Source organism: Pecten maximus, chromosome 6, assembly GCF_902652985.1.
Source record: "Pecten maximus chromosome 6, xPecMax1.1, whole genome shotgun sequence".
Classification (NCBI taxonomy): domain Eukaryota; kingdom Metazoa; phylum Mollusca; class Bivalvia; order Pectinida; family Pectinidae; genus Pecten; species Pecten maximus.
The window spans coordinates 31499346-31616638 of record NC_047020.1 but is presented as its reverse complement, the minus strand read 5'-3'; the positions used below and the strand labels follow the sequence as shown (position 1 = coordinate 31616638).

Sequence of the window (117293 nt, the reverse complement as noted above, 5' to 3'; positions counted from 1 at the left end):
TGTTTATTTCAAAGCTTTCCTTTACTTCAATTTTAGAAATATATCTCGTTTTGATGGACAAAATACAAAGAGAAGAGTGCTGAAAGGTATGTATGTGTAAGTATGGCCGATTTATATAAACACCTGTGCGATTATCACCTGTCCTTCATTGTACGGTTTTACATTTATGAATAAATATATATCAGAATCCGTGTGTATGTTGGCTTAATTGATGCGCGATATTTTCACAAGACAACGAGCACGAAGGCACGGAGAAGATCACAGTAAGTACCCAGCATGCACCCCATTGCCCATTTCCTGTTGTAGTTAACACTTCCGGTTCCTGTCATCTTTCTCTGTTTGTTTATGTTTATTGTTTATACTAATGATAGCAGAAGCTTGAATGATGAATTTTTGCCCCTATTTTTTTACTTCGGAAACTATCACAGACAAGATATTCTAAGGATATGTAAGAAAGAAATAGAAATAGTACTCCAGGGGATACGAATTATTGTGTCATTCCGAAAAAAAAGAATATACGGAAAGCAACATCAAGACTGAGGTGACAAAACATGCTCGTCTACAGTAAACCGTATTCACGAAGGTATTTATATAAAACCGGAACATACTACCATAAACTGCATGCAGTGTGTAATGTCTTTATACTACAGTTTAAATTGTTGTCGGTCAATCATAACGTTTAACTTGAAATTTTCTGAAAGGAAGCTTCAATATCCGTAGGCAGGATAACTGTTCATTTGGAATTCCTCCCGCGTATCTAAAGTCTAAACATCACTTTCTTTAAAGCAAACAATGACACATGTTGTATGGAAGTAGAACCTGGATAATCCGGACCCTCCTGTAAAGGACAAAGCTAAACAACCAGGAAGAGGACGGATTAGGTGAAGATATTGGTGAATTTGAATGTCAGCCCCTTGTTACAACACAGACGGTCCTTGCTACTTAGTAAGTTAATGAAGTAGTACCATTGCTTTGCATTATAGGGATAAATTTATACCTGCATGTCCCTATCAAATGATTTGTAATAGATGACTATATCTGGGATATTTTTTCCGGAGACTAAGATTATGAACTGAATTAGATCTTGACGAACATTTAGAACACAGTTCTCCTAGACACGAAGAAACATTTTTAGTTTAATCTGTATTTTATTGATAAATCAATGCGAGCAACAAGTAGTAAAGCAACATTGATATAAATAGTCGGATTCAGAATCATTTTTGAACAGGTATATCAACAAAGCCTTACAATATCTGCAGGTCCGTCGAAAATGCATGGAATGTTTCATTACAAAATGACGAACCGAGTTGTCTCCTCTTGTTAGGTATAAGAAAGAGGCTTGTTGCCGCGAACTAGAACATCTTTTTAGCTACCTGCAGTGAGCTTATGCCGTGGCGAGGCATCCGTCTTCCATCTGTCGACTTTTCATAACAATCACTACAAGTCAGAAAAGACTTCGTGTATTTTTTACCAAATTTGGTCTGTAGCATCCTTGGGTGAAGGGGAACCAACTTAGTATATACGATGGCCCATGGGGGACTAAAATCGGGGCCCAATAGAGGAAATATACCTAATTCTTTATAATACTTCTTCTGTAGGAATGACAGGATTTGATTTATATTTTGTCTGAACCAATTTTGTATACAAGATAGGTCTTGCCCCAGGGCACGGGAATGGGGTCAATGGGGGAACATAGCAAAGAATTCAAAATACTTCAACTTTATACATATAATGAAAGCATCGTTTGGTAAATAGGAACCAATTCTAGAAGTATGAACGATGAGTCTGGCACCCCAGGGACCGAAGGAGTATTTTTCAAAAATCCTTCTTATGTAGGAATGAAAGAATTTTGTCCATATTGGGTCCAGGCCATTCTTGGAATCAATTTTGTGTAAACCTTTGGTTAGAATGAAGTAAACTGACAAGAAGTCAAGGACAAAAACCATGGTCAGGGTAAAATTTTGTATCTTTTCACATTTTGTAATGACATTATGAAGCAAAATTAGTCGGAATTAAGAAAGAGCTGACCACAGGTCAAGGTCACTGAAACAAATGTCAAGGTTTAATTTTGTATTTTTTTTCACCGAGGAACATTTTGTTATGACATCATGAAACAAAATTGGTCAGACTTAGACATCGAATGTAATTTACCATAGTTGAAGCTCAAATATAGAGTATTTTCGCTGATGAAGACTTTGTTACGAAATGAAGCAAAATGGATGGAAATCATACGAGTCAAGTGATCAAAGATCAAGGTCCCTGGGTCAAATGTCAAGGTCAAAGTTTGTAATTTCCATTGAAGAACATTTTGTTATGACATAATAAAATAAAGCTGGTCAGAATTAAACAATAGTTCTACTGACAAAAGGTGAAGGTCACTGGGTCAGAGGTCAAGGCAGATTTTGTAATTTTTTACTAATAGCAATTTTATAATGGACTTACAAAAATTAAATGGTCTGAATTCATCAATGAGCCAACTGACTAAATGTCAAGGTAACGGTCCAAGGTTAAAGGTCAATGTAAACTTTTCTAATTTTTCACTGATGAATATTTTGTAATGACAGTATAACGAAAAGTTGGTCGGGGTTAAACAATATGTCAACTTACCAAAGATTAAGGCGACGCGTCAAGGTTCAATGTCATTTGGGTCCTAAGGTCAAGGACAAATTTGATATCTGACCATAGTCCTGGATAAGATAAAGTATATCATACTTTACTATTGATATTATACCGTTATATGGAAGTTGAAGCCAACAAGAGTCAGATCTTAATACATGTATATTTCGTTTCCTGCTGTCAAAATGAACCTCAAATCTTGATAGTTGTGGGGGATAAACAGCAACAAGAGGGGGCCATTGCTAACCCGTTAGTATTCTAGTTTGCTTTGATTTGTTTGGCACCAGAACGCTAAATTTAGTTCAAGGAAAAGATGACAGAAATACATGATGCTGAGAAAATAAATATTTTCAGTATAACTTGAGAATGCATTGCCATAATTACTGAAATATCCAGGTGAGTGATATAGGCCCAATGGACTTCTTGTTGTTTTCTTTAGGTAGATTAGACCCATATCCATGTAACATGCACGTAAAGGGTAATGACTCCCATGTCATCATGTAGTCATCACATTCGATTAACTATGCCCAGGTGTGGATCCTTGATTGTTTCATGTCTTGTTAACAAATAATTGCTCTAGGAAAAACAATATCACAATCTAATATCAAATCAACTTGACTCGTAGAAAAACTGTGTCTAATTTCCAAAGTTATCTCTATCCTCTTCACAATCAGAGCCAAGTAGAACCTGAAATAAGAATGCGTTCTTCCATACTCAACTTTTAAAATGATTCTTTTCGAGCCCTTCACAAGTTCTTGATTACTACGTGCTTGATGACAGGAAATTGAATATCAAAGACGCTGACCTAGAATTCGAAATAACGAGCTATTTCATGTCAATTTAATCAATTTCATTACTGTCAATGTGAACATTTATGAAGCGCCGTTTAACTATTTATGCACTGTTTTTATATCAAAAATACGATTTGTTTGGTACCAAAAGGCATACTTTCTGATATTCAAAAATCACAGTTTCAATAATGATAATAATAATGATGATAATAATAAAGAATTCTTTGTAAAAAAAAAAGACAAAAAGAAGAAAGAAAAAAAGAAAGAAAAATCATAGCTCTACATTTAGTACATGTTTTATCTTATTGTGTCCATACCATTGTAATCACAATAAAACACGCTATACTTCGAAAATTGTTGATATCCCATTACGTTCATACCAGCATAAACGCAATGAAAGCGCTTTGGAATTCTGGAGTGTGACTTCATTGACCATTGACTTTGTACATATACATATATAAAATCAAGCATCGTATGTAGCCATGAGAAGTATCGCACCAATTGAGCTGAAATCGGTCATATCCTAGTGGTTAGTTTACACCAAAAAGTGGAACAAATATTTCCTTTCTTTACATGCTGTTGTAGTGAAATATTTCTGGATTCTGTTGAATCAATTGGGTAAAATTTGACGATTTCAACCTAGCTGTGTTGTATTCATGCTGCCCGTGACAAAATTCTATCGTTGAAAAATGTATTCATTATGTAAAATTATTGTGAATAGGGCCGTTGTATTGTTGAACTAATTCTTCAATAAAATGTTTAAATCAAGGTCACCTCAGCATGAGCCCTTAACGGCCATCATCCGATATTCATAACGCACTAGTGTAAACTAATGCCGACTAAATAATGCTACGGCACTGTGTTATACTTTTGAAGGCACCAAGGCATCCCATTCTCGAAATGATGAACGTTTAGCAGTTGTAGCAATTACCATTTTTAGAGGCTCCGGTATTTCTTGGTCAGGGGACAGAAACCAAAATGTGTCTCACAGGGGCAAACGCTTAATTATGGCCAAGTGAAGCAGTGTCAATAAAGACATAGTAAAAGGGAAGTTGTTTAAAAGATACCTCTTTACATTCATGCGATTGGGGCAACAGGTAACAAACTAATGCTTCTGAAAGTGCTTCCGAGTCATAGCCAGATAGAGTTAGTTAATATTACATGCTTATATAATGCGCATTGCTATATAAAAATTCTACTAAAGCAATGTTGACTATTATCCAAGGATATAATCATTTGAAAATGGTACGTCTTTAATAAAGACTAAAGAGTATCGATTGAAAAAAAAGTTATTCTGTATATAAATACACAAGGTTTATCTTTACACAAACAGTATACATAACAATGCGTACGAGTGTCGTTGCGACGTTTCTAGAGCGACTGGTCGATACAGTGTGTAGATACACATTGTCCCATCGGCGAGCTGTAATACACTGTAGTTACCATTTCGTCACATAGAAATACAAGTGAACATGGTTTTTGCTCCCACAGTCAATCAGTGTTTGTACTTTCTCTATATTTGATCGTACTTTCTCTATATTTGTTCGTACCTTCTCTATATTTGTTCGTACTTTTTCTATATTTGGTCGTAACTTCCCTATATTTGGTCTACTTTCCCTATATTTGGTCGTACTTTCTCTATATTTGGTCGTACTTTCTCTATATTTGTTCGTACCTTCTCTATATTTGATCGTACTTTCTCTATATTTGTTGGTACTTTCTCTATATTTGGTCGTACTTTCTGTATATTTGTCGTACTTTTCTATATTTGGTCGTACCTTCTCTATATTTGTTCGTACTTTTTCTATATTTGTTCGTACTTTCTCTATATTTGATCGTACTTTCTCTATATTTGTTCGTACTTTCTCTATATTTGATCGTACTTTCTCTATATTTGTTCGTACTTTCTCTATATTTGGTCGTATTTTCTCTATATTTGTTCGTACCTTCTCTATATTTGGTCGTACTTTCTCTATATTTGTTCGTACTTTCTCTATATTTGTTCGTATTTTCTCTATATTTGTTCGTACCTTCTCTATATTTGGTCGTATTTTCTCTATATTTGTTCGTAACTTCCCTATATTTGGTCGTACTTTCTCTATATTTGTTCGTACTTTCTCTATATTTGATCGTACTTTCTCTATATTTGTTCGTACCTTCTCTATATTTGATCGTACTTTCCCTATATTTGTTCGTACTTTCTCTATATTTGATCGTACTTTTCTATATTTGGTCGTACTTTCTCTATATTTGGTCGTACTTTTTCTATATTTGGTCGTAACTTCCCTATATTTGGTCGTATTTTCTCTATATTTGTCGTACCTTTTCTATATTTGGTCGTACCTTCTCTATATTTGATCGTACTTTCTCTATATTTGTTCGTACCTTCTCTATATTTGTTCGTACTTTCTCTATAGTTGTTGTATCCTCTCTAAATTTGGTCGTGCTCTCTTTCTATTTTTGTCGTACCTTATCTATAGTTGCTTACCTTTTCTATATTTTGTCGTACATTCCCTATATTCGTATATAACTTTCAGTCTTATAGAACTCCATTTTATGACTTTTGTGAAAGTGTATACGCTGTCGGCGATGTAGCATATCTAAATACAGCCTGAAATGTTAGTAAAACTGTTATTGATTTTCGTCTGAAATTCCATTTTCCATAAAAAGGAACATTATTTGTACGATGGAAAATACACAACAATTAGTGTTGTATGTAACGGGTAAAACGATTTACACACTTGTAAATCTATTAGTTGATATATGTGAATGCTTTAAAAGCGTACTGTGCTTTCGTGTCTGGCTGGAGAGTAGTATTATACGAATTAGTACAGGATAAATTGTTTATTGGATCCTGAACTAACGTCATAACATTATAATCTGTACCCACACATTTATTTTTGCGCACTGAAAGGGAAGCGCAATTTTCCAATAATAGACTGTTTGTTATGCAAAGTTATATTATTTTACTCATATTTTTGGATGTTTGATACAGGCAATGAATCTTTCTAAATTAAAACTAATTATAAACACAGCGGTATAATGACATGGCGATAATACATCACACAAGCCTTTTAAGGCTTAAATCGATGTCATACTGTGATTCTTGTAGATTTCACAGCGTTAATAGGATTAGTTACATCTATGACATTATATTTTGAAATATTGCCACATTGTCTTAAATATCAAGTCTCATTTCCACGGAGTCACAATTCTTGTACGAGATTTCCCTCGACCTAATCGATGTGAATTGTTTTTGGTCATAATGGAGCCTAGATTGTAGGTCGCACTCCTCTTTGGACCTCTGGCGTTTGGTTCAATACACCAAACCATATCATTACTGGTCAAGCCCAATCGTCTGACGATACGGTCATGATGTTTGCTGGACTCAATGTTAGGAGGGTTATACTTAGCCATTTCGTAACCAGATATCACAGTTGGGACAGAAGTGGATTTTTTCATGTCACTGCTACCGTAAAATTCATAATTCAATAACGGATGCTTCCAGGGATCTAGCTTTCTATGACTATCATTCGCTGGTATCGGAGAATCTTGTCGACGAACATTTGAGGTTGATGTATTTTCTTGTTCCGTTTGTATACCAATTGAAACACCTGTCCTCACCGTTGTCATCATAATACGTTTCTCAGTATTCTCCGTATTGGTACTGATGTCTACTAGATGTCTTTCTCGAGTGTCATGTACTTTGTCGCCACCACCTTCCTGTACATTCGACAGTTTTCCTGATAAATTGTTTGTAGGCTGGGTCTGGTTAATGACATTTGAACCCTTTTCACTAGTGATGTGGAGATTTTGTTGACTTTGTAAAGTTTTACTTGAACTGCTTCCAAATGAACTTGTTCTGTGAACGGTGGCCTTACGTCTTGGCGGTCGTGTGTTACCATCCACATGAACTGTGCCATACACTTGAGGCCCAGTTGGATGTCCGCCATATCGGTTGCCCAGTGCTGCGAAATCAGGATCCTGAAACTCCTGCTCATCGTCCTCATTAGTCCAAACAAACCGGTCATGCCCACTTTGATTGCCATTATAATTGGGGTCGCGATTAGACGTTTTATTATCTGAACCATGAAAGTGTTGCTTTACCGGGGGACTATTGCTTTTATTTCGAACACTCTGTCTTTCGCTTGGACTTGAACGAACGTGCATTATCTGTCCTTGACCTTTCCCAGGTGGACTTTTGGACATTAAATGTTTCTCCCCTCGCTTCATATTCTTGACCAAAAGTTTGTAATTATCTGTTGCACCTACTGCCAGGTCCTGGAATACGAGACCTTCCTCTGGGCCTCCGTACATATTCGGCTGGAACACATCCTTTCGAATATCCGGAAGTGACGTTTGCTGAACAGGATATGAAATTTCGGTCTCATCTTCCATGCCGTGTAAACCGTTTTTCACCAGACGACCATTTTGTTTGCCTGGCCGTTTTGTTCTGGTGTCGTCTACTCGCCCTGCATCTCTATATAACGGACTTCCAAATGTCGGCTTTCGGAATCTTGTTGATGTCTTGTCGCTTTTGGCAGACGACCGCGGGAGATAGGCTGAGTAGACACTCATTTGTGCAGAAGATATGACTGTCAGGTCTCTCTCAAAAATGTTGTCATCTTCATCTTTGTCTACATCGACGATTACATCTGCAAATTGAAGAAATACGAGTATATTATGAATAAATAGTCGTTGATAAATGATAATTCCATTGGTTCATGTTTAATTTTCTTCTTAACCAAAATACATGTAAACACATTCTTAACCAATTCACATTTCATTAAAACACACAAACACACACACACACACACTTTAATTTATGGTGACACTGTGATGCGCGTGATCCTTTGCAAACAATGTTATTTCAATTTGCTCGCTAAATGCATAATTACAAGTCTTTTAATGTCTTGAGATTCGCTGCGGAAAATTTAATTTATATAAATCTGAACTAGAGTATTGCGATCAAAAACAAATGCCACCTCTTTTTCCTTAATAGACATTGAATATTCTTACACGCAATTGACCTTTGACTTGCAAATGCTCACGACCTGATTATAGTTTACTGTACATTACCTATGTGTGATGTATAAGACACTATTTGGGAAAATTTATATTTATTTGACCTTTGAGACGTTGGGATATTTTCAACAGCTTTGAAGTTCATATCAGGATAAGAAATTATTAGCAGGACCAATAGATTAGAAGATTGAGGAAAATGTGGACAGGGACATGATAATGTATAGTGTATAGTGTTCAATATACTATATAATACGAATATATGTGTAGACCTATATAGTTTTTTGACTTAATGACAGACATAAATCATGATTGCCTTCCATGTGGACGTACATTACTGTATTATAAAATTACTACATCTTTAGCTTGTGTTGACACTTTATCAACTCCTTTTGCTCCCTAAGCTTACCTGTATCTTTCGACTTGTGTTGTACTTTAGTTACTTCTTTCACAATGATGACTGTAGCCTTAGATTTCTTACAACACAGACAGCCGATGAGGCAGATGATGATTGCTACCAGTAGAAACCACTCCCCCTGCCGCACCACCGATGATACTTGCTAAGGCGAGAGTTTTCTCAGATAATCCATTCTGATCTGTCGGTACTGTAATACATAGTTATATATATCAACTTACCACCACGACTAAGCGACTTATACTACGTATTTGATCTTCTACGTATATCATATACTCATATAGTAGTCACAATATTATGGTTTCACTTCCAGTTATAAAAGTCGACTAACTAGTTATACACTAGCGATACTATTCCTCTATGTTATTTCAATGACGTCGTTATAAATAGATTCCAATAATTTAAACTACATGTATATGTATGGAGAGCTTCACGATTACAAGTCCTTCTACACGCTATCTTATATAGCTAACCCACCACAGTCCCCAACTGAAATTTTAGCAATTTAATTACCAGTAGCAATTGAACTACAATACATACAATAACAGGCTTTATAACTAAATACAGTGTTACCTGTACAAAATATATCGGGGATATGATTATATATATCTGTGTGTGTGTGTGTGTGTGTGTTAAGCTTACTATTAGGTAGATAATTAGCTCTGACTGTCAATTGTTTTGACTCGTTGTTTTAAATGTCATGGTAAGCTTTTTGGGAGATGTCCAAAAGTTGTTTAAGTTCAACTTGTTCCCTATTGCACTCAACCGTATCGAGTTTTGACTGCATTTGATTGTATCCTATACTCTATCACTGTGACCTGTCAATACGGTGTTTGTTTCTATATATATATATATACCTACAGTCTTTGTCCCGTATTTATGGGATAGGCGATACAAAAAAAAACCAAAAAAAAACCACACCATGTTTTGTAGAGTATGAACGAAAGCTGATGAAATATACAATGCAGTTATGTATATGCAAAGTTAGTTTATGACGCAGTATTGTTTATTTAACTCGTAGCATTTGTTCGTAATTGGGGGCTAAACAATAAAATGAATATATGTGAATGTGTGACATATAATTAAAGCATACATTCCGGAGTAAATGTTTTTGTGTCTGTTTTTAATAGTGGTTTCGTGAATAATTAAGTTTTGTTTTATTTCCTGTTATTAGTTTGATGTTGGAACATAAGACGAGTTGATCATGTGAGATTTATGTCTTTACTTTTATCACAATTAAAAGAATTTTTGATCAATATTGTGCTCTGCGTAACAATATAAGTAATAAACGCTTGGATTATATACATTATATACAATATATCACACTTAAGTAACACATTGCTCCTATCATAAATCATGCATGCGTTATATGTTATTCATTTGAACTGATACTGTCCAAAATAATTATTAGTTACCACTAATCAAAATGGTCGTCAACGACGAACAAACGAGAAAACAATACTCACCACAGTTTTCTGAAATACAATGAAAAACACTCGCATTAATGACAGGGTTGGTAGACACACAGCGAAAGTAGTAAAATAAACAACTCCCCAGGCACCGCGACGAGAGCCTTAACCATCTCCGTGTCTTCTAGTCTGACAGCCCTATTCTCATTTACATAGAAAATATCTCTAAATTACCCCCAAAGTAATGTACCTAGCTCACCGACTGCCGAATAACTACCGGTGTTGGTTTAACAGTAAAATCCGTTATACAAAGAGTAATTGTATGTGTAGGTAGTCTCCGGTAAAAGTTTGTAGCAATATTACAGTGGAAAGTTTAAATGACCAAACCAGACCCAGCCTGAATTTATTAACCATTTGGATAGATTTGAACACGGCATATCTCGTTTGTGTAAATACAGGTTGTCCAATATGTGGTTGATTGATTATTGCCAATATCTGTTTACAAGGTGTCGGGTTAGTGTGTCTGTGCTGGTGTTCTGTAAAGGTTCAATGCTGAAAGAATATGCGAGTAATGTATTAGATACACATGGATATCGCGTGTCGTTTATAAAATCCTTTGACCTGTTGGAGATTTGTTTCATTCAACCTCACTACACAGATATTTGTATGTGTTGGTAAATACCATCGACCTTCGTTGTTTCCAAGCCAGTGGGTTCGTGGGAAAACTTATCTAGAATTTTGCTCTTGGAACTGCATTTCTACCTCGAGTTAAGCAGGATCCTCGAGTAATCAGAGCTCGAGATAATGACATTTTATTACGATTCTGCCAATGAAATAAATCGCCTATATGTTTAGCAATTCTAATAACGTTACTGTTGGTTTGTTTTTATTCGATTATATTGTCATTGATTATACAATAGATGATATAATACTTTGCAGTACTCATTACTATGTAAACATTTATGGTAAATAGGTAACTATATCATTAAGAAAGAATGCTGATGTTTGTGTCAACTTTAAAGCATGATCGATAAAAGTGCGGAAAAAACCGAGTGGACGGACTGACAGACACAGACGGACAGACAGACAGACTGTCGGACGGGGAGGAAACCTATAGCCCCCCCCCCCCCCCCCCCCCGGTTCCGGTTTCACTGTCAAAGGACTAATAAATGATACCTTGTAGATCCAAGATATTGCATGCTATTTTGCGTCAAATACAGTATGGAGGGCGAAAGGAATGTGAGTACTGGACCGATGTACAGATGGAGAGTAAAATGTAATGTTTTTTTCTCAGGCGGTCAAACCAGTAGAAAACAATACATAAAAAGTACTGTTTGGATATTACTCAACGACAACAAGTTAATATCTTAGCCTTGTTCACACAGTTAGGTATGATATTGAAATGTCAAATTCAATTAAAACTTTAATATAATCTCTTATTTAGTTATCAAGGATATCTGAACTAAAATATGAATCTGATATCGTGGCTTTCTCAATTTAAACAGGAGAAACTCTAATATCTTAAATATGAATAAGATAAGATATCTTAGCTTAAACTTATTACAACTTTCATACAATGCATGTCTGGATCTAATTATATCTCAATACAGTATATATACACATTAAACCGATACTTTGTAAACATTTCTCAAGGTATCTTAAACCATACCTTCGCATCAACGGCCAGAGCACAAAAACATGTTTTGTTTGTTTATTGATAAAAACTTTCGTGTATACCTGTAACATTCTGCATGGTGATGTAGACGCCCCCTGGAGGACTATACTGACTTGTCTGGTTGTAGTGACACCTATCGGGGACCTCGGTTCCAAACGTGACGCCATTTGTTTCCTGTATAGCCTAATGGTCATATAAAAGTGATTAAATTTAAAGAATATTTATATAATTCAATCATTTCAAACCATTAACATGCGATGGTATCCCAGTATGTGTTCGGTCTTGTCCCATGAGTTTATGGTACAGCTTTATTTTGTTCACTATCAGAAACATTTTGGCACCTGTATATCATAAAGCTTTTAACCATAAAAATAGAAAAGTAAGCTATTTATATTGTTCAGCACGTAAATGTACGTTACTAACCTAGAAAAATATCTTAACTACAAATAACAATACACCAGGGAGGCCCGTCATCGAAATAAACAGTCCACTGTTAAACGTTGTTAATGTAAAAACAAACACATGCTTTTAAAATATACATTGTACTTTTACATGGATTCTTTAGTGAAATGAAATTAAAGTTGAAGCAGGAGAACGAACTGTACACATGAAATCAAATTAAAAAGAAGACAATATAGATGTTACATCCTGCATTGGATGTTACAATAGAACTCACATAACAGGATGTTCTGTATGTTTGCCCAACTGTGAGAGAAGCATCGGTATTCCACAGGGCAATGTAAGTCACGCCAATTTCCTTCAGATCAAACAGGCAGACAAATTCTCCACCAGCTGGGCATTAAAACAACAGTATTATATAATAAGTGGCACGATATCACAACTTCCGTTTTTCAATTACTCATAGCCAGTAGAAAAAAATCACCTGATACACACATGAACACCAAACTATTCAGTCGATTGACTATTTTTTATTACTGCTATATAAAACAACTACTACCCTTCTCCGCTGAATCTAGAATATATCATATTGTCACATACTTCGAGACGACAAGATAGTAGAAGTGATTCCAGGGCCTTCACCATAGAATGTTTAAAGAAACTAACCTAGGTTGGAGTACAAAACAGTCAACCTATATCCAAACTTTCAAATCTATTGAATGTTTTTTGTTTAATAATTTTAGTCAAATAAAGACAAAGTGATTGGAAATTGTTACAATTTATAAAAGGATCAAATACATCATACAATGAGTATACACTGTACATACTTATATTTAAATCCTTAAATCACAATCTGCTACTGAACTTGATGTTATGATACACAGATAATTAACCAACTTGTCATTGTGCGATAACTCATATTCTTAAAAATGAACACAGATTATTCATATTATCTTATGTATTGTTATTGTTCTTACTGCTGATACAGAAGATATTTTTTGTGTGTGAATCTCCCTTTCATTTCGTGAATTAACTACTCGTGTAAGTTATGGTTACAAAGATATGCCATAGCAATGATTTCGTATTAAGAAAAACTTGACAAAAGTCAAGGGAAATACAAATTTCATTGACGTTATAACATATGCTGTTAAGCTTTTATTTTCAAGAGGTTCGTTTTTTGGCATACAATTTCGAAAATATAGATGAATCAGAGAAATTGAGAAGATTATGGTCAATTATTTCTCCGAAAACTACAACCTTCATTTCGTATAATTGCTAAAATTCCAATCATCGCTACAAGCCCCTTTCACACTAGCCTCTGAAATGGTAGGGTGTTTTCCTAATCTTGAGCATTTTGAAGTGGGCATGCTTATCAAAACATGATCAAACATATTTGCATAATTTAAATAAGTGGCATTTAAATACTGACTAGAGAAAACCAGCGTCGCTGCACACGATTGGTAAGCAATGTTCAATACACTGGTGTTGGTACAAACGTCCAGCTGGACATCGTCACATCGAGCTGACCCGTCACTGGACTCTATTGACACGTTCTGATACTGTCGTAATATCAGGTCTGGACACGTCCGAGAAATGGAACTTGGATCGGCACCTGGACAAAAGGAAAATGGTTTCATGATATATATTTGTTTTGTCCATTTTGTTCATTTTCCTCGCCTACAAGATAATTATAGCTAAAAAATAATGTTTTAAATCCTGGTTATACCATTAAAATTCTGATTTATTTGAAATAGAAATAAAATTGTAACTTGCCACTTTAATGCGGCCTTACATAAGTCTGATTATGGAAGAATAATTTTAAATTAAATTATCCATGATATGACTTGTATACGCATGGATTTATTATCATACATTAAATTACGCTTCAACGATCAATCGTTACCTCTGTAAAAATCATTATTCATATCAGTTTTGAGAAGGAATCAAGTCTGTATTTCAATTAAATCCCGGTTAAGCATGTTAGTCTGTCCTAAAGAGAAAACATACTAGCGTTTATTTTGTTCCCTATTATCTAATTTCATTTTAATTCAGAGTACTCATACATGAGTTGCATGCGATTGTTATGAATAATTTTAGCTGCATATGCATGAAAGGCATATACAATTTCATCCATATGAAATCGCGTAGTGTATGAATAAAATTACGAGATTAAAAGAAAGATGCAAATGCTGACATAAGTTTTATCCTTTATGATATGGTTATATGATAAAGCTTAGAAACATGCTTGATTTTTAAATTATTGAGACCTACCTTCACGAACTAACATTATAAATGTGCCTGCTTCGTACGGCGTTTCTCTATTACATATATCATTGGCAGTTACTGTGAAGTTGTCATCTCGAACAAATATCCTGTCATTGTTTGAACTCTCAAGACCTGTGTAAATCGTAAAAGAAACTAAATGCACACGTCAAATAGGCATTTACAAGAAAGTTGTAAAAAACTCTTTCAAGAACAGCATAAAATACAATCATATTATCTAGTACAGATGAAACACGAAGAAGATTCTTCTTATATGTTCACATTTGTATTCAAGAGCCAGTTTGATCAATATTCCATAACTTACGGAAAACCCTTTACTTAAAAGTGTCTATAGGAAAGCATCACAAAATAAAACAAAGGTACCTTGATTTTTCCTTATATTCTTTAATGTTTTCTGTGGAAAATTTTATGTAAGAGGATTTCCTTAAGTTAAGGAACGTTGAAGAAACCAGCAATTTAAATGATGCTCGCAGTATACACCCCAGGAACATCTGTGTTCATCTTACCCCCAAGGAAACACATTTCTATTGTGTCGTATGCTTCCATATGACGTCAAAGTGGATGTAAATAATATCAATGACACTTTTAGATTGTTTATTATGATATGTTCTTAAACGAGGAATTTGTCGCGGTTCCTATTTCAAATACATCATACGGCTTGACTGTTTACAGTCATATTGGCACATTCAAGGCAGTTGAGGACGATATATATATTTCAATCGGACAAATAATGGGTCATTTGGCATCACCTTCTTATTGAGAGGTCATTTCGCAGGCATATTGGTATGTCACCTCTCGTGGTGATCTATTACTCGTAACACGGGAGACCATGCAGTGCTGAACGTAAAGTGGGTAGCTTCAAAAACTGTTTGTATTATTTGCTATATGTATGGCAAGGACAAACGTTCAACTGGTCGAAAGCGAGGCAGTCTCAAAGGCGACATTAAGATGAAAACAAGAATTAAGGTAAATTGGCACAGGTATTTAGTCGCCTTTGCTATTATCGAATTGCGATAGAACCCCTACAAAATGCTAACATTTTATCCTCCAGTTTCTTTAATATCTGCCGAACCAAATTACCACTGTGCCCTTCACAATAATATATTTGCACGTGATGCTACTTTTTATTGTTTTGTTTATTTTTCTCTCTCTCTATTCAAAGCAAGACAGACGATGTTATTAAAATAATATTAAGCCCGACAGGTATACGGGTTGTCACTGTAGTGTAATATCACAATGTTTCTGGGACCAACCAGTACGTTTGAGAATGCATTGATAAAGTAATGCATAATTGATATTGCAGGTATTTAATGACTTAATTTTCTTTCGCCTTAAAGGGAAACATAACATGCATACTGAAATGTTTTACCGCGCATGACTTTTGTAATTATCAACTGCGGGACATGAGATATTAAGGTGGCAAAGCTTTTCCCTGGCAAATTAATAACGTTGCATAATCTATTGCACTGTATACCTAATTGTTTTACACGGATGCCAAACTTATTGTGTTGTATTGATTGCACAGGCATGCCGGTACCACTTTGTTCCTATTAAACGTCGTTCTGATATCACGATATAATCTTAAATAAACTGTAACATATTCTCTGGAATAGTTATGACGCATGTAATTGTTGCTTTATTATAAAGATGACATTTTGCGCCTTGTCAGTCATGATCATTTGGTCATTGTAAGACTGATCATCATTATCATTTGGGGTTTATAAGATAATTTTGACATTGTAATTAGGGTCATTTTAGTATTATGGTTTTGATCATTTTGGATTTATGAGTTCAATAGGATCTTATGTGATCGTTAATCGTAATTGCTTGGGGACACTTCAATACTGTAAACGTGGAAATTTACGTGATGGGAAAATTTACGCTTATTATGCGGAGTCCTTTTGATCGCGAAAGTTTTCCCCGTATTATTTTCACATCAATTTGCAACATCTGCAACTACAAGTGATGGGTCGATCGCGAAAATTACTGCCACGCGTATAATTTACATGTCGAAATCGCGTAATTAACCATCCGCGAAAATAACCATGTTTACATTATCTTTTTGTCTCTTACCAAATCTTTCTTATCGATGGTGTATCTAGTGATATTCTATTAGACAGTTTTCTTTCTCAGAAATAGTAATATCTTACTTAAGCCATGCTTATACTACTTGTCTAACTAATCAAACATTATTTTACTTCATTGTAAACCATACGCATTCCAATTAGGGTAGCAAATCAGTTGATGACTTATGCTACTTCTTCTCAGAAAGATGTTCGAAATTTAAACAAAATCGCCAAACATAAAACCACGCAGCATTAACAACACAATTTGAGGCAATATTGCATTACTTTAAGGAGACTTACGGTTTAAGGCGTAATAGTAGAACACGTCCTGGGAAACCTGTGTCAGAGTCAGGCATAGATAGGGACGGAGCTGATTACCAAACACGGTGAAAGTACTAGTCCCTCTGAAATAATTGCACTTACATATACAGTTGGAAAAATTTCGGTAAAATGTATTAATCTTTGAGGAAAAGGACAGATACAAACATAAGTAGCAGAACAATACACTTTTTAGACAACGGTTGAAGGTTTGTCTACGTGACACATACTTGGCTCGTTTGAACTGCAAATTTGTTTTACAATATCATTGATATGATATGAATTTATCACCGGTAAAACGCATGTATTGTAATCTGATTTATATGTCAACATAAAGTAAAATGAAAAATACATAAGTATCAAATGAATAAGAATATTATACAGTATTAGATAACGAAAATTACATTTTATTATAAATTACTGACTTGAGTATATATCTGTTGGCGTTGATTTCGTCACAGTTGAAGGTCATGCTGCTAACATTACTGGATAGGAAGACAGGATACTCTACAAGAGCAGACGCCGTGAAGTTGAGAATTCCTTTGTCAGTACTGTACCAGTTATGCCTTAGGGCAGTCGGAAACTCGCACAATCCTTCAAATCAAGCAACATTAGAAATCACACCCAAGGACAAACATCACAACTACAATTTCACATGACAATTTAAAAACCAGAATAACAAAAACTTGTGTAAAGAGATTATGAATCACCTGATATGAAACAGGTTTTAATAGGATGGTTGTTACACTTCCGATCAGTTAGGTAATTGTTTAACCGTCCAGCAACAATGAAGTCATATCGGACAAAAGACAATGCTAAAGGGACCCTTACATAATGTAAGGACATGTTACTCCGTCAATTGCATTTAACATAGTAGCTAGTAAACCAGAAACATTAGTTGATTTATAAAGAAATATTCTTTTCATTAGATTAAAACTTGATATGTATTAACTTTCTTTTCTAAAGTAAAAATAGGAAACCGAATACATCGTTGTTAATAGATAGATACAAAACGAAACAATATCCGACTTCTGTAAATACAGATTTGAATTAAAATAATTCTAGTTATTATTTTTTGTCGTGAGTGTTTCAAAATTGTTTTAGAGAGAGGGAAACCTTATCGTTTAAATATAAATCAACACATTTACTTCTCGGTGTTTTAACAGATTACTTTATCATAACTGCGCGATGGAAAGTGAAATTAAATATCTTTCTGATTCATATCTGATTCTAAACGTACGCTTAATTGAATCCAATGTAGTTTACAAACGCACTTGGGTCGTATTGTATTCGATCACTTGCGGTTAAAATCCAGAAAATGGAATTTCATCCCCGACCATAATATTCATACATCATTTACAATTGTTTTTGTTAACACATATTCAAAGTAATAAAGCTAACAGTTTGGTACGTATATCGATGGTTGTTGATTTCATTTTGTTTTTTGATACTAATGACCCTTACTAGCCTGTACAAAACTACATGTGGGTATTTCATGTGATTATCCAATCTTATTAGAATATAAATCGTCATTGTATACTACGTTGTGAGCGTAGTATATAATTATGATTTGTATTTCAATCAGATTGATGAGTAAAAAAGCAAAACTTGATGTAGATAACTTTTAATATTTTAATCTTTTGGAAGTGGGCTGGTTTTTTTCGTTCCTATTTAGGACCAATTACGTTTATTTCCCAAGCATCATTTGGGAAATGTCAGGGTCAGGAACACAGGGATCATCCGTCTAACATAACGTTACCTCGTACAGGTGGTCTCATTTTCATCCTGCAATCTTTTCACGTTCATTTCTTCCCTTTTAATCCTCCATTCATTCATTCTCTCATACTCATAATAGAATATATGAATCAAGACTACTTCATTGTTTAATTGCGACAAAAGTACTATATACACAACCGATATCACAATAGTAGAAATGGGATTCTTGTTCTGCATCATATCGTATAGTTTTGAAATTCAAATCAATATATGATCATGGTTAACACATCTACGGGCCAATATTCACGTTTTTATTTCATACACATCCATGTTTCGTGAATTCAAACAATCGGTAACAAAGTAGGATAAAGGATATATGAGATAGAAACTGATGATTTTGAAAGACACATTAAATTAAGTTAAGCTCATGGTTGGGGTGAATTGACATATTTCTCTAATCCGCATACTATTCCGATAGCGATTTCTAATTGAGAAACTCGGGTGTAACATTATTGCCAATAGCTTTATCAACATCAGATCAAAATTCAAATAATTCAATGAGTCACGCCATAAATAAACGTGAGATCCCAGTATAAGGTAAAGACTGTTCTTTGAGTTTAAACCAAAAACAATATTAACGTAATGTTATCATTAAAACCATATTTTCATTACAATATCAATCCACAAAATAGGCTTTAATTGACCTGAGAGTTCAGATCACTAAATTAAGTAAAGATTGTTTTTGTTAGGCACCGAAATTAGTCAATTTAGTTTTAAACGAAACTAGATGGTTTTGTGTATGATGATATAATTTTAACACGAATTTGATAGTATACCAAAATGTTATGCATTGAGGTAGGTTTGTTGTTTTTGTATCTTTGTCGATTGAATTTTAGAAGTATCCATTTAGAATTGTTTTCAGTAGAGTGAAAAAATCACAAATATCAATAAACACAGTTTCAAATGTAATCAGGTTATCATACAATATTTCTGATAAAGAATTACAGTTTTATATCTGATTGGAATTTACAAACATTTCTTTAGAGATTAAAATAGGATGGAGTGTTTTTATCATTTTCTGTACGGAATACTACTGCCACAACTTGATTACATTTGATTATTCTTGAACAAAATCAATATAATACGCGTGCACAAACAGCTGTCACGCACCTAGTTCATGATTGAAGAAAATAAATAATACTTACCTGTGCAGCAGGGTATGATTACTCCCAGGAAGACAATAAAACGTACCACAATATCGGCCATTTTGTCCTCAGTACATCTTATGTAAAATCATGTAGTCTCTACGTCACTTTCTCTCCGAAAAGACACTCTGAGTATAGGTGTTTACAGATTGTTAAAAAAAAAAAAAAACATAGCTATAAGAATGACATACGATATCCAGAAAAAAATGAATTTGATTTTGATCGAACACGGGTTTGAAATGAACGACTACCATATGACAAATACCTAAGTTCATTGGTGGACGTCTTTTTGGATAATCGCATATGCCCGAATATTTCTGTCCATTTAAATCAGTTTTCGCCGAACAATGATATCACCTTGCCCTATCGATCCGGTATAAATTAGTCTTTGTTTTACCTGTGTTTTATTACCACTGCCTCGACATGGTCAGGGCGATCTAAACTACACTTTCATCACCGTATCCGTGTCCCTGACATTCAATATCATTCAAAACAAATATATTTCTTTACAAATGCGTGAAAAATATCCGTAATTTTAAGTGAATATTTGATATCAAAATGATAAAAACTGATAAGGGTGAAAATAAAACATGAACCAGGTACATATCTGTGGTATGGAAAGTTGATTCCTTCCGTGCAGGTGGGTAGATAGTATACGCGTAAAAGTGATTTAAAAACTGATAGAAAAGAGTGTTATTTCCAACTCATTAGATGTAAATAAGTAGCTCTATATAACCACGAACACACAGACCCATTCACCCGTAATCTAATTGTGTCGCTTGTTTGTCACCCCGAATCATTTCAGATCACTGACTTTATATACTGTTTCGTTAATACGCCCAGTATTTGTTAGTTAATTATTTCCAAATTCCAACGTTAAGCGATACACATATCCTCCTATGGCGACTCAGTGTAAAAAAGATGACGGAGAACTGATTAAAGTATGAAAAACAGTTAATTCCGCATTACATTGAACGAATAATAGAAAAAAGTTTGAAGATCTATTTTTTGTTACAACAATCTATAATATTTCAATCTTCACTTGCACAGAGGGTTGATATATTGAAGAATTTTTTTTAGAAAGAAGTGAGTCAGATGATAGGTTGAAGGTAAGAATGTAAAACAGACCTACCATCTGTAAGTAAAGATGCGGTCACGAAGGAGAAGGAAGCAGGGTTTTCCTGTTTTGCGTAAATGCATACTGTGTATACAGAGATATCACAAAGGCAATAGTTCTGATCAGTGGCTATTACAGGTTATACAAGTCTACATATACAGATCCTTACTTGAAGCGTTGATCATGATGGTATGGACTCAAATCGGTTTATTTCGTATTTTCCCTTAATGACACCATCGATCATGCAAATCACGTTTTCAAAACAAGAACTAGGGTAGTGACAACCGGAAAACCAGGGATATCAACGAGCATCCGACACATTAAATGTAACATATCTCACTCATCTAAAAAAGAAAAAGGAAATACCCCCAATAAAATCGTTATGACGACTATTACCTCTCACACACCCTAAACCAATCGTCATCTGAACACGATATATTGTAAGTTTTCCCCGTTAGTAGTCGGCATCTATTGCAGATTCTGTGATAATGGGAACAATCCTTTGAATAAGAAATCAACATTGGTATGTAAAACCGTGGGTTAGGGAATCAAATTGATTTCGAAATCGTGTAACCATGGTAACACATTATCTCAGAGTCGTCTAGAGAAGCCCGTTTTGTCTCTTTATCTTTAAATGCAAATCATTAGAAAAATGTAACGACGAGATATCTCAACGGAAAACATATAATACATTTACAATGCAATAATAATCAATGATAGCGGAGAACACAGACACACACACATTTATATACTGTATATCCTAAAAGGAAGAAAGAGCTGTGTGGTGCAGTTTTATGTGTATATATTACTATAATTAATATTTTAAGTGATTTTCACACATACATTCCTTATGTAATTGTTAAAACAATGTACATGTATCATGTTTGATTGTAGTGAATCACGATACTTTTATGAAGCCAATGGCATATATGACACCTAATTATAGTTCCCTTGGTGTAACTGCATATTTTGTCAACATTTTCTTGATGATTCATGGTCGAGTATACACATAAATCTACCACAAATATATGTATAAGCCTGATATGAGTCATTGGACGTTACAAACGGAAATCATTTGGCCCCTTCTACCATTTTTACAGCTCATGTAGTCCTGTCGTCAAATCCCGAAATGCGTTCATTGACTTGTTTGGATATATAACCATAAATATTCCGGGCTCATTTACTCTACAATCATTTTTCTGTCTATTCGTCAACAATTTGCAATTTCTGGATGCCCCCTTTTGAATCCTTTTGCATAGTCCAACCAAACAACGTTTAGTTGCTTGCAATAATTCTGGAATAAAATTATACCCTTTTATAATAGATATTTATGTTGTATTTTCTTGTGCCGAATACCTATAAGTAGGTCATCATTTCTGCTTACTATTATACAAATATCTCATGGGTGTCTGTGGAATAGTACAAAATATTTGACAATAGGTATTGGTAATCGACCGTTGGTGAAATATTCTGGACTATTGCGCAGACACCCATGATATACTTGCCTAAAATTCACCATGACTGTCGCCTGGCAGGGTTGACATCTGAGTAACTCAGACGCATGAAAGGGTAGGATTCAATTCCGAAACGTCACAGGTGTTCAATAGTTTGCACGTGACCGTGCAATAGTCATTTTGGCCATGCGATAGTTCATAATATACCTTATGCGTATAGCTAAGGAAACTCAAACGCATTATGTAATAAATAAAAATATAGAATAATACATATTTTTGTAGCTGTGGATAGGTCCAGGTGGTAGTGGATGAGGGTGGAGTGAGTTGGGTTTCTGTTGCCATGTTTACAATTCCGTATCAAAAATCATCAATATGGCGTTTGGATTTGGAGCATTGACTTATGACGCAGACGACGCTTCTGAACACTTGGTGCTTTTCTCCTGATACTTTGTCAATGTTTCCATGGTAATCTGCAATTTGCTTGTATTTGTTCTCGTTGAAAAATGTTTGCATTAAGATTATTCCGGATGTGATTTTCTATGTTGATGGAAACAAAACAGAAACTGTTGAGTTGGTGTAGTTTAATTTTCATTGCTGACCCTTACAGCAGATAATGTTTGAAATTGTGTGCGTTGTACAGTATCATAATTTACTTTGAAAACAATTGATTAAATAGCCGTAGCAATTCCGTTTCAACGCCATATATTTTGAACGGTGATGTCATTACTTGCAATATGGAAGGAGTTGTAATATACCTCAACATCTTTGAACTCTTTAGAATATAAGTAGCAATGTAAGTTATAGATATTCTGTAATCTGTAGAACGAGAGAACGTTGTAATGTTTCATAGTATTCCAATGCCGTTCTGATTTAAGGATTTCCTGTTGTTGGTAAACTTGATGACACTGGTATACGTTATACAGACACAGAAAGTGAAATATGTGATCCGACCCTGAAGGGAATAAGTCGCTTCACCTCTCCTCCCTTTCATACAATATATGTTTTTACACAGCTATTTTTCTGCGTAATGGTGTGAGTAATCACGTTCTAACATCAGATATCCACGTTTTTCTGTAGTTTGCTTCGTGGTTAATGTTACAGGCAAAGCTGCAGGGCGACATTAAGCTTAAAGTAGTCCGCGGATACTGTGCTAATGTAGGAGAGAGTATTGCCACTCATATAATGTTTAAAGTGCTATCACACTGAAATGTCATCAACTCGACAAGGTAGCATGACATGATTAAGTTTTAATGAACAATTAGCCAACAGTTTCGTTAAACGGCAACAATGTGGATCTTACCATTCGATATGGTTATCCTATGAGGTTTAATATTCGTTCTGCATGGAACTACTAAATATGATTGCTTAATATGCTCGGAAACAATTCGGCTTGTATAGTATTGTTAATGCATGTATATGTTATAATTACCTTACGTTGCATGACGGGTGTTTGTCAATGAAGAAGATGCTTAACTTCCGAGGAACAGATCTTATTGCTATTCTCCATTAGTATCTGAGTGAATCAACATGTTGCTTTGTTTTATCGATTTTGAATTACGATTTCCTTACCTGTCGATATCCCCATTCTGTTTTCATTGATCACACAATAAAACCATTTCAATGAAAAGAACTATCAAGTCATCTTAAACTTCTATATTTTGATAACATGACAGGATGACAAAATATAGCATTTTACCAGACTAAACTCTATTTAAATTCATTGATTAATAATCACGTTTGGCTTTCACTATTTTTCACTATTTCAGTATAAGTAGCATCCAATGCCCTATGTATATCCGTAACAGGGGTGAATGACCCCATTTTTCACGCACATTATCATCCATGATTGTCAAATTATGGTTCATTGGATCACAATGCTAATTCGAATAGATGTTTGTCGCTAACTGTACATTAACCTCATTGATAAACAGCTTTATCACAGTTTATAACTAGGCCTATATATAGGTCGTTTCACCTGACCAGAAATGTATGTATACCATTATTGTTTACTATAAATATACGTACATTTAAGTAGTGTTGTTCTACCAGAACGATTTGGAATTGATCCCGTCACACACTTTGATATTTGAAAATATGTGTTGATTTGTGAAATCCTGTTTTTATGTATATTTGTTTTTGAAATATGTATATCAGACATGCAAATCATACGTCATTTCCATATTGTTACAAAAAGTGTCACGCGCGAACTTAATCTCCATGTAAATTGGTTATTTACGAGTGTATTTAATGACATTTAAATCATAATGTTTTTAATGAATTCATGATATTGTCAAATCAGTATATTGAACATATATGATAGTGAATATTGTGACGTCACGGGATTGCTGGCATTTTGAGCTTCATTTCATCAAGGCATCTCTCTGTTATAAATTATGCAGCTAATTCGAACATATTTCTTCAAGTAGATGTATTCCCAGTTTCATAAAGACATTAAAACGTTACTGAATCTAAAACAATTACAATCATTTTCATAAAAGCACAATGTAGATTCCTAAAGCTTTGACGTACAGATCGTATTGGGTTTGTCCATTAACAATTGCTCTAACTCTTGTTTTACAATTGAACGAAAGGTCGTATTATGGAATTATAGAGTAACAGGGGATAGCTAACAACTGTATACGTACTTTTGCCATCCAAATAACTATTCATATCGATTCCCGTAATTTATGTACGTACGACGAACGATGGGACATAACTCTGCATGGTGTGATCGCCATCCCATGGTGCGAATGCTATGCCCTAACAAGACAGAAGAAGGGGAGTTATTTGTCTCGGCTATTGTCTTGTAATCATCGAAATGTGTAAAGCCGGGCGTCATGCGTCAGTTTCCAACTATCACATGGAGATAAACACAAATTTACCGCAGCCTCTAAAAACACACACATACACTACATGCATGCATTTCGCACATTGATGAGGCCGTCCTAACCAAACGACCAAAGATGTTGAAAGGACTTTAATTTATCTATACTTTATTTGCTCTTAAATAACTGGTTAAATCGATTATATCCCTCGACTTCGCTTACCTGTGTTTAGTCCTGTGTATTAGTCTCGGAACTAAAATATCCCTGCTGAACTAAAACACACCTTCATTCGGATGTTTCCGCCGTGTCATTCAGGCGAGAGTTGATGGGGCCTTGTATGTGCAGACGACAGTTTCTCCATTTGTTCGTTCGATGCATCGTCCGATCTTTAAGTGTTGATATAATAGGAGAAAGGGCTAATATTTTCCCCATAAATAATAACTAAATGCAGACGTCTATGTTCCTTATCAACATTCATCTCTGGGAACCTTAGGTTGTTAGCTTTCTATAAATAGTCGACATATGTCTCGGAAATTATGATAATGAGATCAGGTACTTAAGTATCGAATGAACTGGAACAACAAAACAAAGTTGCAGTTATCAAACTATGTAATTAATTGAAAATAGTCAATTTGAGAAATTGAAATCACCACAACAGGTAGTAAAATAACGCATTAAGGAACCATAGGAAAGCGTAGAAAAAGGAAATTTAGTATCATAAATCGTGGAGCTCATTGCTTTGCCTAAACCGTAGACATCGCGTCTTTGTTTCAAACGTGTAAAATAAGTTGAATATAAGGTGACATGGTCCTAATCGCAGTCATTTGAATGCGTGATGCGGCGCCGCAAGACCTCCGGCGTGATGAGAAGGCTCCTATTTTGTAACTTTTCAAATTCAACATTAATTTTCTGTAGTCAATGTTAATAGTAACAGGGTAGCGTTTCTCTCAAACATGAATCTTCATTTTTGATTTTTTTTTCATATTCGTTGATAACAATCCATAAAGTGCACCAACTGTGGGTTTTCTTCAGATGAATGACATACTGAGGGTCTTTGCACATTTAAACACCTGTCACATTCGAGGTGTTTTGTGAAACCATGGATTATTGGGTAAAGCATGTACACGTACGTCCGTGGTGAAATACATCCGAGGAGTTAAGTAACAGGATCGGTGAAATATGTTTTCGATCAGTTATATCTATATCAGCTGATCACCCAAAGGACAATACAATGCCAGTGACACCTACGTTCCTGTTTATACATACAGTTAATTTAAGGTTTAGATTAAAAATAAAAAAGGTACTTTACAACAAAAGATGGACCCTGTGTAACTTATTACCTGTCAAAACACAACTAATTAATATGTATTCACACGTGCTTCTATTAACAAATAATTCCTATTTCAATAAATTTCCAAATTGCAATCACGTCCTTTCTATGGAATAGCACTAGGCTTATTGACTATTTTGAAACACAATAAAAATCACATAACAGCTCAACAATAGGATTTAAAAAAAATATCGTTTTAATGAAAGCTGTTTACACGAAATGAATCACCTTGAGAGTGTGTTAACTCATAGTCACAGCTGTTTGATTAATGAGTCAGGGCTAATGAAACCGTTCAGAGCAGAGACGGATTAGTAATCAAGCAAGCTATGCATCAATGTTAGCTTCTATTTTTTTATAAATTAAATACGTGAATTTGTGTTTTTAAAATGATTTATTTGTAGAATATATCACAGCTACTTCTGGCAGTGAACAGAATTTTAAACATCAATCAATGGCTGTTTTATATATACATCATATGTATAAGATAGTGTTCTTTTTCAATTTACATGCAGAGAAGAGTACTGCTTAAGTAGAGTTTTAAATATGTTGGGATATAATTGTTGTTCTAGAGTGATTTAGCTTATTTATCATGTGTGTAAATGCAGCGAAACTGTATGACTCGTATATACTGTTAAATACGGTGTCTGTCAATCAGCTCACGTGGAATGCTAGTATAACGGTGGGTTATCACACTGGAGACCCTGGTTCGATTCCTCTCGGGGCTGTTAGCGGGAACGTATCTTCCCGTTCTTTCAAAGTGATCGATTCCTGTCGAGTCTCTTTGCATGTGTTTTCCTCTATAATTTTGACATTTATCGGTGAATTTAAAACCCGAAGTTGAATATAAATGTATTGATTGGCGTTGTTACTGTAGACCAGGGTTATACCTGTGGTATAACACTCTATGTGTATGTGTTGTGTGAGCGAGATACGTGAGTAGTGGTCACACGTGTGTGTATGTGTTGGAATGTGAAAGCGTCCGACTGACCGTTGACAGACGGACTGTATGACTTAGCACGTGTTTTTCCCATCACACCCCAACTGGTTTTCCCTCCTATTTTCCGCCTAACTATCACTCGGCGCCGGCACTTTCCGGCGGCTCATTGACATATATTTATATAGAAAGTGGAGCACCGCGTTAGAAATTCCCCGTAATCATTGCGTAGTTTCCCGGTTTAATTGCAATTATGAAGAACTTGCGGTATTGATTCTCACATTATCAACATATGGAAATATTTTGAGATTCTGTATATGTTACAAAACATGGAGAGGCTTAAACTACTTGTAACTGTTGTTGCTTTCCGAAGGTCACAAGCATTACATGGAATCGCTGTTTGTGTCGGTACTAAGACAGAATTACCCTTGGGTAACAGGCTATGTTGGCACTTGTTAACCGTACTTTGTTTTAACATGGTTATTATTTGAAAGGAATATTACCCATGATGCACTTTGTGTAGAGTTTCTGTAAAGACTGATCATCATTGAATGTTCGTTGTGAATAATTACAGTTTTTTCTGGTCAAATTTAACAGCAACAATTTATCAACTGATACCGATAATAAGCTCGCATTTAAATAAATATCAAGATCGTGCTATAGTGACTTGGGTAATGGTTTGATCTAAGAGTCATTTACTAGTGGAGAAACGAAATGCCAGCAGAAATAAAATATTTACGACATTGGTTTAAAGTTACACGAGTTTAATGTACATCGACCTACTTGATTTAATGTCTGTTAAGTTTTTGTAAGTTAAATGTATTTGCAAAACGTCTTTGTGTAGCTTTTATATTCGAAATAAAAAATGAACTTAAATGGAAATATCACAAACCATTTCGAAAGATACACATATTTGAGTGGTAATCTCGTCTAATACTAAAATAAGTATACAGAGAAAACATGGTTAGTATGTTACAATACAAAGTTTATATTGGTACGAGGCTAAGGAAAGACGAGTACCAAAATAAACCTTGTATTGTAACATACTATCCGTGTATTCTGTTCATCCTGCATCAAATCTCTACAAGTCGACGGCATTCAAAACAAACAAATTCCCGTTTTGTTCATCGTTCTTGGGTACGAGTGACCCCGAGTGAAGTACACTGCTTCTTCGTGCAGAAATATATTCATTCATTGATACGGTGTGTATTTACTACCACGAAACTATTAATGGGCCATTGCGAAATTGTTTCGGGCTTTTGATGTAAATCAGAGTTCAATTCCACTTAACCATATATGAAAATATCACACAAATGCAAATTATTCCCGACAAAGACCCATTTAATTCACTGTATGTTAAAAATATCAATCAATAAAACGATTGCGATTTCGCAGACATTTAGTTTAGTCACCAGTGTTCTGGGTCAAGTCCCGTCAGGTGTAGAACAAATTCACGTGAATCGTATTGACGTAAAGCATACGTTTATCTGTCTGTAGTTATCGGTCAATGTGTGTTGCGGTTGCATGATCAATTGAATTATTTTGATAGTTACATGTATGGTCTGATGTCTCTTAATTGCAATGAGTTCCTCAAATATTGTTATAGTCGTAACAATGCTGTGATGGATCATCGATAACAACCACAACCGTTCTCTAATTTTCAAGGAAACATCTGACCTGATTTTTGCCTCTAAAATCTATTATTCTGCACAGTCAGACGTCCAAGTAGGTTATATAAAACACCCACATATTTGTATGTGGTTATTTATGAGTTCATGTCTTTATGTCATGCAATATACTTTGTCCTCAGTGCATGACTTACTGAAGTCATTGAAATTGGTACTTGATTCCTCCTGCTTCACGCTCGGTTAAACCAACTAACCAACCAACCAACCATCAAACCAACCAACCATCAAGCCAAACAACCAACTACTTACTATCTATTATCTTACAAATAAATATCATCGTCTCGCAAATTGTCAAAGGCCATATCAGATGTGTTTACACCAATATGTTTCTGTTTCGAGTTAAACATCTTCTCAACAGGTAGGTCACATGGCTGCGATTTAAGAAGTCTCGCAGTGGAAATTTTAAAGTGATGTCAAAGTGAAATCCTTAATACAGTAGACACTCTACAATCATGTTATCGTCTGCTACTGAGGATTATAATTTTCCCGCCACCCAATCAAGGGTATGTGAAGCAAAGAACGTTATTGACTGTAATTTTCTCAGTCTGAGGGACACATTGATTCCACAATTTTCTAGCAAATTCATGCAATTGATGCTAGGGTTCTATTGTATTGGCCGCTTTTTACATCCTCAGCTCGATATGATGACATTACATGAACTGATGTCATGTTGTGTATTAATAACCTCACTACTGAGGTTAATTAATCTCGATAGAAAACAAAATGCAACTATTTTGAATAACATTTATTTATTTAATTTTCCAACAATTATATTTCACATTAGTATTTTTCATAAAAAAGACAAATATTTAAGAAATTGTGACATGGTAATGGTGAAGCTATGGTAATAATGAGTGACATTTTCTTCATTATCTTGTAAAACATCATATTTGAACACTTCCGGTATACCAGCAACATACTGTATTCTTGCAAAAAGTATGATTGCATCAGTAAACTGATAAATATATAAGGGTAATAAATAAAAAATAAATAAACAAATAAACCAAACTCTGCAGCTCGTAGCCTAAAATAGCAAATCCGTTTCGCATCTTTTGATCAATTGTTATTCTTTAGCATCAAATCAAGCTCTTTCGTACCATGAAATAACGAATCCATCAATGTACATAAGCATCTCTTTATGTTTATTTCATAGAAGGATATTTCGAACACGAGTAACCTTTTACTTTGACAAGCAGTAACAAATATCCAGATCAACAATATTTAACATTATGTTCAATACTAATATAATAAATTGATTTATTCCCGTATGATATCTAGTTCCTCAAATCAAATTGCTTGACAAAGAACAATTATGACAATGTTTTGCGTCAATAATGCAGTTTGAAATTCGTATGTTTAAACAAGGGAAACAAGAAAACAGTTCGATGTCGAATTCCGTTAGTTTCTTTGTTCCGAAAAAATGAAATCCTGCAAATTCCTCATTGCACAAGAATCAGACATACATTTATGAGCCATGGTGTTTAGATTCTTCTTTTATATATTTCCGTAATTGTGTAGAAGTGAAGATGAAGGTCCACTAAAACAGGAAGTAAAAATTCCCTATGGAAATCTATGAGAATGCCGTGAAATGTTGCCCAGCACGTCTGTGATATTGCTGTTTGTCTAGACAATTTTTAAAGTCGTTATCCCAACGCTTGCAACACTTGCAATGCAGTTAAAACACTTCTAAACAAATCAATATAAAACTAGAGAAACTCTCAAGTTACCAGAACAGTAACTGTACGAAATACTGTTTGATTGATAATAAGTTCACTGGAATCAGTCAATTTGTTCCTAAGGGAGGTATTAGAGAGGTATTTGCACAGCAATGACGTTTTATCGATTATACTTAATTATTGATGTTAGCGTTAAAAAAATGATCGAAACATGGAATCCGACACATTATAAATCAATTTTAGCTTGCTTGGGATTGCATTACAGTTTATTTGTAGGTGCTATTTCCAACAAGTTAATTGGCCCTTTGTGTTAGCATGATTTATGAGTCGCTTAGAGTTACCACAATATTCATCGAAGCATGTTTCATGTGCTGATGGGAGAAACACTTTAAAATACTTAACATGGCTGGCGTTATGGTGTTAACAATCGATTAAAAGAATCGTCATCTACCTCGAGGGCGTGCTAGAGAAATCTTAAAACCCGAGTGTTACGCACTCAAGTTAGGTGATGATTATATCTCTCCCATCAAACTATTTCATTTAAACATATACTATTTAAAAACAAATAGTGCTATGTTACACAATATCGACATGACTTGATTGATATTATCGACACGACGTCATTGTATTATTGACATGACGTCATCGTATGGATGTCGTGACGTCGTTGTAATGTTGCCAGCGCGTGCTATTTGTAATTTTGAGGTTGACTGAGAAATCTATAAGAGGTAAACGGGAGACAAATCTGTGAATAATGAGAGAAAATTACACACAGCTTGTACTATTTTTATGTTTGGTTTGAATGATTGGTAAAGCATTGCTTACTGCAGTACAATCTGCCAACGTGAAGTCATGCTCATTTAGATAATGCATATTTAATGATTAAATTCAAGAATTTTATTTTGCATTAAGTGTTTATCAACTTCATTTCCCTGTATCTTAAGAAATGAGAAGAAACCGAAATCAACATTTCTCCCGCAATCATATAAGGACTGAAACACACTTCCTTATTTCGGTTGGCAAATTTATACAAAATTCTAAACATTAGATATACAAATATACAAACTATGCAATTTACAATTAGATTTTACCCATGCAATCTCGAGTATACTGGTTCATTAATTGTGTTGTGCGACTGAAGATATATTCATTTCCGCGAATACGTTTTATAAGATTCTTTGGTCAATGTTAACATTTTTACGCTAATCTCTTTTACAATAAAACATCGCAAAACAAGTTTATACATTACACGTATTATATTTATATATTACACTTATATCCATGTATAATTAAGAATTTGTGATTGCAAAATGTAATCTTTAGGTGCTTTGTTAACGATGAATTAATTTTTAAATGTTTTGTATCACTCACAACGGCATTAAAATCATTTCCACAAAATCATGTGACAACACCTATCTTTCCCATTATTTATGATATATATTATATCATCACAATCTCGAGAAATATTATTTTGTCAGACAATACAAATGTCATACACCAATAAGGAAAACATGTTATTAATGAAATATTTCATATATTCTGTTAGAACACTACCTGTGTATAAAAGATGCATATATGTCATTTAAATTTAAATTAAATAACCGATAATTGGTTTTGTTTCGAGATCTTTTTTTTTAAACTTTGTAATGGAATCTCGAATTACAGAAATATTACAATGAATATATAGAGAATAATCAGTTTCGATATTGTCGTGATACATGCATTCTTTGTGCTTAAAGCTTTTATACCACATATTATATAGAGACTCTGAAGAAAGAAACTATGGCCTATTTCATATTCCCGCAAATCCTTGTTTTGCATGATAGACAGAGACAGAGACAGACAGAGACAGGGAGAGACAAAGACAGACAGAGAAAGAGACAGAGACAGACAGACAGATAAACAGAAACAGGGAGACACACAGAGAGAAACAGACGGAGACACAGAGAGTATGTATGAGAGTGCTGAAGGCACTCGCTGTCAATTCACGTGACATGTCATGAAACACTTAAATCGATTATGAAATATGTATGAGTTTTCGGAGACAATGTATCCTACAGATGTGTACATGCATCGGTTAATAGTTATAAATCACAGACATCTTTAGGCCACATCAAATGAATTCGTAGTTCTTTGGACTTCAATCACCTAATCACTAAAACATCTTATAGGTGTAAGTACCTAATTTCTTGTCATTTAATACAAAAAAGTATATTCCACCACCTGTAGATGTTCCTTACAGTGACTAAGATACACAAAAGTCCTAACAAACGGTATCATACTTTGCACTATCCAAAAACTACAAATTAAATTTGCGTGGCCCTAGTAGAGTAAGGGTCGATCCAGCAGTTCCCTGGACGATACCTGTCGTCTAGACAGACAACATTAGTCCACAAGAATCTTCTTGCATAACTACAGTGTTTGTCCAACTCGTTATGCGTCATAATTTTCCCCGTTGTCGTCAAACTCATATCTATCTACCACTCTGTGAGTCGCATTTGTAATACGATAGGGAATACATACTTCTAACATAGTGCTTTAGCAAATATCAAACGCTTTCAGCTGTAGTTATATAACTAATTTCTTGGTTATCCTACATTGTACTCTCTAACAAGGTAGAATATTATTAAATCAAAAGATAGTACAAGCTTAAATATTTGAGAAAATTTAGACCAGTTCTTAATAGTGTGGAGGGGAAAGGAGCACATCGAATTGTTTTTATACATAAAACATTTTCAGTAACATTTAATGGATTACTGTTTTACACTATATTAATTCTCAACTACAGAGATAAATCTAGTTTATTATATGTCATATAGAGAAATATGTCATCGCTGTTCAATTAAATACGCTTATTCATGAATATCCAAGATTGTGCAATGGAGTTGAAATAGGTAGGGTTTTACATTTTGCTTCCTGTCCGTTTGTAAAAACATTTATTTTTAGCATGAAATGGAACTAAACTAATCAGTTATATTTATGGTATGATTTTCATCTCAATTTTCATTGGCTAAACTATGATCACGTGGCGGTCAGTATTTGGACATATTGACCCGATGTTGATAATTTTAGAAACACTGAATCAATTTTGTGTATAACATCATGTTCATTGTAAGTTGAAATATACATTATTGTAAGTATCATGCAGTTCCACACCTTTGCAAACATTTAATATAAAAATTAAGGACCTTTGAATCGCCGCCAGTTAATATTTGATTCTTCCAGGTTGGCATAACACCGTATTGACTTCACCAAAATCAATAATTGAATACGGTGTTGCTACATATAACGTAGCTGAATAACCATTACCTACTGTTCCATCTATATATTGGATACCATTTCTATCACAATCAAATACGTTATTAGAGTTGAATAACGTTCAAAAATATGGTACGTTTCACTGTATATTGACACTAATTTCACAGCAATAATATTATATGATTTTATAAATTATGTTCGAGGGTAAACTAAATGTTTTTCTTACTCTGTTATGTTATTCACGCTACAGAAAGCAAATCGACTGTCGTCATATTGACAGAGAAACGAGATTATTATTTTCACGAAAGGAGTTATTCTTAATTTGAATGATTGCATATAACACCAGCCATAACAAATAACTATGCTCAAACGGTATTCATGTAACACATAAAAGCATTTTCTATACATCGCGTGCATAAGTTATTTTATTGGAGGTTGACCGACATCTTGTAGTTATGACACAGCTATATAAACAATCTCTAGTGTCATACACTTGTGTATAATTTCATAATAATTAAAAGATTACATTTGTATTAAAATCCTAAGTATTGAACAAGTATACACCTAGATTGTAAAAGACGTTTACCATAGCATGCAGGAAGCATATACATTATTTGTATGTTGTCTTCCAAGGTATGTGTTAGGTATGTGTTAAAACAAAAGTATTAGTCTTGGACAAAGAAATTTCGCTAAAAAGAGAAAAAATCCTATGGCTGAAATAATAGAAGCTAAGATTTGATGCACACAAAAAACTTGCAGTATGTAAGTGATTTTTAGCAACACGACGAATCTGAAAAACACTGTAGCTTCAGAAAACTGTCCTGTAAGATATTCCCGTACTTTATGCAGATCGATGTATGATAAAGGGGTATCATAATTGTGTCTGTCCATTCTCCGTAATTCCTTCGAACGTGATAAGGTTTGCCGGCGCGGACGTCTGGTACTGCAACAGACAGATAACAGTGATTATGGCAGCGAAGATGATTACTGAGAAAAGCTAATGATACAGTAATATCCATAACGTGTGCGACATTGTCTGGACGCGTCCTTCATTATTACCAATATGTTGCAAATGACAAACACTTCTTTGTGACTGCATTGGTCACATCTATCGTGCTTAATGGAATTCATCTCAAGCGGCAAGAATAATTGTTCCATCGACGTAAACAACACGAACACAATTTGACATTATGTCACATCTATTTAGATATTCATTGATGATTTAACCAATTTCTTATGTAAGGTATACTACGCAAATCTAACCTTCAGTTGGTGCTCCATATACTGAGTAACATTAAGTATTTGCGAGTATTTTCTTTAGTGGTTTATTTACACGGTTGTTGCAGATTACCATTATCTAACTGTGTGGGCATTCATCCTTGTACACATGCGTTATTTTTTAATCGTCATTTCAACATATCAAACCCCAAAAGAAACTTTCGGCATGCAATACATGTATTCATGGGCCTTAATAATGAAAACGTAGTTACTGACTGTTTGTAAGGGAGATAGACTTAGAAATGGGAAAATGAAATATGACCGTATTTACCTCTTGTGTGTAACATACACCTTTATTGTCGAGTGTACTATCGCTCCCATTCGTCCTCAATGGTTGAAGCTCTCCCTTATTGGGAGCGGCAGCTGCTTTTAATGCTTTCTCCCTCTTTTTCTGTACCTGTTACAAGGTTACGATATTAAAAAAACACGATATTGCAAAACAATCGATTCACAATTCCTGAATGTCAATTCCAGTAATTTAATTGTGTTTTTAAAATGTTTTTGGTTGATATATACATATTTGTATCCTTTAATGAGGTCATAGTTGTTACGATATTCACGTGAAAAGTATGTGTCTAGTTTCCAATGAAACGACTTTCAAGTTGAATAAATGGATCAATAAAATCATAAAACATCATTAACGCACATTTACCCTCCACAGTAGCAGAAAATCATTATGTAAGGACATGTTTTCTGATATTTTGTAAAAGCACAACACCAAACCGTAGAAACCTACCTTGTACTTTTTCCGTCGTTTACAATTTACATGCATTGCATATTCGATTATTGATATAATCATTGCTAGAACAAGACCTCCTATAAGGATGTGGAAAATCCCTGATACATTACTTAGGGATAGTGACTTTTTCCCTTTACCCTACAAAATCCAGAATATTATAAATAGTACACATCATATCAATAAATAATCAATGCAATTATTGTTTTTACACATCTGCATAAAACAATAGAAATGGAAGAGTGTTAAGTTTAACTAGTAACGGTTATTCTGTTGTCCGTCAGTAATAAGAAAAATATTTGCAGATACATTTAGTTCATCAGCACATGGTATGATATTCAAAAGTGCCGAATTTGAGTGGAGACATAGAAAATTTGGCAGTGAAAATGTAAAATAATATAAAAAAAATGCTTATGTGAAAGGGTCAACAGAATTGCCTACATTGACACCGACTCTCTCTTTGTTTAAGGAAAATGCTTTATCTTTTTATTTACACGACTTTCCGTCTGAACTAACAATAAAGAAACAACGTGTAATGAAGTTTTTTTTTTCGAATTCGGCATATACTGTGTCGTCTGTCACATAGTTAATATAGTGTGTCTGTTATTTAGTCCATATACTGTGTCTGTTATTTAGTCCATATAGTGTGACTGTTACTTAGTCCATATAGTGTGACTGTTACTTAGTCCATATACTGTGTCTGTTACTTAGTCCATATAGTGTGACTGTTATTTAGTCAATATACTGTGTCTGTTACTTAGTCCATATACTGTGTCTGTTATTTAGTCCATATACTGTGTCTGTTATTTAGTCCATATAGTGTGACTGTTACTTAGTCCATATACTGTATCTGTTACTTAGTCCATATACTGTACCTGTTACTTAGTCCATATACTGTGTCTGTTACTTAGTCAATATACTGTGTATGTTACTTAGTCCATATACTGTATCAGTTACTTAGTCCATATACTGTGACTGTTATTTAGTCCATATACTGTGTTTGTTACTTAGTCCATATAGTGTGACTGTTATTTAGTCAATATACTTTGTGTTACGTAGTCCACATAGTGTATCTGTTACTTAGTCAAAAGAGTGTGTCTGTTTCTTTGTCCATATACTGTGTCTGTTACTTAGTCCATATACTGTGTCTATTACTTAGTCCATATACTTTGTCTGTTACGTAGTCCACATAGTGTATCTGTTACTTAGTCAAAACAGTGTGTCTGTTTCTTTGTCCATATACTGTGTCTGTTACTTAGTCCATATACTGTGTTTGTTACTTAGTCCATATAGTGTGACTGTTATTTAGTCAATATACTTTGTCTGTTACGTAGTCCACATATTGTGTCTGTTACTTAGTCAATACAGTGTGTCTGTTACTTAGTCCATATAGTGTGACTGTTATTTAGTCAATATAGTGTGACTGCTATTTAGTCAATATACTGTGTATGTTACTTAGTCCACACAGTGTGTCTGTTACTTAGTCCATATACTGTGTCTGTTACTTAGTCCATATACTGTGTCTGTTACTTAGTCCATATACTGTGTGTTTCTTTGTCCATATACTGTGTCTGTTACTTAGTCCAAATACTGTGTCTGTTACTTAGTCTATATAGTGTGTCTGTTACTTAGTCCACATACTGTGTCTGTTACTTAGTCCATATAGTGTGTCTGTTACTTAGTCCACATACTGTGTCTGTTACTTAGTCAATATAGTGTGTCTGTTACTTAGTCCACATACTGTATCTGTTACTTAGTCCATATACTGTGTCTGTTACTTAGTCCATATACTGTGTCTGTTACTTTGTCCATATACTGTGTCTGTTACTTAGTCCAAATACTGTGTCTGTTACTTAGTCCAAATACTGTGTCTGTTACTTAGTCTATATACTGTGTCTGTTACTAAGTCCATATTCTGTGTCTGTTACTTAGTCCATATACTGTCTTTTACTTAGTCCACATACTGTATCTGTTACTTAGTCCATATTCTGTGTCTGTTACTTAGTCCATATACTGTGTCTGTTACTTAGTCAATATACTGTATCTGTTACTTAGTCAATATACTGTGTCTGTTACTTAGTCAATATAGTGTGTCTGTTACTAGTCAATATACTGTGTCTGTTACTTAGTCCATATACTGTGTCTGTTACTAGTCAATATACTGTGTCTGTTACTTAGTCCACATATTGTGTCTGTTACTTAGTCCATATACTGTGTCTGTAACTTAGTCCATATACTGTGTCTGTTACTTAGTCCATATACTGTGTCTGTTACTTAGTCCATATACTGTGTCTGTTACTTAGTCCATATACTGTGTCTGTTATTTAGTCCACATACTGTGTCTGTTACTTAGTCAATATACTGTGTCTGTTACTTAGTCCACATATTGTGTATGTTACTTAGTCCATATACTGTGTCTGTTACTTAGTCAATATACTGTGTCTGTTACTTAGTCCATATACTGTGTCTGTTACTTAGTCCATATACTGTGTCTGTTACTTAGTCCACATAGTGTGTCTGTTATTTAGTCAATATACTTTGTCTGTTACGTAGTCCACAAAGTGTGTCTGTTACTTAGTCAATATAGTGTCTTTCTTTGTCCATATACTGTCTTTTACTTAGTCAATATACTATGTCTGTTACTTAGTCCATATACTGTGTCTGTTATTTAGTCAATATAATTTGTCTGTGACGTAGTCCACATACTGTATCTGTTACTTCGTCAATATAGTGTGACTGTTATTTAGTCAATATACTGTGTCTGTTATTTAGTCCACATACTGTGTCTGTTACATAGTCCACATAGTGTGTCTGTTACTTAGTCAATATACATAAATGTAGTGTGTCTGTTTCTTTGTCCATATACTGTGTCTTTTACTTAGTCCATATACTGTGTCTGTTACTTAGTCCATATAGTGTGACTGTTATTTAGTCAATATACTTTGTCTGTTACGTAGTCCATATACTGTATCTGTTACTTAGTCAATATACTGTGTCTGTAACTTAGCTCATATACTGTGTCTGTAACTTAGTCCATATAGTGTGACTGTTATTTAGTCAATGTACTTTGTCTGTTACGTAGTCCATATACTGTGTCTGTTACTTAGTCAATATACTGTGTCTGTTACTTAGTCCATATACTGTGTCTGTTACTTAGTCCATATATTGTGTCTGTTACTTAGTCCACATATTGTGTCTGTTACTTAGTCAATATACTGTGTCTGTAACTTAGCTCATATACTGTGTCTGTTACTTAGTCCATATACTGTGTCTGTTACTTAGTCCATATACTGTGTCTGTTACTTAGTCAATATACTGTGTCTGTTACTTAGTCCATATACTGTGTCTGTTACTTAGTCCATATACTGTGTCTGTTACGTAGTCCACATATTGTGTCTGTTACTTAGTCCATATACTGTGTCTGTTACTTAGTCCATATAGTGTGACTGTTATTTAGTCAATATACTTTGTCTGTTACGTAGTCCACATATTGTGTCTGTTACTTAGTCAATATACTTTGTCTGTTACTTAGTCCATATACTGTGTCTGTTACTTAGTCCATATACTGTGTCTGTTACTTAGTCCATATAGTGTGACTGTTATTTAGTCCATATACTGTGTCTGTTACTTAGTCCACATACTGTGTCTTTTACTTAGTCCATATACTGTGTATGTTACTTAGTCCATATACTGTGTCTGTTACTTAGTCCATATACTGTGTCTGTTACTTAGTCCATATACTGTGTCTGTTACTTAGTCCATATAGTGTGACTGTTATTTAGTCAATGTACTTTGTCTGTTACGTAGTCCATATACTGTGTCTGTTACTTAGTCCATATACTGTGTCTGTTACTTAGTCCATATACTGTGTCTTTTACTTAGTCCATATAGTGTGACTGTTATTTAGTCAATGTACTTTGTCTGTTACGTAGTCCACATACTGTGTCTGTTACTTAGTCCACATACTTTGTCTGTTACTTAGTCCACATACTGTGTCTGTTACTTAGTCCACATACTGTGTCTGTTACTTAGTCCATATAGCGTGGCTGTTATTTAGTCAATATACTGTGTCTGTTACGTAGTCCATATACTGTGTCTGTTACTTAGTCCATATAGTGTGACTTATTTAGTCCATATACTGTGTCTGTTAATTAGTCCATATAGTGTGTCTGTTTCTTTGTCCATATACTGTGTCTGTTACTTAGTCCATATACTGTGTCTGTTACTTAGTCCATATACTGTGTCTGTTACTTAGTCCATATACTGTGTCTGTTACTTAGTCCATATAGTGTGACTTATTTAGTCCATATACTGTGTCTGTTACTTAGTCCATATAGTGTGTCTGTTTCTTTGTCCATATACTGTGTCTGTTACTTAGTCCATATACTGTGTCTGTTACTTTGTCCCTATACTGTGTCTGTTACTTAGTCCATATACTGTGTCTGTTACTTAGTCCATATACTGTGTATGTTACTTAGTCCATATACTGTGTCTGTTTCTTTGTCCAAATACTGTGTCTTTTACTTAGTCCATATACTGTGTATGTTACTTAGTCCATATACTGTGTCTGTTACTTAGTCAATATACTGTCTGTTACTTAGTCCATATACTGTGTCTGTTACTTAGTCAATATAGTGTATCTGTTACTTAGTCCATATACTGTGTCTGTTACTTAGTCCATATATTGTGTCTGTAACTAAGCTCATATACTGTGTCTGTAACTTAGTCTGTATTAACTATCTATTTGTACATCGTTTGTGAAAATACAGTAAAGCCAAAATGAACACAGAAATACAGCAGAGCCAAAGTAAACAAACGTATACGGAATACATTAGAGCCAAAATGAAAAAGATACATGAGAGCCAAAATGAAAAAAAAAACAATGTTAAGATTTCAACTCGGCAGAAAGTTTAAGGTATACCGTTTTAAATACTGTCACACGCATTTGATTAGGTAATACATTGAGTAAACACTTAATTTCATTCTGAATAAGATCAAATAAAATATGCTTGATGCCAAGGTGCAGTAATATTATATATTTCCGGTATTAAGTTTTTAAAACTAGGGCAATTTGGCACTACCTATTCCTTAGATCATATATTGAATGCTAATAGTTGGTCTACATGGTCATGGTAAGGCATGACTGATTTTAATAACCACACACCGTATTGATAACTCACAAGTATTTCGTTGTAATAATCTTAAGATGAATATATACTTCTTTGTGTTTTAATTTAAAATAAAAAAGCATAATGTATTTAAATCAATATACATTTGAACATTTGGTACCTGCATATATATTATTTTCGATAAAGGTAACGATGATGTACAACAATAGTATATATACGTATATATCAATGTTGAATACAACAACACTTACACCTGTTACGCCCCCGCACTGACCACGGTCAACCCACCACTTTTGCCGGAGACGAATCAAGTGACCAATTTCCCGTAGATGTAAAACTGCTAAATTGACACCTTTACTGCAAGACAAGGAAAAGATAGTCTTAGATACAGGTAGACATATTGCAAATTGCAATTTGTACTATTACTTTTTTGGAAAAAAAACGGCGGGTGTTTACCATATCTTACTCTGAATAAAGATATTCGTATGCTTCCCAAATATTACTATCTGAAAGATGTTAAAATTATTACCGAATCCATTTTGCACTAGGTCATATTTGGAACGCAATCATAGCTGAAACTATAACAAAATCTTTTACATTATAATTCAGTTCCTGGTTAATATGAAGCAATGTTCCGCCTTTTCCCTATAATGTCTTATAGACTTGGTAAACATATTAAAACCTAGATGTGTACCTGATTTCACTATGCAGAGGTAATGCTATACCGTATCCAAAACTATTTAGAGTGGCCCCGACTTTCATGGTGTTGCACGGCTTTCTGTTGTTGAAATATTCATTGAATGATTCTTCTAATAGAAATGCATATTTTCCTTTCGACGACTGGACCTTTTTCCATCCTTTTTCATTGGATTGCATAAATATATCGGCTCCTGAGTCATTTTGAAACTGCATAAACTTCCACATTTGATCATATACCATAACTTTGGATTCCTAAAACACAGTAAAATAACAAATAACAGAAGATTAAGTCACTTATGTTTAATGCATTACGAAAGTCATCAGTGCAGCTTCTATCTATCATCTTTACCTGCCGCCATGATATTTAAAGTGTCTTCAAAAGGTACTTAAAATACAAGGTTAAAAGGTTACACAGAACATGATTTGTCCATTTGTTCAAAACTATAACAAAATTATTTTAGAATGAAGAGAAATTGAATGCGTTTTTAACTAATGGGTGTCTTGAATGTTTGCTGCTTCATATCAATATATAATACAAACACTATGTCGATATATATATTGTATGGATAAGTGTAACAGGACAGTCTTACTGTAAACTTTGGTTATGTATAAGTCACTAAACTAGACATTTTAAGAGTTTGTTCGACTAATATATATGATATTTCCTAACATTTCCACGCTGTGTGAAATTTAATGAATGGATAAATCTAAAAGTTGAATTTACCCTAAAAAACGTAATAGTTGATCCGCCGGCCAAAACGCCATATTTGATAGTTTGCTGAGCAGCCAAAGCGTCAACAGAGTCTATAGGGATGGAAAACTGTTCCACGGTTAAAAATGCTGCCAAGTTAGCAGTGTAGGAAGATATTAATATCAAAGTGAAGAACCACCAAGCACTTTCAGCTGTCCGGCCAGATATAGACCTGAAAAATACACAATGCTCGAGTTATCGGACATTCGAAGAGTTACCCGACCTTGTTGCCATAACAAATATTTTGGAGAGGTTCGAACTCCTCAAATCTCCTTTGAAAATCTTATTTTTTCTTTTGCGACATGACATTAGATATGTTCGTTGCCCATTCAGATGTCTGGGTGTTACGACGTCACCAAAGACACTTTCCATTCGGAACACCTGTTGTTCGTCTTGTTTTTTGTTGTTGTTTTTTTCAAGGTTCACATGCAATTTTCTATTGTTTGTTCCCATATCAGTTTTCTTTCTTTGAATTGATAATACACATTTATGTAGAGTTGTCTACACATTGTTGTTTACCGGCGGTCCTAAATAAAGTGAAATAATGAACCATCTTTTAAACAGAACATGACTGCAGAATATTACAATGACAAGTGCTTTGTCACTACAGCGATTCGCTTTGTAAACTGTTATTTCTAACAACTATATTTGAGCCTAAGACGAATTTTAAAAAATTGCAACTTGGTTGGTAGTTACTATCGAACATCTATGCACTCTTACTTATGTGAGTTTAGAGACAAAATCAGTATTGCACGCAAACAGCGTGATTCAATGGAGAAATGTGACTACTGATATCCACATATGTATGTTGTTTTGAAGATATATTAGCAAAACCAGAAGATGCCTTTGATATAAGACAATGCAGGGAGTGCATACAGGGAAGTAAAGTACATCTCGAGATGTAATTACGAAACGGCATTAAAATCGAGAGAAAAGGGTCCTATTTGTACATTGAAGCTATGAAATCAATGCAAAGTTATGCATGCTTTATGTTTCGGGTTTAAAATCAACGTATTGCTCAAGTATTGTAGAGTTGTTTTAAGTATCATCGAAATGGATTCAGATGAACCAGGCGAGCCCGTTGCCAACTTTCTTTATACATTTTAATTATATTTTTTGCCTTAAAATGGTACAATGTACCAAACAAACTCGGTCCCTCGGCTCGAGATGTTGAACGAAATGTATCCCGTTTATAAGATAGGGTTAGACCATGTGGTATATAGCTAGCGAGCTTTGACACAATCTAATTAAAATCAAGATGGTCATTCTCACTACGTTACATGAACATCTAACAACATCCCATATGGGGTCACGTTCTGATGACCTTTGAGATATGTGTATGTCACTTTCAGGGCGAATTGTCTATTTGTCGATGAAATTAAAGCAAGCCATTTCGTGATAGCATGCATCTGAAGCAAACCATTTCGCCATATCCTGTATATAGCTACAGTATACCTGGTATTTTTCGCCCCAGGTTATTTTCGCCCTTGAGCGACACAAAAGATATTCGCCCTGTTTTAAATTCGCCCGTTCGAAATTCTCTACACAGTTGCACTCGGAACACTCGGGAGTTATCCAGTTCCCCTATTTTCTTTTCTTTGTAGATATATATATCCCGCTGAGGTGTGAAATCAATCAGGTTTGAAATATACAACGTTAGTTAACCTGTGTTCAGAGTTACTTTTAGCCCCTATTGATTCAAATAGTATCAGGTATGCATGGGCGATTTTAAGCAAATACGATGAAACGTAAGTTCACCGTGCCATGACTAATTACTGACCAGTGTTGATGGAAGCCACAGGCGACGGGGAACTCATAAAATGAGCCTTCACAATTACAAGAATTTGGTGCTATTTTGTGTGCATCATTTTTTAAGTTTTAAAGTTACTTAGTATTTATAGGCTTTTTTTAATCAAATATACTAAACCTAGTACACTATCTTAGCCCATTTTCTCGATTTAACTCAACGTGATGTTGCAGATTTACTAGAACTAGATTCAAATCTAGATTTTATTTCACATGCATGGATTGAAATGAAACAATGAATTACTTAATAAATTTAGTGTAAATATATAACACGTGTTGCTTGTGATGGTATAGAATAAAACACACTTGAAAAGCACAGGGGTATGTTTTGGTTCCGATTACAATTGGCCTATGTACGATGACTTGTAAATTCTTCAATTCAGATTGAAATTGTCGCCGTCACCTTAAATACGCCCTATCATCAAAGGGCGAAAATGTCGAAAATTAAACGGGGGCGAAAATTACCAGGTATACAGTATATGCTATGTAGGACGAAATGACTTGAAACAAATTGACAGATGATGCAATCTATGCATTATAGTCATGCTAATTCGGACATATAAAATTCACTTCCAAGATTCTGGAAGAAGTCGTTTGATTGGCTAATCCAAAAGGTCACCCTGACGTGACCTCTTATGGGATGTTGTTAGATGTTCATGTAACGTAGTGAGAATGACCATCTAGATTTTAATTACATTGGCTTTGACAATGACGTTCACAACCTGATAAAGGACATTCCTTCATGTCCATGGGAAGGAAGTAGAGAGTCGAGGATATCGGGAAGTAGCTATTTACATATTTGATTTTTTTTTTCATTTAATAGGGCACATTACAGATGGTATTGACCAAAAACTATGACCCGATTATTCAGAAGAGGTTGCTTGATCTTAACATCTTTGATGCATTCGACCGTGAATGTGGGTCGAAGTTATATTCATACCATTTGAATCAGAGTTTTGTTTGGTTCCTACCATTTTCAATAGTTTTCTTCTTGGGTCATACATATAACAGATGATCTATTTTATTCTTGTAAATGCAAATCATTATGAATCAATCTGTTTCACAAACTAAGGAAAACCATTCAGTCAACACATATAAAAGCAACGTTACCCATAGTTTCGAATCGATATCTTTACATTGGAAGTGTGTACACATCTTCTGTGAAATTCCTGTGTTAAATATGTGTATTGTAGTATAACGTTAGTATCGTTGCCGAATCTAAAAACAGGTCAAAACTTATATCCCTGTACCATTCATTAAGCTTGTTTTGAATGGTTTTACCCCTAACGTTCAATTACCTTAAGAAAAGTGTTTAAGAAGTTTTACGAAATATGAGGAAGGCAGTGAGATATTCGTAAAAAAAAATGTTTGTATTATATAACAGGATTTGACAACTTGGTGATTTGAAGACGATCTTAAGAGTTGCATAAGGGTAACATGTCAGCGGTGCTGTCATCATAATTTCCTAGTAAGGCAAACATAGAACACTTCCTGGAGGTATTAACAATGAATAGGAGGTTTCAATTAAAACTATCCTGTACTTCAAATGATTTAAGTTGAAGTATAATTACATGTTTTCTTATACTTAAGATGACTTAATACGATCAATTCCAACTTTTTTAGTCATTTGGACTATAATATACGCAGGGTTCGTACTTTGTTTTAGGGAACACATTGGGAAAGTGCAAAATTCAGCATTATATGTTTAGTTACAGAACCTTTACCTTGGGAATATATCCGAACCTTGCATCATCAGGGCACCGAGATTTGACCACAGAGAATTCAGCATACTAAAATCATCTGATGGTCCTGTTGCTGAGTTTTCTTTCCACTCGTACGGACTGAATCGTCCCACAAGGAATAGTATCGTACTAACCGCTAAAAATCCAACCGTTATGCACACCCACACCATGTTGGATAAAGGCTCCTTAAAAGAAAACACTCCTGGTTTCTGTTTGTCGGGGCGTTTTATCATAATGGAAATTCCAGTTTTCATAAACGGTTTTGTAAAGTCAACATCTTCCTCTCTTTCCTTGGTAATGGTTAATGGGGCAACTGCCAGGTCAGCGTCCTAAACAAAGACATAAAATTTGAAAAATATGCATTTTCAGCAAATGCTAATCCGGACAAGTATTCGAAAAAAACTGAACAATTAAAAACAAGTAGCTTTAAAGATAAATGAAGCATGTCATGTTGTTATATGTATATATAGTAAATGTGTTCGTTGCATTTAAATTTCTGTATCTGTAAAAATTGAAAAAAACCGCACACCAGATATGTGTTTTATGTTGTTATTGTAATCTTCATGAATATAATGTCTGGGATTTTGCTTCAAAACCATGACGAATCACTTGTAACAAACTTTCATTTCAACTAAGTGGCCGAGGTTCGATTACTCGTGAAAATGTATGGAGTGACCTGTCCTACAACCTGTCCTACAACATGAGTTTTAACGGGTTTTCTTACTTTCGTTTCATGCTAAAACCTGGGTGAACACGCATGTTTAACAGAATTTGGTACCAATTGTTTCAAAATTGTAGTAAAAAAAGTTTACATAGATTTTCGTATTTGAGATAATAAAGGAATATGGCACTTGGTGGATATTGAAATACCAATAACAATATATTTAAGGGATGGTAAAGCTCTATGGAGACATCTTAATAATTATATAAATATATCGGCTCTGCAATCAGGGGATTGTTACGTAACAACATGGCACAATACTTCAGAAATTCAATTCTCTAGTATAGAAGATTGATAGTCGTCAGAGTAACATACTCTACTCCTGTCATAGACAGATTAAATTATTATGATTATGTTGGAATTCAATTAAATCATCTAGAACAAAACCAACTCATAAAGTAAATAAAATTGAAACACGTGTATATTGAAAAGTGGTAAAGTACACATGGACGGACGGACGGTCGGGGAGGGGGGGGTCTTGCCGAAAAACACAGGACACGTACACATGCTTGTGTATAGTAACACATAGTAACACTGTGTACGGATTTTGATAAATGCGATCAGTTAAATTTGGAGACTGCTCTGTGCGTTTGTGTATCTTATTAGAGAATCCGGAACTGAAGGTTCCCTGGATCATAGATTCTTAGTATATCTAGGAATCTTTGAATCGCAATATTTTTGCGTAGTTAGGCTATTTTTATGTCGATTTTAAAATGTACGTAAATAATTAACATGGCTCGATTATTAAAACATAGAAATATTTTGACGTAATCATGACCGCCCTTACTTTTGTAAATCGATCAACCTAAAATGTCTATACTTAATATCTTATGTTTGCTGATAGGATAAAAATTGAAATATGCAGTTTCCCTAAGGATAGTAGATGCTTGTGTGCATGTTTTTATGAAAAAAACATCAAATGCAATCCTGACCTTTGCGGATTATTCCTTTAATGCTATCTGTAACGGTTATTTCACAACATAAAATATCATTACTACACACTCCAAGCGTGTCCAGGTTTTACACTTTTTGAATTTACGCGTATTAACCCGACAGCCTAGTGCTAGCTCTACTACACCAAATACTACGCGGAAAGTTTTTTGTTTGGAGAAAAGCGTGTGAATGTTTTCTACCACTTAAAACTTTTAAATAGGATGTGTTTGAATTCAATTGCTACAACCTCTTTTGCGCAACACATTATTCTAAGTGATATACCACCTACACGTCGAACGATCTCGCCTATCATTCCTGTCCAACTACCGTTGTTTGTCTTTACGCCATATTCGTCATCTTTCTGTACCACAAATTTGTAAGTAAAATTAACGAGCTGGGTAGCTGTAATTTCCTTCAGTAAATCCACACAAAAACCTTCGTACTCTTGTAAAGGTTTTCCGTTATCGTTATTTTCCTTCAACTGAACAAATGGTTGAGCCTGAAATAAATTTTAAAAAACTCGTGATGGATAGAAATCAGTGTGGTAGTGTAGAGGAATAAAGAAGACGTATACGGATTATCGACCCGTTCAAAGGCCACTCAAAATACCTCATTGAACTATATACATGAGATTTGTTCAATATTTAATATATGTTAAACAAGGGCATTCAGATCCTCCGCCTTTGGACAGGTCGAAGATGCAAATTAGAGGAATTTTCCATTTTGACCAATCTAAAATATTGTTTGAGCAATTGATCAATAAACATACGGTATATCGTGCATATGATGGCTATAAGTATACTTCACTCTTATTAGAAATAATCTTTATCTATACTTACTAAAATTGTTGTAATAATTTTGACAGGCTGTCCGATAACAGGTTTTGGTCGGGGTTTACTGATTAAGTGCAATCCTTCTGCCGAAGACCAATGTCCAATCTAAATATAAAGAGAGTTGTACTTTACTTATTTCTGGTTAACATTCAAGACACTATATTCCATTTAGTGTACAATGATACACAAAACGGACAGAATTTGAAATAGGCATCTCTTACTGAAAGTAATGCTAACACCTTTGCTGTAGAACTATTAACAACATTAATGGTAGAAATCAACTATTGTAATCATATTACAACAATGAAAATGTTACTTTTGTCAAACGGTTCGACATACCTTTTTTGCGCTCTGTTTGTAACTGCTCTTGATATATTTGTAATGTATAATTTACTCTTTCACCATCGTCATTAAACTGCACATTTCCGGTAATTCCCGAAAATTCAATCTGTATAGGAAGCAAACAGAAACAAAGTAAGACAACTTTAAAATCTTGATGGTGATGCAATGGTATTTACACTACTACGCAAAGTCTGTTTGTTTGCTTATCATATAACAACCAAGTATGAAAACCATTCAGTTGCCTTATAACGCTTTCTTTATTATTAAAAATGAATAAAAACATCTCCGTCATCATTTTTAAATTGCTACGATATGGCTTTCTTTTAGCTTAGATGATGCTGTTTATCTGCAAATTTAGATTCGTCTATGCATTTAATATTAGGTCGCAAAAGAAAAATAATCCTAAGCTAGGCGGATGAGCACTATTGACAGCGTCAAACTGATCGCTGCAAACAAGGAAAGTTTCTTTATATTATTCCTAGGTTTTCGAGCAAAAGCTACTGGGCCTATATATATAGCTAATGAGAATTGTACTAAATATTAAGCGGATATGACTTTGATTTTGTGAGCCTATTTAAAATTCTCTATAAGCAATTAGCTATTATGATCAAATGAAAGCTCAATGACGGCTAGTTCTCGGAAAAATTAAAACGACCATATGCTCTGTTACATTACGACCGACACACATATCTATTTAACCCAGATAACATTGTGTTCACTGTTCCTGACCAAAAGCAGATCAGCTGACTCAACCCTGTTTAACAGTGTCGTACAATCGCATCACTATCATAATTCCTGTAGATGTGTCGTATGAGCATCGCATAAACGTTAACGTTATGTTGGCGTAAGTCAGGTTTATCATTGGTGTTGATTATGATGTTCCAACACTTTAACAGCTAAATGTAAACCAATATAAAGGTCGTTATTTCAATTCAGAATAACTGAGAAGTGTGTCGAGAGATACATGTATCACTTACATTTTTCAAAGCGGCGAGAACTTCATGCCCGTTTGCAAATATAACTTTTGGTGAGCACAATATTCCTTGGGCAGCGTCTGTGTTATAAATTTTACCGCGTCTTCTTTTGAAAACTTTCAAACGTCCTGCAGTCTGTTCTCGCACTAGGATGCCATTAAGAGCTGTGGCTAGGCTTGCTATACCATCAACCATCAACGCTAGTTCAGTCTGAAATAGAAATTGCAGTTAACAACAATAATCCTTGATTACGATAAATCGATTGCTGTTTAATCAATACACAGATCCAATTTATTTTACCAGTATATTTTTACGAGTCATTCATCTCGCGTAAATAGTTTACCTTGATGTATTTTAGATTTTCACACTATTAGGAAACTATTTTTGTCTTTCATAATTGCTGAAGTTTATTCAATTTAATTTTAAAATAAGAAGAATAAATAGGGTATTTCTAATCTCCACTATTTTGCAAGGTATTTATTTTAGAATAAATGAGAGAATGATACGAATCAAAATTTCCCGAAAATCAAGTAACATGCAGCTATTGTTGTGCTTCTTGTGAGTTCAAATAATTGAAAAAAAATAGAAAAATGCAACATCAATATTCCATAATAAGTAAGCAATTACAGACAGAATAGAACCATATGAATTGAATCTGTTTTATAGGAAATTGACAATTCATGACCAAATCAGACGTCCCCGTCTGGGAATTAATTTGCAAATACAGAATTTACAGCCGCTAGTTAAATCATCAGAAAAAAGAAACATATTTGAGTTACTCTTTTCCTACCGTAAAATCAGGAACTGTGTTGTTTTCATTCCGGTTCGGGACATTCCATTTTCCTAGAAAGTGCTGTAAATAACTATTTTCGTTGTTTAGAAGCTGGAATCCTGTAAACGTTGCCCCACTGTGGTAAAATATTTTCAGGTCAATGTCTATTATGTCCTGAAATATGATTTAATTAGATACCGATTATAAAGCAAATCTTGATGAATATTATCTTCCAAACATCAATTGCCTAATAGGAATTTTATTCTGAATATAGATTTTTTTTTTTAAATTGATTATGTCATTGAAAAGAAAGTACCAATGTGAATGAAAATTATACCTCTTAAAGATACTAGCGGAAAAACTAGCGGAAAAACGTAACGCAAGTTTATTTTGGATAGTTATTATCTTACATGATTCTTTGATGATTTGTTTATGATGTGCGTTTCTCGATTATTTCATATTTACGGAATACATTAATATTTGTTGTTGTCCTATCACAGACGTGAATACCGTTAAAACATGGATCCCCTACGCCGTTTCTTGATCCTAATCAGTAGCGTGTGTGCCCACCCCTGGCATCAGTCGCTGCTCTTATTCTCCTTAATTTTAACCCTATCAAGGTGTTCATTTCCCTTTGAGTGATAGTATTCAACTCCTCAATAAGGGCATGCCTGAGTTGAGCGCCGTTACATGGGACGTTGACGCGCCTCCTAACCCTCCCGTGTAGCTCATCACACAAATGCTCGATTTGAGACATATTATCTATATGGACTCTATGGCCATTCAAAACCTGGAACGTTGCTTTGAGCCAAAAAGTCACGTCGAGCCCTAGCAACTTGGGGTCTTGCGCTGTCATGCAACATCGTAAATTTACGTTGATGGACAAGAAAAAGAATGTGTTGTCTCAAGACCTAATCCCGTTATCTTGATGCGGTAAGATTTCCATGGATAACCAAGAGGGGTGTTTCACGCATTGAGATATTCCTGCCCATACCATAACAGAGCCTTCTCCGAATCTGTCGCTTTTTGTTTCGCAAGCGTCAGAATGTCGCTCACCATGACATCGATAGACACATTGTCGTCCATCTTACCTGTAAAGTGTAAAGCGAGATTCGTCAGTTTACAACACGCGTCTCAAGTCGGCCAAGCGGAACCAATTATGTGCATGTGCAAGCAGCCAATGCATTCGACGTTGGCGTCGCCTCTGCGTAAGTGGCGGACCAACATAGGGACGTCGTGATCTTAAATGAAACCGATTCTTAACCATTCTTGGACACACTTGGCGACCATGAGTGCCGACAACTTGACGTGCCGTCTCCGTCGCCGTCTGATATCAGTTACGGAGGTGCGATAGACGCATGTTCCTATTTTGACGTCGCGACGTAATGTCCGTGCGTCCGCTCCTGACACGGTCACCGTATCTCACTGTGACTCTGAGACGCCAAACTAAACGGGTTACTGTTGTCTCATGTTCATTATATTGCTGGGCTACATATCAGAACAAAGGACCTTCTCCTATTGACTTCACTCAACCGCGGCATTTCGCTGTACAATAGCTTCGAAATGTCATGCTACTGGCTTGTATTGTTCCAAGTTTTTATTTCTGATGATTTACCAGCACAAATGGTGCAAGAGTACTCCGGCTGCACGCTTTCTTGAAAAATCTGCTGAAAGCATGCAGCGTCGAGCGGGGTCACTGAAGAACATTTTGACAGCGGATGTAGCTCACTGTGAAATGATTGAATTTAGATAACGTGTCTAAAATTTATATCAGAAATACCGAACATGCGTTTCTTTTTTCTGCTGGTATATATTCTGAACATAACACAAGGACTCATAATGTAGGACAATAAAGATCGATGTATCATTTCCGGAGATCGTGCTTTTTTTTTTAATTTTTTTTCTTGTTACACCATTCCAAAATATAAAATGAATGCTTTTAGAAAATATATCATAATAGCGAAAAACTATATCTTTATAAAAGGGGTAATCTTGAAACACATTATTGGTATTCTATCAATTACACGCCTTATCAAAAACAATTTCACATTTATAAAACATAAATTATACATTTATCAATAAAACTTCAATAGTGATTTACCTTGTAGTCGACTAATAGATTTTTTCTGTGACAACAGGGAAATAAATAACTTACCAAACCTGTAATTATATAGCTGTAACCGTCCCTATTCATACCAACTTCTGTTAACTACAATGGAATAAAATATATATATTTGTCGCAATACAAACATTGCTCACGTACATGAACTTATATATGTGTATTGTAAATCACTTAGATAAGCAACTAACCCAATTGCAGTTATATTCATAAATTCTTAATTAGGTTTTAAAAAGTCGCAGTACTAAGATATTTTGTTTTTACCACAATGTCTTATTATCAAGACATCGCAAAATCATGAACGAAAAGGATTCAAGACTATTTATCTTATAGTTATATTATCAAAAGTTTCTAAATCAAAGTCTACTTCAAGTTGATGTTATAGAGTGCATTTTCCGGATAGGTCGTTTAGACTTAAGAAAAGAAGTTCTCAATATTAAGCCGAAAAATGTGATATTCACAAAGTATTAAATAATTGTTATTGTTTCTTTTTATATACAGGAGAGCAGATATTTGCCAGCAAATGATATCATTTTCTGGTATTTTCCTTCTTAACTTTAATGCGTTACATACAATTTCGAGCTTTATCTAAAACAAGCCTACTAATTTAGGGTCGCTTGCTAACGTCGCATTCTTTTGTTTATACTTTTCTCGTCAATGAAGTATCAATAGTGCCATTGTTTTTAACGAAAGCGTAATATATCTAGAACTCTTACGTGATTAATTTTTCTATTCATCATTACTGTGGAGTTAAATTGTGTAGTCCTGATATCCAAATGTGTCAACCCTATCGAATATCATCCTTGTCCATCCATTATCAATAGTCCAATTGATGGCGATAATAGTATTGATACATTGGACAATGTCATGGAAACGGATCATTTGTCTGATATCCTTGTCACATGAAAACTTTCACAGATGTCTGGTTAGTTTATCGATGTAGTTCTTTTAATTATGTTATAATTAGATATACATAAATGGCTCAGCAAAACTCAAACTTTTTTTCTGTTATTCAAAAAATCGTTCAGTGATTTAAAAAAGTGAAATAATGTATTAACTACTTTAACTTCGTATAAATGTAACAACATACCCACGTAAAGTCTAGTGCTTGATGGGAATAACGACAGAGATAAAAAAAAAAAAAGGCTTATGCGGCAAACAGGAAACTTATTCAAATTACAACAATCTCTCATTACGCATCATTGCAATTACACGAACACGCGAAAACCTTTTAGCAAGATGATTTTAATAGTGTAAGATCATATTCCCTTCGATTGATATATCGCATTGGATATAGGAATTAACACATATAATAGTGGATCATTTAGTGAAAACCGGTTAAGACATCTGATATGATCCGAAATAAATAATATTGTTTATACAGTATGCAAGTGTAATGCGAAATTTCCCCAGAAACAAATCGGTAAAGGCAACAAAGACAGCCGGATTCGGATTTCTACAGCTCACAACTGCTCGTAAATAATAAATGTCTCGTTGGCTTTCTATACACGTGACACACCAACAACACCACGTGACTGTCTAACAGAGAATGTTCAACCTCCGTGTCGTTTTTTTTGGACGGACCAATCGGAATTGGATGCTGCCACACACATAGGTTGAATGTTTGTTATTTTCTGCGATTCGATATGTTCACATTGAGAATCTTCAACGGGCATTTCAGTAGATCAAGTTTTACACTGACAAGAATGTCACGTTTACCTAACGCTGCATACTATGTGAAAGGAATGATCTTGCGCGATAAGACCAATCCAAACTGCCGTAGACACAAACACAGTACCAACCATCGTCATTATGACGTCGAAACAATACAGAGTGAGATAATAAGCAGTGCAGTAAATTACCTTTTTCAAAAACGCGGGTAGTCGTTTTCTATCAAAATCCAAGACAAAAATCTTCTCCGTACATGGCACCCCTAGTTTGTCTATTCGGCGGAGGATATCGTGGGCTGTCGCAGGATCTTCTATCTGTCTCGCCGTTATAGTTACATTGTTCCCATCATTACTAAATATTTTATATAAATGCTGTAATCGCCACATATCTGTAAAATAAGTATAACATTACTTTGATATGTTTCTAATAGAGGATTAGAGGTTAATTAAGAATAAACACCTTTTTTGCGTTCTGGCTCAGTAACATACATATTTGCATCCTTATTTGATCTATTTTACACAATTCCTGTGAAATCTACTTTTAATGATGGACCCTGTTCCCAAATTAATTATTACGCCGCGTTATCCACCAATCAAAAGCGACGCCACTAAAAGCGACGTCGTTTTAAGCTATGAACTGATAACATAAGTGTTTAAATCAATGATGATTCTTCCTGCAAGCAATAAGTTTAATTATATCTAATTATCTGAAACAACATACACTTATCATTTATACAGACACAATTTGTGTTATCAATAATAACAGCTTTGAACCGACCTGGTCTTTTTAGTTTAAGTCTACGACAGATACATACGTACTAGCTGGAAATTTGAAACCAGCGCACGTCAATAGCTTTACGGTAGCAGTGACAAATATTTCGTTATCATCTTGTTATGGATACCAATCTAATTAAAATCTAGATGGTTATTCTCACTACGTTATATGAACATCTAACAACATCCCATATGGGGTCACGTTCTGATGACCTTTGAGATATGCGTGTGTCACTTTCAGGGCGAATTGTCTATTTGTCAATGACATTAAAGCAAACCATTTCGTCATAGCATGCATCTGAAGCAAACCATTTCGGCACATCCTGTATATAGCTATATGCTATGTAGGACGAAATGACTTGAAACAAATTGACAGATGATGCAACCTATGCACTATAGTCATGCTAATTCGGACATATAAAATTCACTTCCAAGATTCTGGAAGTAGTCATTTGATTGGCTAATCCAAAAGGTCACCCTGACGTGACCTCTTATGGGATGTGGTTAGATGTTCATGTAACGTAGTGAGAATAACCATCTAGATTTTAATTAGATTGTATGGATACTAACGAGGGACAGAACGGATATTTCTTACCTTTAAAGGTTAACATATATTTGAATAATTTCTAAACATATTAAATTGCTGATTTATTTTGTAATCTTGTCTTCAAGCAAATACCACCCAGAAGGGCAACACAAAAAGCATTTGAGAAAAAGAATTTGTTCATTTCCAAAGTAAAGTTAGCTTTAAATGCGTTTCAATTTATTAATAAAACAAATATAAGTTCGACGTCTTAGCCATTTTAAGCATTTTAAATTAGTTAAAAGTCAATTGTAAATGTATTTTATTAAAATGGTTGAATCAAAATGATGTTTTTTAGCATTGAATATCAAATTTCCAAGGATATCAATTATACTTAAGTTTATTATCTTTCACGTTTCGCAATTAAAACAGCAACTTTACACATGCGAGATCAGTGACGCTATCGTCAATTTTAATGACGTCACCCTTGACAACAATATATTTAAATAAATAAGTAATGCATACGATACCGTGTATACCATGGGACCTATAATGTCCTTATTGGCAATTAAATACAGAAGTGTCATTTAATGCATTCATGGAACGGGCATTTTACGTATCCCACCTGAATTTGTTTTCAGGTATAGCATCAGCTGTATCTAAAAATTTCAAGAGGGGATATCGGTACTAATTGGCCATCAGCAATGATATTGTCTGCGATTTTGTTTGACCCGTGGTAAAATTTTAACAAACAAGTATGATTCAACATGTCTAGGCCCAGTGTCAAATCTGACAGTGCGGAAGCACGTGCAGTCTGCTATTTTCCCCTTTGGCATCAAATATATGAACATGCAATATCGTTTATGATTGATCCGCTCAAAGGTTTTTTTCTTTTTTTTGAAAGGTGCCTGATCCCAAACACGTTTCGTTTGCAATATGTTTTCTGATAAAATTAAACTTATATATTGTAAAGGTATTATTCTAGGTAAATCGATAATCCTCCGACTTATAATTCAGCAGTTTCAGTATCTCTACTTAAAACACCCGGATATATTATCTTGCCTCCCCTCATAACATTTTCCTTCCATGAACGCAACCCACCCTCTATTTAGTCATGATGGAAAATGAATAATATTCATTGTGATAAAACATACATTGCTAGTGTTTTTGGTAATGATAATTAAGTGTCAAACACATATTTATTGTTTATACTTCAAAAGAGAGCAACAGACATTACACATTCTTAGATTTCACGAGTTCAAGTACATGAATATGGGCCAGCAAGACTTTACCCAAGAAAAACTTCTGAAAGGAAATCAATCCCATCATGACACTTCTGACACCAGCTGTAGCGATATCAATTCGTTACATTTACCATATGAGTTTTAGCTTTCAATGAGTTCAGAATGAAAGCTTTTTTTATTAGTAATTTTCGAACGTACATTAGGTATTTGATTGGAACCTCACAAACTATCCCAAAAGTACAGACTCCATGTTAATTTAATTCAAATGCACATGAATGAGATTAAACAAAAATGATTGTAGCCGTAAAATTGTTCATGCAGGAAAATTGGCTCAATACTACATAAGCGGCATGCAATTATATATAAGTGAGTGAAATGATATGTAACGTAGAAATAGAATCTTCGAAATATGTTGGATATTGCAATTGACATCGCGCGTGGAACCCATTCCTCGCGCATGAAACCCATTTCTCGCGTTGATATCATTATACGCCTCGTATCGATACTGTACCGGAATGTGCATTTTGCCGTCTTTTTCAGACAGAGAATGTCGAGACGTTTCATGCGATACCATGTAAAAGCTGATCCTTGACTGTCACAGTTAAGCACAGTAACTGTCAAGTTAGAAATTGCAGGCAACTTTGTTTTGAGGAATGTGGAGGCTAGGAAGGGTTTGTGTGGTAGATGGATGCCAGGGAGTGTCAGTTCAAGCAAGGGATTGATCAAAAATGTTAAAAATCTATACATACTATAGCCTGTGTATATTGTAAGGAAGTTTGAATAGAAAGTGGATTGGTTAGCACATGCTTGATTCTAGTACAGGATATACCATGAAGCTTGGGTGTGGTTACTGTTTTTCTACTATGCTTATATCAATACATGGAAATCACACATTGCAGGTTGCATTTTATTTGTGTTATCAGTTTGTTTAATGACAAATGCATTGCATATATATATGTACTAAATATGTTATCATGTATACTAGAGGAGTATTTTGATTATTATTGCACCAAAACCGTCTCTAAACTAATCTGTAAGGTTCAGATAAAAGTGAACGATTTAGATTGAAATGTTCATGATTTTTTATAAAGAAAAATAATGGCAACTCATTTAAAGGTAAATCGTTTCAGAAGTTTGTTATGAAATCGGTAAAGATTTTGGATATTATTTCTCTGTTCATAACATAACTGTTTTATTTGTCCGAAAAATGTCATTGATATCTTTGCATTCCAAAGTCATTTTCCCCTTTTTGTTAAAATTGAATTTTGACATTCAGGAACATATATTACAAAGAAAAAACAAAGAAACCCGAAAAACTAAAAAATTTTTATATATCCTAGATCATTGCTTAGTGTATATTCGTTGGAACACTTTATTACGAAAAATGCCTTGAAGTTAAAATCGATCTTATCTATATACAATACGTTTTTTCCACAATGTTTTTGTTCAAATTTATCCTTTGACAATTACTAATGTTTGTTTTTTGAGTCGAGCGTTCACTCCTTTGAAGAAGGCATTAGGTTTTCTTCACTGGCTGAGAGAAATAAAAATCTAAAAATGTGTGACTCTCAGCCTAAACGTTTACGTTAGTTCGCTCGTTTTCATCATAATGTCAGTAGATGGATTCTCAAGTTATCGTGTCAATGTGATAGCACTATAAAAATGTTCGTTAATGGCCCCATCGCTTTTTGACTGTCCTTATATGACTTCATGTATTGACAGGGCATCAAGATACAATGTACAGTATTGCACGAAAGCATATAAAGACTTACATCAGAACATTATGATTTGAATATCTGATAGCATTTTCGACTAGATATTAAGCACCATTGCACCAAATTAATTACTCATGCTTTATGTAATGTCAATGAACATCTGTTTGCTGGATAATCACGTATGTAGCTCGTGGACAACATGTGGGATAATGGCTTTCAGCATGACTGTAATTTTAATACCAATAGAAATAATGTGAGACTTGTCCAAACTATATGGTCTTAGACATAATACACACATATATACCAAAATTGACTTGGATCTGAACGAAAAAAACTAAATAGTTTAGGTCTTTTCTAATAACTTCCACACTTACCATCGTCTGAATTGAAGAAGTAGAAGACTTTTGTCCAGCCTCCTTTACTGATGTATTCGGCCATTGCCGGCACGATGGAAGGATTCATCTTTATTTCGTACTTAAATCGATCTGTGTGATAGGATTTAGGCGAGGAAGGCACGATAACAGGCACTTCTAAGGCTTGGCTGTAGGCTTGTATGACGTCATAAGAGTGTATGTTACTCATACAAACTAAGGCAAATACCATCTTCTTTAGATGCTCACAAACTGCAAAAGAGGAAGCATATCCAATTGAAGTAAATGCAGTGTAAAATAAAACACTAACAGATGTGGAATAAAGTCGGAACCACGTCGACACGAAACAACAGATGCATGGTAGAGGAATTATTTCCGACTCCAAATGTTGTGGTATCAGAGTATCTTTGGTGAATGTCTGGAACAGGTGAATGTATCACTTACCAAGAGTCTCTTATGTAATTGGATACGAAAGGGGTACCAATGGATTTTCAATAGCGTATTGGTGTACTTATATATCACCATACTTCGATACAATATTAAAACGTATTAACCAAAGGAAATATTTCAAAATTGAGCAGATAAACTAACATTTCTAGAAAATAAATGTGTATTACAAAGCTGTGATCAGCTAGAACTTCGAAGTCTCCATGTTGAGATAAACGCACAAGACAAGAAATGAGGTCGTGTTGAGGGGTATCGAGAAGAAAAATGTAATTTATATAGAAGACAAACGAAGAACCGAACTTTAGGCATTCAAACAACCATGTACGTGAGACCGGAAGTACATGATATAACGCATTATTGAACAATTCAGGTGTTATATAGTGCTAATTCCCCTCGCAACAGACAATGCAATATCAGGATGGATTTATTGGGACAAAAACAAAGAAAAACAACACATGATGAAAAAGCAAAGAAGACAGAAAGTAACATAAAAATATACCAGGTTTTGCAATGACGGGGGTACCAACCTACGAAATCACCCGGTAAAATCAGCCCCATTGAGTAGCCATTGCTGTCTATACAATACCAGGAAATGATCCACTGTTTTGCTATATGCACGAGGTTAACAATCAAATACGTTTTTATGTGAAACAAATTAGATAAAAACACTAAAAAAACTAAACCCAAACAAAAACAAAATCCCGCTTTTTTAAAGGCTTGGTGCTGTAGGCGTATGGTAGGAACTACTTCTTAGCATTGTGTCAATGGGAAAATGCGGAGCAATGCAAATATAATGATATAACGTATTGACTCAATTGAAATGATGTGAAAAGCAAAGACAACAAATCCATTATACTGCCAGTTGTCATTTTAGCTTTCATTATTTCAACTTTTGGCTAATATTTCGGAATGCTTACTTTATCCAAAGATTGATTGGTGAAGATTTTTCATTTTCATGCAAAACGTATGCAAAACTTTTATCTTGCCATATTAGTGCAGTTTTTAATTGTTAGTATAAATCAGTTGGTGATTTACGTGAATATATTTCAGCATTCTAATCCAATATGTGTATATAACCTTTTATTAAACCAACGCAGATAAATATCCGAGCGAAAAAAATGGGAAAAGTCCATGTCATTTTTCGATATCTCTTACGTCTTCAAGAAAAATATTTTGGTTCAGATGGAATGCATTAAATATCCATTGTCTAGTTATAATTGTTTTTAGCTTTTGTCAGCAATAAATTCTGATTCTGATTTTGTAGATAATCTACACCGTGTTATCTCTTTTGTTGAGACCATTTTTTTATGATGATCCATGCAAGCTTAACATACTTTTACAAGTCCCACTTACGACCTTGTGCTGGTGTCTGCTGAGGGCGTGGTAAAATGCTTGATTTAATTCTATTTCCTAAAATCCTAGTCATAAGGTCTGCAATCAGACTTTCTGATATTGGATTAGACGTGAGTATGTCCTAGATCTGCCGAGTGTGTAGACTTAGCCTTGCGACGTAACATATCCTGGGACGATAAAACATGTTAGCTGGATACTTTATGCCTTATGTTTAGCGCGTCAAATGCTTCGCGATAAAATAAGCGACTGCTTGAGTCCAACTATTTGCAAAAGTGTGGTTATCTAAAAATAGATAACTTTCTCAAATAAACACATACAAATCAAACATTTAGCCAATTTAAAATGTTTGATAAAAACTGATTAGATGAAGAGTACTACATATAAATATTTATTTGCTCTTCGTTTGGAATTAAGTAGATCACTCTAATTCATAACAATATTTTATCAACGATATCTTTAACAAAAAGGTATATTTACAAATTATCGTGAGTTCCTTGGATTTGCTCGTTGATGGTTTGATTCGGCTTTATCCAATTTCATATCAGTCTAACACTAACGACAGCAAAAGTGAACACTTTAGTGGAGCTACTGAGAGCAACCTTAATGCACTACAACATTGACAGGTCTTCCGATGAGCACGCTACTTGGCTAAATCCCACCCAGACGAGGTATCATCTTGACACCAGAATTACGTATCCTTACCACCAACCATATACAGCTGAACGTCAAAAATAAAGTAACAACTACTGTTCAGTTCAATTTGTTTCAGTTTGTCTTAGAGGACACATAACCTTTTTCGCTCGGGAAAACTGGAACTTGCTGCTCACTTTCATGTTCAATTTGTTTCTGGTAACATGAAATTGGAAAAAAGTGACCGGTTTTTAACGTTATGCATTCGTGGGACGATTTGCGCATTTTTGTAATATTTTGTTTTCAAATTAATCTTAAAAGCCCATTTGTCTTGGACATCGTCTTTTGATACCTTAACTTATGCGAAACAAGTTAATTACAATAATTGTCTTTCATGTGCAATTAATTATTCAACTCCTCAGGTAGCGACTATTGTATACTTTTTATTGTTAAAGCGAACAATACTAACTTCCTCCCGCCAGGTTTTGATTTTATTTCATGCTTTGATATGCGCTGATGAATTACATCTTGCTCTATAAATGTTGAATATCTTGTTTTTGTAAAGTACGAAAAAAATTTCTAGACGAAATTTGAATAGGAGTATTGGCACATTGATCTGGCATATCCTCCCGTCCATTATCCTGACACCGGAAGCGACTAGATATTTTTACGGATGATTCCCTTCAGTATCAAACGTGAAGCAGGAAGCATCAATTACCGTTTGAAGGACTTTGGTATGGCTCGATCTAGAGGATATAACCAATAGCGTTCTTCCCAGGGGCAAAAACTGATCTCAAAGCAAAGTGAAGCCTTGCATTGCCAAGGGGAACATTACCGAGTTCAGAAGTAGATATATAGATTCTAAATTTAGTCACCGTTTTAGAGTATACAATAGGGAGATCAGGTACAAGTTGATGCTATACCTACAGGGACAGGCCATACCAATGACGATGCCTATCTAAATGTGGCCAACTTAAGGGTCATTTTGTTGTGTTATTCTACTATTGGACATGTCTATGACACATATGATATACATCCCTCTCAGCGAACGATACTGGGATAAGTAGATTTATACCAGTTATGACTAGAATGTGTGTGTTGGTTGAAACTGCATCGAGAGCAGCATAATTCTAGCAGTCGATATATCGAAATTCAATTTCACGTTTTATAGCAGATATCATGTTTTGTTTAAATTTGATCCGAGACTAACTTTTTCGGCATATTCTATTACTTAATTGAACTTGATTTATTTTACAATAATCGTGAATAAATAACACAAATAACTAATGAGAAGAAACTGGAGCACAGAAAGAAAACAAACGTGGTCAGGCGGGGGTGGAATGCGAGAGCATTACAACGGTGCCCCACTGCGCTTATTGATAAAAAAAATTTATCTCAGGAAAACAATTGCTAATTTTTGACTGCACCATGAATGTAGATCTTGTTTTTCAAACTTTAAAATTCGAAAAACACTCCCTCTTTCAGTCAGCATTAATGTCAATATTTTAACGTGAAGCATTTTACAGTAAGGAAATAGATGTTTGGTTGTAGAATACATTGCTTCACGTTTATCATGTTACCATAACGATCGTCAAACCACAATAACATTGCAGATAACTTGCTCACTTTCCCACATCGATGGAAATTAAAGCAAAGATTTATTTTAAAACGAAACAATTGAATCAAATTAAGCCATGCCCACATATAGAGTCGTTATGGTCTATATCTATTGCCTGTATAATAGCAACCGTAACTACATCAGTTCTGATATCAGGTACTATCAACATTCATGCTGTTGGTACGGGAAATGAAGGGTATTTTTTACCTTATGTCGCTCTACCATTGTTTGAATCAAAAGTTTTGACTATTCTGTAAAGTTTTTCAATTAACTCAAACAGATCAGATGTGATACGTTTTATTTGCAACAATCCGTGAATTAGCTCTAACAAAATATCCCTGAAACAATAAGGTATTTAATTGGATTGAGAAAACTGATCACAATTAAATAGATACGCAATGGGGCTATCAAATGCTGGAGGCCATAAAATGAACTTCGATAACAATAGTGAATTAACCTAAGTATCATAAAAAGCATCTGGGAGGTTTTATGTTGATTAAAAGTGTATGCGGGTATTTTTTTCAATCCCAAGCCTTTTCCAAAGGTACTAAATATAATAATAAAGCGTTATACTTTCATTCAGTAGTAATTAAAATAGAACAATAGAAATGTTACTGAAACTCATGGTTCTATAGCACCATCAGAAATTGCTTAATGTGTAGAGTATATTTAATTTAAGACTTGCATCACTTTTCTATTACGCAAATTAATATAGATTAGAATGATGTAAATTCCTTCATTTGTTGAAATTATAAAGATTATTTTTCCTATTACTAATACGAGTCCATGGGCCAAGTAATGTTTTCTATAACCAAGTCAACATCTTCAATTGATAAAACACAATACTGACTACACAAAACCAACCTAGACATATACAATATAACTATATAAATATGCCATTTCCTCATAAGGGGACCGCGATAGCTCAGTTGACTAGAGCGCCTGTCACGTTATATCAGGTGAAGGTCCGAGGTGCGTGGTTCGACGCTCCTTACCCGTATCGGTTTGTGTTTATCGGGAAGCCGAGAAACGGGCCCGAACTGTGCTGTCATGATCATGCCTTGGGCAAGACATTTTACCCTTATGGCTCTGGATGGCATGTTACGGGTCTCCGGTATGTTGTTCATTGAGGTAGTCACCAACTACTACAATGAGACCCCGCCCCAAAATAACCCTGGCGATAAAGGAAGCAGACACACAAAATGCCATTTCATTATGCGACATGAAGACAGGCAAGCTCGGTCGGTGTTGATATACCTACTAATACCGTTGATACAACCCTATATCTCGTTTGGAAAATGTGTCTTAATCCGACTTTGATATATATTGTATGGCGGTTGTCTTGAATGAAGCAAAAGACGCTTAACGTCCCAGCACACATCTTGTCCTTTTTTATGGATCTCCATGCGAATATTTACTTTTGTTAATGTTTTGGCTTCATTTTATTAATTATGGTTTCATTATTTTGTCGGTATTTGGTGTGTTTTTTTTCTACCTGTGATGTGAATCTAACGCCCACAGCCGCAACAGTATACATCACTACATACAGAACGAAATAGCCTGGCAGGCAATATATACAGTAATACATTTTAGGCTATAACACTTAATGTTGGTTGTAAAACCATTTGTGCTTTAGTGCCTCTTCATATAACATTGCTGAATATCATTGTAAATACCTCTTTTTAGTTATATATATCACTTAAAAATAATATATTTCTTTTGTTTTGGTGTTAACGTTCTAGAAACAAGTTGATATTTAGACACGAGACATTAAATAGATAATATCAAACACAAACTGATGCAATGCTATGTATAATCACAATATATATCATCAATATACCTACTACAGATAATTACCGTTTTTTTATAATAAAAGATGTAATTCATTTTTATTTTCTCTATTCTGGAATAAACCTGCGTTGTGTTGACACAACATGAATGGATTTAACCGTTAACGGAAGTGTAACCTATCATCTTCTCTTTTCCCCGAGAAAATGCATAACGTGTCCCCGTCAACGTCTGTATCGTTTGTTGTAGTGTGTGATTCCATTCCTCTGGAATTACCAACATGAACTTTGGTTGACGTTGTTTTTTTCTGACAAATATATCCAGTTTGTCCTAAAATGTTGAATTCGGGAACATTCTCGGCTGATGGTTTGTTGGTAACAAATATTCATGCATTAAGATGAACAATATTTAATGTCATTATCAAAACCGCACATAGGTTAATAGGTACATACTTCTATAAATTTATAAATAAATACTTAAACATTTCATGGTTTCTGTTGAATATCAAATATATTTCATGAGGATAACATAATTTGTTGTACGATTGAAAATTCTGTCATAGGAGTGAATGATATCGGTGTATTTTGTCATACCAAGAATATATTTGTTATTCAATGGGTAATTATTATGACTATTTATTCTGATTCCGCTTCATTTGCACCTGAACAGTTAAGTCTTCACAAATCGGTATTCATGTTCTGTTTCACACCCGACATCAAGACTGAGATTCCCTATGTGGGTCACCTGTTCTTGGAGAAACATATAATTTGGCAGACGTTCTTGTGTTATCATCAGTGATGTGAACCATTTCTGATATTGCACTGGTAGAAATGTCATTAATTGTTAGCCAAGCAAGCTTATGTCTTTACCTATTTTATGTCTTTACCTATTTCAATATGTATCCTTAAATATCAATCCGTCGTAGTGCTAGACAAGAATAGAAAATACTGACGTTGCTGTCATAAAGCTACACCGAAAGTAAAAGACGCAATTTCCAAAGCATCCTTTGGGGGTATTCTACTCTAAGAAATACGTTTAAGTAGGATTTAGTTGTTCAATTCTTTGCCAAGTAGTCCCTTGTCGTTAGTCGTCAGAAACGGGCAGTTTCTCAGTGACTGAGTGCTGACGCACAGCAAGCCCATCGACAAGTTACATAGTAAAGATCCACGAAATAAGATTCGTTTAAGACAGACAGATATAGAAAAACCTTCGAAGATATATTTAATTCCGTACATCGCGTCTTATAAAACTATCAAATGTAATAACTCACAGGGAACTATTTTTATAAGAAATTTATGTTTACGTCCTTGCAACAGCCAAAAGCCCTTTGCAGAGACGCGTTTTCCCGGACATCGGCACGACTTCACAAGGCATTTACGATATCTATATATTTAGGTAGACGGATAATGTACACGGAACTGTATGTTGACACGTATATATCTAATTAAATATCTCTTATCTTGTTTTTGCTGACAGGTCGTTGACGATGTACATTTTATTCAAAATATCTTCGTTCAGGATATTAAAGATACATTGACACAGCGGACTGATACATATAATACATGTATATACAATGTATATGATATGCTTCACCAAGTATACAAATAGGCACAACTTTGAGAAAAAAACACATGATTTAAGATGTGTTTGCATCTGAGGTCGTATGCGCGGTCGCTCTACATGGCAATCGGGAGTGTCTGTATTGTTCTTTTAGTGAAATGTCTTAAGTCAAATAAAAGACGGGCGATACACAATTAAAGGACTTTTATTGGTCTGGGGCTGCTGACAAGCAAAAATCGTTCATTCATTCGGGGGTGTCCTTTCTAAACGAACCTATATTTGACGCTTGTGTCGATTGTTACGTCTGTATAAAATATCCATGCTTAATTATTTACAAGTTTGTGTGCATACGGCATCAGTCGATGCAATACATTTAGAAATGCCATGTTAAAATTGTAATAGGACCGGGGCGACTAAGTGCCTCAGCGGACATGACGGATCTAGCTTACACATATACTCTTTCCTAAAAGAGCAGATAATTGATTCGATGAAATATGCACCCATAAGTGTTTCTCTGGTACCCGTTCTGTTGAGTATTTTATCCTAGATCAGATATACTAGAGAAGGGCAGAATTGCGCTAACCATCTCCACCGGAACTTTACTTGAAAGTACATTATGGAATGTATTGTTTAGGAAAAATGTATCTCAGAACGTTTGAGAAAGTGTGGCCTTTTCTTTCAAGCTTGAGTTGATATATCTCTAAGCCGTTCCTTTAATAAATCTTTAAATTGAACTCGAGTGCGAAAGCAAGGACTACGTATAACGCTAATGACATTGTCACTTAAATCATTCGCGTTTGTTTAAAAAATGTTTGCACAAGTTTTAACCTGATTTTTTAAAGAATTGAAAAAAGTCTTAACCCGAAAGACGCTCAACCAATGATCTGTCTGTTCTGTAGACACGAAACACACATATATAGATATAATAGCCAAAGTCACTCAAAATCCGATTGGTCGTTCAGCCAAATATAATTACTAGACCTAGCCTCAACATACATTTTTCCTAAGGATGTTTTTTTACACTATTTGTATTTAGTAGGGAGTCTCCTGTGCCTTCTCAAAACACTTGGGTTATGCCCAAATTCTAATCTGATGATCCAGCGAAGATACCACACTGTTATGTCTGCCAGTAACTAACTTCACAATTCTAAATGCCAATAACCAAAGAGCTTTATGAAATGGCCATGAAGTCTGCCGCAGTAGATGTTTCTCCAAGAATAGATGACCCATATAGGGAATCTCAGTCTTGACGTCGAGCGTGACACACAACATGAATACCAATTTATCACTACGACCTATGCACACATGCAAGACATCCTTTCATTTTTACGATAACTCGAATTTGAGTAAACATCTGAACGACAAGAAGCAATTATAGAAAATACTTTGTATCTAGGTGACAGTTATAAAATAACAGTAATATTCATTATTATACATCATGTTATAACAATGCTATAAATCCGTTAATCATCCCCTGCCATGTGATCGAACGCTAATAAAATATGGCCACTGTCAGTGGAGTTGACAAACTCGTCCGGTTTAGAGCCGAAAGCTCCCTTTGAGTTTAGAACCCTTTGTTTACTCGTCAATTGCTTTACAGTTTCAAGCCCTGCAGGTAGGGCGTAAGAATTGTACCAGCTGCCCCCATTGCATGATCGTAAGAGGCGACTAAATTTGGGATCTTATCTTTTCTCTTTCTTAACAACTTTCTACTTCCAAATGTCTCCCTTGACAATGCCTCACTTTTGGCCTTTAGTTGAGCGTTCGCTGCTGTGAGGAAGGCTTTGGGTTCTGTCCCCTAGCCGAGACATACCAAAGTCTTTAAAAATGGTAGTTGCTACTCCTGCTTAGCGCTCAGCATACAAGGAGTGGGACGACTGGTTCGCCCGTTGTCAGTATAATGTGACCGGGTGGGGTGTGCTGCTGGGTGTCTTCGGTAGTATGCTTCAGTGAGGTAGCACTATAAATCGGCAAAAGTTCCGGCCTATCACAAGGAGACTTAACACGAACATACCGCAGCCTCCCAAAACACACATACACACTCATCACACGCATGCATGTCCAACGCACGGGAGGCCGTCCTTAAATGACCTTAGCTGTTAATAGGACGTTAAACAAAATAAACCAAATCAAATTACAGTTTCAATTATGTCCTAGAAAATAACTTCTCAGTTGTGTTCCTACCTCAAACGTGTTATTGTGATAGAAAATGGCGATTGCTACTTCAAGCTGTGTGTGATTGTACAGCAAACGTGGCAGCTACTGCCAATACAGCCAAACAGCCTGATTCTTTGTCGATGTAAATGTCCAATAATATGCACTTTGGGTCAATTTGATGAGACATGTATCGACCAGTCAATTCATTATCGTATATCCCTGTTAAGGTTCCTCTTACTTGTCTTGTGGTTTCAAGCATCTTGAGCTTGGCGTATAATCAAATGATTTCTTATGACATTATTTCAAGTATGTATTGAATATGTATTCGTCGACATGGTGTTTCATTTGTCATTTTCTTGTCAGCATGTTTAAATAGTAAATTTTCACTTAGTCTTTTATATTTTTCATGTTGGTTTAAAAATCCGAGGAGCCTCTTTAGCTGACTATGCTTTGTATAAGTCCTAGCCAGTAAATTCTCTCATCTACAATTACTTGCTTTCAGTTTGACAAGCTTTAAGACAACATGACGTTAAACTTTCATTGACAATATATACAACATATAATCCACTTCAGCACAAGAGTCATGTTTTTATATTTCCCTAGAGATCTAAACGCTATTATATGAGAAATATTGAAGTTGATTTGAATATTTAACATTTCAAGTTTATGATTCATCAAGTTAACAATACATTCCGTAACCAAGTCATGATGATAAGTACGAACACCAGTAATCGCAGTCTGATATGTCGTTAACACTTCTATAGTCGATTTTACTGATGCCTCTTTATTCTCAAGCAGGAATTAATTGCTGCATACAAATGCATGGTCATTTCCCAAATCAACAAGTTTTAAGAGAAAAAGATATAGAGGCAGAATAATGATAAGATTGAATAACTCAGCTTGTGTAATGTCATCGAAAATCCAACTTCAACTGAAAGGATATTTAATAAAGATTATTACTTAAATGGAACGTTATATGAACAACCAAGAAAGGTCATAGCAAGACGGTTTCTCTTGAATAATTGGATAATGACACATGTACCGGTTTATATTTCCTTTACACTGAAATGTAAAAACCGAGATATGACAACATAAGACTCCACACTGTTACATTATACAACGGGCTTATCATTATATACATGTGGCCATTGGAATTTATCGCACTTTGATTCAATCGGCTTTGCTTTGGCATACATTTGCTTGTGCCACCTTTCAACGCTAAGGTCGAAACGAGTTGAAGTAGTTAAGATTTTAAATGAAATATTACAGACCCATTTAAAAGAAATAGATATACCTATACATTGCACGAATATGATTGCTGACGTACGTGTCATTGCTGATATTTAATAAACTTTAAATTATCTTTGCAGTATAAAGAACGTATAACAAATAACAACAGAAACATATATTATCACATATTGCTTGTTAATTTTAACGGACATCTGTACCTGTTAAACAAAGGCAGAAATCTTTCGTCAGGTATGGTGAATTTTAGTAGAACAATATGCAAATAGGTAGTGATGAAGGGTATTAAATGTGTATTCGTCGTCCTTACATTGTAGTGCAGCATTCTGGTGAGATCATAAAAGATAATAAATACAAAGTGAAATTTTATATAGAGAAATTTTTTACAAGGCGTGGTTGCGCAATATTTAATACCCACAAATCAGGTCCGATTAAATCAACAGCGAAATATCAGCCTCGTGAAATTAAACATATATGTAGTAAGCACAAGCAATAAAAACAATCTGGCGTATGAAAACCTGCTTACTCGTATTTCAGGAGTTCGGAAATTGCAATATAAAATCTATATATCTAAATCATGACTTTATTGACTGCCTAAACTCACAAAAGAGACGTTCATTGGACTATCAATACCATCTGGTAGTTACAGACAAAGGTTGATTAATTCGATTTAAAGCTGTCTGGAAACACAAGACATTTACAACCTGATATATATACAGAAGAGGAATATCTTATATCAAACGCTGCTCTATTAGACAAAAACATGGATTCAAAGACTTTGTTGGTTGACAAAGATTAACGATAGCGTGTCACAAGAGATATCGAAATTATTATTCCGAACGGAAAACTTGACAGCATGATAAAATACGGGTGTAGCAACACTTATCGAAATATATGATGTCATTTGGGTAAAGATGTAGGTGTAACTCGACACAAAGTCTAGGATTAACGCGGATTTATATCCATACAAATAATGTTTGGAAACCTTAATATGTTTCCGTATTTGCGATGGTAATGGACTAATAGTAACGTAAGGTATACGACCTCCTAAATCATTTACAATGTAACGACCATATTATTCCATCTTATGAGGCGCCTATCACACAATCCCTGATGCAATGGTAGAATAACATTTCATTAATCGTCTTCAAGAGCATAACCATAGTATTGACTTCTTACATTTGCAGAAAACACGTAACACAATCCTTGATCTTGGATGCGGTTCAGAAAATGCTTGAATGAACGGACTACTGATATAATGCTTTCACAGTGTCATCATACTGAAATGCCAGACCTGATCACGGTGATTACCTGGTAATATTATACTAACGGTGAAACCGTTCTTACAGCATTAAAGCTGAACATAAATCAGAGAACGGCAGGTATGGTACTTAATTAATAGACTTTGGTTAATATTGGCCAGGATACAAAACCCAAATATAACATTCCTCATAGAACGTTCAATTAAAGACCAAAAGTGAGGCGGTGTCAAGGGGGAAAACACTTTTTGATCAAGAAGTGAATGAGAAGTTCCCACATTTAGACCCGTCACTAATTATGCAATGAGAGAAGCACTTACAACTCGTAATTACGCCCTACAGAGCATACAGAGAACAATTCAAATTGGGGTAAATATTTTATAAAATAAAAGGAGATATTCTTTAACCTCCTTTTCAAAGCTGAAATATTTAACAACGAAGCTAATGACAACGCTGCCAACTATACTGGTAGAAAATATGCTTGATAATCATACTGAAACATATTTTTATATATTTATTTTTTCCATAAATGATTGAATCTAATATGTCAGCTATGAGGGTAATAATAACATCACAGTACAGATATAGAAAGGTTTAAAAATCGCCATATTTAGATACTTAATCATTCGCGCATCGAGCTCATTTGTTGTTGTTGTTGAGCCCCAATACCACTCTATCAGGATGATTATTGCCAATTATGTAAATTGAATAAAATGCATTTAGTTAAATTTAATTTAATGACTTCCATGCGCAGGATCACGCAAAACCGTATTCAGCAAACTTAATTTATTTTTACTGAAAATCGAGTTTAAATAATTTGGATTTAATTTTGGAGGTAAAAGGACGTGTGAGAAACGGGCAGCACGCTATGTAGTTATTCAGAACATACGGGAAATCGGAATCATCATTATACGCCTTAAAGAGACTTGACACGTGACGACATAGAGGAATGCAACATAACATGGGCTTAAATTTGCATTCCTGTTCTAAAAGATTCAGAAAAGTAACAGCTAATACTTTCAATTAAATCTGCGTGTGATCTATTCTGTGATAAATTCATACCCAATCTCTTTTTACATAACGAACAACCTCTGAATACAAATTTTATACAAATTTCCATCTTCAATCAGCATCTAGACCTGTTATCAGATTCAAACTCTTCATTTTGGAGCTTAAAGAAAATCTGTCATCGTGGACATCTTATTTGGCCATTTGTGGTTTTGGCACTCGCTGCTCATATCAGTGATCAATGCAAAGGTCGTATTAAGTGTGTTCTAACCGATTTCCATTGAAATACGAAATGGTAATCTTTTTAATGCAGACAATACCCTTGCTATCTTAAGAAATAAAGGAGGGATGAGTTTATGACAGAAATTTGGCATTCATTGTTCGTCTTGCTTGACTTCTTAAAGAAGTTGAATGGTTAGTACATTATGATCAAGTTCTGCTTAGCATTTAAAATATGATCTTATTTTGATCTAGTTTTGAGTTTTTGGTATTCATTAAGATTATAAGATGCAATAAAGAGAATGCAGGATCCATGATATGTTACAATTATCAAAATTATTTACAAGTTTTACAATCTGCAGTTTAAGTTATCTAAGATGTGTATTTCGGAATTATAATGGATTTTTCATTACATTATAAATCTGTGATACACATTTGTAACGCAATTACTATCTGAATCAAAGTGATGTCTAACAATTAAGAGCGGTACGAATGCGTGTAACACCTAGCGTTTAAACAAATGCCAACCCATAACCAGTAACTGGGAGTTTACAAGAAGGTGACCCCATAAAGTTTTACGTATGATCAGCTAGCTTGTTACCGCTACTCCAACCAATTACCCAACTCGATCACCCTACAACATTCGCCATGATTTAAAATGGTCTTTAGGATAACGGTACATAATTGAAAATTATGGTATACACATTAACATACATGATTCCAATAAAAACAATACCTCATTTAAATGAACATACATGATATATACCACTATGAAACAATACCTCATTTAAATGAACAAATATATTTCCTTTTAAAATCTACAAAGTATGATAACCGATTTTAAATGTGCCAAGCAGAACATTGAGAGAGTATGGACATGTTGATTTATATCCAACCCTGCTCATCGAACAAGGATATCGTTAGGAAAACACTGTTAGGCACCAGATCAAAGGGTCCAACTTCAGTGTACAATCAGTGTAATTGATGATTCCCACACCCCGCTCGACCGCCTATGTCTATAATTAACTGGTAAGGCCTCTACAATCGATTTTTATCTATTCCCGACTGATGATCCTTTGAGTACATAACCATAACTTGTTATATCGTTGCTTACGATCATAGTAATGATGAATAGGCCAGCCTCGATTATTGCAACGGACTCTCTGCGCCGGTCAGCATGCTGACCTTTGAGGGTCAAAGGTGAGGAGGATTCTAGCTGAAATTGACAACGATCCGGGAAAAAAATTGATTCATAAAGAAATAGATAACGGTCCAGATAGAAGCACGTGTAAATGAAAATCGACAAATCATGGGTTTATTAATGACTATATTTTGGTTAACTATGAAAAAGTGGTTATTTTCACATGCCCTGTGTGTGAAAACAATTACACCATAAGATTCGTTTTTAATTACAAATTTAATCACTCATCTCAAAGTATGCTGAAAATTATGTGATGAATCTTGCGCAGATACAAGTTTTTTTTGTTTCTTTCTTTTTACCCAGTAATGTATAACATGAAGTTTCAAAGAAAATATTTGGGTTGTAACATAGCCATTAGTATGGATCGCTCCAATATACCCAGAATAACAGTCTATGAATGTCATTCTTTTATGTGAAAATGTCAAGACATTTGACTATAGGAAAGCAAAGGATTCGTCCGTGATCCCTGTAGCTTTCTCCAAAGCTTGATATTAAGCATTACAGTATAGATGGTAAGTCAAACATGACCGGTTGTCTTTTAGTGTTTAGAAATACAAAACTAAAAACTGACCATAAACTGACATTTCTTCCATCGACACTTTGATCTTTGAAAATAACAAAACCATTATATATAAACGAAGCTAATTTGAAATTTGTAAGGTTTGGGGATATTAGAAACGATTGATAGGATTAATATATATTTGTACACATCTGTATGAAAGGGTGAGTGATAAAGATAATGTCAAAAGGGATTTCTTAATTGCGATTCATGCGACGCTTATTTACTCTTTCGGACACTTGTATTATTTCCATTGTAATGAGTAGTCCTGTTTAGTTAATTTACAAAGGTTAATAGATTCCCAGCCTACCTTGAGGGTGTGACAGAGAAATCTACATCCCGATATAATGATTGTTGTTTTGAGGGCTCTGTCGAGGTTGATATTCTCCCATCACAGTATCTTGTAGTTTAACAGAGTCTTATTGCAATGCAAGATAATGTTGCCATGCGATTTAAATTGTTGATATGACGTCAATGAATTGTTGCAGTGACGTCATTGTATTGTTTTCACCCTTGGTGACAGACAAATCACAACCTAGGGAGTGATAAAGAAATTTAGAACAGGAATGACAGGAGACAACTCCGCGAATGGTGAGAGAAAATTTAATCTGGTGGGGCATCCTGATAAGTGTTATTTTATATCTCATTGATATTTCAGAGTATTGGTAGTTTTTTATTATTCTTCCACGACACTAATTATACATAACCTCAGAGACATTGTTTTACTTCCTGTAAACGATAGCGGTGATACTGCTATAATTGTTCTGAATAATAAGGAAGATGTAAAGCATCGTCTGAAAAAAGAAACCATAAAGATATTTCCAAATAAATCCAATTGACAACATCCTTTATCTAATATTGAAGTTACATGGTTGTATGTTTGAAATCTAATGACAATATAGGTCATCGATCACCATATAGAAATAACCCTTCCTGTTTAGAAAGAAATGAATGACTATGTCAAGGATTGGCATTGGGGAAACATATTAACTGATGCATCTGCAATGTCGTATACGCAAATGTTTACAAGAAACCATTGACTTGCATTGTGGATTCCTTTTAATAAAATCCTTCATCAAGGGAGATACAGAACCACAGTTCTGTCTGCTAAAATGTTCAAGGGATGGTGTGTATTCATAATGGATTTGTCGTTCGTCGTCTTAACTGTAAACATTGATTGGTATTGGATTCCACTGAAGCCAGCCCACAGATTCTGTTGTGTAATAGTGTGCCCTATCTGATAGCACACATTCGATATAAACTGCTACCGTGTCATCTTATCTCTGTATTATATGTGTCTGTCTATATAATTTAGCAGATTTTATTATAGTAAAAACACCCTCAAGATACAACATCGAGTCAACAGCACAAATATTTATACATGGGGTTAAACAAGGTGGTATACTATTGTTGGTTTGAACGTGCCATACCAAAAGGATAGATGAAGTAATACATGGAAATTGGAAATATTAAAGTTATGTTGCAGTGATCATTTAGTTAAATTTCTAAATTGTATATCATATGCTGGACTCCATTTACAGATGCTATAACTGGAATCATAAAAGTAAAATATGACTGAAACGACCCCTTTGTGCAGTACAAAGCATGCAGCAGATCGAATATGTATGTTGCTTCGTCGTACCTCGCGAAAATTGTAAGATTCCTTATGCCGTCTTAGGATTTTATTGGACAGGGCGTCATCTCTAATACTTTAAAAATAAAAAGTCATCTTAACGACCACAACTACATACAGTTTATCCAACATGATACAAATACCATATTTTGCCGTTTGTCTCAGTTTTTTTTCTTTCCAACAGTTTTTGATGCCTTACTGAATAGTGTCCTCTTTTGGTTTTTCGTTATAGTGCCATTCCAGTAAACCATCGTGGCACGTTGCCATGGTATCTCACCGGACACCGAAATTAATAAATTGTTTGAATACGTCTAGTGTGAAAAAAACCTATTATACACCGATATGTAAATTTCCAGTTTTGTTTTTCATAGTAGCAGCAATTTGTTTATAAATATTGCAATAATTAATTTCAATTTAATGTTTTAAATACTACTGCATATTAATTTTACTTACTTTTGGACGTCCTGAATATCGCAACATATCATACGATCAGTCACAATTGACCATAGGCGAATCAAATCAATTATAAATCTGTGATTACCTCTTTTTTCATGATAATGTAATTAGCTACGATCAAACGTTGTCCATAGATCGTAGCATTTGGTACTCCTTTACAAGTAGGATATCAGTTTTGGTTTCGTTTAGAAGATAAATAGATCTGTTTGAGTAGTGTCATTTCGGGAATCCTAATAGGTCTACATCACTTTTCTGTGTACTTAAATACCGTTATTATTAATTTAGTCTGTAATAAGGCTATTTCCTGAGGATGGACATACATCTTCACGCTCTAATAACTTCTTGGCCATGCCAATATAAATGTTTGCTGTCATGATATGTTCTGACTCAGTGTCACAGAGTAGGTGATTGGCTTATCGTCATTATCGTAGAACTGAAAGAAACAATTCATCGGTATAGGAAGATACTTACTTTAAGTCATACACATATCTATCAAATGACTAAATCGGTATGATCTTTGAAATGGCATTGACCTTTACATTATTTAAACTGAGTCACAGTCATACAGATATGTTTATATATTCGTGGGAGTTTCATTATATAAATGTACTTAAAACAAGTGGCATTAATCAGATTGTAAGTGACATTGTTCATGTGACATTATGACTTTATAGTTATTAACAATGAGGATTTCTGCAGTTTACATGTAATTCACAACAAAAGAATATAGCAATTATTAGTAAAGTGTTTATATCTGCGTAGGTATCGGAATTCAGTTCAAAGTTTGTCACGTGAAATACGACATGCAATGAAATATACGGCCGAATTAATTCGCATTGACCCATATCTAAACCATTAAGTGATAAAATGTTTTTATGTGTTATGAACTTGAAGCCGTCCTTTTAATAAAATATTTACGTCTGAACAACATAATTCACGTAAGTTAAATGTTATTTGCCGAAATTTTGTACTGAGCAGTGCCAAGAAGACGCTTATCCATCCGATACACATGGTCTGGTATATCGATTGAGAATTATTGTTGTTAACACATGGCTATTTTCTTGATGTTCCTGCTCACGTTACACATACACTTCATTAAAAAGAATAGCAAATTAGCTTAGCTTGATTTTATCCGTCCCGAATAACGCATTACGTCATATGATCTACAACCAGCCACACGTTGAACAGTTGTCATGGCAAAGATTTTTTCTTATGAACTTTGGTATATAATGTATAAAAAATAAAATCAAGACAGTTCGGTAATAGACTAGAGTAGGTACTATTTGTACAGTACACTTTACTTTCTAATTCCTATTTATTTGGGAATGACTAGGATCTTAAAGTAAGACAGCATAATCTTAAAACCCGATTAATTCGAACGTAATCTTCTGTATTAGTCCTGATTTCCAATAGTTTGTTGAACTTTCTCGAGTTGTTTATCTAATGTTAGATTAATTGGAATTGTTTCAGCTTTGAATATACATGAATGAAAGCAATATTGTGCTGTCGGATTAACAATACATGATGCTATCACTTTGTCCTCATACTTGTGGATCAAACAAGATGCAAGATTTCTTTTGTTGATATCTCATTCTAAAAATCCTTCGAATGTATCAAAATTATTTCACATACTTTTAAGATTATCTGATTAAACTTCCATCCTCGAGTACCATACTGTTTCTCCCTGGCATTACTGACGAGTCCTGAAAGGTCGAAACAGTTGTATTATGCAGCTCTATTTACATTATTTCGGTATTGATATTATCTATAGACAAATTCATACTTATTGGTGTTAACTTATGTATCTTTTGTATAATCCAAGGAGTCCTCAAAATCAATTAAACGAAGGCAAAAATAAAAACTTAAAATTATAGATTTTAGACTCCTTAAAAAGTAAAAGGAGATGAACATCGGGCGTTCATCGACGACATCCGCCTAAATCTAGGCCACATCCGGGTTAAGTTTCAAACACAAATGTGAGTAAGGGTGGTGACAACGAAATCACAAGGCATATGTACAAAGATGAGACACGTCTGACTTCACATCGCATAAGAAAATAGAATTTAATAATATTTAATCCGTACACATGGTCGAACACTTTATACTCAGGCATAAATGATTTTGAGGATACATTGATATTTGATTTAAATTTTTTCAATGATTTCAAATAAATTCGGACAGACTTCAAGTGATTTATAATTTTTTATCTTTAAATTTTTATTTTTGATTGCTATTTCATGTTTTAAGTGAATTTAATCAAAATTGGGTAGAACCCGGATGTAGTTTGACCATGATACGGGCCCTTACGTGCGATGGAGAGAGATTGTTGTTTCACGTCTGGTGCAAAATCGGGGGGTTATTATTCTTTCACGTTTTTCAGATAACTCAAGATTTGATAACAATATCATATTAATTCCATCTGATTACCTTATTGTCAATATTGAAAAAAATGCTACTGTTTTCACTTGTTCAGCGATGATTTTGTACAACTAAACGAAACAAAATTATTTGTTTTTCGGGAGGATAATTGGATAATTAAACTTACACATTTTACCTAATTACTATCATTAGGTTTATTAGATTATTATATCTTCTCGTGTAATTTTTGTATGGAATGGAATCGTAATTGATATTTGAAATTAAATTATTATTTCTGGTGATGTAATTGTTTTGGTATTGAATGAAATTTTAATCGTGATTAATATGCTTTCACAGCAGCCACTACTGTTTTGGTATAAAGTGCACACTAATGTGTTTTAAATTACTATGAATAGCTGTTCATTCTGAGTGACAATAGTCAGAGGTAATCTGCATTGTCGACATAACGTGATGTATTACCCTTAATATTAATAAGTTTTAACTGTAAATCAACATACTTAAATGCTGATTTTTTTTCCATTTCATCACAAACACAAACACTGTTCTTAAATAGTATATATATTTACAACTGTGCTTATGAATTAAATGTTTATGGATACATTTATATTTTCATCCCTACATGATGTGAATACTGAAAGTGTAAACTATGAAACGGGTATTGGTTTTATGGGATGTATATGAGTGCAGTGAATCATTGTGAAACCGCATTGTTAACTGGATAAACGATGCCAATATTCCTAAAAGTACATGCAACTTTTGGGATATGGTTGAATTCATGTGTCATTATCCATTAAACCACCGTGGGTCGTCTGTTTAAACTAAAGGCAACCAATCTGTCGCTTAAATTTCCTACCATTTGGTCATCAGTATCTCCCCGCGGCTCGTTATAGTGCCAAGTTGTACGCGGATAGGTCGTTTGAATGCAAATGTGAATTCTATGTTCCTTGATAAATTCATATTTTCTATGCTAACACAGACAAACCTCTAAATCATAATTGTATATACTAGAATCCTGTTTGACGGCAACACACACAGAGGAAAAGCTCATTCATTCAGAGGCGTATAAAAAGTACATGAACGTAATATATTTTAGCCTTATCCTCAGAACATCACCGAACAAACTTACATCTTAAATGCTTAAATGACGTTACTTTCGGGCCTTAAGAAATGGGATTGAACTTATCTGTTTTAAGTTACCGAAGGAATAGGCTTGTTTATGTGAGCATGCGTCGAATGGGAATAACGTTTAGACTCTTAAGGACACATTTCTGTCAGTGTTGCAAATACCACACCATCGTTTATCAGGTCTGACATCTCCCCAATTGTCATTCTAAGCGGAAACAAAAAACATTGGAAAGTACCAAAGGTACAGCAACAAGATAACAAGATCGGGTTATAGGCAGCAAAATAGATGTATTAAAAAATCCTTTCTAGCTGATACTAGATTACCAGTGTCATAATAACTATAATTTCATTAATTAGTATACAAGGTGTGTTGGACTTACTTGAACTACTCAGCTGATATGTGTCCCGAATATCCGTGACTTTCTCATATGCGTAAATTTTAAATTTATTTTCCGTCGCATTGGCAGTTTCAACTCCGTAGGAAAATGCACGTTCCAAGGCTCTGGAATTGTGATCAAATATGACCCCTGCAAAGGAAAACAAAGCATGACTTTGGCATCAAGGCATGTTTGGAAAGATATGTACAAATCACTACATATATATTATGAAACAAAGATGGGAGATTGCTAATTATATACACATAGGGATAACAAAGGAATGGTGAAGAAACGAATCGACGTCTTTATAGTGCTATCTTACTGCCAAAACCTTAAAACTGTAGAATTGCATCCAATCCGGCAACTTTATACTGACGATGTCCTTACTGCGCTTCACTCATCAATAAATTGTTCAAAACATACATACTCAACACATACAATGTACATATTTTCAAACATGTATGCTATGAATAATGTTTCGAAATATCTGCTTGATATGCGTCAACCTAACACAGGATACGAATATATAGTTGCTATATTTGCAAAATAGAATAAACATGAAACTCTTCAAAGGTGGAACGGGATTGGTGGCGCCACCTAATGGTACCTCGTAAAGTCGGTTTCCTGTTACAACGCAGCTAGACTCTGATCTCGACCATACGCCATATAACACAACAACCATGAACTTCTTATTGATGCGAGTCATAAACATAAAACAACATAGTTGTTTTATTTACTTGTGCTGTAAGGAATAATGGCGCTGTCTGTTACAGCAACAATCAGGTAATGTGTCTTTCTGTTTATAAACACCATCGTAAAGCTGTACCAAATCTGCTAGAAGTTATCAAATTCGCAATTTACTACTTTTAATACTGTTTATTTCATTTCACTTAACAAACGATTGTCGATTACACTTTCTTATGATATATTGCCACTTTATTGATTTCCGTTCGTTATAATCTTCCTCTTGCATGTTCACGGATTTGTTTATTTATGATTTTGCATCATTGATGCAGCTATTGTCAACTGAAGACGAATGATTGTGACAACAATGAAATACATAACAGTGTCATCACACTGATATGTTACATCTGGTCACATTATCATGATAAACGATTATTTAAGCAATGAAAACTGGTTTTATGTTGTTATAGTCGATATGGCAGCAAGATGTATTGTTGACAAATGCAGCATTGGAACCCGTTTTATAAAAGTGGCTTTAATTTTGTTTTTGTCGATATGGCTGCAAGATGTATGGTTGGCCAAATGCAGCAAGGGAAACGCGTTCCCAAGCTGCATTTGCCGACCAGTTTCCCTCGCTGCATTTGCCGACCATACATCTTGCTGCCATATCGACTATAACAACATTAAAACAACTGTTCAATACTTATATCTATATTGCCTTACCATTTTTATCAATTTAGGATACTGACGCATGTGGGTTAAGGTTGCGTCCAATTTTGTTGCTCATTAGTGTATTCGTGTAAAATATACATTGTTGTACATTGTTGCAATTTGTACTATGGCGTCATATTGTTTACAAATCCCGCGTTGTGTCTACACTTCCTGACACGAAGGCTTCATCCTGTGTTTTTTTTTCTTATCTTTTAATTGATCAGGTATGGTAAAACAACCTTATTCAATATGTGGTTTGAATGTAGTTATACGAGAAAACGGCATGGTGCGGATATGACTTCAATTTTCACTGCCAGTGCATTCGAGATTGCAGTTTGGATCGTCTGTCATGATGGCAACGAAGAGGACGGTTGTTTAACCACAGTGTTGAATCTACAAACTTGCATGTCTTTGGAAATCATCTGTAAATAATTATTTGAATTAATAACCATCCAATGCATTCGTCAGTAAATGTTTGTTCGTTTATATATGCCGAATTCGATACTTAAAACACTGAAGAGTTCCAATATTGAAGCATGAACATTAACACTTGTTCTATAAATCGTCCTAGAGCACAGGACTATCTTAAATAAATACTTATGAAACAGATAAAAGTGCTGTGCATTCTTACGAAAATGACAATCATCGTCAAAATTATTTTAAAAGTAGTCAATTAATTGGAACTTTGTCAGTTAATACCAGTTTATAACACCGTTATATTACTGTACATGAATAAATAGAAGAATGTACAGCACTTTTCGTCGGTTTCTACGTACGATGAACAAGTGTAGTAAGTTGATCTGTAAGACAAAATAGTTAGTCGGGTGTTCTGGCCATATTTATAGACCAAGTGTTAATGTAGTCCTTCGTGCCGGTCACGTAACCCAGCGAGAACACGAGGACCGACGAAAACATCCCGATAAGGACGTTAGACACCTTTAACTTAAAATATGGTCGAGAAAATAAATAGAACTGACGGGGAAATTATTAAATAATGGATTTATTTTAAAACAAAACGCCCTTTTTATGTCACAAGAGTAAACATTCAGCTGAAAAATAGTGCGTGTTTACATAAACAGCTGTCTGTATTCCTACACCCGTTGGGTGTTATATCCAAGGCACAGGGTGTTATAGGCGTTTTGTGGCAACTGCCCCTTAGTATTGTGTCAATAGGAAATCGCATAGCAAATGTAAATAAGTCAAACTTCCTTATCTCGAATCCTGAAAGCTCTAAGACTCGGCTTTAATCGAAGAAGAAAATTCAATATAAAAGATACTTGGTTACCTGGAATACTCGTGATAACTCGTAGTTATTTCATAACCCCACTGACTTCGAGATACCGAAGTTTGACTGTATACTATAATGACAACAGGCATTTGAAAGCGAATGACAAACAGGGGATAACAAGTACCAATGTGTAAAGCTTTCGTTTATATTGACACAGAAACAGAACCCCCAAAAACTTTCTCATGTTTGTATCACTAAGGCAAACGATGCAACACATGGCTAAGTAATTAGGGAGTAATAGAAGTAGAGAGGAAACACAGAACCATACTTTCGGGCTAATCTTTGTCAGTATGCTTCCCATGCAATATGTAATAGCAGGGACCTGCATGAGTGTTCATAATCAGAATACTAAGCAAACACTGACACTACTTGTATAACCGCCTTATAGGAAAACTTTATCGAACAACTCTCCGTCAGTTTGGTGGTTGGTCTTTGCCGAAGTAAATATACTGGAACTAGTGTCACGACATACACCACATAACATAAATGCATATTCACATATACGAATGTATGCGTCTCATTTTTATTTTTATCTTTTAAACATGTAGGAAACATTTACAATAAAATCTTTAAAACAGTCGGGCTATACAATATTGCCAGTTTTTCATTGGATTTGAAAGGACGTTTTAACACAATCTTAATTGATGATAATTCTAAAATCATAGGCAAGACGAAATAGTTTTATATAAAAGAGATGGTTGTTAGTGTATTCAGAATTGTATAAACTTCTTCAAAGGCAGTGCCTACTTCAATGGGACCAATGGAAACGTTGTATAGTATCATATCGCTGACATGTGGTTTGCGAAGAGTATCCGGGGTAACATATTAATAGTTAGCATCATGATGATCTTATGTTTGTGATCGCTATTTCTGCAGAAGCTACCCCCCCCCCCCCCCCTCCCCCTCCCCCATCCGAAAAAGAGATGACAATCATTTTTGATGAACAAAATTAGCCCATCAATTGGTCGTGTCGAACCTTTTTAGCTTAAACTTTCGTGTGTCGCGACATGCATGGTCAAGTAGAGGACAGGGGATGTACTACTTAACGTTTTGTTACACATGTGAATGACACGCATCTCTTTTCGCGGGAGTTACTTTAAGTGACCTAATCTACCCTCACTCGGCTTTGTGGTAGACATTGCGCCCCTTAGTTAAAACCGTACAGGTTTCATCCAATGTCATCTAATGTCAACTTTTGTTCAGTGGCATTCATACTTGCAGAGGTAAGTTGACAATACATTGTTTTATTTGTTTACCACATGCCATATTCCGTCGATATCTCCACAAGTTTAAATGAAAGATAAATACAAGATAAACAGGTTTATAAGTAAGAATCTGGGGTCGATTAGACATGCACAGATTCATAGATTTGTATTTCTTTTTAGATACTTGCTGTAATCATTTTCGAGAATAAAAATCAATAATCCATTTATAATATTTATTACCCTAAATCGGACAAGCATAAAAGTGGACGATAAACACACACTGAAATGGAACTTCCAAGCAACAAGGTTACAGCTTCGTATTACAGCTTGACGTTATGTACGCCCCATTCTCCAGTACACAATGCTGCCGAATTAAGTATTTCCCTTTAGCTCACCGTCTCTCTATATTTACATCAGATGTATGCGGTTCCTCGCCTTATATCATGAATCTTCTGCCAACGTTTTGCTACTCCCTAGCTCCCCGACACTTCTCAAAGATTCCTCTTCTCCCATTGCGAATTCGTTTTCAAACGTTTTTACCGTCAGCACAATTTGTTGATTCAAACAGTCCCTTTCAGCAGACTTTGAAAATTTATGTAGTAATGGTCTTAAAAATTGTCTCATCATTTTGAGAAATTGTGTAAGAATCAATTGTTAAACTACGAACCTTAACTGCGAGACACTTTCTTTTCTGAAATCTCTATCAGCGCTCTATACATAAATCTATAGGCCCTACTCGAAATCTTAGCATCAACTTCTGCTATAAGTCGTCTCTAAAATATATCTTAAAATCTCTCCAGAAAACAACCTGTTTAACACGATTCCAACAGAATATTGTTAACTACGTAGTGATATCATTTACTAAACTCAGCTAACAACACAATGTATAGTATGTATAGCTAATGCATCATATACTCAATTTAACTACTGTCATGTTCGCTATGTAAACATACAAATGAACTGACTTGACATTAAACAGCCTCTATCAATGAACCAGCTGCGATAATTCCTTTACATAATGGGTTCCACAGGAAAACATTACATAATTCAGGGAGGGTTTCTTAACTAAAAATGTCTTGAGGTCATATCGATCAGTTTAAGTTGAAGGAATGTCTCTTCGTTGTTGAAACTTTGGCCAGACCTCCTACTATTCAAAAATCTTATACTAGAAATGTTGTCTCCTTTTTCTCATTCAATTGGAATTTATCAGGAAATAGCTTTACACACTGATTGTGTTGTCTTCGATATCATTTACTAACATTAACACGAATCGATTAACACGAATTATTACGTCTCGGAGGTTTTGAGTCATTAACATATTTAACAACATTTAGATTGTCATTCACTGGCTCTTGCTTGTTAATATGAGTACTAATATGTCATCCTAAAACCTTGATCTGCTATTAAAATCCACCAAATACATTAACATTTCCAACACTAGCAGAAATGTAGTTAACATCACATTTTTGTAGAACAATACTTTTTATAGGGGAGAAATAAGTTTATATCAATGTCATCATTTGTCAGATCACTAGTTATTTTCAACAATACAATATTATCATTAATGTTCTCAACAAAACTCACATCAATCTAATACAGTTTGTAATCCCTCTGCCTCTACCATACCACGACTTAAATTTTTTATCCAATACCAAAATAATCTCGTCACGTCATACTTAAAAATACCATTTTCAAACTGTTCGATATACCGTTTGTAGCTCAACGTGTCCCCAATGTCGATTCTGCTTTACAAATTCTGATATTATTAATAGGGACATTACGCTTTGTGTAAATACAGTCGGACAAGAGGGGCAACTTACAAGGTTATTCGATGTTCCCAAAGTATCTTGGTTTGGTTTGGTTTATTTAGTTTTACGTCCTATTAACAGCTAAGGTCATTTAAGGACGGCCTCCCGTGTGTGCGACATGCAAGCGTGTGGTGAGAGCGTATGTGTGTTTTGGGAGGCTGCGGTATGTTTGTGTGAAGTCTCCTTGTGGTAGTCCGGACCTTTCGCCGATTTATAGTGCTACCCCACTGAAGCATACTGCCGACGACACCCAGCAGGACACCCCACCCGGTCACATTATACTGACAACGGGTGAACCAGTCGTCCCACTCCTAATATGCTGAACTCTCCTTGTGATAGGCCGTAATATTTTAAAATTGCTTTCCTGTCGTGTTTGTCGCGTATAGATATTTACTTTCGACAATATATCTTCTTTTAAATGTTGTATGTTTAAAGATGCTTAAAGAGAAATATTGTGATGTAGTTGATTGCGAGGCAAACTCAAAAACAGGCATGCTAAGGTGGCCACGCTCATGTGTTGTGTTGGATTGTGCATTTACCATCTTGTCAAATAAACTAAAGAACACATAAAACGACTTTTCTGGTGCGTAAGATTTTTCGTACAATTTTCAGCGGGACAAATCAGATTACTGACTTTGGTTCATGAATAATTCATACATACGAGATGGTGTATGCAAGTACCAACACTGGAACGAATGGACCTATGCGAAGGCAGATCAGGTGGGTACCTACATTGGACTTTCATTCAGAAAATCTGGCCTATCAGAAACGTCATTTTATGTGCCCTTCGTTGTGTTATGCAAGATGACTATCAGCATGTTTATTAATATACGGAACATAGGCAAACCCCAAAGGAATACAATAACACATATTTAAACAAGAGCTCCGCAAGCAGGATACGCATGCACCGGAAAAGCTACCACAGGGAAATATATCGTCGTTGACGGGCGTATAAAAAAGCCTGAGATATGTTAAACATAATTGCTTCTTGTTGTAGTGATCACAATCTTAGAGGAATTAAATAAGAAATGTAAATTTTTAAAATCATTTTCAATGCCCATCTTTGGTAATAAAAGGGGAAAACTCGGGTGAAAATAATCACAACATTCCGTAACACGAACTCGCTCGATCTTTTGTGGTAAATAATATTTGTAGCAAGTTTCTTATAATTCTGTTGATAAATAAAGGTAAGAGTGCTTACAAAGAATTGTTAGTGAAAGAGGTTTACCTGAGCAAATATACAATGATGTTATGCAAATAGTTGAAACACGAGCCAAAAACCCGTAATATTTGTTAAATGTAATTGCTTCTAGTTGAATTGTGCAAAATCTTAGATAAATTTAATAAAAAATAGATAAGGGGCATAACTCTTTAAAAATAATCGCTAAATTTCGTAACACAAACTCGCTTGACCTTTTGTGCCATAGAATATTTGTAGCAATTTGGTTTGGTTTATTTTGATTAACGTCCTATTAACAGCTAAGGTCATTTAAGGACGGCCTCCCGTGCGTGCGACATGCATGCGTGTGGTGAGTGCGTATGTGTGTTTTGGGAGGCTGCGGTATGTTCGTGTTAAGTCTCCTTGTGATAGGCCGGAACTTTTTGCCGATTTATAGTGCTACCTCACTGAAGCATACTGCCGAAGACACCCAGCAGCACACCCCACCCGGTCACATTATACTGACAACGGGCTAACCAGTCGTCCCACTCCAAGTATGCTGAGCGCTAAGCAAGAGTAGCAACTACCATTTTTAAAGACTCTGGTATGTCTCGGCCAGGGGACAGAACCCAGAGCCTTCCTCACAGGGGCGAACGCTCAACTAAAGGCCAAAAGTCAGGTATTGTCAAGGGATACATTAGGAAGAAGAAAGTTAAGAAGAGAAAAGATAAGATCCCAAATTTAGTCGCCTCTTACGATCATGCAATGGGGGCAGCAGGTACAATTCTTACGCCCTACCTGCAGGGCAGCAAGTTTCATAAACAAACGCTTGATAATATAAGGCTGGAGAGCCCTCACTAGGAAAAAACTGACAAAAAACTGACAGCCGTACAGACAGCGCAGGGTATATCATAACACGACCCGTCGTTGACGGGCGAATAAAAAAATCATTGTCTACGCAGTATAACGAACTATGAAAGTTTTTTTTCATTTTTTTTTAATAATTTTTCCAGTGTATGTCTAAAGCTTAGTATTTTTACTGTTCTTATCGAAAATGAGTTTTTCTTCATTCTTTATGCCAATCGCCTTGGGTATTGATACATTTGAAATTTTCTCACGGGAGCGCAAAAATAGTTTAGCCTTTTTAACCTTTACGCACATGTGATCATTGAATGTCGGATCAGAGTCTAGTATCACCCTAATATATTTTTCCTCTGTGTTTAGAGGTGTATTCCTTTAAGGTTGTAGGTGACATCTCACATCTTCATCCGTTGATATTCTCGGTCCTGCTCTCGTATTCTCGCGTTTTCCAAACGCATTTTTAATATCCATGTGACACTTTATTTCACATGATATGTCGATCGTCTTGAAGTTCAGTGCGATAAAACCTGCTGCTGACTATTCAGATATTTTTGTATCACCTACAAAGAGGTAAACGTCTGATTGTACGATGGCTGGAAGATCATTGACAAATAATACCAACATCAGGCCCCAGGACTGCTCTTTCAGTAATTTCGAAAATTACATTTGGTCATCCTCTCTATTCTAGTACTATTTGAAAAATGCCTATTAATGAAGATGATATCCATGAAATGATAAGTACCGATAAATTGTATCTTTTTAGCGTCTTTTATGTGGGATGGTACCAAAGACTTTTTTTGTAATCCATATATATATATACAAGCAATTAACTACCGATGACCTAGGATTTCTGTCCATTTATCTATAACCTTGAGAAGTTGTAGAGGTTGAACTCCTAATTAGAAAACCATAATGTTTTGACGAGAAAAAAAAAGTTTTGTCTTCATGACCTTACATTACACCGCCGGTTGATTAACCGGTCGATAATTCCAAGTCATACATTTATCTCCCTTCTTGATTATTGCGCTGACTCGTGCTTTATTCTAGTCCCCTTTTAATAAATCTGTACAAAACATTAATTGAAAATTTCAGTTGGTGGATACTCTTTGCCGTCGCTTGAGGACGGTCTCCTCCTCTACATTAAGATCGAGCATGTCTCACATACCTTACAGAGTTACCCGGCGGTTGCTAGGGAAAAGGTAAATAGATCTCACATAGGGGGGTAAAGACAGCCGGCCGCGGTATATGACGCTGCTCACAATAACGAAACGCTGAGTAACCAAGTCGTAGATGATGATGTCATCATTTTTTACGCATATTCCTAGGATTGAAGATGACGCGATGAAAAACTTTCATAAAAACTTACATTTGCTTGCAAGTTTGTGAGAAAAATAATGAAACATGGGTCTGTTCCGAACAAGGATATCTCAACCCTCGTGTAAGAGTTGAGATATCCCTGTACGGAACAGAAAAATGTTAGATTATATTAATCACACTCGATGCTGTAGCAGTAGGGTAGTTCCCTACTCTTCCTTCACGAAGACACAACCGAAGAACAGAGGACATTTGCCTTTCCTTCATCTGTTATTGTTTTGACTCACATTTTATCCATTGGATTCAAGCATAGATCTCTGATATTTGACGTTGATGCTGATTTCGACTTTTATAATTCCAAATTACTTTTTTGTTTTAGCCTGTGTTGCCAATTGATTATGTAAGGATTCAGATAAACAAATCATGCGAACAAATGGCTATTTTTTTTGCTATTTATGCATTTTTATTGGTCGATACAAATTAATATTTAAATCTAAAACCAGTGCTTCCATGGGCCAAATGAGATTGGACTCGCACAAACATATGAGGTTATACAAAGAAACACATACAGAAGCGTTAAACTATTGAATCATCTCTTAGGTAGTATACTGCATATACCAACCATCAATTATTTCATAGGATTTCCTTGAAACAAAATATCTCATTCTGGAGTAAAATACCTTTCAGATGCAGACGCCTCTATCGTATAAACGATAAGAAAACCACTTCATACATTTATACTCATCAGCAAAAGCGATTCGTGTTGTTGTTAACGACTGTAGATAATACAGATAAGAACATTTGTTCGGTTTAATGCTGACAAATCGACATATTAAGTTGTATCGCCTGCGTCTGTCCTTAAACACTTTTTGTTATCGCTAATTCTTGAGAAGTGCTGGAAGGATATTTCTCAAACTTTATATATACATTTGTATTTTTCAGACTTATCTAGAAAACAAAACGGCCGACTGGTGACCCGTCTTTGATTCAGACACTTTAATATATTATTGCAATTTGTCACAAAGTTTCTGATGGATCTTTCTCAGATTTCAATTGTTTTTAAATGATTGAAAGGATAAGAGAAAAAAGTCTTACTTAACGTTGTAGTTGGTGATATTCGCATGGTTATCAAATACAACGCGTAAATAAATAAATAACCAGCGAATATTCATAACCTCGAATAAGATCTGACTGCGACAACCGCGAAATATTAGCAACATAACATTTAACAAAACTTTGCAGTAGACCATATACAGATCACTCAGTAGTCGGCGTAAATATCTCTCTGGAATCTCTTGCAACTATGCGACAAAGCGCTCTATGAATTCCGTTTCAGAACCTTGGTAGAACTTTTATCCTGAAAAAAAATCACACCCTACGCTAACAAACGATAGACTTCTTTCTGGAATTCATTTTTTTTTTGTATATCAATCGTGTCTACGTTTGTTTGTTCGTGTATGTTGACACATTCTGTCAGTCCTACTGTATGATTTTGTTTATATTTTGTCCCGGTGTTATTACACTAGCATATGTTTGTTCAAATCTTTTGATATTCTAGCACTCTATTTATTCACTGATTCTACCATGTACTGATTTCATTTACAAGCATGAGGAATATTGTATTTATTATGGTTTCTAATATTTTCACTGTCGATGAAGCAATGTTCTATATTCTTGTTTTAACGCTTATAACAATGGTATATTTTATTCTGACATGTAAAATGCTATCGAGATATAGGGGATTATGGGATGGCGGATAGAGATTGTCTGTTACTGCTGTTTCATCCCCACTGATAATCAATGACGTATATTGTAACCCTAGGTATTTGTTTTACGATATCTTGATTTTTTTTGTATCATTCAAGGTGTGGTATTTTGCTTAGATCCGTTAAAATAAATGGAGAAATTTACCCTGTTAATTATCTTGCACCAGGGTCAAATGGTTGTTAGGAGAGAATTACGTGTTCATTGGTCTTGGCGTTCATGTACATCGACCCGCATCAGGAATCCCTGTAGACTTGCTTTTGCCCGGAATGCTCTGCACAAACATGCGTCTGATTTATGTTAAAGACCGTGCGGGAAGACCCGCATTTCCTGGAATAAACTTAAATGGTATCACTTAATGACCGTAAGTAGCAAATCGAACGTTTCCCTTTTTAACTTCTTCAAGGGGATTTTAAAATGAACATTCTGTAAAAGATATGTTGCGTTCCAAACTAAGACGCTTTAGTCTTAAAGCTTCATGATACATTTTCTGCATCAGTTTAGTTGACAATGAATAACAGGAAAATGTGAAAATTCCGATCATTGTTCTATCTAAAGCCAGTCCGACGCTGACACTGCAAACAACGATGAATTATAACTAGACTTTTATGCGGTGAGCCAAATCTTCTTGACTATTAAGCAAGATAAATATAATTATCATGATATTTTATAGGATTGGATTTTTATAATCCACAAAGATGTTTCTTTTCGGATATAATGTTCTCGCTTCTTGAATATACATCCATACTATAGCCAGGGCTATCTTTTTTGTATTTATTTTGAATCGGGTCAACGAAAAGTGTTGATTTGCAAGAAATGAAAATGTCAGGAAAGATAATAGGAATATATTTGTTTTGCCTTTGTATGTGTCTACGATGAAATGAGGCTTTAATGTCGCATGATGGTCTACACGTACAGTACATTAGACGCATTTTTCGTTAAGTAAGCAGGGAATATTCCAGAAACAATAATGATTCCATCCTCCCCGTCCACAATAAGTCTTTTACATCATAACCTGTAAAACAACATGCTAATACTCGTTCAATGTTGTGAAAATGGATATGACGTATGGATATAGTATCTTCGGATTAAGAGTTCCTTTCCGTAGTGACCCGATCAAAGAATATCTTTAATAAGATGATCAGGTAGTTCTTCACTTTATAAATGGAGTAACTTACCTACAACGTATCCAACATGAACAGCTTTCACAAAGGTGTATAATAAGCGCGATGTATTCAATCTCCTTACTGTTAATGTTCCTTTTCTAAATTGTAACATTCCCGCTTCCACTACCTGCAGTGTTCGTAAGTCCCAGTTTCTCTGATATTCGAAGGCTTCTTTCACATTCTTGGTGCGATATGACGTTAGACGTGTTTTTCGATGATGATTAATATACCCAATGGCTCCTTTTTTAAGAATGCACATGGAGCTTAACCTGGGTTTGTAATGGGTGCAAACAGGTTTTTGTTTACATTTGTTTCCCCATTGGGTTTGTACAAACATAATGTTCTCATTACGTTAGAGGCCTTGTAAGACTTGACTAATACAAAATGGCAAAGTTATATACTTTCCTCAGTCCCGGACAAACAGGGTTCCATTGCATTTTTACTGAGTAATGGTGTTTATTTAATCTTGCCCTTTACATAAGATATGGATCAAACATACACATTGACATTTACTGCAACATTAAAAAAAACAGATTGAAAAAGCATTTAAAACATGTTTTCAAAGAAGAAACAATTTCAATTTGCTTTTAAGCATTTAGAAAAAATCAGCATCACGTCTGGTAAAATCCAGTGTGCTTTTTCCGTTTAAAGGAGCTCTTCAGCTTTTGTTCATAATACCATTTGTATGTTGTTCTATCTGTTTTAATGGTTGTTAGCTGTCATGTCGCCTCTATGTTGTTTTATCTCTGACTTTTCCATTGATCACCAGTAGGATGTCGTTATCAATACGGTCCTTGAGATCATTGTTATCTGTTTTTCAGTATTTTTAGCAATGTAATGTGAAGTCACACATCACGAAAAGCTGTTTGTTTCTCGTTTACAACGGTGTAATCTACATTGTTTCAAAATTTCTTTTGCGGGAAAAGAATTAAGAACAATCAATTTTACCTAATGCCATCACAAAACTACATTTGGATATTCATTATTCAAAGGCGAATGTAATTTATCAACTACTTTATTTGAATGGTTCAAGGTCTCGCTAATTAAACACATTGCTATGTATCAATAAATCCAATATCTTAGATAACGCATCATTTATTTTTATTTGTTATTCTTGACATTTTTACCAGCTCCATGCTGTTTACCATTATTTACCACTCCAAGGTATTTAGACATATAGTCCTTTGTCACCCAAAATAAACACTTACATCGATATATAATTCATTTCCATTTCTTTACCCGATATTTTAATCAAATGGAATTAAAAGATCAATTTTTATAATGCAACCAATGTTCTTATTAACAATGCAATTATAAAGTGATCAGCATAGATCTGACTATTTTAAACAAGTCGTTAAGTTATTTGAATTATTTCAAAACTAAGGATACAACCACATATTTCCTTTGGATAAAGTTAAGATCAATATCAGAGTAGAAACGAGTTGAGACCAGTTACGAAACGCATTGCATGATTCGATCCAACTAGCTTGTCATTAATGCTATTTCTCATTAAATGCTTTGATATGCGGTCCCTGAGATACTCGGAACTGAATAGTGTATCGTTTTTCTCTTATTGTCTCTTCGACACCAAGCTTCATTTAAACTTTACTTTAAAGCTCCATACAAACACATTACAAAATACTGCATATACCTAACGACCCGTATATTTTTATTCACATGCTATTGAACCCTCCCAACGTCAACTTATCGTGATACAATATTTACTTTACTTTAATAAAAGTAAATGACAGAAATAAAACGGAGAAATATTTATATCATTGTACACTCGAGTGTCCCTGAATACCTCATATGTATTACAGAATAGCTCAAAATGTTCAATGCGTTTATTGTGTCCCTTGCGAAGTATGGCGGAAACTTTGGTAACTTTAGTTTGCCGGACTTTATTTTTTCCATTTGCCACTTCTATTTGCAGCTTAGTGTGTGGCTATGTCATAATGATTTACAGATTGAGGTGGAACCCTATGTCAATTTGTTTTTATGCTGGAGATATTGCCCTTTGCACACAGGAAATTCTCATAATTACCTGTTTTTTGGTCCCGTTTTTTTGCTACCGCTTGCTACATCGAGTTGTTACGTGGCATGTGATTTTATCATATTAGATTACATATCGGATTTGAACCATCTGTCATAATTTCGATTTTGCACACAGATAATTATCCAAATTGATAGTTGTTCATACTTTTCCTCGCTGCCGCATGCAATGTCATATTGAATCCTCGTATGTGATTTATTCAGAAAAAAGAATGCACGATGTTGTGCATACGGTGACAATCAAATCTTTAAAATGACTTCTGTGTTATTCTAGTTGTCGTATGGATCGTTTCCGAAGCATTGCACATTCACAGTTCATCTTGGAATCATGGCAGCGTGACCCTTTTGGTCATCTTATCATGAATATAAAATATGCTGTTGATGGAAGAAATCAAAGTATTTTAGTCAATGTTGCATTGCTTATTCCTAAGTTTGGTTTTTTCAATGTCTGTATTTTCGTTTTTGATTGCCTCCCATGATCAATACTTGAGGCCCTCAGCAACATCGAAAGTGATTTATTTGGCCCTACACTTAACCTCAATTTGTATTCAAAGATGATAAAACTTGTGTGTCTTTCTTTTGTACGATCTCTGGTATATGTCATAGAGTCATATTGCATATAATGAAGCGAATGGTAAAAGGTATTGATAATGAAATCTTAAAACGGACCTCTTAACTTGCAGTCGTATAAGGAAATGAAAGAAATCACAAGAACTACTTTTTCACTCATTATACTCTTGCGTATTCTTATGTTGTGTTCGTAATATGTTGTAATGGACGTCAAAATGGTATTGGTTTTAAAAAACTGAACGAACTCTTATCGCGTTAGCATTGCAGCGAGACCTCAAAGCCAATAAAGAAGGGGGATTTGTTTTACTCAGATAATTGTCGATATATAGGTGTAAGACTGTTTGTCTATTCGATATCACATCGTCGAGTTGGCTGGTACCACAGGGGAGGAAATATCATTTCGGTAATTCCTCGGTCAGTCATATAACCTAGCACATAACTGTAGCTTCTCCTCCTTCATTACTGGAGAGCTACCTTCTCACGACGTAAAAGCACTAAGAGTTAAAACTCCCAAGAGGCTCATGCCATGAAATGTTCAGTATTTTACAATGTCAAAACATTGATTCTCTGCTTTAGCAAGCTCAATAATGATCACTACGACCAATGCCAACATTACCCAAACACATCTCGCTGCAGTCGATACACTATCATTGAAATGTTCTCGAGGAAATTTCTATCGCAATATTCCCGAGATATATGTACGGTTTTAATACATTATTATTTTAATATTTATTTTGGCGTCGTCTATCTTCAGTGTTGCGCCGATGATGTTTGTTTTTGTAATCGATAAATCTATTTGTATACGTGTCATAGATTAATTCATTCTATTCCTTCACAATTTCAGCGTAGTGATGAAGACTATTTTGATTGAACGCTGTATGCATTCCAATCCATAACACTATAGGAATCTGAAATTAGTCATTTGAGTTTAATAAATCTAAAGTCACAGTGACCTACTTTTTGCCTATGAGTATTTTTTTAATTGGTGTTATTTTCAACATATCGATGCATCATTGTTATGAATAAAGATTCCAGGAATTATCATCAAGTTGTCTCAAAATTGGGCCAATCGGGAAATTGACACTCAGAAGTGGATCAATTTGACTGAAGTATATTAGAAATCTGGTGATCGTTAACGCCCCTTTTTATGGGCCTCTTCCTTTTCTGGAAGGTTGACGTATTCAATTTCATCAGAAAATAGTCATCGCTGATTTATAAAATACCAGACATTTGAGGGTTTTCTTCCTTTTTTTGTGTTTCCTGAAAAGGACAACATCAGTTGATCGAATTTATAAACATCAATTTCCCGTTGTCGATTCCAGGTGAGAGCTTATATGTTTTAATGAATTGTGCATACACTTAAAGATATGTACATCACAATTCAATGCAAATGTATTTGTAGAGACGTTTGCATGTGTATGCCATTTTGCATCCATTTCATTGCTGGCCTTCATGGAGGGAACATAGTGTACAATGTTAATGATGCCGGTATGTCACAGCCTCGGGGCAGAAGCCCTAGCTTTCCTCATCCTCACGAAGGCGGTCGCTTAACTAAAGGTCAAATTAACACATTTTTTGAGAAGCATTAGAACAAATTGGATGGGAGCTCAAGAGGTCCCATGCCATCTGCGCCAAAAATTACTTAACTCCTCTATGCTGCTTATCAAGAATAAAGATGTATAAAGTTATTGTAATGTGTAAAATGAATATGTATTCTTGTTTTAATTATTTTGTCATTAAGTAACATTAATATTAACATTAATATAATTAAAATCTAGATGGTCATTCTCACTAAGTAGCATGAACGTAGTGAGAATGACCATCAATATTTTAATTAGAATGGATCAGGCTGACATAAATAAAGATCTCCAACCTAGTCGCTTTTAATGAATCATGCAATATGAACAGCAAGCACAATGACTACATACAGGGACATACAATGATATATTTACATTCTGTGTTACATTTGCCTATATGTCGTTAGTAAAACAAATTGTATTGATGTGGACTGTACACTAGGTTAAAACAATGGCCTCCAGTTACTTTCGGCCAAGAAAGCTTTCGAATGCTAGCATTTATGTACATAAACCATCATAAAGCAACACAAATTATGAGTAAAATTTTATAATAAAAAAACATAGTCGTCACAAAATTATTATAAGCACTATTCTTGATCTATACAAAGTTTATCAAATTGTCAATGTCGTCTCACTCACAGGGCTCGTTGCCTAGCATTAAAAGTCTAGCATTTATAAAAAAAAAAATCTGGCGAAAAATCGGCAGTATCGATTTGGTTTCCGGTTGTGTATACATACTGAATTTTAGTTTCGTGGTTATTTACTGATGTCAAAGGCCAACCTTATTCCAAAATAGAGCCTCTGTGAAGTTGAAAATCGTCTGCTAAGTTAGCGACACTGATATGACTGGTTAGACTGGAATCAAACGAAATAACCTTGAAATCGTTTTCGCCTACTTTAAAGACGACTTTCATTTATAATTCAAGAGCTAATAATCTTCTGATAATAACGTAAATCCAGTCGATAGAAACACAAGTTTTTTGAGGTATCGAGTTGTATCGAGTATGTCCTGCGCAATACCCGTTCAACGCCGCATCATTTATAAATGTAAACCATATATCATTGCGAGGAAAAACGGCTTTGATTTTAAACAATCAGAAATTATGCAATTGTGAACAATTTGACCATATCTACAAACGTATATGAAATAAGATATGACAAAGATAAAGCCAAATTTATGCTAAAACCATTTTATGTGATTGCAAGTAATAATGAAATGAGAGACCATATTATTCCTTCTGGAAATTTAGGCTGTTGCGGTATTTGAACTTGATGACGTCAGTGATAGGGAAAGCGACAAATTTAAACGTGTCTTAAGCTACAGTAAATACATCAATCTTTATGAATGTAAAAATAAGCATTGAACTGTTACCAAATGGTAGTATACAGTCGATAAGAATATAATTTGGATGACAAAACGGGCGGCATTATATTTATCTGTCACCCAAATTGTATTCATATCGACTGTATACTACCATATGGTAACAGGTCAATGCTTATGTATACATATGCAGTGGCGGGGAACAATAATGCCTTAAGCAAGCCTACCATACCATTTACAATATATTTTTTCTCTCTACTGCTTAACTACATCTGATGTCCTTCTGCTAACTTGGCAATATATCGTTTTTCTGGCTTAGCATTGGTCGCTTGCCAAAGCAACAGGAAGAAGGTAACACTCTCATCATGACATAGAATGGGTATTTAACTGCTCTGGAATCACGCTTAAGCTGACGTCAGTATAAAGTGACAGGATGGAATCATGTTGTTGTTGCCAGTGTGATAGCATTTTACAATGACATTTGACTTAATCAAAGTGACTACCGTCTGCGTATGGCCTCGTCTGTTCAAGGGCGTATTAAGCATGATGAAAAATCCATGTTTACAAGACATGATACCGAAATATGTATATTGATACATTTTTTCGTCAGTTATTTTGTTGTTTGCGGTACGGACAATATCACAAGTAAACTATACTGTATAAGCTATTGGTCCGACATTGACACATCATATCTTGCTCTTAATCAATAAAACCATTTCGCTCAAAGGCAATTTGTAACCACAATTGACATTGGACATTGTCATGGAATTTGCAGACATCCAGGTCACAAAAGTACCTATAGAACCGGGCAGGATTTGTGCATCAGTCTTTTTTGATGAATTACCGTTAACATCATCGATAAAATAGAAATGCACTTAAAACATATTGTTTGGCAATTAGTATAGATGACTTGTACTTGAAAATACAATCGCATTCCTGTTCTGTTTAACAGCCACAAGGATATCCTAAACTCAATATACTCTTATACATACTAATCTAGAGAGTTGAACATTTATACCGCATCAATAATGTATCGCTAAGAAGGAACACATATGGGGTTATATAATTATAACCTTTTTACAGCGTAGCTTTCAGTTCAAAATGACAAAGTCTTATCGCCGAAGTTATTAAATTACTCGACACAAGCAATTTTATACGACATCTGATATATACATGTTGGTCTTGAAATGACATATACACCAGTATTATGGCGCTCTAGGAACAACACCTTCTTCATCTTTGACGCATTAGTGACATTTCGCCGAGAAGACGATCAATTCGTCTGTGTCTAATGACTGAAAAGAATCCCATGAACTATTTCTATTTAATGGGGAAACGTACCATATGTAATGGAAACGTATGATGTCTCACGTTGACCGTAAAATGACTCCCAGCACAATGTCTGTCGTCTAAGAGGACTATTGAATATATCTCTGATCTCTGTATATATATTTGTCATCCCAATTTCAAAATTTTGGATCTTTTCTTTTTCAAATTCCTTTCTCTCACGACATTTTATTGGCTTATGCGTTCTCATATAACCCGGACTGTTGCTAGGTTCTTAAAACACCCACGGGATAAACGCGATTTATTGAATATGGACTGGCGTCCTACCTAAGACATACATACATGTAAGTGTCCCACCTGTGCCAACTGTAAGGGGCAATGACCGACCATACAGTAAAAGGAAACATTCTTACTAAGCACAGAAAATAATGATGACCGTTGGATTTCTGTATTGTATGTTTAGGTAGGGTTCTCGTTCTAACATAACTTGCGGTATTACACTGTTTTGGCACGCCGCTGATGATCCTATCATTTGTGTATAAACTAAGCTGCTGACTTAAATTTTGAATTGACAAGCACAAAGTAAAAATAAAGACTTTACAGATTTTAAGTGTGGCAATTTAGGCAGCATATTAATTTTCGAGTTTTTAATTGTCGCCTTAAAAGAGACAGAAGGACAATCGAAGTTGGTATTGCTGATGGAAGTAGGACGGCAAAGTCAGATGTTGAGGGGTCGATCCGGAAACGCTGTTAATTGGTTGTTTTTAGCCATACAACAATACTTCCGGGATTAACGTTAGACTTCGGTTAAAACCCACTGTTACTAGTATTACTATACAGTAATTATAATTACAATAATATATAATAAGTCTATTATAATTGGTTCCGTTTTGTTAAGAGAGCACATATAATCATTAAAATTTCTCTAAATTAAAACTTTTCTTATACTGATATTAATGATCGTTCATGATGAAAACATGATTGTGATCTAGTATTTAGCATACCAATACTTGATCGGTTGGTTGGTTTATTTTGTTTAACGTCCTATTAACAGCTAAGGTAATTTAAGGACGGCCTCCCGTGCGTGCGACATGCAAGCGTGTGGTGAGAGCGTATGTGTGTTTTGGGAGGACTGCGGTATGTTTGTGTGAAGTCTCCTTGTGGTAGTCCTGACCTTTCGCCGATTTATTGTGCTACCCCACTGAAGCATACTGCCGAAGACACCCAGCAGGACACCCCACCCGGTCACATTATACTGACAACGGGTGAACCAGTCGTCCCACTCCTAATATGCTGAACGCTAAGCAGGAGTAGCAACTACCATTTTTAAAGACTCTGGTATGTCTCGGCTAGGGGACAGAACCCAAAGCCTTCCTCACAGGGGCGAATGCTCAACTAAAGGCCAAAAGTGAGGCATTGTCAAGGGAGACATAATGAAGAAGAAAGTTGTTCAGAAAGAAGAGAAAAGATAAGATCCCAAATTTAGTCGCCTCTTACGATCATGCAATGGGGGCAGCAGGTACTACCTGCAGGGTTTGGTTTGGTTTATTTTGTTTAACGTCCTATTAACAGCTAAGGTCAACATGCCTGCAGGCATACCAATACAAATATAAAATAACCCTTCCGTAAAACTTCTTTATATTTGCATACCAATATAAATATAAACAAGTTTTACGGAAAGGTTACATAATGTTACTTATATAGCTTTTGTTTGTATTTGTTTTTGTAAAGGTATGTTGAAATTGTGACACGTTTTGTTACATAATTTGAAAAGAGTTCATTTCTTTGTTAAAACCTAACGCAAATCGATTTTCAGTGTTAAAACTTCCAAAAGAAAGAAAGAGTATATATTAGACACATTTAGATATACTGTACATATGCTTGTATAGCTAAAGATTGACAGGTATGATTTTCTTTTGCCCCCAAACACTTTGTCTAAACTTTATTATCCAGTAATTTGAAACATGATGATACATTAAGTGAATTACTGATAGCAAATATCTCACAGTAGTTACATAGAAATTATGCTCAGGGCACTGGAAGCGATACATGCTTCTAAAAAGGGATGAAATAATCATCGATGGGAGTGAGTTACATGTCGCGAACATCGCAATTTTTATAGAATTATCAGTTGAGGAGTAATGTCTGTAGGGGAATCACGGAAAAGAACAAACTTGCATGCTGTTAAGATACCCACAGGACTAAAACCATGAGCGGCAATCGCGAAGATTTGCACTTCGAACTTACTGCACACTGTCGACTTTACCCAGAATCCATACTGGTATCCATATAGATATAGTTTTTCTAAGTGAGATGGCGTCTACAGGATTGCTCGATACCGTTGGGACGGAAGTTACAGTGCGATATACAAATTACATTCATGAGGGCGGAATTATGTACGGAATCTTATTCCGTAACTGTATCGCTGTCTTCATAAGCTGTGAAAACAATGTCCAGTATTTGTACAAACAAGCTTTTATTTCATTTAAAAAAATAAAAACAAAAGAAGTTCATTTATTTTCGTATCATATTTTTGTTTTCCATGAAACGAATTTTTGTCCGTACTTAATCTCCGATGACTAGAAATACAATCTAGTTAACATCTGGATGGTCATTCTCACTACGTTACATGAACATCTAACAACATCCCATAAGGGGTCACGTTCTGATGACATTTCAGATGTGTGTATTTCACTTTCAGGGCGAATTGTCAATTTGTCGATGTCATCGAAGCAAACCATTTCGTTACAACATGCATCTGAAGCAAACCATTTCGGCACAAAATGTATATAGCTATATGATTTGTGGAACGAAATGACTTGAAACAAATTGACAGATTATGCAAGCTATGCACTCTAATCATGCTTATCCAAGATTCTGGAAGTAGTCTGGTAACTTAGTGAGAATGACCATCTTTGGTTTGGTTTGGTTTATGTTTTTTAACGTCCTATTAACAGCTAAGGTCATTTAAGGACGGCCTCCCGTTCGTGCGACATGCATGCGTGTGGTGAGTGCGTATACCACCGTTTCTCTCTTACGAAGGACCAAATGATATATCTGCCGTCGCCAGCAAAAAATACTTTAATTTTACAAAGGTAACCTGGTTTAAAGGTGATTTCCAGGAAGTAGTGACAGTTATCTGTTATGTAAATCATAGAAAATAATAATTTTCTTTCCAAAGGAAAATTCAGTGTAATAGAAAGGTATGGTTTTGATGAAATAAGCCATGTCGCAAAGGTATATATTTTTTTTTGTAAAAATGATGAAACAACTATCAAATTCCAATATATATATGGAATATGACATGTGAAATTCACAAAAAATATCAAAGACAATTATCTGTATTGGAATTAATAGAGAAATAGCCTGTTATCCTGATTCGCAAAAACTGTGTAATCTACGTTACCAACGCATGTTTGCTATGTTATTTAGATATAGGTATAATTTATAAAGATGGATACGTCAGGAGATCAGTATCAAAGCATAAAAATGTCCAGAGATAACATGTCAACCCTAAGATGTCGAATGAAAACTTCACGAGGCGATAAATGTTTAATTCAAATGCGTTGTTTTAAGGATTTAAGCAACGTGATGGCAGCTGAGTAGACATAAGAGCACTAGGGATGCCTAAAATCGTTTTGTTTTTCAAGAGTCCCGGGTATGGTATAAAGCTGACTGTCTTTGATATGAGTTTTATTTTGAAAGATAAACTGAACCGCTTAAACCATACGTGCGTAATCTACAAGATGTAATAAACGTTACTCAAATAATTTATCATAAACGATTACCTACTTTTTGTACTATTTAGTAGTCTTACACCTAAATTAATGTCCTGTCGGAGTTATATCCCTTAATTTCAATTGCAAACACGTGGTTCCGGCAAAGAATACGTCGTCTGCTTGCTGGTTTAAGTGTCACCTTCAAGCCTTTTACCATTTGATAGGTAAGTGATTCATCACTGTAACGAATATCTGTGATATTTCAGATTATTTATTACGATTTGACGTATAAATGTTATATTATTCCAGACTTGAAAGTTAGTAACGTGATTATATATTTGTTCATTTATAGCCAAGAATATTGAGCAACAATGACTGATTCAGATGAAGTAATTTTGGTTATATTATATCAAAAAGCTTTTGTTATTACATATATGTTACTTGTCTGTTTCTTAACTGGTTTACATAATGAGCAAAGCTTATTTTGTTTCGGTAACGTAGCTTACCTCTTAGTGTCAAATACTGTCCATTGTCATCCATAATATCATATTTTGGATCACAGTATTTATCAACAGCATTACTACTAATGAGGTTTTTATAAAAAAAATCTTATCTGATAGGAAATACTTTGTATACGCATAAATAGTTTCTTTAACGGCCGTATGTTCGACGGTAACGTAGGTTACTGATATTGATAACGTTGATTACGGAATCATTATTCTTGCTCTTCAAAGGCTATTAAAGCAAAATTACATGTCATCAAAAACGGTTTTTTTTTTTTTTTTTTTAATTTAAGAGATGGTGAAGTCACGTGCAGAAATACAAAGAGAATATGGAAACAGCAGAAGGAAGGGGAGACGTATATACAAAAAAAGAGAGAGAAAGAGTGAAACAATACTATATCATATTGCTGAGAGAAGCAAGAAGGATGCGAAGAAAAGGCGTGAGAAAGTTAAAAGAGCAGTTCAAAAACACCGGAAGGAACAAAACCTATTAGCAAACAGACTAGAGAACAATTTAAATGTTGACCATGTGGGCCACGATACTATTGCCGATGACAACCTAGTCTCGAGCACCACCCAATCACTTGTAGTAAAACTACCCTTCCAAATTAAGGACAAAAACAAAATAAGAACACGCAAAAGAATAAGCAGACTGACAGCAAGACAGAGACGAGAAATAAAGAAGCTCACTGATGAAAATAAGAAGTTGAAACGAAGAGTGAAAACTGTAAGTAGGAGTGTACAGAGAACGCGTAAAAGAATTGACAAACTTAAACAAAACTCCGCCACTCCTTTCGATGAATGTGGAAACCTGACACTTGAGAAAAGAGTTTTTGCAGGTCTAAGAAATAACAGTTTCACCCCAAGTAAGATGTCCAAACAAATTATTAAAAAAATGTTGTTAGCAGATGTAATATCGGATGAAGTAAAAGTAGCGCGTGAGACTAATGGAGAGAGGGGAAAAGTCATTGCAAACAATATCATTGCCGGCTCAATTGTAAACAAATACAGACTCAAAAGACATATGAGTCGAACCATAGGTATAGACAGGCGGACCTTGAAAGGAACAACAAAACATGAAATGTGACAAAACGGAGACGACTCCATGCAATTCAGGAAGGAGACGACAACAGTCGGCAAATGCCTGCAAAAAAAGACTCGAAGAATGTTGATGGAGAACAAAAACAAAAGAGGGGTTTGAATGACAATCTCAGGAATCTCTTTGGAAAGTTCCAGAGTGAATACAGCGATGTCAAAATGTCTTTTACAACATTCTGCCGAATCAGACCTAAAGAATCCAACTTGACGCAATACATCTCAAGAAACCGCTGCTTATGTCAGAAACATCAAAACGTGGCACTTCTCTTGAAAAGCGTAAAAACGGCCGGGGCAAATGTCCCTTTGAACGCTGAAGATTACATCAAACGCATTCGAAACAATGAGATAAATGCTAACGAAGTAATGGCCGCTGTAAACGACAACGAAGTTTCTTATGAACAATGGAAACGAGTCGATTGTGACGACGGCAAAAAAAGAATGAAAATCGTTCAACATCCAGTATCGAAAGACGAACTGGCAACATTTTTCGTACATCAAACTTGCGAGTTTCAGGAACATACACAGAGAATTAAGGAGCAATACAAAGCAATGAGTGATCTTAAACAGGGACTTTCCTCCAATCATGTTGTTTTGCAGATGGATTTTGCAGAAAACTGTATATGTGTCTCTGCTGACGAAGTTCAAAGCGCCTATTGGAACCAAAATAGCATCACGCTCCATCCATTAGTTGCTTATTTTAAAAATGATGAAAGTTTGGTTTGGTTTGGTTGATTTTGTTCAACGTCCTATTAATGATGAAAGTACTTTGAGTCATTCAAGCTATATCATTGTATCGGATGACCTTGGACACAACTCTGGATCGGTGTTTGCTTTTATCCAGAAGCTGCTCGCACAAATGAAGAAAGACATTGAAAACATCCACCATATCCATTACTGGACAGACAGTCCCTCATCGCAGTACCGCAACAAAGGCATATTTTATGTACTTTCAGAACATCACAACTTATTTGGGATATCAGCATCGTGGAATTACTTCGAAACAGGTCATGGAAAGGGGCCGTGTGATGGCGTGGGAGGCACAGCCAAAAGAATGGCTGATCTGTCTGTCAGACAAAATAAATGCAAAATTCAGGACGCAAAGCAGTTCTTTGAATGGGGCAATACCTCACAATCTAGCATCAAGTACCTGTTTGTAGGAAGTGAGTTCATCACCGAAGTGCGGTCCAGCCTTGAACAGCAAACATCAAATCTTGTGACACTGAAAGGCACCATGAAAATCCACGCAGTGCACGCAGTATCAACTGGAGTTGTTCGCACGAGAATAACATCGTGCTATTGTCAAGATTGTCTTTCTAGTGAACTACATTCTGACTGGATACAAACAGACATCAGGAAGCGTGATCAGGCCGTTCCATTGTTGGATGAATTAGAACCTGTCCCCGAAGAAACTGTCCATGTAGAACCTGTCCGCGAAGATGCTGAAATCCAAGGTTACAAACCAAATATCAGAGAATACGTCGCGGCTGTATACACCAACGACTGGTACATTTGTATCTCAGAAAGGTGATTGAAGTAGATTTAACAGACGGTACATGCAACATAACTTTTATGGAGAAATGTCTGTTACATGGTACCACTAGCTTCAGATGGCCTCGAAGACCAGATGATTTATGGGTCAAATTTCAGTGTATACTCTGTAAAGTACATGACCCACAGCCTGCTGGTCGATATGGGCGTTTTGGAGCAAATACTTCAACTACACCAAATTATGTAATTTACGTTACCTGTAAAAACTACACTGTTTTTGACAAAAAATGAATTTGGAAATGAGTCACAATGACTGCGTCGGTTTCATTTATTATGCCTTTATCATATCGGACAGTGTTTGCCCTTGGTGGTGGCCTTATCGGTTGTTCAAGTGTAGAAAACGATTTTTTGGTCAGTAAATGATTAATTTTAAAGCCCGATCAAATAATGCTGAGATCAAATGCGATGATGAGGTGAATATGGTGTTATCTAACTATAATTCAAAGAAATCAAATGTATTTGTGACGGTATGCACTTTCAATTTCAGTTTTATCTATAATGCTAATTGGTGTAATATACGTTACATTTAATGTGATATACGTTACGGTAATATCAGGCACTGATGCTCAACAAAACGCCATTTAAAAGTATCAAGTTGGCTTTAACTTTTTGAGTTATTTTGAATGTTCACTTTTGGAATTAAATTTATCAGAGTGACATTGTACTTTGATTGGTACTACTGCTAAAATTCTAAAACACTTTGATATGCTATGATATTTCATAACTAGATGAAATATCACCTTTTTATTAGTATTGTAATAGTTTTTTTTCCATATTTCATTCCATGTATTCAGTATCACGTAGATTACAAGCAGGATTACGAATGGGTTTTATCTATAGGGTGTGGATTTAGTATCAATAAACTCCGAGTTCTGAAATTTTGAAATCATATTCTCAAGATTAAGCCATTTGGTACATGTTCATTTTTGTCATGTAGCTATTTTTGATGGTCCATTTTAAGAGAGAGAATCGATGGTATGTGTGTTTTGGGAGGCTGCGGTATGAAACCATCTTGATTTTAATTAGATTGCTAGAAATCCGAAACTGTTTTCCGTACTTAATCTCCGACCACTGGAAATACGAAACGATTTTACCCCCTATTCCCTTGAAATAAATTGCAGGGGATTAAGTGAAATAAAACAAACATTTTACAATGTTATTTCATCTCATAGCCTACCATTGGGTTTGAATGAATGAATGAATAAATGAATGAATGAATGAACTAATTAATTGATTAATTAATTAATTAATTAATCATCGGTATTGGCACTTTTTCTACAGCTGTGTGATGAATTTGCATTCATCATTCATTTAATCATTCATTTATTCACTAGACTTATTAAATCGCAAATACTAGCCTTGGTGCATGTAACGAGTTAATTCAGATAAATTTCCTTTTATTGGACAGCACTGATTTAACGGCTACATGTGACGATATAATAAATCTACTTTATATTGAAAAGAATGCTATATAAAACTTTCCTCTTCATTTTTATTAAAGTAACAAGATACGACTAGACTAGCCATGAAAACAATAAATTAAGCATCTACTATTTGTGACTGTGTCTTATAGTATTCCTGTTGTTATAACACAAGAGAAAATGTTCCTTACGTTTTGTGTCACATACATTTACATTGGATATATCCAAGAGGAAGTACTAGTTCTTGGATTCTCCAATGTCTCCTAAAAAGATATCAGACAAAAAAACACCCTGATCATTCGGAGTTACCTAATACGACATGCCTTGATATATATCAGACGTTTCTCTTTCAATGCTGCTCAACGGCTGTGCATTTCTTCCTGATATAAGATATTAACACGTAGTGTAATTATATACCAATTGCGAATGCACCTGACTTTTTACTTGCGTTTTGGCTGTGTGCGATTAATCAAGTGTAACCCCCTAGTGTGAATGTGAGAAACATCTCGCGTTGACACAGACAATAAATATATTGTTAGATGTTATTTATTTATAGTTGTCCTCTCGTGAAGACATTTCTTATCTGAATCCAATTTCCCGTTAATTAATTGCAAAATGTCGATAGACAAAGACACGATACAGTAAATAGTAAACGTTATGGAGGCCTTGATCTATATAAGCCTAATCGACGAAGTATTTGGAATATTTGTAGTGCCACAGAAAAAAAGAGATTATGTGATCATCATCTCGCAATTGAAGGGAAATGAACATTCAACTACGAGCTCGCTATTTAGTTTGGGGATGATGACATGTCATTTAATACAAATATTCATCAAGGATCATGCAAGTAAGATATCGCTTCTAAGACGAAATATCCCCTGAAACAATTCTTTAGCAAACTATAAATCATTAGCGTTTTATCCTTAGTATAAATTACTAGTATTGGGAGGGAATTTTATCTCTTTTCTCCTTAACCCTTGCCCTGACGATCGTTTGACATTTTCGATATACTTCCATGCCGTCAGATTTGTGTTCTTGGTAGTTATTGTAATATTTTGGAGTTTTATATACCGTTATGTCACAGCAACCTATCGGTCTCAAAGCGGTTTAAAAACTATAATTCGTGGTCGGTTATTGTTCCTTTAACAACCGGCCAATGCCTTTCTCAACTCTAGGGAGCATATAGCCGGAGCTGCCATTTTGGCGCTTACATGCGACATCTCTTGCAATCGACTGGAACACAACAGAGTAAAGGATACAACACTGCGGCGGTACCGAACTCGAACTGGCGACCGTTCTGTAGAGTAGCCGTGCGTCCTACTACTAGCCCACCGTACCTCCTTAATAATGAAGGTTAATATGCATAATTGACAAAAAGAGTAAACACTCTGTTTTAGCAACTCTTGTCTAAAAATCACCCCATTTGATGTTAAAACAGTTTTGACGATAGTCTGTAGAAGAGTGCTTAGATTCCATAAGTGATGAAATACGGATATTGACATTCAACTACCCCTTTAAAAGAATGAAAAGAAAAGGCATGTTCGCACGAGGCGACTAATGTTTGGATCACCTCGGAAATAAAATTGGCATATTCAATGGTGCCATGAAATGATGTAGTGTAAAAATAAATATCCAGTGAATATACATACTAACAAGTGTTTACTGCCAAATGTTTACAAGGCGTGGTTGCAACAGAATTAATAATCGCTTGGTACTATCGCGAAAATTATGAGGCATTTTCAACCTGTTAGTTTTCTTTTTTCATTCAGCGTCAACATTTTAGCTGTTGTGATTTTTAGGAAATTTCGTTATGTTTTATCAAACGACATGGATTTACGACTATGGATAAGCCATGTTATTTAAAACTCTTCAGAAAAAATTTGCAATAACTTACACTGTCCGTTCAGTTAAATGAAGACAAGTATTCTTTGTCCACATAGTAATGTACTAGTGAAATGTATTTGTGATCTTTAATGCTGTTATCACAATAAACTATCCTGTCAGCTCCCCTACGCATAAAACGTGAAATTGTGTTTTGTTGCCTTGCGACTCTTCGAGAGTTGAATGTCGTTTAGGGCTCAATAACAGCAGAAAAGTGTTACATTTAAACTGCATCAAGTAATTATATCTTATGATAAAGGTCAATTGCATACACGCAATGAAGTAATTGATTTTGTTAACAGAAGTAGTTTACACTGTAACGTCATGTCGGTACCCTCATGCTATCTTGACCGGATCATTATACAGTGTACTGACCTCAGGAGGGTCCGGCTATGTCTCCAAGTTAGTTCATTTCTGTGTCGAACTCCAAGAACAGATCATTTAACCATTTATGTTCCCCCGACTAACCAATAACAAAATACGTAAGGACATTCCACATGGCCACCGTAGGCGATATTTAATAATAATAATTGAAAAGTTCGAGCCATTTCAAAACATTTCTATTTGTAATAAAAATAAAATCTACACAATTATGTCACATGAATAATCGTTACATATCCTACTCCTTACATTTCGCCGAAGTGGTATTTTAATATCAACCACAAAAATGTGTGTACATAACTATGTAGTTCTTACCGACACCTACTAGTTAAGGGATACCATACGTATTTACCTATGACATATGACACCTATTGACCTAAGTTCGAAACATGCGATCCTTGGTTGTACATTTAATATCGTATGAACATCTACTAGATGAGGGATATCATAGGTATGGAGATATGATATTGACCTATGTCCATAACACTATAATTTAATATCGTATGAACAACTTCTAGATGAGGGATATCATACGTATTAACCTATGACATATCACCTATCGACCTATGTTTATTACAGGAGCTCCTCTTCTGTATCCTCAAATATCGTGTTAACCCTTGCTAGATGAGAGATAACATACATATTGACCTATGACATATGACCTATGTTCATAACATGAGATCCTCGGATCTATCAAATATCGTATGCATAGTTATAAAAGGAAAGTAATTAAGCCCGTGAGATTATCAATTTGGAAATGATCATTGTAAGTGAAATGTTATATAATAAATCAAAGCAAAGATGATAAATAGCATGAGATGGAAATACACAAACATCGCGTGAAATTCCCAATATCATTATTTTTTATCATTATATTTGCAATTTCTTTCTGCATTTCTGTTCATGTTACATAACATTCATCTTGATATTGATTTTTATTCTTGTGACAAAATAACTATATAGTTGAAACATTTTTAAAGCAAATAATTGAATACCAAGTTTTAGAATAGCATGGCCTTGAATAAGGATTGTTTCCACCTCAGCCGTCTTCTTTAATAAAATGAGCACGGCCCTATGACAAGAATGCACAGCAGTGTATTCTCTACCCAAAATTGCAAGTAAAAACCTCTTCTCAGTTTCAATCAACCCGAAATCATTTTTTTTATTTGGTAGTTTAATCAAGATCACTGGGAGGCACGGCTACACCACATGATTTAATCATCGATCGTTTGCAATTCATTGAGTAGGACTGAAAACGAGGCATTACGGTCTTTTTTAGTTTCTCTTATCCCATTTTGCAAGCAACCAAGGGGAAAATGTTAATATTTCTGTTATCACAGAATTGATTCTAAAATTTGGCTTTATTTCCAAATGATATAATTGGTATTTACGATCGTTATCGTAACCTAAAACTACACGACCAGTTACAACCAATATAAGATAAGCGACTCAAAACGATAGCGGAATCCGTACTGATTTTCATTTCCGTTATCACAGGAAAAGGGAAGTATCTCGGTTCAAACAGTCATTGGTGTAACAATCGAAAACATGCCCGCATCCTCCAGTACTCTGTGCGTGGAGGGACAGATATATGCTGAAACCCTTCATTTGTCCTCAGTGACTTCAAATGCATTGCAAGTCACGATTTCAAGAAGTAATTACCCCTTTTGGAGGTAATTTTGCTGGGTAGCTAAACCAGCGAAAGCATGTACATGTGGGAATTACAATAGCTGTGCCCGCTGTTGTCAAACACCATACAGTGCTGTGGATTCTAAAGATGAATGTGTTTTATTTGGTTGTGTTTTTATCGTCCATACTGTGAAAGAATATTTTGTTTAACCCTACTGTAGATTTCAGCCTTTCCGAATTGTTGTCTCGCTGTTTAAAACTTACTTTCTCTGAAATGTCGGTTATTGATAGAAAAAATATATATCTGATACCATTACTAAGCATTCGATGAACGTTGCTGCATGGTAAATGTACTGACCAGCAAATGACATTTCTCCGTTCGTTCACAGATTTGTCTCCGAATTAACTTTGTAAGATTTCTCTGCTACCCCTGGGATGTGATATATGCTCGGATATGACAGATAACTCATTCTTGTAACAATACAATGCCGCCATGCGGACAATTCATTGACGTTACGGTAACATTACAATAACACCACGTCGACAGTGGCTGGAGTTAGACATTGAACAAAACCGCCAGCCTTTCATCTTAGGGCTGCTACTAGCCGAAACGCTTAGTTATTTAAAAGAGGTTGTTTGAAGATCTTAAGTACATTTGACACCTGCGAACTTGAATGCCAGTCAAGGTTATTACTTGAGCAACTTTGGTAACCGTAACAACACGTCATATGAAGACAGGTGTCATGCTGAATAACACAGAAGAAAACAAAACAGAAAAGGAAAACTGAATAGGCAGACATCCCATGTTTCCAATGTGTCAGTTTTGACCTCTTCGATTTAGCAGTATAAGACACATTAGAAAGACTCCGAATCTACAAATGTTCATACTGTTAGTAACATATTTGAGTAGTGATATAACTTTCTTTGATAGCTTATGTAGTTTATTCATGCCATGACCTTTCACCGGAACTAAAATATAGATATATGGCATCTGCTTGTCGCAATACAGATTCGTCACGTGGTTATATTGTTAAAAAATTAAGAACGTCGCCACCAAAAACGTGTGATGTTGTCTTGCACATTTCCTGTTACAGACATTTAAAGAAACACGTTTTAGTGTCTGCAAATATTAGGTGTTAGCTGCCAAGTCAAATTGTTTTCAGCGTATTCCCTTGCCGCCTGACCTAAGGTAAGGGGTTTAAAACATTTAGGTTCAGTATTGATTGATGTAATAAAATATTTCATAAAACTGTGCACTGTAACACTTCTTCCAGACGCCCACCGCGAACACCAAGCGTATGTGTTAAGTACGTGATCAATAATGTTCAATAATTTAAAAGTGCTGAAGTATGATATCACAAACTTCAAAATATAAGCAATAACATTCACGCCTACTAATGGTAATGTGTATGTCCCGCTACGCGTATTGGAGTTTGATGTTTCATCCCATCTGTTCCTCATTCTGTTTTGCACTGAAAGATTGATCAAACTTCACATGATATGTTACATTTTACAACATTTTGCAAAAAAAAAAAAATGAATATCGGCGTGGTCGTATGTTTGCATTGGACAAACTTTGAGGAAATTGATCATCAGTGTTATAGGCTTAGGTCAAAGGTCAGATTCTCTTCGTCTGAAACAATTAATGGTAGTGCCTGTTTTAGAGATTATATTCACTGTATCAGTGTACCACCGACTTGCTTATTTCAGGTATAACAAATAAGCTGTGGAAGGTATTTATATTATTAAATGAAAAGCGTTACAGCTTCATATACCCCCTTAACGTGACTCATAGCAGCAATATTGATGCAGTACCCCTTTAGGTCAAGCAAAAAGAGGAAGTAATGAGTTTTTCCTACTTTCTCTAGATTTCGTTGATGAGGTAATAGGTATCTTTAATGTATATGTTGGTTAATTTGGTGCATTTGTGATAAAGCTCCACACATTCATACTGTTGTCACAGATGATTGGGTTGCTCAAGGTCATAGTAATTTGCTTATGCACTGAATAATCGTGAAAAGGACTAAATCCAAGGTGATAAGAACACGAAAAATAATATCGTAAGATTATCAAATCATCAAACATTTCTACAACATGTCAGAAGAATCATCATATCATAAAAAACACAGAAGTGTGACAGTCATTTACGCGATGATTATGTCTCTGTGTTGAGAATAGGGAATTATTTAATCCATATGAGGGTCATGCAGGTGCTATATATTTATCATTGACATACGCGTATATCATTAAAAGAAGATATTACTTGATATTGCATAAGCCGTCATTCATTTGATCCTTTCACTGTGGATACACATCATATCAGTACTGAACATAAGTGAACCTCCAAATCCCCTGAAATGCCTTTTTCGGGACTAGTTAACGTGAAAGACGAGGGATGTTTAGGACCAATTATCGATCATGAATAGAAGCAAAGATTGGCAATTTGAAAAGGACAATATCCCAAATCGTCCGCTATTGATTTTACGACAAGGTCAATAATATTTGCACTTTAAGAAATTAAGAGATATTAGTCTGGTAAGATTTGATTTCCCGCTATCTTGATGAATAAAGCAATAACTGCCATGTCGGTGGAGTGAATTACTATTAGTTCCTGTTAAGTTCTTGATCAAACATTTCATGTAATTGGTGCCTTGGCTGATAGAGCTTTCTGCATTAATTTAGGGATATTTGATGTCGGAAATGTTCAGCATTAGTACATACTTTATATTCATATTAGTATATACTTGATATCTATCGCAGAATACTGGATATAAGCAATATTATTTTATATTAGTATACTGTATATTTATATACAGGTTACACAATTAGTGGTTGGTAGTTATTTTTCAAATGTTACCAAAAAACGTTTTAAAAAATAAAGAACGAGAGTAAAAGAAATACCATATACAACAACCACGTGTTTGTGTGACCTGTTTCTACCACAATAGAAAAGTTAAGGATGAATTGACCTTTTTTGAGTTAACGTGTGTTCTTTTCACAATATCAGGTGTGATGTAAGGATATGACCTAAATCAAACTGCCGCTTATCAATATGCAAAACTGACAAATTAGGAAATGTATGGAAATATTAAAATCTATTACAAATCATAACAATATAATAGTAGGTATATTCTTTCAAAGCAAGCAATTGATAAAAATGTATATATTCAAGAATATAGCAAACAAAATCTGCTAACTACCTCTTGTGCGTTATCATTTCCAGGACATCGTGAAGTGGCCTTCAAGTGTTAGCCAATCAAATTGCATTGAACCACGTTATCTAAAAAAGTAGTCCCGATCAAAGGTTACCGTGTCAACCAATCAAAACGCATTTAGAGTTTATTCCACGTGAAGTATAAGCTGAATGTTATTCAGCAGTTGTAATGACTATGTCATGCCTTGGGAGTAAATAACACCCACCTATTGTGGAAGAAAGTAGTATAGTTGTATACTGTGTATCTATAGTAATATACTATATATTTATTGTAGTGTATTGTATATTTATAATAGTATACTGTATATTTATAGTAGTATACTGTATATTTATATTAGTATACTGTATATTTATAGTAGTTGTTATGTATATTTATAGTAGCATTCTGTATAGTTATGGTAGAATCCTATATATTTATGGAAGTATACTTTATATTTATAGTATTTTATGCATACTTATAGTTGTGTACTTTATATTTATAGCAATTTATTTTATATCAATAGTTGTATATTTTATGTTTATAGCAGTATACTGTATATTTATAGTAGTATTGTTTATATATAGTATAACTCTATTTATTTATAGTAGTATTATATTTATTTATATTAGTATTATCTATATTTATCGTAGTATTATCTATATTGATAGCATATATTTTATACTGATAGTAGTATATCTTATATTTATTGTAGTACTCTGTATATTTCTAGTAGTATGCTGTATATTTCTAGTAGTATGCTGTATATTTCTAGTAGTATACTGTATATATATAGTAGTTTAGTGTATATTCATAGTAGTATTCTGTCTATTTATAGTAGTTTCGTGTATATTTATAGTAGAATGCTTTATCTTTCATACATTACTATTTGATATATGCTTTGAACTTAGGATATTTACATGTACTTATAGAATGAATGAAACACAAAGAGAAAGTTTGTCATGCTTTTGTTATAGAAGCGTGTGGAAGATCTTACTATTGTAGGGATCCATTTTTAAATTAAGTTAAATATTTTATATATAAGTGTGTCAAAACTACGACTCACGTGCTTAATGTTTTTTGTAATCTTTCTCATTCAGGGATAATAGTTCGGCATTTTTGCTAACGAGTGAATAGCAGGCGTTGATAGATCTTAACGATATTTTAAAAGCACATCATGGACATAGTGCTTTTTAAGATGACAGAAGATTGGTGTCTCGATTTGAATTTAACTTGCTGTAAAATACCGTCGCCGATTATTTGACATTTAATTGAAATATATTCTTCCCCTTTGTTGCATTAAACCTGAAAAGTTTACTTCGACTGTCCCATAGTGCCTGTATCTTTTCACGGATTGATCATCTTTGTCATACTTCAATATGTAACGTGCCACGATGTCTTCAACAAATTGACAGACACTTTAGAGTTCATTTAATGCAAACTCCTCCGGGACATCGACTTGGACAATTGGTCTTCTCAAACAAAAGAAAATACAATGTAAATTGAATTGAGGATCCGATAGATATTAAATCTATGGATTAACTTGTCATATTTATAGGATAGAAGGGCGACGTAAGGAATTAAAGCAAACCGCTCGTATAAATAACAGTTTAATATACACGTGAACGCATGTTAGGGCTGTGTATCCGGGATTACTTTGTTGTGTGATAACGCTATGACAAAGGCAAAACACTTGGTTTTGTGGTATAGATGATGAACAAACAGAATTACGTGGAACGATTCTATTTGACTATATGGTTTGCACAGTGTACCAACAAACTGGAGAAGATTCACTCGGTAGAGCAATGCGAAAAGGACATTGGAATAGATCACAGTTCGTGCAATATAATATAAAAAAAAATTGTGGGGTTTTATTATTTAATGTGATTACATTCTAAAACCTCGAAATTATAAAATATATATATAATTTCTGTATCTTTAATATTGTATCATTAACACGCAAGTTTTTGGTTTGGTTTGGTTTTTTGTTTAACATCCTATCAACAGGAATGCCTCCCGTGCGTGCGATATGCATGCGTGTGGTGAGTGCGTATTTGTGTTTGGGGAGGCTTCGGTATGTTTGTGTTAAGTCTCCTTGTGATAGGCCGGAACTTTTGCCGATTTATAGTGCTATCTCACTGAAGCATACTGCCGAAGACACCCAGCAGGACACTCCACCCGGGCACATTATACACATGTACTGACAACGGGCGAATCAGTCGTCCACTCCTAATATGCTGAGCGGTAAGCAGGAGTAGAAACTACCATTTTTTTAAGACAGGGGACTGAACCCAAAACCTTCCTCACAGGGGCGGACACTTGACTAAAGACCAAAAGTGAGGCAGTGTCAAGGGAGACACTAGGAAGAATAAAGTTGTTAAGAAGAGAAAAGATCAGATCCCAAAGGGCCTGTTTCCAGTAATGTTAATTCTCCATAGGAGCCTGCCCCCGTATAATTTCTTATCTAGCTCAACTACAGTTTTTTTCTTTTCCGAAGAATAATTTTACACCTTTGAATCAGAGAAGGGGCCATTTTGGAAACAGGCCCTTTAGTCGCCTCTAACGATCATGCAAAAGGTACAATTCTTACGCCTTAACTGCAGGACAGGAATGAGTTTTACCGTAAAATACGGAATTGTTAAATCAAATAAGTATGTGACGGATCCCTTTTTGAATTGTCAACAGTTTAAAATCATCATTGAAATATTATTTTTCCTAGTGTCGTTTTAGCAATAAAATGTATAACTGCCTATCTAAACAAAGAATACAATTTTAAAATCATTCTATTATATACAGTAACATGTATTTAAAA

General features: G+C 34.9%; 2 protein-coding genes across 2 annotated transcripts; both read right to left on the bottom strand.

The window, feature by feature from the left end:
- Positions 1-6236: 6236 nt before the first annotated feature.
- LOC117329528 lies at positions 6237-10583 on the bottom strand. Its single transcript, XM_033887514.1, has 3 exons — positions 10311-10583; positions 8839-9034; positions 6237-8062 (listed from the first exon to the last, which is right to left on the bottom strand). Exon 3 carries the CDS (start codon positions 7983-7985, stop codon positions 6600-6602), a length of 1386 nt encoding a protein of 461 aa, XP_033743405.1. The 5' UTR covers positions 7986-8062; positions 8839-9034; positions 10311-10583; the 3' UTR covers positions 6237-6599.
- Positions 10584-31502: 20919 nt separating this feature from the next.
- On the bottom strand, positions 31503-81156 carry LOC117330140 (glutamate receptor 3-like). The gene is made up of 16 exons (XM_033888360.1): positions 81081-81156; positions 80347-80493; positions 59333-59581; positions 54895-55091; positions 50932-51087; positions 50145-50351; positions 49142-49273; positions 48832-48930; positions 48282-48491; positions 46321-46667; positions 42764-42962; positions 42035-42291; positions 41592-41697; positions 36212-36352; positions 35747-35872; positions 31503-35140 (listed from the first exon to the last, which is right to left on the bottom strand). Exons 1-16 carry the CDS (start codon positions 81154-81156, stop codon positions 35069-35071), a joined length of 2721 nt encoding a protein of 906 aa, XP_033744251.1. The 3' UTR covers positions 31503-35068.
- Between the last annotated feature and the right edge of the window lie 36137 nt (positions 81157-117293).

Bases quoted from the DNA above. Each gene is read 5' to 3' on its own strand.
- LOC117329528 (XM_033887514.1), bottom strand. From the start codon at position 7,985: ATGAGTGTCTACTCAGCCTATCTCCCGCGGTCGTCTGCCAAAAGCGAC.
- LOC117330140 (XM_033888360.1), bottom strand. From the start codon at position 81,156: ATGGTGTTTATAAACAGAAAGACACATTACCTGATTGTTGCTGTAACA. The intron at 49,274-50,144 runs GTAAGTGATACA...CTTCCTATACAG, and splicing joins TTCTCGCCGCTTTGAAAAAT to ATTGAATTTTCGGGAATTAC. The intron at 36,353-41,591 runs GTAAGTGTTGTT...TGGATTTTGTAG, and splicing joins AGTGCGGGGGCGTAACAGGT to GGTAAAGGGAAAAAGTCACT.